General features: G+C 41.9%; 4 protein-coding genes and 1 pseudogene across 9 annotated transcripts; 3 read left to right on the top strand and 2 right to left on the bottom strand.

Annotated features, from left to right (window-relative positions):
• Nucleotides 1–30,785: 30,785 nt before the first annotated feature.
• LOC112254441 (synaptoporin) lies at nucleotides 30,786–65,662 on the top strand. Its single transcript, XM_024427028.2, has 6 exons — nucleotides 30,786–31,160; nucleotides 31,353–31,418; nucleotides 61,806–61,933; nucleotides 63,123–63,321; nucleotides 63,532–63,723; nucleotides 64,039–65,662. Exons 1-6 carry the CDS (start codon nucleotides 31,143–31,145, stop codon nucleotides 64,294–64,296), a joined length of 861 nt encoding a protein of 286 aa, XP_024282796.1. The 5' UTR covers nucleotides 30,786–31,142; the 3' UTR covers nucleotides 64,297–65,662.
• An 8,847-nt stretch (nucleotides 65,663–74,509) lies between these two features.
• thoc7 (THO complex 7) lies at nucleotides 74,510–81,239 on the bottom strand. Of its 2 annotated transcripts, XM_024427026.2 has the most exons (9): nucleotides 80,839–80,932; nucleotides 80,396–80,691; nucleotides 79,857–79,977; nucleotides 77,929–78,056; nucleotides 77,706–77,792; nucleotides 77,473–77,530; nucleotides 77,281–77,347; nucleotides 76,885–76,954; nucleotides 74,510–74,715 (listed from the first exon to the last, which is right to left on the bottom strand). In XM_024427026.2, the coding sequence occupies exons 2-9, from the start codon at nucleotides 80,412–80,414 to the stop codon at nucleotides 74,657–74,659; spliced, it is 609 nt and encodes a 202-aa protein (XP_024282794.1). In that variant the 5' UTR covers nucleotides 80,415–80,691; nucleotides 80,839–80,932; the 3' UTR covers nucleotides 74,510–74,656. The 2 variants fall into 2 exon arrangements, with proteins under 2 accessions (XP_024282794.1, XP_024282795.1); XM_024427027.2 differs by lacking the exon at nucleotides 80,396–80,691 and having other exon boundaries at nucleotides 80,839–81,239.
• On the top strand, nucleotides 81,017–135,179 carry LOC112254437 (ataxin-7). Of its 5 annotated transcripts, XM_042324353.1 has the most exons (15): nucleotides 87,726–87,843; nucleotides 88,025–88,118; nucleotides 88,307–88,842; nucleotides 95,896–95,995; nucleotides 102,353–102,568; nucleotides 102,744–102,812; nucleotides 113,605–113,709; nucleotides 122,025–122,277; nucleotides 123,411–123,694; nucleotides 127,060–127,142; nucleotides 127,299–127,567; nucleotides 127,691–127,868; nucleotides 128,071–128,192; nucleotides 130,003–131,092; nucleotides 131,324–135,179. In XM_042324353.1, exons 5-15 carry the CDS (start codon nucleotides 102,361–102,363, stop codon nucleotides 131,339–131,341), a joined length of 2,679 nt encoding a protein of 892 aa, XP_042180287.1. In that variant the 5' UTR covers nucleotides 87,726–87,843; nucleotides 88,025–88,118; nucleotides 88,307–88,842; nucleotides 95,896–95,995; nucleotides 102,353–102,360; the 3' UTR covers nucleotides 131,342–135,179. The 5 variants fall into 5 exon arrangements, with proteins under 5 accessions (XP_024282790.1, XP_042180285.1, XP_042180287.1 ...); XM_024427022.2 differs by lacking the exons at nucleotides 87,726–87,843; nucleotides 88,025–88,118; nucleotides 88,307–88,842 and adding exons at nucleotides 81,017–81,036; nucleotides 81,120–81,966; XM_042324352.1 differs by having other exon boundaries at nucleotides 87,726–88,118.
• Nucleotides 135,180–135,203: 24 nt separating this feature from the next.
• Nucleotides 135,204–139,352, bottom strand: LOC112254438 (26S proteasome non-ATPase regulatory subunit 6). Its single transcript, XM_024427025.2, has 8 exons — nucleotides 139,066–139,352; nucleotides 138,535–138,740; nucleotides 138,142–138,287; nucleotides 137,670–137,889; nucleotides 137,324–137,432; nucleotides 137,019–137,187; nucleotides 135,567–135,644; nucleotides 135,204–135,479 (listed from the first exon to the last, which is right to left on the bottom strand). Exons 1-8 carry the CDS (start codon nucleotides 139,208–139,210, stop codon nucleotides 135,383–135,385), a joined length of 1,170 nt encoding a protein of 389 aa, XP_024282793.1. The 5' UTR covers nucleotides 139,211–139,352; the 3' UTR covers nucleotides 135,204–135,382.
• Nucleotides 139,353–141,232: 1,880 nt separating this feature from the next.
• On the top strand, nucleotides 141,233–143,390 carry LOC112255257 (annotated as a pseudogene).
• The last annotated feature ends 789 nt before the right edge of the window (nucleotides 143,391–144,179 follow it).

The raw sequence follows: 144,179 nt of genomic DNA, 5'->3' as shown, positions 1-144,179 counted from the left end.
GTCGAACTGGGATTCCTGGGAGTGCCTTCTGATGAAGATCATCAAAGGTAAGTGAATATTCATGGTGTTATTTCTAACTTCTGTTGTCTCCAAAATGGCAGATATTTCTCTGGCTGTTTTGGGCTCTGAGCGCCGTTCTCAGATTATGCTTTTTCCATTAATTTAAAAAAAATATATGACACAGCGGTTGCAGTAAGGAGAAGTCTATCTTTAATTCTGTGAATAACCCTTGTATCTTTTATCAATGTATTTCTGCAAAATCACTGAATGTTTTGGAATCAAAACATTAATGCATGTAACGCGCCAATGTAAACTGAGATTTTTGGATATAAATATGCACATTATCGAACAAAACATACATGTATTGTGTAGCATGATGTCCTATCTGTGTCATCTGATGAAGCTAATCAAAGGTTAGTGATTAATTTCATCTATATTTCTGCTTTTTGTGACTCCTATCTTTGGCTGGAAAAATGGCTGTGTGTTTTTTTGACTTGGCTATGACCTAACATAATCATATGTTGTGTTTTCGCTGTAAAGCATTTTTTAAATTGGGCATGATGGGTAGATTAACAAGATGCTTGTCTTTCATTTGCTGTATTGGACTTGTTAATGTGTGAAAGTTACATATTTCAAAAAAATATTTTAGAATTTCGCACGCTTCCTTTTCAGCGGAATGTTGTTGAGGGGTTCCGCTAGCGGAACGTCGTCTTCACAGTGTAAAACACAGACCCAGATTTCTTCTGGCTCACCAACTACAATGCTCAAAAAATAAAGGGAACACTTAAACAACACAATGTAACTCCAAGTCAATCACACTTCTGTGAAATCAAACTGTCCAATTAGGAAGCAACACTGATTGACAATAAATTTCACATGCTGTTGTGCAAATGGAATAGACAACAGGTGGAAATTATAGGCAATTAGCAAGACACCCCCAATAAAGGAGTGGTTCTGCAGGTGGGGACCACAGACCACTTCTCAGTTCCTATGCTTCCTGGCTGATGTTTTGGTCACTTTTGAATGCTGGTGGTGCTTTCACTCTAGTGGTAGCATGAGACGGAGTCTACAACCCACACAAGTGGCTCAGGTAGTGCAGCTCATCCAGGATGGCACATCAATGCGAGATGTGGCAAGAAGGTTTGCTGTGTCTGTCAGCGTAGTGTCCAGAGCATGGAGGAGCTACCAGGAGACAGGCCAGTACATCAGGAGACATGGAGGAGGCCGTAGGAGGGCAACAACCCAGCAGCAGGACCGCTACCTCCGCCTTTGTGCAAGGAGGAGCAGGAGGAGCACTGCCAGAGCCCTGCAAAATGACCTCCAGCAGGCCACAAATGTGCACGTGTCTGCTCAAACGGTCAGAAACAGACTCCATGAGGGTGGTATGAGGGCCTGACATCCACAGTTGGGGGTTGTGTCTACAGCCCAACACCGTGCAGGACGTTTGGCATTTGCCAGAGAACACCAACATTGGCAAATTCGCCACTGGCGCCCTGTGCTCTTTACAGATGAAAGCAGGTTCACACTGAGCACATGTGACAGACGTGACAGTCTGGAGACGCCGTGGAGAACGTTCTGTTGCCTGCAACATCCTCCAGCATGACCGGTTTGGCGGTGGGTCAGTCATGGTGTGAGGTGGCATTTCTTTGGGGGGCCGCACAGCCCTCCATGTGCTCGCCAGAGGTAGCCTGACTGCCATTAGGTACCGAGATGAGATCCTCAGACCCCTTGTGAGACCATATGCTGGTGCAGTTGGCCCTGGGTTCCTCCTAATGCAAGACAATGCTAGACCTCATGTGGCTGGAGTGTGTCATCAGTTCCTGCAAGAGGAAGGCATTGATGCTATGGACTGGCCCGCCCGTTCCCCAGACCTGAATCCAATTGAGCAATTGAGCACATCTGGGACATCATGTCTCGCTCTGGGATGCTTTAGTCCAGGTCTGGGAGGAGATCCCTCAGGAGACCATCCGCTACCTCATCAGGAGCATGCCCAGGCATTGTAGGGAGGTCATACAGGCACGTGGAGGCCACACACACTACTGAGCCACATTTTTGACTTGTTTTAAGAACATTACATCAAAGTTAGATCAGCCTGTAGTGTGGTTTTCCACTTTAATTATGAGTGTGACTCCAAATCCAGACGTCCATGGGTTGATAAATTTTACTTCCATTGATAATTTTTGTGTGATTTTGTTGTCAGCACATTGAACTATGTAAAGAAAAAAGTATTTAATAAGAATATTTCATTCATTCAGATCTAGGATGTGTTATTTTAGTGTTCCCTTTATTTTTTTGAGCAGTGTATATTGAGGTAATTTTCTTAATTTCCCCTTTAAGTGTCCTTCATTGTCATTTTGTTGTGCTTTCACAACAAAATATTTTATCAAGAAGTATTCAAGTACATTGATGTACCGACTGTGCTTCTCAGCTTTGATATCCATGCCCCTACCATTTCTGCTTCCCTGCCAGCAGCAGTGGCACAGACACACCCCATTGAAAAGGTCTTAGAAGTCTTCTCTGAACAAAATCAACCTCTCCAATCAAATTGTGTTTTGAAAATCTGTCTGTTTCTCCCTCACAGACCATTCTGGTCCAGATGTGGTATCCCATCACTGTGGCGACCATTTATATTCCCCCATGTCAATCCCATGTTAATGTACTGTAATGGTTGTATTAAGATTATTTGTCAGTAATCCGCTAGACTACTGCTCTTATCTATAAAACATGCTCTGTTGCCTTGCACCATAGTTTTGAGGGCATGGTATGTCTAGGTTACATTTTTCAGAATCAAACACTTTATTTTATGTTTCGTCAAGGGATTTAAGGACCTTTCTAGAAATGTAAACAGAATATGTTGTGCAATCCCGAAACTCATTTTCATAGTTTTCCCAATTGGGTAGTTGTATGCATTGAATAACTTTCTGTTTCATTTCTGTCTCTTTTGTTTTGTCTAGTAACCATCTCATAGTTTTCTTGAGTGATTGATATGTTACAAATTACCTCGACTAACCTGTACCGCCGCACATTGACTTGGTACCGGTGCCCCCTGTATATAGCCTCATTATTGTTTTTTAGTTTTTTACTTTAGCTTATTTAGTAAATATTTTCTTAACTCTATTTTCTTAACTGCATTGTTGGTCAAGGGCTTGTAAGTAAGAATTTCACGGTAAGGTCTAAACCTGTTGTACTCGGCGCATGTGACAAATGTGATTTTATTACTTTAGCACAGGGTAGCTAAGTAGATGATTAATAACAAAGCAAGTCATATATCAAAAATAGTAGTGTTCATTGCTTGCCAACTGTCACATTCTGACCTTAGTTCCTTTTTTTATGTCTTTGTGTTAGGTTGGTCAGGGTGTGAGTTGGGGTGGGTAGTCTATGTTCTTTTTTCTATGTTGTTATATTTCTATGTGTTTGGCCTAGTATGGTTCTCAATCAGAGATGTGTCGTTCATTGTCTCTGATTGAGAATCATACTTAGGTAGCCTGTTTTCCCCATTTTGGTTGTGGGTGTTTAATTTCTGTTTAGTGTCTGTTCACCTGGCAGAACTGTTTCGTTTTCTCTTTGTTGTTATTTTGTGTAGTGTTCAGGTTTTCAATTAAAATATGACCAACTCTTACCACGCTGCATTTTGGTCCTCCTCTCCTTCCACCAACGAGAATCGTTACACCAACCTTGTATTGTTTACTGTTTCAAGTTTTATTAGTCGTATGTACAGGATACACATGGTATGTACTGGCCAACAAAATACTTACTTTCAGATTCCTTCTCGACATTGTAACGACAATAATAAATAATAAAATGTAAGAATACAAACATAAATTAAGAATAATGCAAGGAAGACAGAAGCCCCTTTGACATCCTATGGGATCAGAAAGCCATTATTTGGCGAAAGGCCACCGTAATTTAATAGAAAATCCATTTAATCAAAGAAATCCATTTAATCAAAAAGAGATCAGCCATGACCTTCTGCTATGCAAGGTATTGAGCAAAGTCCGTCTATGCGATGGTTTTGAAATATCGTGATGAAGGGGAAGCATCACTTCTCCCTGTTATGCTAGCTGCAAAATCATTCCCATAGCTGCAAAATCATTCCCATAGCTGCAAAATCATTCCCATAGCTGCAAAATCATTCCCATAGCTGCAAAATCATTCCCATAGCTGCAAAATCATTCCCATAGCTGCAAAATCATTCCCATAGCTGCAAAATCATTCCCATAGCTGCAAAATAATTCCCATTTACTGGGCCATTGGTTCTTATTCCTTCCGCTGCCTCCTGCTAGCCTCACTTCCATTACATTACATTGCTTTACTGTAGCCTACATTTGAGTAATTTAGCAAACGCTGTCTTGTCCAGAGTGACTTACATTAAGTGCATTCCAATAAAGAGCCGCTAAACCTGCCACAGTAATGATCAATAACAATCACCGTGGGGGAATAACACTAAGCACTAGGCTAGAATCACAGTGGTAGAAGGATCCAGGCTTTTGGCTGGGCTGTGCAAAGGTTGAGACTGCAACCTCTGATCAGTGTCATGCTAGGGAGGGTTCAGGTGTGGAGCCTCTGTCTATCTCCCTCCTTTAGCCTAGTGTCCCTGACCAGGTTATGACAAAGGTTATGACGTGTTGTATTCACGTGCTCAAGATTTTGAAAATAGACGGATTCATGGAAACAGCGCTGTTGCTAACTAGAAAAGCTTTGTTTAGAATTCGTAATTTATGCAAAAAGTTATTTGAATCCTCTTGTCCTAACCTAGGTGTCTATAACCTAGGCCAGAAAGTGCTCTGTCCCTGAACTGAGGCAACCACAAGGCCTTGACTAGGTGCCACAGTCTCACTGATATGATCTTCATAGGGGCACACTGGGATCTAGAAGTGTGTGTGTGTTATTGCTTTACATGACAAGATTATATTATTTGATTGATTAGTACGCATAGCCCTAACACAGCCAAATAAAATATGCCTTTGTGCCCATTGGTAACCGCTCAATAAAGTGTATTTGATTGACATTTAGATTGCATCTTGTTTGCTGGAGCCATTTATGTTTGTATGTGAGGGTGACCACACTCCTGGACTAAAAGCAAGGTTGTTTGTGTGCATGTGCGCTTTGGTTTCCTATGCACAGATGGGATGTTTAAGTTATAGCTTTACTGGGGCATGGATTAATGACCCTTTTGGTAGGCAGATACATGACTGAGCAGAGCTTTAATACTCCAACTCTTCATTTAGCCTTCAATGTTTCTCTACCTCAGTTTCCCTGCCACTACTTGCCTCGGGTCCTCTGCTGCTTACATCTGACTGCCAGTGTCTCACTCAGCTGGAGACTGCAGTTAAGAAGTAGCCTAAAACTGTATATATATATATATATATACTGCTCAAAAAAATAAAGGGAACACTAAAATAACACATCCTAGATCTGAATGAATGAAATATTCTTATTAAATACTATTTTCTTTACATAGTTGAATGTGCTGACAACAAAATCACACAAAAATTATCAATGGAAATCAAATTTATCAACCCATGGAGGTCTGGATTTGGAGTCATACTCAAAATTAAAGTGGAAAACCACACTACAGGCTGATCCAACTTTGATGTAATGTCCTTTAAAACAAGTCAAAATGAGGCTCAGTAGTGTGTTTGGCCTCCACGTGCCTCCCCCACCTGTGGACGTCGGGCCCCATACCACCCTCATGGAGTCTGTTTCTGACTGTTTGAGCAGACACATGCACATTTGTGGCCTGCTGGAGGTCGTTTTGCAGGGCTCTGGCAGTGCTCCTCCTGCTCCTCCTTGCACAAAGGCGGAGGTAGCGGTCCTGCTGCTGGGTTGTTGCCCTCCTATGGCCTCCTCCACGTCTCCTGGTGTACTGGCCTGTCTCCTGGTAGCGCCTCCATGCTCTGGACACTACGCTGACAGACACAGCAAACCTTCTTGCCACATCTCGCATTGATGTGCCATCCTGGATGAGCTGCACTACCTGAGCCACTTGTGTGGGTTGTAGACTCCGTCTCATGCTACCACTAGAGTGAAAGCACCGCCAGCATTCAAAAGTGACCAAAACATCAGCCAGGAAGCATAGGAACTGAGAAGTGGTCTGTGGTCCCCACCTGCAGAACAACTCCTTTATTGGGGGTGTCTTGCTAAATGCCTATAATTTCCACCTGTTGTCTATTCCATTTTCACAACAGCATGTGACATTTATTGTCAATCAGTGTTGCTTCCTAAGTGGACATTTTGATTTCACAGAAGTGTGATTGACTTGGAGTTACATTGTGTTGTTTAAGTGTTCCCTTTATTTTTTTGAGCAGTGTATATATATATATATATATATATATATATATATATATATGTATATATATATGTGTATATATATATATATATATATATATATATATATAGAGAGAAAGAGAGAGAGAGAGAGAGAGAGAGAGAGAGAGAGAGAGAGAGAGAGAGAGAGAGAGAGAGAGAGAGATCTTGCCTGTTAGTGTCTGTACTGCAGAAATTCACCAGGTGGGTCACCCCACCTAACACCGCATGACTGAAAGGGAGAAAGACGGAGGGAAATAATTATCAGTTTAAATAGACACCCAGACATAAATCCAATTTGGAACAAACTGTCCCCTCCCAACCCCCAACCCCTTTTCAGTTACCTACCCATAATCCCTTAGAACTGCTTGTTGACCAGCAGGGTTGGGTAGGTGACTTTCTAAATGTAATCCGTTAGTTACTGTCCAAAATTGTATTCAATAAACTAACTTTTGGATTAGCCCAAACTTTGTAACGTAATCTGATTACTTTAATTGGAAAGGAAGAACCAGAGTTACCTAAACTGCAGAGGATAAATTCATTAGAGTTAACTGAACCTCAGATTGCAGCCCAAATAAATGCTTCACAGAGTTCAAGTAACAGACACATCTCAATATCAACTGTTCAGAGGAGACTGCGTGAATCAGGCCTTCGTGGTGGAATTGCTCCAAAGAAACCACTGCTAAAGGACACCAATGAGAAGAAGAGATTTACTTGGGCCAAGAAACACGAGCAATGGACATTAGACAGGTGGAAATCTGTCCTTTGGTCTGATGAGTCCAAATTTGAGATTTTTGGTTCCAACCGCCGTGTCTTTGTGAGACGCAGAGTAGGTGAACGGATGATCTCCGGGAGTGTGGTTCCCACCATGATGCATGGAGAAAAGGGGTGATGGTGTGGGGGTGCTTTGCTGGTGACATTGTCTGTGATTTATTCTGAATTTCCATCCACACTTAACGAGCACGGCTACCACAGCATTCTGCAGCGATATGCCATCCATCTGGTTTGCGCTTAGCCCCACTATCATTTGTTTTTCAACAGGACAGTGACCCAAAACACACCTCTAGGCTGTGTAAGGACTATTTGACCAAGGAGAATGATGGAGTGCCGCATCAGATGACCTGGCCTCCACAATCACCAGATCTCAACCTAATTGAGATGGTTTGGTATGAGTCGAACCGCAGAGTGAAGGAAAAGCAATCAACAAGTGTTCAGCATATGTGGGAACTCCTTCAAGACTGTTGGAAAAGCATGAAGTCTCATGAAGCTGGTTGAGAGAATGCCAAGAGTGTGTAAAGCTGTCATCAAGGCAAAGGATGGCTACTTTGAAGAATCTGAAATATAAAATATTGTACAGATGAATTCCATAAACCCTGAATTATTACATGTATTGTCTTGATTGTATCTTGGCATGTTTCTGTTTTTGACAAACTTTGAAGTTATTTGCTAATTTCATGCATGAGATTAATTGTCACACCCTGACCTTGGTTATCTTTGTTTTCTTTATTATTTTGGTTAGGTCAGGGTGTGACAAGGGTGGTTTGTTTAGTTTTTGTATTGTCTAGGTTTTTTTGTATGTCTAGGGGTATATGTCTATGGTTGCCTAGATTGGTTCTCAATCAGAGGCAGCTGTTTATCGTTGTCTCTGATTGGGGACCATATTTAGGTAGCCATATTCCTTGGGTATTTTGTGGGTTGTTATTCTATGTTTAGTTGCCTGTTTGCAGTAGTCATATAGCTTCACGGTTCGTTTTGTATAGTTTTGTTCAGTGTTCGTTCTTTCATTAAAAGAGTTTATGTACGCTCACCACACACACCTTGGTCTCCTCCAAATATTCTGTAGTTATTTTGTAGTCATTGCACCAATTTAAAGTATGTCCTCACTTCCATTTAGCCATCTCAACAATGTCCCAATGCATCATAGTACCAGGCCCTCCAGTCTAGACTGGTGATTGATTCTAGGGTGGTTACTGGTATTTAAGATAATGATGAGGAAGGTAACTGACCATTTTTGGCATTTCTTTTGCAAAAGTATTTTCCCCGGGAGCTTTTTGCAATGTCCTAAGGTCATCTAAGTGAGACTCATTTCTAAGTGTTAGTTGAAGTTCAGTAGCTCCGGCACCCAACTCAGAAGCTAGCGTCTAGCTGCTTCTCAGGGCTAGGCCCCTTTTTTCTCAATTTCCGCCTGACTGATGTGCCCAAAGTAAACTGCCTGTTGCTCAGGCCCTGAAGCCAGGATATGCATATCAGTGGTACCATTGGAAAGAAAACAGTTTGAAGTGTGTAGAAATGTTGAAATAATGTAGGAGACTAACACAATAGATATCGTAGGGGAAAATCCAAAGAAAAACCAACCAGATTTTTTTTTCTTTGGATTTTCCCCTACGATATCTATTGTGTTAGTCTCCTACATTATTTCAACATTTCTACATACTTCAAACTGTTTTCTTTCCAATGGAAAGTATAGGGGCATTCTTTCCATAAGAAATATTATAGTTTGATTACATTGTAGGATATCTGAGGAGTAAATAGAAACATATTTTAACTTGTTGAAACAAAGTTTAATGGTAGATTTTCGGATTCCTTTCTCTGAATGTTGAACGAGTGGATTACTGAAATCGATGGCGAGAACTAAACATACTTTTTGGGATATAAAGAAGGATTTTATCTAACAAAACGACACTACATGTTAAAGCTGGGACCCTTTGGATGACAAATCAGAGGAAGATTTTCAAAATAAGTGAATATTTAATCGCAATTTGTGAATTTATGAAACCTGTGCCGGTGGGAAAATATTTTGTGGGGCGCCGTCCTCAAACAATCGCATGGCATGCTTTCGCTGTAATAACTACTGTAAATTGGACAGTGCAGTTAGATGAACAAGAATTTAAGCTTTCAACCGAGGGAGAACATAACAAGCATGCAGATGCAATAAGTGAAAACACATTATCTAACTGGGGATAGCTAACATAATGTCACAAAGCATGATTCGCTAGCCCGTTATTTCAATCTGAAATAACTTCATATTTCCGAGTTAGTCAGATATTACTTTAGAAGAAATTGACATGGGCTAACTAACTAGCTAGCTAGCTACCAGCTAGCTATAGCTGGCTAGCTGCTTATTAAAGGTAGATATAAATGGTTCATTTTACAACAAAAAAATGTATTACAGAAGCTGGCTAAATAATTTTATCATGCTTTGTGACACCCCGGTTTTATGCTATTTTAGTCCACAAAACATGTCAGACTGTAACCTACAGTAGAACCTGATGAGTACTGTGGGGGAAAACAAAAAATTGGCCAGCCGCTTTTTTGTCCTACCAGGCCCTCGATGAGGTTCTAGCTAGTGTATCCCTCTGTCCTTCGACTCTTGTTGGATGTATATGTCAGGTTCATCAGGTCCCAGGTTCCCGTGACTGTTATGATTATTTATTACAAGTTAGTTACAATTTGCTTTTTTATTTAGCTCCATCTATACCTGATAGAGCAGATCTAGTCTCACATGCGAAAGTAAGCCTCATGCCAGAGAGACTCATGCCAGACTAGAGCAGACCCAGAAGTTCTGACTGTGTGTAGATTGAAAAAATATATATATTTAATCAATTTTAGAAGAAGGCTACCTGCCCCAACAGAGGTAGCCAACTGTACATTTTAGTGGAGGAGGAATAACGGTCTGGGGCTGTCTGTTTTGCATGGCTTGGGATAGGCCCCTTATTTACAGTGAAGGGAAATCTTAACGCTCTAGAATATAATGACATTCTAGACTATTCTGTTTGTTTCCAACTTTGCGGCAACAGTTTGGGAAGTCCATTTCCTGTTTCAGCATGACAATGCCCCCGTGCACAAAACAACATCCATACAGAAATTATTTCTTGAGATTGGTGAGGAAGAACTTGACTGGCCTGCACAGAGCCATGATGTCAAACCCATCAAACACCTTTGGGATGAATTGGAATGCCAACTGAGACCCAGGCCTAGTCTCTAAAAATCAGTGCCCGACCACACTAATGCTCTTTGTGGCTGAATGGAAGTTTCCACAGCGATGTTCCAACATCTAGTAGAAAGCCTTTTTAAATGTTGTATTTATTTAACCTTTATTTAACTAGGCAAGTCAGTTAAGAACAAATTCTTATTTACAATTACGGCCTACCCAGGCCAAACCCTAACAGCGCTGGATCAATTGTGTGCCGCCCTATGGGACTTCCAATCACACGCCGCCCTATGGGACTCCCAATCCCATAGGGATACAGCCTGGAATCGATCCAGGGTCTGTAGTGGCCTCTAGCACTGAGATAATGTGCCCTAGACCGATGTGAAAATCGGAAGCCAGAAGAGCGGATGCTGTTATAGCAGCAAAGGGGGTACCAACTCAATATTAATGCCCATGATTTTGTAATGAGATGTTAGAAGAGCAGGTGTCCACATAGTTTTGGTTATGTAGTGTACATATGTATATATTGAAAAAAATATATTGAACAAAAATATAAATGCAACATTCAACAATTTCAAAGATTTTTCGGAGTTCCAGTTCATATAAGGAAATCAGTAAATTTCAATAAATAAATTAGGCCATAATCTAAGGATTTCAAATGACTGGGAATACAGATATGCATCTGTTGGTCACAGATACCTTTAAAAATAAAGTAGGAGTGTGGATTAGAAAACCAGTCAGTATATGTTGTGACCACCATTTGCCTCATGCAGCCCGACACATCTCCTTCGCATAGAGTTGATCAGGCAGTTGATTGTTGCCTTTGGAATGTTGTCCCCCTCCTCTTCAATGGCTGTGCAACGTTGCTGGATATTGGCGGGAACTGGAACACGCTGACTTACACGTTGATCCAGAGCATCTCAAACTTGCTCAATGAGTGAAATGTCTGGTGAGTATGCAGGCTAAGGAAGAACTGGGACATTTTCAGCTTTCAGAAATTGTGTACAGATCCTTACGACTTGGGGGCGTGCATTATCATGCTGAAACATGAGGTGATGGCGGTGGATGAATGGCACAACAACGGGTCTCATGATCTCGACATGGTATCTCTATACATTCAAATTGCGATTGATAAAATGCTTATGCCTGCCCATACCATAACCCCACCCCCACCAGGGGGCACTTTGTTCACAATGTTGACATCAGCAAACCGCTCTCACCTATCACGTGGATGGATTATCTTGGGGAAAAAAATGCTCACTAACAGGGATGTAAACAAATTTGTGCACAGAATTTGAGAGACATAAGGTTTTTGTATGTTTGGAACATTTCTGGGATCTATTATTTCAGCTCATGAAACATGGGAACAACACTTTACATGTTGCTTATATATTTTTGTTCAGTGTATATATCGTGAGTATTATTATTTGTAGTTTTTTTTATTTTTTATGGGACCAATCAAAAGCAGGGCACCACCCCTAATGCCCTAGTGGACGAGCCGCCACTGGAGAGACCTAGATTTATTTCACCTGCTGTTACTGTTATAAAGGGAACAGAAGAAACTGTACAACCTGCAGATATCAATCCATTACACACATGACTGGGAATGTGTGAGGTAATAAATATCTGCCTTACTTTCAGTGGACACCAACATGCACTTAGTCTGTGTGTGTGTGTGTGTGTGTGTGTGTGTGTGTGTGTGTGTGTGTGTGTGTGTGTGTGTGTGTGTGTGTGTGTGTGTGTGTGTGTGTGTGTGTGTGTGTGTGTGTGTGTGTGTGTGTGTGTGTGTGTGTGTGTGTGTGTGTCTGCGCATGTGTGTGCATGTGTGTACCGTGTGAATGAGCTCGCTGGAGTAGAAAAGGTCATGAGGCGTTCCATTAGTGGTTTTGTAAGGATTAAAGCGAGTCGGAGTCCTTCAGGGAGAGGAGCCCGGAGCCCCTGAGCCCGTTTCCAGCACACTGCTATTACTGTAAATATGAGTTAAATCATACCCACACAGGGGGAGACCCACAGGGCAAGACTCATAGCTGTGGACCTGTGTGCTCTGTAGAGGGGAGAGAACCTGGTTTGTGCCACCAGCGCAGATAGGCCTAAAATAGTAATCAAATCTCCATCATTGCCAATGATAGGCCTCCAGTCAGCATTGTCAATTCCTGTTACAGTAAGATGCCAGCTCAGGACAGTGAGTCACCATTTCTATAGCATTGTGTGCTATACCAGCTTCGGGAAGCTACTCTGAAATTATAGTTTAACAAGCTACCAAGCTACTTCACACTGGAAGAAGTTAAGATACTCTAAAGCTACCCTTAATAAATATATTGTTTACTAAACTAAAGTTAATTTGAAAAAGTAGTTAATTACATCCAAACTACTTCCTGAAAAATTATCAAATCTTAATCCGATATATCAAAGACCACAAATTGCAGAACAGGTCTCTGGAGTCAGATGTTAACATAATGTGTAATTTAACCTATTAAACATTAAACAGTCCAAGGCACTGCATCGCAGTGCTAGAGGCATCACCACAGACCTGCGTTCGATCCCAGGCTGTGTCGCAGCCGGCCGCGACCGGGAGACACGGGTTAGGGAAGGGTTTGGCCGGCCGGGATGTCCTTGTCCCATCGCGCTCTAGTGACTCCTTGTGGCTAGCCGGGCGCATGCATGCTGACTTTGGTCACCAGTTGTATGGTGTTTCCTCCGACACATTGGTGTGGCTGGCTTCCGGGTTAAGCGGGTAGTGTATCAAGAAGCAGTGTGGCTTGGCAGGGTTGTGTTTTGGAGTTCGCATGTCTCTCGATTATCGACTCTCCCGAGTCTGTACGGGAATTGCAGCGATGGGACAAGACTGTAACTAGTAATTTTATATCACAAAATTGAGTAGAAATAGGGGTAAAAATTAGAGCATTTTAACAAAGAAAATAAATATGTATTTCTTACTATAAAAACTAGGTTTCAAGTAAAAATTAGACAGGTCTGATGCCAGAAAAGAAAGGAAATCTTGCCTACTGTACCCATATCTTCTGTTCACAAAAAAAGTAGTGTGTAGTTCCAGTAGTGAATTACTTTTCGGGCCATGTAGTGGTGTTGCTTACTGAAAACACTACCAAGATTTGAATTTAGTTAAACTACCACCAAGCTACCGCAGAATGTGATTAAATTACTGGTTGAACTACATGTACATTGAACAAAAATATAAATGCAACATGTTTATTTCATGAGCTGAAATAAAAAATCCCAGAAATGTTCCATATGCACGAAAAGCTTATTTCTGTCTGTCACGACTCTGACCGAAGGACACTCCCTTCCCGTTCGGGTGGCGCTCGGCGGTCGTCGTCGCCAGCCTACTAGCTGCTACTGATTATTTCCTCCCCCTCCTTATGTGTTGATTGAGTGCACCTGTTTTGAATTAGATAGTAGGCTTTATTAGTCAGCCGGCCCGCAGAGTTCCTTGTGCGGGATTAATTATTGTGACCATCTGTTTTAGTGTGCTTGTGTGCACGTCTATGGGTTTTGTGTTTTTCCCATTTTGTGGGTTTTCCCTGGACCGTTTAAGTCCCCCTGTTTGGGGGCATTTGTTTGTTCATTACGTCCTGTGTGTTCGTGAGGGTTGGCTTATGTTCGCCGTTTGTCGGTGCATTAAAATAGCACTCACCTGAACTCTCTGCTTCCTGCGCTTGACTCCTCACCCATTACACTCAGATCGTTACACTGTCAAATTGTGTGCACAAATTTGTTTATATCCCTGTTAGAGAGCATCTCTCTTTTGCCAATATCACCCATCCACAGGTGTAGCATATCAAGATGCTGATTAATCAGCATGATTATTACACATGTGCACCTTGTGCTTGGGACAATTAAAGGCCACTCTAAAATGTGCAGTTTTGTCCCACAACACAATGCCACAGATGTCTCAAGTTTTGAGGGGAGTGTACAATTGGCATTCTGACTGTAGGAATGTCCAACAGAGCTGTTACCAGATCATTTAATGTTAATTTATCTACCATAAGACGCCTCCAAAGTTGTTTTAGGGAATTTGGCAGTACACCCAACCGGCCTCACAACTGCACACGTGTATTGTGTTGTGTGTGCGAGCGGCATGCTGATGTCAACATTGTGAACAGATTGCCCCATGGCAGTGGTGTAAAATACTTTAAAGTACTACTTAAGTAGTCTTTGGGGCTATCTGTACCTTACTTTACACATACATATTTTTGTTTTTTTATTTTACCCCCTTTTTCATGGTATCCAATTGTTTAGTAGCTACTATCTTGTCTCATCGCTACAACTCCCGTACGGGCTCAGGAGAGACGAAGGTTGAAAGTCATGCATCCTCCGATACACTGCTTCTTAACACAGCGTCATCCAACCCAGAAGCCAGCCACACCAATGTGTCAGAGGAAACACTGTGCACCTGGCAGCCTTGGTTAGCACACACATTTTCCCTGACACCCAAAAGTACTCGTTACATGGAAAGTGGTCCAATTCACACTCTTATCAAGAGAACATCCCTTGGTCATGCCTACTACCCCTGATCTGGCGGACTCACTAAACACAAATGCTTTGTTTGTAAATTATGTCTAAGTGTTGGCATGTGCCACTGGCTATCCATCAATAAAACAAGAAAATCAGATTGTGCCATCTGAGTACATTAATATAAAGAATTCTAAATGGTTTATAATTTTACTTTTGATACATAAGTACATTTTAGCAATTGCATTTACTTTTGATTCTTAAATATATTTAAAAACAAATGTATGTAATATTTGTATGTAATATATCATCTAATATTTTACACGAGTGACTTTCACTTTTACTTGAGTCATTTGAAGCCTTATTTTCTGCTGTTGGGTGGTAGCCTACACTACACAGTACACTGCTCTGTAGAAGCTGGCTAGGTAATGAGAGAGAGCCCCCTACTGGTCTATTATTTCAAATCAAAATTACACTATTCCTCATGCTGATTTTCTGTCAGAAATGTACACATTTAATGATGATATATTCTTCATATTTATATGTATATATTTCATGTTAAATGTACTCAAGTAAACTTCTCCACCATTGTGAAATGAAATGCTCAGTTTAATAGGTAAATGCCAATATTGCCACAGTAAGAGAGTGTGTGACATTGTGCTACTTCTCTAGCTACCGTCTTTGTGTTTGAGGAAAGAATTGAGGATACCATAGCTCACAATACCACCCAAATCTCTCTCTGTGATTCTCCTCAGTCAGTTAATTAACAGTGCCTGTCTTCCCAGACTGAATAAGCAGTGTGGTGATGTTGGCATATTGTGCAGCTAGCCAGCAGAACAGGCTGTGTGAGGAGATAGGGAGCACAGCTGATGAGAAAAATCACCCATTAATTTGACTGGATGTGTTTGGCAGCCTGTCCCCAGGTTATCAGTGCTCTAGCGTCACAGGGAAGGCTCTATCTGGCCTCCTCGTCTCCTGATAGCTGCAGATTAGACAAAGGCGCTGGTCGTTGCATGTTTCCCATCAGTAATTTCCGATGGAGATTGGCAGCAGCAGATAACCACATTTTAAAAATTCGATTGGAGCTCGGAAGGATGGGCCTCTCTGGCATCTGCAGTTGTTCACTGGAAAACATCTAGTTGATTTATTTCTGAAGATATAGGGATATATTTTACCCCCATGATGTGGTTGAACAATGTATTGATAGATACAGAAAACTATGTGATAGTTAGCTGAGATGCAGATGTACACTGGCAGTAGGTTTCACCCAGGTGGTTTCATAACCCCTTTGATGCTGAGCCTACAAATGCATCATGTCATGTGCAAACAAATCCATTTCCTTCAGAGTGCAGACACATGGCTGGATGACAACTATGCAGTCAGTCAGTCCAGTCCAGACATACCGGTAAACCATGTGCATTTCAAAAATAAGAATATGACATCAAACTAATTCAACCACAGTGGGCACCAGAGAGTTTCCATGAAAATGTATAACTGCGGCTTCAGAAGATTCTGCTCCTCGATTTGATGTCACCCGAACAAATCTAAACAAGTGTCATTCCCACTATAGAGCTTACTTCTCTCTGACCCTGATGTACTGTAGGTCTATTAAGGTCGATTATTTTATTAGAAGTGGCCATAGTAATTTTGCCACATTAATTCCCTGTGTTATAGAATACAAATAGTGTAGGCCTCAACCGGCACTCCCACCCTCTATGGCTGGGTGCATACTTGTTTATAATGCAGAAAGTCCAAAAGCCATTTTCTGTTTATCAATAAATGAAAGCACATAATCAAATATTCTGTGACAGAAAAAAATGCACATTATCAGTTACAAAATAGTGTTCTGAAAAATGCATTTAGTGGAATGGTTAACCTCTGCAAAGAGATAAGCATCCGATAATTGGCCATCATTGACCCACTCCGTGACCACCGGATTAGTTGCCTAGCAATGAATGGGCTAAGTCTGTTGTCATGGAGTTGACTTCTCCTGGTGCCCTCTGAAGCGGTCTACTGACCAATGACAGACGTGGTAAGAGCTCCGTCTATCAGAGGCTCCTGGGTGAGTGACTCAGATGTTTGAACCTGACTGTATTTGCTGCATTTCAATCTGTGGCAAGAGCTCAAATTAGGTCTACTCAGAGCGGTATGTACAGTACTTTAAGAAAGTATTCATAGCCCTTGAGTTTTTCCACATTTTGATTAGTTACAGCCTGAATTTAAAATGGTTTCAATTGAGATGTTGTGTCACTGACCTACACACAGTACCCCATAATGTCAAAGTGGAATTTTGTTTTTTTTAGACATTTTTGCAAATTTAAAAAAAATGAAAAGCTGAAATGTCTTGAGTCAATCAATAAGTGTTCAACCCCTGTGTTATGGCAAGCCTAAATAAATTCAAGGGTAAAAATGTTCTTAACAAGTCACATAAGTTTTATAGACTCACTCTGTGTGCAGTAATAGTGTTTAATATGATTTTTGAATGACTACCTAATTTCTGTACCCAACCGGTCCCTCAGTCGAGCAGTGAATTTCAAACACAGATTCAACAACAAAGACCAGGGAGGTTTTCCAACGCCTCGCAAAGTAGAGCACCTATTGATAGATGGGTAAATATAAAGCAGGCATTGAATATCCATTTGAGCATGGTAAAGTTATGAATTACACTTTGGATGGTGTATCAATACACCCAGTCACTACAAAGATACAAGTGTCCTTCCTAACTCAGTCGCCGGAGAGGAAGGAAACCGCTCAGGGATTTCACCATGAGGCCAATGGTGACTAAAACAGTTACAGAGTTTAATGGCTGTGATAAGAGAAAACTGAGGATGGATCAACATTGTAGTTACTCCAAAATACTAACCTAAATGACAGAGTGAAAAGAAGGAAGCTTGTACAAAATAAAAAATATTCCAAAACATGCATCCTGTTTGCAATAAAGCACTAAAGTAAAACTGTCAAAGAAATTAACATTATCTCTAAGAATACAAAGTGTTTTGTTTGGGACAAATCCAGTACCACTCTTCATATTTTCAAGCATGGTGGTGGCTGCATCATGTTATGGGTATGGTTGTCATCGACAAGGACAATGGAATTTTTTAAACATAAAAAGAAACGGAATACAGCTAAGCACTAGCAAAATCTTAGAGGAAAACCATGTTCAGTCTGCTTTCCAACAAACACTGGGAGACAAATTCAGCTTTCAACAATAACCTAAAACACAAGGCCCATTATACACTGGAGTTGCTTAACAAGATGACGTTGACTGTTCCTGAGTGGCCTAGCTACACAGTTTGACTTTAAAATCTATAGCAAGACTTGAAAATCGCTTTCAACCAACGTGGCAGATCTTAAATAATTTTTTAAAGAATAATCTGCAAATATTGTACAATCCAGGTGTGCAAAGCTCTTAGAGAATTACCCAGAAAGATTCATCACTGCTAAAGGTGATTCTAACATGTATTGACTCAGGGAGTTTAATAATTATTTAATCAAGATACTGTACATTAGTGTTTTATTTTTCATATTTTTTAAGTGTTAGAATTTTTCTTTCACTTTGACATTACAGATTATTTTCTGTAGTTCGTTGACAAATACATTACAATTAAATAAATGTTCATCCTACCTTGTAATACAACTAAACGTGGAAAAAGTCAAGAGGTGTGAATACTTTCTGAAGGCACTATAAATGGCTCTGGGTCTACTGTAATGAAGTGCCTATGTTCTCTTCTTGCATGTGCTGAACCTGACGGTACACAGAGACAGGCTTATACTGATTGGACAGTTATGTGATATGGTTTAATTATGTGTTTACCAAGGCTGCACTTGAAAGCTGTGCACGCATGTGTATAAGATAAAGACAGAGATGTGTGTATGTTTGTGCCTGAATGCACATGTTAGTTTATAAGGATATACCCAGTTGCGTCCCCGATGAGTCTGTCTTGACTTGTAGCCTGTGAGAAGTACCTGATCACGTGATGGGCATTGGCTAATAAGAATTGAGATATCTGAAAGAGTTAGAGGTGCTTCGGAGCACACAGCCAGGAGAAGAAAATTACAATTATTATATCCAGCCTAAGGGCACAACAGCCACTAGCCACAATAAGGCATGGATTTTTTTAAGGGGCATTACAGCCACACAAAGGGGATGCCGCCAGGGAATTCCAGGCAATATCAAATGCTTGTCAAATTGGAAATGAGACTGATGAAGCGTGTGCAGCTTGCGCAAAAAGAAAAAAGCAGAGCTCAGGCCTTTCATGCAACTTTTTTCAAATCATCATTAGAGTCGCATCATGCAGCCTTAGAATGTATTGAAAATATAAACATGTAGCCCAATGTTTGTAGCACAACTAAAGTTGCATAAATAACTCTAAATTAAGCAATACAGAATAGACGCATGTGCATACTCCCTCAACTCGTTTGGAGAATATATCCTTTCTGTGTAATTCAGATATGTTCAATTGTATTCTTCATACTATAAAATAATATAAAATAATGCCACAGAATTCTAAGCCAATCTTGTCTGCTAAATGAACTAGTGTAGCCCAAAACAAGCAAGTATAGAGTAGGGAATCATTATACCATCTAAACCCCTGTGAAATATAGTTTACATAACCAAAAATATTGTATTTTCAGCTGTTTGAAGCTGGTGTACAAAACCGAAAGTAAAAGACGTAAAAACAAAACAGAAGATTGGGAAGCATAGAAATAACACACATAGAACAGATATACCATTTATCAGACTTGCTTTCAATGAGAATGACAGATCTATAACTCACATTTCTATGTGAAATTGGTCAGGGTGCTTAAAAAGTTACATATTGCAGCTTTAACTGTCCTCTCCATGTTTAGCTGGAATTTAGCCTGAAAGGATTTGACAAAAGTGGTTGTTTAATGATATGGCATACTGGCCTACAGAATATCAGATCTCAACTATGACTGGAGTGTTTAACATCACCAGTACCAAATCCTTATGATATATACCTTCTCATAAGTGCAACGTGGAATGTCTGACTGCCGGTCTCATGGTAATTGGACAAATCAACCTTTTATTGTAAATGAGTGGTGTTTTAATTTGCTGATAAAATGCAGGACATGATTGTTTGGTTTTTGGACAAAGGGACAAAATGCCAGACTGTCCCACACAATCTGGGACATGTGGTCTCCTTGCCCCAAAGTGCTATTCTCCCTTAGGCTCTCCCCTCGGCACCTTTTCAGGTTCCAGCCAGGGGAGTCAGTGTACGCCCACTCCCCCTCAGGTCGGTTGTGACAAACGGAGCAGGATGACTGATTGACATTTGCCGTCTATCATGGCCCTCTTCCCATGCACTTTGACTCAATATGTCTATTGTGCACAAGCGAACACCATAGAACAGACTCATAAGTGCACCCCCTTGGTTCTCCACCAGGGGTTGCCATCACTCTAGGTGAGCGGGGCAGGGAATGAAACCTAGGCACAGGCTTTTTCTGTCTCACTACAAGACTCCCTTAGCCCAGTATTTAATTATGCATACCTTTTGGTTCAAGAAAGGGGAGGGGGAAACTGCGCCCTTTTCAGGGCCAAGAGCCCTATACACCTATTTGGAACTCGCAAGTCTACAATGTTTCAGCATCTTCCTCCACCTGTGCTTGTTTCACGCAGTCCGGACACTGACCACTCTACCTCCCCAAGCGTTTGGGGAAATATTCTGCTCTTTATAACCTCCTCAGAGTTGGGGCAAGACAGACCAGACACATAGCTACTCTACTGTTTAGGATTAGGAAATCTGGGTAACCAGTATGTTTCTTTCTTCCTCTTCGCTATACTGTCCGTTAGCTGCTCTCTGGCAGACAACCCCTCACTCGCCAGACTGTATGAGTTATGATATATATATATATACACTGCTCAAAAAAATAAAGGGAATACTAAAATAACACATCCTAGATCTGAATGAATGAAATATTCTTATTAAATACTTTTTTCTTTACATAGTTGAATGTGCTGACAACAAAATTATCAATGGAAATCAAATTTATCAACCCATGGAGGTCTAGATTTGGAGTCACACTCAAAATGAAAAAGGAAAACCACACTACAGGCTGATCCAACTTTGATGTAATGTCCTTAAAACAAGTCAAAATGAGGATCAGTAGTGTGTGTGGCCTCCACATGCCTGTATGACCTCCCTACAACGCCTGGGCATGCTCCTGATGAGGTGGCGGATGGTCTCCTGAGGGATCTCCTCCCAGACCTGGACTAAAGCATCCGCAAACTCCTGGACAGTCTGTGGTGCAACGTGGCGTTGGTGGATGGAGCGAGACATGATGTCCCGGATGTGCTCAATTGGATTCAGGTCTGGGGAACGGGTGGGCCAGTCCATAGCATCAATACCTTCCTCTTGCAGGAACTGCTGACACACTCCAGCCACATGAGATCTAGCATTGTCTTGGATTAGGAGGAACCCAGGGCCAACCGCACCAGCATATGGTCTCACAAGGGGTCTGAGGATCTCATCTCGGTACCTAATGGCAGTCAGGCTACCTCTGGCGAGCACATGGAGGGCTGTGCGGCCCCCCAAAGAAATTCCACCCCACACCATGACTGACCCACCGCCAAACCGGTCATGCTGGAGGATGTTGCAGGCAGCAGAACGTTCTCCACGGCGTCTCCAGACTGTCACGTCTGTCACATGTGCTCAGTGTGAACCTGCTTTCATCTGTGAAGAGCACAGGGCGCCAGTGACGAATTTGCCAATCTTGGTGTTCTCTGGCAAATGAAAAACGTCCTGCACGGTGTTGGGCTGTAAGCAAAACCCCACCTGTGGACGTCGGGCCCTCATGGAGTCTGTTTCTGACCGTTTGAGCAGACACATGCACATTTGTGGCCTGCTGGAGGTCATTTTGCAGGGCTCTGGCAGTGCTCCTCCTGCTCCTCCTTGCACAAAGGCGGAGGTAGCGGTCCTGCTGCTGGGTTGTTGCCCTCCTACGGCCTCCTCCACGTCTCCTGATGTACGGGCCTGTCTCCTGGTAGCGCCTCCATGCTCTGGACACTACGCTGACAGACACAGCAAACCTTCTTGCCACAGCTCTCATTGATGTGCCATCCTGGATGAGCTGCACTACCTGAGCCACTTGTGTGGGTTGTAGACTCCGTCTCATGCTACCACTAGAGTGAAAGCACCGCCAGCATTCAAAAGTGACCAAAGCATCAGCCAGGAAGCATAGGAACTGAGAAGTGGTCTGTGGTCCCCACCTGCAGAACCACTCCTTTATTGAGGGTGTCTTGCTAATAGCCTATAATTTCCACCTGTTGTCTATTCCATTTGCAAACCAGCATGTGAAATTTATTGTCAATCAGTGTTGCTTCCGAAGTGGACAGTTTGATTTCACAGAAGTGTGATTGACTTGGAGTTACATTGTGTTGTTTAAATGTTCCCTTTATTTTTTTGAGCAGTGTATATTTTACATTTATTTAAAGGAAGATTGCCTTGTTCAGGGGTAGAACAACAGATTTCTACTTTGTCTGCTTGGGGATTTGATCTTGCAACCTTTCCGTTACTAGTCCAATGCTCTAACCACTAGGCTACCTGACACCACTCATTAAAGGCACAGTCCAAGAGGTTCAACCCTGTCTTTACAAGAACTCTGCACATTCGCCTTGGACACATTACAAGGTACCCCAGTTGTTGGGATGCAATCTTGCATCTTTGCATCTTATATATATATATATATATATTTGCACACATCTCAGTGAACTAATCTATTGCGGAGGCCTAGACTAAAAAACAATTTATGCTTGATCCGAAAAAGTTGTCAATGACGCCATATGGAGGGTGTGACGCAATTGCGAGCCTCCAGAGGCATGCAGAGGCCAAATTGAGATCTATACCGCATCGCCATATGGCTCCCAAATGTTGTAACAATGTTGAGGGCTCTGTATAAGTCCGCATTGACATGATTGGTTGACAGTAGGTGGGGGCGGAATATCCTGTATAAACACAAACTCACTTCCTTGACAACTTCCTTGGCAACAGCTCTGCACTACCCTGCGATGAGCAAGAAGTATGAATGCCCTGATTTCTGCAGAGGCCGTATCACCGTAAGCGCTGCATGGCCAATGTAGACATCAGAGCCCAGATGCATAATGCACTTCTCTCACTAGAATGTGCTCTCTCCCACCAATTTGTGCACATTCATTGTTTCATAACTTCATTGTGTGAATTGTTTGCTAGTAGTACATTTAAGGTTAATTCCTATCATTTCTAATCTACAGTGTTTGTTTGGTTATGGTAATTTCTGTTAATGCATTCAATATATTATTGTTCCTTGTACCCTTCTCATTGTCGGAGTGGACACATTGTTTGCAGAGCGCACAACCTATGCAACACTTGTGAGAAACAACTTTTGGTTTATTTCATCAAATTTAGTCAATTCAATTTAGTTTTTTTTTTGTTTGGAGCGCTCTCGTTAATGTTGAGTAAGGATGTGCACCTGAGTATGCTTAGAAATAGGCCTGTGGGCTATTTTTGACTGTGCACAAATGATAATATTTCGGATTTGGCTTAATGCACCACCACTAATGAGTTGTGGAGCTTCTCAAAGTAATGTTTTCTTCACCTCAAATGGCAAACAACGTCTGTTTTTACATCCATTGAGAATGATAATAGTTCCTCAATGTATTTGAAAAATCTTTCCAGCTGTCTCCCTTTCTGGTAACCACTCAGCGTGAAAGGGAAAAATGTCATTCTCTGATCCAGTTGAAACATCATAAAATAGGCCTACCTGATTACTTCTTATCAGTGCTTGACTTGGACTAAAATAGGTTTGGGTGCTGTCACTGTTTATATTTAGGTGCAGGAGCTCCACAATACTTTTGAGATAATATTATATAAGAGGAGCAGGAGCTCAGGCAGTAGAACATTTGAGGTGTCAGTGGGGAGACCAGGGATGGTTGTAACACAGGATTGTACACTCTCAATATCTCCAGGCGGGAACAAGTTAGAATCATGTGCACATGGTCAGATTAGTCCTCAACCCTCATGTGAAAAAGCAAGACCTTGCTTGCAGTCAAAACACTTAAAAGACACACCCTCGTACACTTACCCTCGCCTTATGCCCTTGGGGGAATGCCCGTTGCCATCTTGGAGGGCGGTCCAAATGATTAGCCAAGCAAGGGAAGTTTGCAACTTAAGCCCCTCAGCCCTAATTTTTAGTCGGCTTTGCGAGTGTACTTCACTTCGGGGCCTGAAACTCCCCATAATTCAATTGGCGACGATTGTACATCCACTAAGAAAAGTCAGCGAAAACTTAAAAACCACATCAATGGAGAAGTCAACATACAAGTGTAGGTAAAAACGAATGTAAATAAGTTAGACATTGTGCTACTAATGCACATGACATGCCTCGTAAAAGGTAAATATGTTTTGTTTGGTTATCATTTGGAAGTTGTAGAAATAAAACATTTTTGGTCGTCAGAAGTTCCAGCTAGGCAGGCTAACGTTAGTTAGCTAATTAATTTGCTAGCTATCATACAGTAGGCGTATATTAGTAATTATATATTTAATATAAGTAGACCTGCACTCATAATTGACTGTAGCGCATGTAAAGCTCCCACAAGCTACTGGTGGATTAAATCTTTGCGTGAGTGACGAATTTCTGGCCAAGGGTGGTCCATTTAAAAATCATTCCTTCCTCCCTTGCCCTGCAAGTGTATACTCGCCAGACGAAGTGATACGTCATCAGAAGTGTCCACTTAATTTGAGGACTGAGGGGATAGGGTGTGTTTTTTAAGTGTTTGGACCTCAGCCCTTGTTATAGACTCTGCAGATTTTATTGCCAGAAATCTGATTTTGAGGTCAGAACATTTTTTTTTTAACCAGATTTTGCGATGGCATCACCTACTTTGTCATTAGATTCATCAAACTTATATCAGGTTTATAACCAATGTGTGTAGATATATTTGATTTAAGTAGGGGCAATGCTAAAGTTCGAACATGTAGCTAAAATTGAAGATAGCTAATGGCTGCAAAGGTCAGGGTTAGTTGTAAACAAGCCTATGGAGGTCTGGGTGCTGGGAATAGAAATTATGGGCCCACTAAGCCTGTACCCCACGACTACCATACCACTGTCACAACTGTGTCTCTGATTGAACGAACATGTCCAACATTCACTCACACACACATGCAAAAAAAACATGTGTTTTTGGCAGGGGCGCAACTTTCATTTTAGAAGTGGGGGGATATAATAATAACAAAATAACAAAAATCAGCTTTATTTCTTTAATTAGGCAGATAGATTATGGCTTCCATCAATGTAATTGGCTGCATAATTTCCAATCCCCCATATATTTTTTGTAAATATATATATATTTCAAAATATATTTTCCTTTATTATTTTCCCCTAACCCTACCATCCCTCACCTAATTGGAGTAAACTAATGGACAACAACATTTAGGCTTCTACTTTCAGCTTATACATACCATATACATTTTACGGACACAGTATATTTTACAATATTTATATTTAGTTTGTTTTTCATCCCATCCTTCAGCTACCCTCAACCCCTCCCATCTATCTCTGAACACCATCCAGTTTTGATTTCTATTTTCCATATATATTTTAAATGTGCTGTGATGTATCACAAAAGTTCGGAACATTTCTATACTCATAGCTTTTCTACATATCGTTAATTAAAAATACACATTTCTGTTAAGTATTATTAAATTATTGATCGATTAACTATACATTTTTAAATCACCCAGCAGTGCTATTTGCAGAGGGGGACATACAGTAGCTTGGTAGGGGGTCTGGGGGCCCTCCCATTTTTGGGGGCCATCTAAACCACATTTCCTGCATTTATACACAATCTATTATGACCCATGGCCCTTCTAGCCATCTCTATTTAGAACAGCAAAAAGTAATCAAAAATGCCCACAGTCATCAAGTGTAAAGGCTGGTTTCTTCCTTCTGAAGAGGTGTAGCAAGGATCGGACAAAGATGCGGCGTGGTAAGTGTCCATGGTTGTTTATTTAAAAACATAAACTGAACACTATGAATACAAAAACAATAAATGTGAACAAACCGAAACAGTACCGTGTGGCGACAAACACAGACACGGAAACAAACACCCACAAACAAACAGTGAAACCCAGGCTACTTAAGTATGATTCTCAATCAGAGACAACTAACGACACCTGCCTCTGATTGAGAACCATACTAGGCCGAAACATAGAAATCCCAAAATCATAGAAAAACAAACATAGACTGCCCACCCCAACTCATGCCCTGACCATACTAAATAAATACAAAACAAAGGAAGTAAAGGTCAGAACGTGACATCAAGCTAGGTGAGAGATTATTAAACATGTTTCAGTGATTGATAAGACTGAACTAGATCCATGATAATAGCACATTTAACCAATAGCCTAACAAATGAACAACTCTTACAAATAAAGTACAAGACAACATTTTATTTTCTTTAAGTCATCCTCTATATCAAATTACAGCCAGACCACCCAGCCAAGCCGAGCCGCCTACACACACAATCCCCACCAGTCTAGTCAATAACTCAACTCTCTTCCCAACACAACATCCTTCCCATCTTTTTTTTATATCTCAAGGGAAAGGTTTGGAAAACAGAAGTTGAATGAAAACACACATACAGTGGCTTCGGAGAGTATTCAGACCCCCTTTACTTTTTCCACATTTTGTTGTGTTACAGCCTTAATCTAAAATAGATTTTTTTTAAACATATTCCTCAGCAATCTACACACAACACCCATCAATGACAAAGTGAAAGCAGGTTTTTAGAAATGTTATTATTTTATTAATACCTTATTTTCATAAGTATTCAGACCCTATGCTATGTGACTCGAAATTGAGTCTAATGTGCATCCTGTTTCCATTAAAACTTGATTGGAGTCCACCTATGGTAAATTAAAATGATTGGACATTATTTGGAAAGGCACACACCTGTATACATAAGGTCGTATAGTTTACCGTGCATGTCAGAGCAAAAACCAAGTCATGAGGTCGAATGAATTGTCCGTAGAGCCCTGAGACAGGGTTTTATTTTTTTTTTTATTTCACCTTTATTTAACCAGGTAGGCTAGTTGAGAACAAGTTCTCATTTGCAACTGCGACCTGGCCAAGATAAAGCATAGCAGTGTGAACAGACAACACAGAGTTACACATGGAGTAAACAATTAACAAGTCAATAACACAGTAGAAAAAAAAGGGGGAGTCTATATACAATGTGTGCAAAAGGCATGAGGAGGTAGGCGAATAATTACAATTTTGCAGATTAACACTGGAGTGATAAATGATCAGATGGTCATGTACAGGTAGAGATATTGGTGTGCAAAAGAGCAGAAAAGTAAATAAATAAAAACAGTATGGGGATGAGGTAGGTGAAAATGGGTGGGCTATTTACCAATAGACTATGTACAGCTGCAGCGATCCGTTAGCTGCTCAGATAGCTGATGTTTGAAGTTGGTGAGGGAGATTAAAGTCTCCAACTTCAGCGATTTTTGCAGTTCGTTCCAGTCACAGGCAGCAGAGAACTGGAACGAAAGGCGGCCAAATGAGGTGTTGGCTTTAGGGATGATCAGTGAGATACACCTGCTGGAGCGCGTGCTACGGATGGGTGTTGCCATCGTGACCAGTGAACTGAGATAAGGCGGAGCTTTACCTAGCATGGACTTGTAGATGACCTGGAGCCAGTGGGTCTGGCGAAATATGTAGCGAGGGCCAGCCGACTAGAGCATAAAGTCGCAGTGGTGGGTGGTATAAGGTGCTTTAGTGACAAAACGGATGGCACTGTGATAGACTGCATCCAGTTTGCTGAGTAGAGTGTTGGAAGCCATTTTGTAGATGACATCGCCGAAGTCGAGGATCGGTAGGATAGTCAGTTTTACTAGGGTAAGCTTGGCGGCGTGAGTGAAGGAGGCTTTGTTGCGGAATAGAAAGCCGACTGTGTCGAGGCACAGATCTGGGGAAGGGTACCAAAACATTTCTGCAGCATTGAAGGTCCCAAAGAACACAGTGGCCTCCATCATTCTTAAATGGAAGAAGTTTGGAAACACCAAGACACTTCCTAGAGCTGGCTGCCCAGCCAAACTGAGCAATCGGGGGAGAAGGGCCTTGGTCAGGGAGGTGATCAAGAACCCGATGGTCACTCTGACAGAGCTCTAGAGTTAATCTTTGGAGATGGGAGAACATTCCAGAAGGACAACCATCTCTGCAGCACTATACCAATCAGGCCTTTATGGTAGAGTGGCCAGACGGAAGCCAATCCTCAGTAAGAGCCACATGACAGCCCGCTAGGAGTTTGCCAAAAGGCACCTAAAAACTCTCAGACAATGAGAAACAAGATTCTCTGGTCTGATGAAACCAAAATGTAACTCTTTGGCCTGAATGCCAAGCATCGCCTCTGGAGGAAATCTGGCACCATACCTACGGTGAAACATCGTGGTTGCAGTATCATGCTGTGGGGATGTTTTTCAGCAGCAGGGACTGGGAGACTGGTCATGATTGAGGGAAGGATGAACAGATCAAAGTACAGAGAGAACTTTGATGAAAATCTGCTCCAAAGCGCTCAGGACATCAGACTGGGGCGAATGTTCACCTTCTAATAGGATAACGACCCTAAGCACAAAGTCAAGCTAACGTAGTAGTGGCTTCGGGACAAGTCTCTGAATGTCGTTGAGTGGCTCAGCCAAAGCCTTGACTTGAACCCGATCGAACATTCCTGGAGAGACCTAAATATAGCTGTGCAGCAACGCTCCCCATCCAACCTGACAGAGCTTGCGAGGATCTGCAGAGAAGAATGGGAGAAAGTCCCCAAATACATGTGTGCCAAACTTGTAGTGTCATACCCAAGAACACTCAAAGCTGTAATTGCTGCCAAAGGTGCTTCAAGAAAGTACTGAATAAATGGTCTGAATACTTAAGTAAATGTGATATTTTTTTAATACGTTTGCTTAAATGTAAAGAAAAACTGTTTTTGCTTTGTCATTATAGGGTACTAGATGCAGATTGGTGAGGAACATTTTTTTTAATCAATTTTAGAATAAGGCTGTAACGTAACAAAATGTGGAAAAAGTCAAGGGGTCTGAATACTTTCCGAATGCACTGTACACCTACACATTAACATACAGAAACAGTACACCCTCCATACAATTCATATCATAGGCCTAATAGTACTGTTAGGCCTATGATATGAATAATAGTACTGTAAAAATGTAATTAATTTTACCCCTTTTTCTCCCCAATGGTCTCCAATTGTTAGTAGCTACTATCTTGTCTCATCGCTACAACTCCCGTACGGTCTCGGGAGAGACGAAGGTTGAAAGTCATGCTTCCTCAGATATACAACCCAACCAAGCCGCACTGCTTCTTAACACAGCGCGCATCCAACCCGGACTTACAGTTGACAGGGACAGCTCTAGCAGGGCAGAAATTTGCCGAACTGACTTGCTGGAAAGGTGACATCCTATGACGGTGCCATGTTGAAAGTCACTGAGCTCTTCAGTAAGGCCATTCTACTGCTGGTGTTCCCCTATGGAGATTGCATGGCTGTGTGCTCGATTTTATAGACCTGTCAGCAACGGGTGTGGCTGAAATAGCCGAATCCACTAACATGAATGGGTGTCCACATACTTTTGTATATATATGTATGTTGAGATGGCACCTGTACTCCGTAAAAAAGTGATTATTTAAATCATTATCAGTCAACATCATCGCATCATGCTCAATCATTGTATTAAACATAGTTTTATTGTTCCTGGTAAGCCTGTAGAGTTTGCTGGCTCAACAAATTCATGGCAGGCAGCCCTTTCAGAAACAGTCAGCTTACGAAAAAAATCACATCCTACTAAATGGATAAACTATGCATGAGATCTTCTATTCTTCCTGCTCACTTCTTTTTGATTTACTGTGATGAGAATATTAGGCCAATCGGATCTAACAGTTTTCTAATCGCTAGGACAAAGCAAATCAGGCAGACGGAGAGAGGGGGAGAAAAGGGAAAGGAGAAGAGAGGGATGTTTGTGAGCAAGAGTAAAACGGGAGGAGGAGGGGTGGTGTGAGAAGAGATTTTGTCAAATTAGCCACACTGTCAGCCTGGTTTTGACTTATCTCTACTGGAATTGTCATCTCTATAGCAGACACAGGAAGCCTCGCTTGCTCACCATCATCTTGCCTACAGTTAGTTTACAGTCCAGCTCTCTTGTATCTGCCTCGGCTGGCTAATTTGATGAGAAATTGCTCAACCTCCAGTGGGGTGGCTAGGAATGGCTATCACACAGCAAGGGAACATCATATTAACAGAAAAATACAAGGAAAATCTGGTTCATGTTTTCATCATAATATTCACACAAAGATGTCCTTATCAACAACAACAAAAATGTCAGGCAAATGATAATTCATCAGGGCATTTGAATCTGACTGTACACTGACTACACAGGAGTACAATTCATTCTTGAAAACAGTCCCTGCTTCACATTATATAACATTATGTCTTCAGTGAGTTACATACCTATTTGCCCTTAGATTGTGTTTAGCCAGCAGCCATGTTGACTTTGTCTGGGAATCACACAAGGGATCCTTCAGAACGACATAACTCTAAGAACCATTCACATAGAATTGGAATATAGTCCATTTAGTCAATTTATATCTGCAATGTTCTCTGACTGTTTTGTTCTGAGCAATTTAGGCATATTCACTCAAATTCTATAATAATCCACATAATTTATGTAGCCTACAAGTAATGGAAGTTACATCTGAATATAGCCCATATTTCCAGAATTCAGAGAAATTACCTCTTATAAAAAGAGGTCCATTTTGATGCTTTTGGAGCCATAGGCGAGTGATTTGGGGGTTATTATTCTGCACAAAAGCACAACCATTACAGAGGGACAGATGACGGGTTCATCCTGAATGGGCTACAGATGGTGGCGTCACAAGAAAATACCCACAGGTCAAAGGCATTTCATAGGATTTCTCAGTCTATTGATAGTGCATGCGCTGCATGCACGCAGGCATGTAACCTACAAAATGATGCATGATTAATAAGATATATGTTTCTACTTATACGACCAGACTAATGCGTGGCGCCTCGAGACGACATTCAGGCACTCGGCTACAATCACATCCTCTCATCCATCTCCGACGTGGGGAGGAGAGGCAGTTCAAACAATAAACACATTTTAGCCTAAATCGATAACAAAAAAATCTAATCCAATCGTAAAATCTTGAAGCCATCGTTCATTTCCGTGAAGCCAATCCCCGTCTGTCTCTATGGTGTTTTATTTTTCAACAAGCTGACGAAAGCTCGAGTTTTTCCGTGTAGTAGCAATAAGAGCCGAGAGTCTTACACACGCGAGGCATAGACATCAAGCGGTTTGGGTAACTGTACAATTGTTTTCTCTTACTGAACAAGGAGATAGGTATTTTGAAAATGTTATCAGCTAATGAGGTATGTTTGTTGATTGTACATTTGTTTTGTCAGGTCTCAAAATAATATGCAGCCATTATTCTTTTTTGTTTTTTTAACAATGTAGGCTAACTTACATGTCAAATAGGCTATACAAACATGACATATTTTGTGTATTTTTTTAATGAAAAATATCGTTATTTTTGTTCTATGTTATTGTTGTCATTCCATTAGCTCGTGTCTGTTGGGACATTTCAAGTGCTTAAATTACCTCTTGGATTTATCCGCGTTTTGGAATGGGTAAGTTTGAGTGTTTGCAGAAACACATATTTGTTTTGCATGAAATAACTAAATGATAGAAAACACGTTTACAGTGTCCAGTCAATTTATTCATCATATGTATTAACGTTAGTGTCTGCGAAGTATAGCATAGCAGTCACATTTAGGCTACATTTGCGCACTGAAATATATATATTTCATGTTTACCCAAGGGGTCTCGTGTTTTTGCGTGTAAATCAGCGTTATAGAAGGCTTTACTGTAAGTTTTTTGTTTACATTCATTTCCATTACTCTCAGGTGAAACTTTGAATTCTCGTAATTGAGTTCTGTGTCGCTGATGATGTGTTACTATTTTTCGGACGAGTAACCGTCCCAGCGCGTGAACAAACTGCTTTACCGTGACCAACTAGTTCACGTTTATTTAAGTAATCGCTGCTCTGTTAGGTCTTCACCGGGAGGCTGGAGAACAACAACACCTAATAACTAACATTTTGCCTGAAAGAGATCGCAGTGAAGCAGGACAGAAAATGGATCATCCTACAGACAGTGAATCACTTGGCCTTGGCTTGTTATATAAATCAGGCAGACAGGAATTGAGGAAATCAGGTATTGTTTGATTGAATGTTAGAATGGGAAAAACTAGTGACTTTGAGTGTGGTATGATCGATGGTGTCGGTCGTGCCAGATCCAGAATCTCAGAAACAGCCACCCCCTGATCTTTTCATGCACAACAGTGTCTATGGTTTACCAGGTGTGGTTTGACAAACAAACATTAAGTCAGTGGCAGTCCTGTGGGCAAAAAAAAGCTTGTTGATGAGAGAGGTCGAAGGAGAATGAATCGTGCAAGCTAACAGGCGGGCCACAAACAGACAAATAGCGGTGCAGTACAACAGTGGTGTGCAGAACCACATCTCGGAATGCAACTCCTGCATCTCGGAATGCAACTCCTCAGTCGTGTCTCGGATGGGCTATTGCAGCAGACAATAGGAGGTTCCCCTCCTATTAGCTAAAAACAAGAAGAAGTGGATCAGTGGGCACACGATCACTAACACTGGACAATTGAGGAGTGCAAAAACATCACCTGGTCCAGCAAATCCCAGTTCCTGTTGTGTCATGTTGATGGCAGAGTCAGGATTTGGCGTAAGCAGCACGAGTCCATAGACCCATAATTTCCCAACCACGAGCACAGTGACACACAGACATTTCCCAAACACGAGCACAGTGACACACAGACATTTCACAACCACGAGCATAGTGACACACAGACATTTCACCACCACGAGCATAGAGACACACAGACTTTTCACAACCACGAGCATAGTGACACACAGACATTTCACAACCACGAGCATAGTGACACATAGACTTTTCACAACCACGAGCATAGTGACACACAGACATTTCCCAACCACGAGCATAGTGACACACAGACATTTCCCAACCACGAGCATAGTGACACACAGACATTTCCCAAACACGAGCAAAGTGACACACAGACATTTCCCAACCACGAGCATAGTGACACACAGAATTTCCCAACCACGAGCATAGTGACACACAGACAATCAACCCACTGCACACTGTGATTCTCAAGGGTGATTTAATTGATTCAGCTTTGTTAGTAGGAATGACCCCGGTCGGACAAAACAGAGATAACCTGGGTAACCTGGGCCATCTTCAGTATCTTTACTATTGCAGATTCTTATTAGCAGCTCTGATGGCAGTTGTCTTTGTCATTCTGCACATCATTTCATCATGAGGAATGTGTTATTTGTCTTTGGCTAACAGTGCTTACAAATACATGATAGGCTACAAATCATTACTCAAGTCATAGACCCAAATGTATTCAAGTTTTTAAAAATTGATTAAAAAAAAATGTATTTGTTGTTTTTATCAATGTCAATCAAACAAACGATAGCAGTCACATGATCTGCACAGCAACAAGACATGAACAAGAAGGGGGGTTTGGTACAGCAGCTCAAGTTACAACAGAGATAATATTACAAGAGGGGTATCTAACAAAGGTCTTTGTTTTTGTAGCTGTGCCATGCAGCTTAGCCGTTGAAGATGTTAGCTGTCCTAGACGATTTGAACCTTTTACTGCAGTGGGCTAAATCAGGGTCACGTAGTGTTTCTTGGTAGTCTTAAACAAATCTACTCTGAAACAAAAGTATACACCTAATACACATGGTTATTGTCTATATGTCAGATATAGAGTTGAAATGTATTCAACTTTAAGTTTGCATCCCAATATTACACTTTATATACATCACAGAACACTGAAATATTATAACAAACTGTTTAACATAGAAACACCGGGAATTCCGTCTGTTTAAAAATAAATGTTTATTAATTATACTTTCTGAGTGATTTAAATATTGACTGGCATTCATCAGGCTGCACACTCAAGAGAAAGCTTCAAACTGTAACTAGTGCCTGCAACCTGGTTCAGGTTGTCAATCAACCTACCAGGGTAGTTACAAACAGCACAGGAATGAAATCATCAAGATTTATTGATAATCTCTTTACTAATGCTGACAAAATGAGTTTGAAAGCTGTATCCAAATCCATTAGATGTAGTGATCACAATATAGTAGCCATATCTAGGAAATCCAAAGTTACAAAGGCTGGGCCTAATATTGTGTATAAGAAGTCATACAAGAAGTTTTGTAGTGATTCCTATGTTGATGATGTGAAGATTATTTGTTGGTCAGTGTGTAATGAGCAACCATACAGACCTGGGTTTGATCCCAGGCTGTGTCACAGTTGGCCGTGACCTGGAGACGCATGAGGCGGTGCGCAATTGGCCCAGCGTCGGGTTTGGCTGGCCGAGATTTCCTTGTCCCATCACGCTCTAGCGACTCCTTGTGATGGGCCAGGCATCTGCAAGCTGACTTCGATCACCAGCTGGATGGTGTTTCCTCCGACACATTGGTGCAGCCGGCTTTCGGGTTAAGAAGTGTGTCAAGAAGCAGTGCGGCTTGGCAGGATCGCGTTTCGGAGGATGCATGGATTAACAAAAAGTTAATCTTTAAACCAATGTATAACACTTGTATGTTTTATTAATTTTTAAAATGTGTATTTCTGTTTTTGAATTTGGCGCTCTGCAATTTCACTGGATGTTGGCCAGGTGGGATGCTACCATCGCATACCCCCTAGAGAGGTTAAGCCTACTATTTCCCTACCTAAGAATAGTAAATCCTCCTTATCTGGCTCAAATAGCCGAGCAATCAGCCTGTTACCAACCCGTAGTAAATCTTTGGAAAGCAAAATTAGGTATAATCAGGAATTCCCAAGGGCAGCTGTCTAGGCCCCTTACTTTTTTCAATCTTTACTGACGACATGCATTTGAGTGTCTATGTATGCGGATGACTCAACACTATACACGTCGGCTACCACAGCGACTGAAATGTCAGCAATACTCGACAAAGAGCTGCAGTTAGTTTCAGAATGGGTGGCAAGGAATAAGTTGGTCCTAAATATTTAAAAACCTTAAATCATTGTATTTGGGACAAATCATTCACTAAACCCCAACTAAATCTTGTAATGAATAATGTGGAAATTTAGCAAGTTGAGAAGACTAAACTGCTTGTAAACTGTCATGGTCGAAACATATTGATAGAACAATAGCTAGAATGGGGAGATGTCCGTCTATAATTTTGTACCTTTATTTAACTAGGAAAAGCCCATTGAGATCTTGAGTGGATTTTTCAGGCGAGACCTGGCCAAGAAGGCAGCAACAATCAATACATTACAGAATTAAAACATATAACAATACAACAACATGATCCAGCCTAAAAAAATATTTACAATCCTCTGTAACAGAGTCTCCCATCAACAGTTGTATTATACAGCATCCACCTTCACATCAAAAGTGTTGGCTTCTGTAGACAGTATCAGGGTCATTCAAACATAAAAACACTTACAACTGTGTTCACAAGAATCAAACGGACAGACTGAATGGCTGCCAACTTGGATAATAAAGTGCTCCTCTGCATTCTTAACAGTGCTATCAACAAGGCAGCTCCTAGTTGTGTCACACCTGGCGCTACTGATCAGTCGTGTGGTCAGGTGCCACAAAGAGGGACTTAGGAAAATTGCAATTGGCTCAGATCAGGGTAGCACGGCTGGCCCTTGGATGTACACAGAGAGCTAATATTAATAATATGCATGTCAATCTCTCCTGGCTCAAAGTGGAAGAGAGATTGACTTGTATCACTACTTGTATTTGTGTGAGGTATTGACATGTTGAATGCACCAAGCTGTCTGTTTGAACTACTGGCACACAGCTCAAACACCCATGCATACCCCACAAGACATGCCACAGAGGTCTCTTCACAGTCCCCAAGTCCAGAACAGCCTATGGGAGGCGCACAGTACTACATAGAGCCATGACTTCATGGAACTCTATTACATATAAAGTAACTCATGCCAGCAGTAAAATTTGATTAAAAAAATAGATACAAATAGACCTTATGGAACAGCTGGGACTGTGAAGCAACACAAACATAGACACATGCATACAGTCTCACGATAACACTATATACACATGTACACATAGATGTTGTGTTATAGATATCTGGTAGCAGAGTAGAGGCCTGAAGGCACACACTTAATATATTGTGAAATCTGTTATGAATGTATTGTAATGTTTTTAAAATGTATAGCTTCCTTAATTTTGATGGACCCCAGGAAGACTTACCACTTACCACGCTGCGTGTTGGTCTGATCTTGACTACTCTTCCTCAGACGAAGAGGAGAATCGTTACAAAGCATGTACAGTGTAGTAGAGGAAACTTGTTCTGACTTATTTTGAAATTGATGAAGAGTCATGGTTGTTTGTTCAGTTTGTTGATGAGCCGCTCACATTTAATCTGATGGGTTTAGGTCCGTGCTGACATTTACATTACCAATGACATTTTAAAAACACAATTGTGTTGTCCTGCACACAACGGCACCAATCTTTATGTCTGTATGATCTATTTGTGGATGATTATTCCAGAGTTATATGTGGTCCATAACCTTTCCAGTAGACATGGATGTATGGGTCATCTCCCATACATTTCCGAATCTGCAGCTGTGGCTCTCTGGCACATGTGCCCGAGTGGTGCAGTGGTCTAAGGCACTGCATCTCAGTGCAAGAGGTGTCACTGCAGTACCTGGTTTGAATCCAGGCTGCATCACATCCGGCCGTGATTGGGAGTCCCATAGGGCGGTGCACAATTGGCCCAGCGTTCTCCGGGGTAGGCCGTCATTGTAATTAAGAAACTGAGTTGCCTAGTTAAATAAAGGTTACTTTAATTTTTTTGTTGTCAGTATCTGGCACACAATTCTCCAAACAGCTGTAAATTCCTCCCTCCCAAGTCATGCAGAAGCTGGCCTTTGATATGTGCTTCAACTCCTCTGTGTGTGTGTGTGTGTGTGTGTGTGTGTGTGTGTGTGTGTGTGTGTGTGTGTGTGTGTGTGTGTGTGTGTGTGTGTGTGTGTGTGTGTGTGTGTGTGTGTGTGTGTGTGTGTGTGTGTGTGTGTGTGTGTGTGTGTGTGTGTGTGTGTGTGTGTGTGTGTGTGTTGTGTGTGCATGTGTGGGCTTCCTAATACTGAACTAGTTGTATTAGTGTACAGTCACTGTCTTGCCTGCAGCATAGCGCTCTTGTGTCAGATGATAGGTTTCTTTCAGAATACTGACAGCTGACAAACAAATATGTATTTGTGTCAGATGTCAGTATAGTATCTGTGACTTCACTGTGACTGTGAAATATTTTATACAACTTTCTCAGGTGCCTCAACTAGACACAATTTGATTGTTTTCATAGGACAGCGTATAGGTAATGCTCAAGAAAACAGAACCTTACACAAGTTGGGATTTCTCTATTTTTATTTCACAAATGGTGCTGAATAAGAGGAATTGCCATTTCAGATAATAATTGTTATTGAATGTCCGGGAAATGTGAGAAAAAATATGCACCTTCTCAACCTTCTCAAGGGAGTATTAATCTCCTCTCTGTCTCTCTCTGTCTGTCTCTCTCTGTCTCTCCCTGTCTGTCTCTCTCTGTCTCTCTCTCTCTTTGTCTCTCTCTCTCTTTCTCTCTCTCTCTCTGTCTCTCTCTCTCTGTGTCTTTCTCTCTCTGTCTCTCTCTCTGCCTCTCTCTGTCTGTCTCTTTCTCTCTCTTGCTCTCTCATACCTCCCTGGACATTAGCAAATGTCAGATCATGTCAATTTCCAAAGCTTCAAGAAACACTATCTGGCTTCAAACCTACAAGATCAACAGAATGCAAAGCAAAATGAACTCTTCAGTTCCAATCCAATGTCATAAGGCCCATGTGGATGCAGCTTTAGTCTGGAATCTAGCCCTGCTAACCCTAACCCACCAGGTCAGAGAGGAGCTCACGTCCCTCCCTGGCCTGGGCTCGGCTCTGTCTGCGAGTCAGACAGGAGAAGGACAGCCTGTCCCATCCTGTTTGCTCAGAGGGCCCAATGTCAGAGCCAGGGGCAGAACGCTACTCACTCAGTGAGTGAAACTCTACAGGGAAAAGCTTGAAGCGCGTAATGGTCTGGTGTTGCTTTTTCTCCAGAGACGGAGTACCAACTTATTCACAAGTTCGTAGTTCTGTAACATCATACACCATTGTGTGAAGAGCAAAAATCATTATTAACAGATTCATCAAGGTGAACAGACTTTTGTGTCTCTTTTGTGTCTCGTCTCTTTCGTAAAACAGAAAGAATTTCACTTGCACAGTAATATGGATGTAAAGTGGCGTTTTGCTAAAAGAGTCAACTCTTACATATAGTATAATTAACACTCACTCATAGGTTTTTGCACAAACATTCACTGTCACGTACGCTCACAGACCCATTGATTGTCCCAATACACACAAAGAATAACTGCTGTCCCACCATCCACACACACAAACACTTGTTTGGATTGTACCACTGCTGGGTGCGGAGGCGTACTAACACACACACACACACAAACACAGTCAAATCATATTACTGTTTGGTGGCTGAGGCTGACTAACTGCACTGCTGTGTAGCCATGGAAACCCCAAGGGGAGAAGAGGAGCATGAAGAAGCACTGTTATAAAAATACATTGCGATTGTCTGCCTGCTTATGGTCAGTCAAGCTTACAGGGAGATGGGTGGGGGGATTTAGCAGGGGAGATAGGGAGAAAGGGTCATAGGTTAGACAGGGAACAAACCATTCACCATGTAGGGAGATCAACTGCCATGAGAACTTGATTCTACCATAATGTCTTGATCAGGACTGTTATCACAGTGTGTGTTGGGTTAGTTATGCCCCTTAAAAGTACAGTATTACATATCTAAGATGGTCCTCTTTCAAGACTAGATAGGTAGAAAGAGAGGATGATATACAAAATAGGATATTATTGAAATTGTAGGCTCACCATGGCCCAAGACCATTTAAAGAATACATATTTTTACCAAAATAGATCCATTTGTAGCTTCCTAACTAGTCAATGGTAACATTGTTAATTTGTGTGTGTGTGTGTGTCCCACACACACACACGCACACACACACACACATAGTGTCACTGGAGAGTGTTTATATTCTTAGAGGCACAGCTTGAGCGTGTTAGCCTGAAGTGGGCTTTAATACAGTAGCCGAGAGATGTACTGTAGCGATGATCATGTCCCTGTTTAGTTTTTCTAACCCCGTTGGTAATAATGGTATAATAGCTGGGTTCCTGGCATTCAGGTTGGTTGTATAGACTCTATATGACCCAGAGTTTTTTTGATGGTGGTTCAAAACATGTAATAGGCTGCAGACATGGTCCAGATTTCTGCAGTCGTAAAGAGAGAAGATTTCAGGCTTTTTGTTCCCAAAGTGGGCCTAACGTCTTTAATAGAACAGGTGGATAGCAGCGTCTATAGTGCCTGAGGGAAACTAAGTGTAGCTGATGAATGCTGTGCTTAGGCTCCTCAGTGATACTGACTGAGTGAATACAGTGTCCTTGTCATACGCTCCACCTGTACTACACACTTAATGATCCCTCTAGCACCCCCTCACGCGTTCTCTTCTTCTCACTATTTGAATTTCACCTCATCCTCCGTTCTCACTCTTGCTTTCGTTCTATTCTCGTTGAGTCCATGAGCCCATCCTAGCCGTCTTTCTCATAAATTTATCTCATGTATGTTTTCATGGGGGGTTAGGGATGTAGCTTCTTGTGTGTACTGTATGTGTAACTGATGGGGTAATCTGTGTGGATAGAATTTCATTTAGAAGGACAAAAGAATATAAATCATTCCCCGGCCCTCATTCTAGCCTCTTTCCCAGCGTTCTCCCAGTCTCCATTCGAGCCCACATCCAGGCTTCTCTCCCAGGTCTTATCCCTCCCCCAGGAGCCCAGCTGGGAGAGACTGATATACACACAGGCGCGGGGCTTAGCACACACTCCCCTTCACAATGACACACTCGCGTGTTCAAAGGCCTCCACTATAAACGAGAGTGGTAAATGACAAAAAAAATCATAGGGAATAGAGGCAGCTGCAGGAAAGAGAGGGGGAGAGGGATGGGGGAAGGAGGGGGGATGGGGTGGGCCCGGGTTTCTTTTACCCTAATGTGAGTTTAGAATTACTCTCTCTCTGTCTCTCTCACTCTCTCTCTTGTTGTGTTTATGTGTGTATGTGAAATGTGTCTAACTGTGTGTGTGTGTGTGTGCGCATGGTTGGGCAGGTTACTTGATAAATGTAATCCGTTACTGATTACAGTTGCATGAAAAATAAAGTCATCGTTAACGTAATCTGATTACTTTTTGATTACTTAAAACATTTAAAAACATATTTTTTTAAAAGACATTTTAAAACGTTTAAAACATTTTGTTGTATTTCCCATTTGGGGTCTAGTATGGGTGCATAGCCTAAAGATCCTTTAATTCACGTATGTGTAAGAGCATAGTCACAGGGTCCCATACTAACATTTACAGTTGGTCGCACTACAATTGCAATTGGGTCACATAATAAATGAATAGTAGCCTTATTACATTATAAAATCATTCAAAGTGTTTCATTAATACGTGTATACTAAAATTGTATTATTCAAGCACAACAGCATGATTCCATATATTTTTATGTGCAACCTAAACCAGTGATTGTCATGAATTTGGGTTTTGACAACTAGGAAATTGTTATTATTTTAGTATCAATATAGGTGTCCAGAATTTTCAGATGTTTTTGTTAAATTGAGATTAATTTGTCTACATCTATTTGGGGACTAATATCACATAGGCTAATTCATTTGGGGCTAGTTAATCAACTTAGGGAGTGGTTAGCTAGATCGCTAACTCTAAATATAGCCTAATATCACTGATAGTTAGCTGTTTAATTGATATCTAACAATAACTATCATGTATCGGCCTATGCACTGTCGTAGCGTGACGATCATTAAATATGAAGACTGTTATATTATCAAATCAATTCTCTGTGTAATTATTCCTAACGTGATTAAAGTAATCATGTAAACTTTAATTAACTAGGAAGTCAGGGCACCACGAGAAAATGTTTAAAGAGTCTCTATTTCCCAAATTAACTCTTCAGATATTTTCATATCTTATTTATTATAGTCACTTATTAATGTTATTATTACCTCATCAGTCTCATTCCTAAATGTTACAAACCCTTGGATATCTGCATGCACCCTAACATAAATTATGAATCAGCGATATACAAATTGGCTTAATTATTTATTTACTAACTAACTAATCAATCACAGAATTACATAAACACACACACACAATAGTTATACATTGGTTACCGACATAATACACTGAAATGTCCCTAGTGGGCTAAGCCGATATGACGGCTTGGTAGACAAAGGAAAGGGGTGGGGCCAGCTAAAGAGTGGGAAACTCAGAGGACCCATGTCCCTACAGTCAATAACTACACTCATGGAAATGCTAATACTTTGAACATGAATAACCAGCCATTCGAAAATAAATTGTGATTTACATATTTACGAGTATATGCCTTTGTTGTCCCTCTCTGCGATCGCCGGTTCGTCTGCTGGATAGTCAGTCGACAGAAAGTCTCTGGTGTTTCCACCAGAGATCAAAGTCTTTTGTAGTCTTACAGTGGTTCCTCCTTTAAAAGTTGTGAGCTTACACCATGGGACTTAGAGGTACCCAGCGTCATGGCTTCATTGCTCCAGACCACCACAAGGGGGAGTTAGAGCACTAATTATGCATTTGGGTCCCAAGGTTTTTATATGACCAATCATATCGAGTGGTTCCAATGACGCAAGCCACCCGTCCCTGGGTGAAGATGGCTGACAAAACATTTCGGTGGAACCAAATGTAAGTAGTTATAATGTCATAATGAGTCAAGAAAAAATTTACAATTGAGAGGAATATGTTAGTTTATGTAGAGACAAACGTTTGTCCATATTTTTTTGTCATAAAGTAAATTTACAAAATCGCTATTTAGGAAGTTATCTGACAAGCTAACATTAGCCAGCTAGCTAGCTAGTGTTATTACATGAGAATTCATTTGTAATTTGTGTTGTTTAATGTTTTAGGGACTCCTGAGAAAACCAGCAAACCAGGCTGCCATCTTGTGAAACAGTGAATGTGAAGAATCTAGCTAGCTAAAACTTTTACTGCAAATTGAATGTACAATTGTATAAGCTTGCCTTGCAATGCAGCTGAAGTAACATAACTAGCTAACTATTTACTTGCTTAGTGTAGTGGATGATGAAAATAACTGTATGCCTATGGATGGGTGGCTAGCTACAGTATGTAGCCGATCTGTGTATGGACCCCAAAACATTAGGTTCTGAACTAATATTCATATAAATCTATGAATCTCCGCTATCATACTTGTTGTATCAACTTCAAGTCTGAATGGCATTAGTGAAGCCTATGGATAGAGTAGAATATAAGAACTTTATTGTGCCAAGGATGCAAGTCCTATATACACATGTACTGTAGTAATTACCACGCATGAGATTCCCACATTGTAGCCTGTACATTGAATATATTCACTGATCATGTACTCTTCCTTGGCAAATAAATGTGCGGTTCAGGTATGAATCTCTGAGACATTATTTTTCAGTCATATCAAACTCCATTCTTTGAATGATGCGGTGTCTGCATGTATGTATTACAATTATACACTTCAACAGTGTTTACCACTCCTGCTCCTGGGACATCAATGATTACACATTGTAACTATGCAATGGACTAGAAACATGATTTAAGTAAAGGTTGATTTGTAATTCATATATACAGAAAAAAACCTGCATATCTAACGCCCTTCATCTGCATTAATCCGAGACCGAGGCTGCTGGCAGACCTCTGACTCATTCCCCTCTCATTCACCCCCCTTCACAGTAGAAGCCTGAAACAACGTTCTAAAGACTGTTGACATCTAGTGGAAGCCGTAGGAAGTGCAAGATGACCCATATCCCACTGTATATTCAATAGGGGCTGAGTTGAAAACCTACAAACCTCAGATTTCCCACTTCCTGGTTGGATTTTGTCTCAGGTTTTTGCCTGCTATATGAGTTATGTTATACTCACAGACATCATTCAAACAGTTTTAGAAACTTCAGAGTGTTTTCTATCCAATACTACCAATATGATGCATATATTTGCATCTGGGACTGAGTAGGAGGCAGTTTACTCTGGGCACACGTTTCATCCAAACGTGAAAATGCTGCCCCCTAGCCATAAGAAGTTAAGGTGGTGATGACGGGACTGGCTTCCTCTCTCACATCAAAACATACCTGCTGTCGAGAGACATATGGATAGAGAGAGAGAGAGCATGATTAGGCCTTGTTTTTTATTCTAACACGGTCAGTCATCATAATCATCAGGAGGTGAATGGAATACTGACCTTGGATCATTAACTCTGGGACTACTACATCTCTATCTGTATTTCAATGTAAAGCATATTTTTAATAATACTTCCTGTTGACCCGACCAAGTGACCTCTCCCCTATGATCATGCTGTACCCTCTGTGTCAGCCAGTTCAGATGCGGGAGGGGTTCTCCAACACACACAGCTGATATAACCTAGAGGATTTAGGGAGAAGGGGGAGAGGGATGAAGTGAAGGAGAGAGACGGTTATTGTGTGTGTGTGGTCTCACCTGATGTCCACAATAAGTGGCTACAGAGTACTTTATGCTGAAAAACAGACACATGAGGATAAACAATAGAAGATAATGTCAATAGAAGATACTGTATGTGATGCAGACACCTATCGGAGTGTACCTGAAACATTTAAATATAGAGGGCTGTGTCTCACCACTTGGTTATTGCAAGGCTAACCCCCAGGGAAATTATGACTTGGCAGCAACAGATAGCAACAGATAGTCCAGTGAAAAGGGATGTGTTCATATGGTGTAAATCTGAAAATTAGCAGCTGACATTTTAAGGGTTTTTAAATTAATCCATGTGAGACTGGTTCTATGTACAACAAGACAGGCAGAGAGGAAGAGAGAAAAACACAGAATAGTTTAATTACCTCTGGTTATGGACACTTTTGCCAGCAATAAAGCTTCCACGGCCTGTTCCTCGAACAGTGAGCATCTGGCAATAGCTACATTTTCGACCCCTTGATCAGCTCGCTCTCCGAAAGTAACGAAAATAGTGTATTTTTTTGTAGATATGAAAACAATAACTGAGATATAACCGTTCAATCTAAAGGAGCAGATGCCATTTTCAGGATACGTCAATACAGCACAGAAAGCTTAACACCAGACTGGTATAGTGGTTGTTCATTAGTTGATGGGAAATATGCAACGATACCTGCACCATCTACACACTGCAAAGACTCTCTAACTCTTCTCCATTGTACACGATGGCCCATTGCTCTGAGACTTCTTTGACCATTCTAAAGCCCACATGGGGCATCCTTGCATTAATGGCCCTGACTTTCTGGTCTAACTCTTCATCTGACATATCAGAATAGCATTCCCTGACAGACATATTGTGTTCTTTCATCCTTCTGTAAAAAAAGCTAACAATTACTGTCATGAAATATGATTATATATCGACTATGAAACAAATATGACATGGCCTGCTTATGAGTTGCCATGAAAGAAAGTTAGATTAATTCAACTGAAAATGGCGAGAACAGGCGTTCGTAGCTAAATGCTTTTAGTTAGCTTGAGAATAATAATTGCATGATTTATCATTCTATGGTATGTACAGTGGCTTGTGAAAGTATTCACCCCCCTTGGCATTTTTCTATTTTGTTTCCCTTCAACCTGGAATTAAGATTTTTTTTTTGGGGGGGGGGTATATCATTTGATTTACACAACATGCCTACCACTTTGAAGATGCAAAATATTTTCTATTGTGAAACAAACAAGAAATAAGACAAAAAACAGAACTTGAGCGTGCATAACTATTCACCCCCCCAAAGTCAATACTTTGTAGAGCCACCTTTTGCAGCCATTACAGCTGCAAGTCTCTTGGGGTATGTCTCTATAAGCTTGGCACATCTAGCCACTGGTATTTTTGCCCATTCTTCAAGGCAAAACTGTTGGATGGGTTCCACTGGTGTACAGCAATCTGTAAGTCATACCACAGATTCTCAATTGGATTGAGGTCTGGACTTTGACTAGGCCATTCCAAGACATTTAAACGTTTCCCCTTCAACCACTTGAGTGTTGCTTTAGCAGTATGCTTAGTGTCATTGTCCTGCTGGAAGGTGAAACTCCGTCCCTGTCTCAAATCTCTGGAAGACTGAAACAGGTTTCCCTCAAGAATTTCCCTGTATTTAGTGCCATCCATCATTCCTTCAATTCTGACCAATTTCTCAGTCTTTGCAGATGAAAAACATCCCCACAGCATGATGCTGCCACCACTATGCTTCACTGTGGGGATGCTGTTCTCTGGATGATGAGAGTTGTTGGGGTTGAGCCAGACATACCTTTTCCTTGATGGCCGAAAAGCTACATTTTAGTCTCATCTGACCAGAGTACCTTCTTCCATATGTTTGGGGAGTCTCCCGCATGCCTTTTGGTGAACACCAAACGTGTTTGCATATTTTTTTCTTTAAGCAATGCCTTTTTTTCTGGCCACTCTTCCATAAAGCCCAGCTCTGTGGAGTGTACGGCTTAAAGTGGTCCTATGGACAGATACTCCAATCTCCGCTGTGGAGCTTTGCAGCTCCTTCAGGGTTATCTTTGGGCTCTTTGTTGCCTCTCTGATTAATGCCCTCCTTGCCTGGTCCATGAGTTTTGGTGGGCGGCCCTCTCTTGGCAAGTTTTTTATGGTGCCATATTCTTTCAATTTTTTTATAATGGATTTAATGGTGCGCCGTGGGATGTTCACAGTTTCGGATATTTTTTAAATAATCCAACCCTGATCTGTACTTCTCCACAACTTTGTCCCTGACCTCTTTGGAGAGCTCATTGGTCTTCATGGTGCTGCTTGCTTGGTGGTACCCCTTGCTTAGTGGTGTTGCAGACTCTGGGGCCTTTCAGAACAGGTGTATATATAATGAGATCATGTGACAGGTCATGTGACACTTAAATAAAGTCCATCTGTGTGCAATCTAACTAAATATGTGACTTCTGAAGGTAATTGTTTGTTATTTTTTTGCATTTTTTGAAACAAGTAATTTTTCTTCATTTCACTTCACCAATTTGGACAATTTTGTGTATGTCCATTACATGAAATCCAAATAAAAATCCAATTCAATTACAGGTTGTAATGCAACAAAATAGGAAAAATGCCAAGGGGGATGAATACTTTTGCAAGGCACTGTATGTAAGTAATATAGTAGAATGTTATGAACCAACACTGAATCGTAGGAGCTAACTACTAGCAATGTAAAAGTTGGACGGAAGAACGCCCAGTGCTGCTTACCTGAGATGTCATCATCACACAGTCCTTCTTCGTAGGTGTCCGCTATGACTTCCTTTGTGTCGGAAAAAGGTTGCTTTCAGAACAATTATTTTTCTATAAAATAAAATAAATTGCTCTCGACAAAAAGACACAAATATACCTCCATAGCATATAACAATTTGTCTGTGAATAGCCACACCTTCATACAAACTTGCTACTGTATGCAGAATTCTTGACGCACAACCGAAGATGCTGCCATATCCTGCCAGCACGCCCACAAGCGAGCCACTCAGGCGCAGAATGATGACACCTGGAAGAGGGAAAGGAACGAGATGGGAACAACAACAGTTTGTTGCAAATTAGGGAGAGGGGCTAATAGCTGAACAATAGACCCTGAGGGTTTCGTTTTTCGTTTATCTCTGAATAGAAACATCATAATATTAATCAAATTAATTCAGCCAAATTTCATAAAAATCAATCCCATATACTATGTTATAAGGTTTTAAATTCTCTGGTAATGTCAATACATGTCACACCCTGACCTTAGTTATCTTTGTTTTCTTTATTATTTTGGTTAGGTTAGGGTGTGACGAGGGTAGTTTGTTTAGTTTTTGTATTGTCTATGGGTTTTTGTATTGTCTATGGGTTTTTATATGTCTAGGGGTTTTTGTAAGTCTAGATGTTTATATGTCTATGGTTGCCTAGATTGGTTCTCAATCAGAGACAGCTGTTTATCGTTGTCTCTGATTGGGGACCATATTTAGGTAGCCATATTCCTTGGGTATTTTTTGGGTTGTTATTCTATGTTTAGTTGCCTGTCTGCACTAGCAATATTAGCTTCACGGTTTTGTTGTTTTGTTCAGTATTTCTTTGATTAAAGAAGTATGTACGCTTACCACGCTGCACCTTGGTCTCCTCTATACGACGACCGTGACAATACGGAATATTATCAAGTGCTTCTCAAAGATTCCCTCTGGTTGTCAAACTAGCAATAACTTGCAATAACAGAAAAAATGGCTGACAGTTAAATGACAAGCCACAGAATGCTGCGGCAGCACGCAAGGTGTGCCGCAGTATGACGCAACTTTTAAAGGAGGAACCACTAGCTTTTTATAATAGATACGTCAGAGTACCATTTGGAAATGTTCTTGAGAATGGATCTTTCAGAGTACCATTGTTCTTAGATTGGATGCGTTTACCAGTCTAATTGGTCTTTAGTTTGTAGATTTCTTTAACCATTTCAACATGTAGCTACTGCTACATGCTCTCTGGTCTTGTCCTTTGGTAATGCAGTTGTTTAAAGCATTTTGCAACATCCGGCTCATGCCTTAGTCTGCTTGGTCTATAGAGTGGTAGCCATTTCAACGTGGGGACCGCATCCCTGCGTTATCTTGACTAAATGTACATTTTGTCACAAGTCCTTTTATTAACTCTGTGGAAAGGGGCATTCAATGACGTTTGGCTATAATATCTGTGCTCATGATGGCGTGGCCACTGACTGGATAATCTTTACATAAAAAACAAACATTTTCTAATTTAGAATCCTAAAGTCACATTTAATCTTCTCACAAATAATTTCATATTTAATCTTATGTTATTTTATTTTACTAGGCAAGTCAGTTAAGAAGAAATTCATATTTACAATGACAGCCTACCAAGGAACAGTGGGTTAACTGCCTTGTTCAGGAGCAGAACAACAGATTGTTACCTTGTCAGCTCGGGGATTCAATCCAGCAACCTTTCGGGTTACTGGCCCAACACTCTAACCACTAGGCTACCTGCCACCCCACAACAGCTAGATGTAAATCTGATAAATACATTGTGAAAGCTCTTAAAGTTAGTGTTTCCATTATAACGTCTAATGATATCACCACACAGTAAATGTTGGACATGATTATTGTTTAAATACACACGGATCATTAAAACTGGTTGGAATACAGAAATAGATAACCTTTTGAGGTTACTGTACTGAAAAGTATTTCTCTCTGGTAACAAAGGGATTCCAACTTTCATTTTGGCAGAGTGGGGAAAGGAGTTTCTGTATTTACGACTGTCATGAAACAGCCGACTTCCTGCTCTCCCACTCTACGAGAGAGAGCGCTCTGTAGAGCCAACCCACTGTAACCTGATCCTTCAGATCTTCACAGGAGAGGCATGACACCACCCACCTTTAATTGCTGTGAGTGCCCTTTTTTCAATATGAAATACAATTCAGACCAGAAAGCTGGGACCCTTTTCTCTTCAACAGTAACAATAGTTGTTGCTTTCAATACAGTGTTTTTCCCGCAATTACATTTTGAAATATTGTACAATCAGAAAGCATTTCACAAAGGCGTGAGAGAGAGAGTGAAACTGCACTGCTTCAAAGCTGCAAGTGGGAACTCTGTAGTCCACACTGCTGTCTGATTGACCATTGGGCAAGGTGTAAATGTTTTGGAAGCCTCTATTCATTCAACCAGTTTGAATCCAAAAGCCATCCACCCTTCAAGGGCAATCAGCAGAACAATATCATTTCTGAGAGCATGTGAGAAATCTTAATGATGCGCTAAATGACAACAATGATAATAAAGTTTTATCAAATTGTCCCAAATGTAATTGGCTGTTTTTAAGAATGTAATCCGATTCATAAAAATAAAAAAAGTAATCTGGGTGTAACGGTTCTCTTGTGGTGGAGAGTCGGACCAAAATGCAGCGTGTAGATTGCGATCCATGTTTAATCAAACAAACGTAACACGAATACACACAAAACACTACAAAACAATAAACGTAACGAAAACCGAAACAGCCTATACTTGTGTCAACTAACACAGCGACAGGAACAAAGACACTAAGGACAATCACCCACACCAAACTCAAAGAATATGGCTGCCTAAATATGGTTCCCAATCAGAGACAACGATAAACACCTGCCTCTGATTGAGAACCACTTCAGACAGCCATAGACTTATCTAGAACACCCCACTAGCTACAATCCCCATATATACACACCACATACAAAACCGCATGCCACACCCTGGCCTGACCAAATAAATAAAGATAAACACAAAATACTTCGACCAGGGCGTGACAGAACCCCCCCCCCCCTAAGGTGCGGACTCCCGAACGCACCTCAAAACAAATAGGGAGGGTCCGGGTGGGCGTCTGTCCATGGTGGCGGCTCCGGCGTGGGACGTGGACCCCACTCAATTAATGTCTTAGTCCCCTCTCCTCGCGTCCCTGGATAGTCCACCCTCGCCGCCGACCATGGCCTAGTAGTCCTCACCCAGAAACCCACTGGACTGAGGAGCAGATCGGGACTGAGGGGCAGCTCGGGACTGAGGCAGCTCGGGACTCTGGGGAAGCTCAGGAGTGAGAGGAAGCTCAGGAGTGAGAGGAAGCTCAGGCATGTAGATAAATCTACCAGATCCTGGCTGGCTGGTGGTTTCGGCAGATCCTGGCTGACTGGCAGATCCCGGCTGACTGGCAGATCCTGGCTGACTGGCGGATCTGGCAGATCCTGGCTGACTGGCGGATCCTGGCCGACTGGCGGATACTGGCCGACTGGCAGATCCTGGCCGACTGGCAGATCCTAGCCAACTGGCAGTTCTAGCAGATCCCGGCTGACTGGCGGATCTGGAAGAGTCTGGTTGACTAGCAGATCTGGAAGAGTCTGGTTGACTGGCAGATCTGGAAGAGTCTGGCTGACTGGCGGATCTGGAAGAGTCTGGCTGACTGGCAGATCTGGAAGAGTCTGGTTGAGTGGCAGATCTGGAAGAGTCTGGTTGACTGGCAGATCTGGAAGAGTCTGGTTGACTAGCAGATCTGGAAGGGTCTGGCTGACTGGCGGATCTGGAAGAGTCTGGCTGACTGGCGGATCCTGGCAGACTGAAAGATCTGGCTGCTCCATGCTGACTGGCGGCTCTGGCTGCTCCACGCTGACTGGCGGCTCTGGCTGCTCCATGTAGGCTGACAGCTCTGGCGGCTTCTTACAGACTGGCAGCTCTGGCGGCTCCGTGCAGACTGGCAGCTCTGGACTGGCAGCTCCGTGCAGACTGGCAGCTCCGTGCAGACTGGCAGCTCCGTGCAGACTGGCAGCTCCTTGCAGACTGGCAGATCTGCAGACTGGCAGCTCCTTGCAGACTGGCAGCTCCTTGCATACTGACAGCTCCTTGCAGACTGGCAGCTCCTTGCAGACTGGCAGCTCCTTGCATACTGACAGCTCCTTGCAGACTGGCAGCTCCTTGCATACTGACAGCTGCAGACTGGCAGATCCGTGCAGACTGACAGCTGCATACTGACAGCTGAGACTGGCAGCTCCGTGCAGACTGGCAGCTCCTTGCAGACTGGCAGATCCTTGCAGACTGGCAGCTCCTTGCAGACTGGCAGCTCCTTGCATACTGACAGCTCCTGCATACTGACAGCTCCTTGCAGACTGGCAGCTCGTGCAGACTGGCAGCTCCGTGCAGACTGGCAGCTCCTTGCAGACTGGCAGCTCCTTGCAGACTGGCAGCTCCTTGCATACTGACAGCTCCTTGCAGACTGGCAGCTCCTTGCAGACTGGCAGCTCCTTGCATACTGGCAGCTCCTTGCAGACTGGCAGCTCCTTGCAGACTGGCAGCTCCTTGCAGACTGGCAGCTCCTTGCAGACTGGCAGCTCCTTGCAGACTGGCAGCTCCTTGCAGACTGGCAGCTCCTTGCAGACTGGCAGCTCCTTGCATACTGACAGCTCCTTGCAGACTGACAGTTACTACCCAACACTCCCACTGTGAAAAAACTGAATTAACATTGTTTCTTCATCGTTTCGAACAAAAAATGTCATGTGACGTTGGATCGATGTGGAAAACTGATTGGATTTTTTTCACCTAATTTTTCACCTAAATCCAATGACATGGTGACACTTTTTGTTGATTTCACGTTTTAATAAAGAAATGTTAGTTGACAACTCAACCAAATGTAAATCATAACTAGACGTTGAACTGACATCTGTGCACTGTGGGTTGTTTGTGTGTGCTTGTTTGCTTTTCATAAGCCCCTGATCCCTCTCAACCAGAACAGTGTGATGTTAGAGGTAGATGCCATATCGCAGAACTTAAAGCACTGAATGTATTTGTTTCTGCCATCCTGCTGTGTTTCTCTGTGCTTGAAATTTGACAATGACAAGTGACTTACAGTATACCTTGGGAAACAGAGAGACTGATACAGTACATTGTAGATGTGCTTTAGAATGTCCTCTCTTAGCCTATCATCCTGTTCTGCTCACTGCTGGACACCGTATGTGCTCTTCTCTTGCAATGCCACCTTAGGGAGAATACAAAATGCTCCACAGCAGCTAGCACACAGATGGAGCCACTGTACTGCTTTGGAGAGGACAGAGAGCAGGACTATGGGATGGCCAGATGGAGATTTCGTTACCTTTATCGATCTTTGATTTATGCAGGATAGGCGTGTGTCATGGAGAATGAAATTAGGATTTTTTATTTTACATGATCATGATTCTGTGAATTGTGATTGGGTCTCTCTCTCTCTCTCTCTCTCTCTCTCTCTCTCTCTCTCTCACTCACTCACTCACTCACTCACTCACTCACACACACACACACACACACACACACACACACACACACACACACACACACACACACACACACACACACACACACACACACACACACACACACACTCTCTCTCATGCACTGTGGATATATGAAGCTCAGTTAATTAAAGAAGGAGATGACATAAAGCTGTCTCAGCCAGCCGCCTAACCAGGAACACATTACAGCTCTATTAATGAAACACTTCCCACACTGGACTGCACGGTCTACCTACTTACTACACTACCTACTTACAACACTACCTACTTACTACACTACCTACTTACTACACTACCTACTTACTACTCTACCTACTTACTACACTACCTACTTACTACACTACCTACTTACTACACTACCTACTTACTACACTACCTACCTACTACTCTACCTACTTACTACACTACCTACCTACTACACTACCTACTTACTACACTACCTACTTACTACTCTACCTACTTACTACACTACCTACTTACTACCCTACCTACTTACTACACTACCTACTTACTACTCTACCTACTTACTACACTACCTACTTACTACACTACCTACTTACTACACTACCTTCCCCTTATTATCCATTTACCACCTCAAGGTGGCACGGATCACCTGATAGTGGCTGTGGCAATATGTGGTGTACAGCACATGACGAATGTGATGTTCAGTTATTGTACATTAGTTCAAGCATGCACTTTCACTCTCTTTTGTAACAGTTTTAAATTCCTCATTTAGGGTTATTAAAAGTTAAATGTTTTCAATTAATTGTCCGTTAATGGAAGGGCTTCCATCTTCACTGTAGTTAGTGCTCAGTAGTACCCATTACCTCCAGTAGAGGGAAGCAAACTGAACGGTACACTCTTAATGGCCCAGTGCAGGCTAAAACATGATTTCCCTGTGATTTACATATATATATTGAGTATACCAAACATTAGGAACACCCCCCACATCAATAAGGGATCATAGCTTTCACTGCGGTTTACCTAGTCAGTCAGTCTATGTCATGGAAAGAGCAGGTGTTCTTAATGTTTTGTATACTCAGTGCATTTCCGCGCTATGAGGTTGGAATAATACTGTGAAGTTGTGAAAATTATGAGCTGTTTGAAAAGACCTCAGCCTGAGCACCAGGCAGTAAATTGGTTAATAGACCAGTTAGTCAATACTGACGCTCGTACCCAGGTGAGTGTGTGAGGTCAAACTGCATTATCTGAAAATGTCAGAAGACATTTAATCAGCCTTTCCAGGAATTGAAACCAAACTGCCATCTCTCCTCCTTTTGGCAAGCTGGCCATCCAGCTGCCTGTAATGGCGGAATGGAGCTGCATGCTAAGTAGGTGTCAGCTCTGATTATAGTGATCATGGTTTTGAGCAGCCTGTAGGCAAATAGCTTTATATGGAAAATGGGCTTGGAGAGACCAAGATAAAGAGTAGGAGATGGTGTGTCCTGCTGAGATGCATTGAGAGGGTACAGCCGCTTCTCTCTTTACCGCTTGGGGGGACTCTACCCTGTGTCTTTGATGAAGAAACTAGGCTGTTTTTCAGATCAGTGGGTATGAAGGAGAGGAGACAAGGAAATAACTAGTGAGATTCATCTTTAGAGTGCATAAATGAAGTAGTTCAACATAATTTTGTCAAACCACAGAGGCAAAAACAAAGTATAATCCAACAAGTATTAGGCCCATTGCTCTTCAGTGAACATAGGCCACTGTCCATCATACGCTAGTTCTCTCCAATTTCTTCCATCCTATGTCTGTTTTGTTGGTGCCTGATTCAATTTTTTAAAGCATTTTTTATTTCACCTTTATTTAACCAGGTAGGCTAGTTGAGAACAAGTTCTCATTTACAACTGCGACCTGGCCAAGATAAAGCATAGCAGTGTGAACAGACAACACAGAGTTACACATGGAGTAAACAATTAACAAGTCAATAACACAGTAGAAAAAAAGAGAGTCTATATACATTGTGTGCAAAAGGCATGAGGAGGTAGGCGAATAATTACAATTTTGCAGATTAACACTGGAGTGATAAATGATCAGATGGTCATGTACAGGTAGAGATATTGGTGTGCAAAAGAGCAGAAAAGTAAATAAATATAAACAGTATGGGGATGAGATAGGTAAATTAGGTGGGCTATTTACCGATAGACTATGTACAGCTGCAGCGATCGGTTAGCTGCTCAGATAGCAGATGTTTGAAGTTGGTGAGGGAGATAAAAGTCTCCAACTTCAGCAATTTTTGCAATTCGTTCCAGTCACAGGCAGCAGAGGACTGGAACGAAAGGCGGCCAAATGAGGTGTTGGCTTTAGGGATGATCAGTGAGATACACCTGCTGGAGCGCGTGCTACGGGTGGGTGTTGCCATCGTGACCAGTGAACTGAGATAAGGCGGAGCTTTACCTAGCATGGACTTGTAGATGACCTGGAGCCAGTGGGTCTGGCGACGAATATGTAGCGAGGGCCAGCCGACTAGAGCATACAGGTCGCAGTGGTGGGTGGTATAAGGTGCTTTAGTAACAAAACGGATGGCACTGTGATAAAATGCATCCAGTTTGCTGAGTAGAGTATTGGAAGCTATTTTGTAGATGACATCGCCAAAGTCGAGGATCGGTAGGATTGTCAGTTTTAAGTTTGGCGGCGTGAGTGAAGGGTAATTTTGGCGGCGTGAGTGAAGGAGGCTTTGTTGCAGAATAGAAAGCCGACTCTAGATTTGATTTTAGATTGGAGATGTTTGATATGAGTCTGGAAGGAGAGTTTACAGTCTAGAACAGACACCTAGGTCCTTATAGATGGCTTTCCTGACTGACTGCGTGTATTGGTGCCTGACTTCCCTGAACATTTGCATATCGCGGGGACTATTCGATGCTATTGCAGTCCGCCACAGGATGTTTTTGTGCTGGTTGAGGGCAGTCAGGTCTGGAGTGAACCAAGGGCTATATCTGTTCTTAGTTCTGCATTTTTTGAATGGAGCATGCTTATATAAAATGGTGAGGAAGTTACTTTTAAAGAGTGACCAGGCATCCTCAACTGACGGGATGAGGTCAATATCCTTCCAGGATACCCGGGCCAGGTCGATTAGAAAGGCCTGCTCGCAGAAGTGTTTTAGGGAGCATTTGAGAGTGATGAGGGGTGGTCGTTTGACTGCGGTGTTAAGCATATCCCAGTTTAGGTCACCTAACAGAACAAACTCTGAAGCTAGATGGGGGGCGATCAATTCACAAATGGTGTCCAGGGCACAGCTGGGAGCTGAGGGGGGTCGGTAGCAGGCGGCAACAGTGAGAGACTTATTTCTGGAGAGAGTAATTTTAAAAATTTGTAGTTCGAACTGTTTGGACCTGGAAAGTATGATATTACTTTGCAGGTTATCTCTGAAGTAGACTGCAACTCCTTTGGCAGTTCTATCTTGACGGAAAATGTTATAGTTGGGTATGGAAATCTCAGAATTTTTGGTGGCCTTCCTAAGCCAGGATTCAGACACGGCAAGGACATCAGGGTTAGCAGAGTGTGCTAAAGCAGTGAGTAAAACAAATTTAGGGAGGAGGCTTCTGATGTTGACATGCATGAAACCAAGGCTTTTTCGATCACAGAAGTCAACGAATGAGGGGGCCTGGGGACATGCAGTGCCTGGGTTTACCTCCACATCACCCGCGGAACAGAGGAGGAGTAGTATGAGGGTGTGGCTAAAGGCTATCAAAACTGGTCGCCTAGAGCGTTGGGGACAAAGAATAAAAGGAGCAGATTTCTGGGCATGGTAGAATATACAGTGGGGCAAAAAAGTATTTAGTCAGACACCAATTGTGCAAGTTCTCCCACTTAAAAAGATGAGAGAGGCCTGTAATTTTCATCATAGGTACACTTCAACTATGACAAACACCTATGATGAAAATTACAGGCCTCTCTCATCTTTTTAAGTGGGAGAACTTGCACAATTGGTGTCTGACTAAATTATTTTTTGCCCCACTGTATTCAGGGCATAATGCACAGACAGGGGTATGGTGGGGTGCGGGTACATCAGAGGTAAGCCCAGGCACTGAGTGATGATAAGAGAGGTTGTATCTCTGGACATGCTGGTTGTAATGGGTGAGGTCACTGCATGTGTGGGAGGTGGGACAAAGGAGGTATCAGAGGTATGAAGAGTGGAGCTAGGGGCTCCATTGTAAACTAAAACAATGATAACTAACCAGAACAACAGTATACAAGGCATATTGACATTTGAGAGAGACATACAGCGAGGCATACAGTAATCGCAGGTGTTGATTGGGAGAGCTAGCTAAAACAGCAGGTGAGACAACAACAGCTAATCAGCTAGCACAACAACAGCAGGTAAAAATGGCATTGACTAGGCAGAGAGGGTCAGATTAACTACACACAGAGCCTGAGTGCGGCTGGGGCCAACAGATAAAAACATAAACAAAGAGAATGGAGTATCGTGATTAATGGACAGTCCAGCAGGCATCAGCTATGTAGCCAAGTGATCACAGTGTCCAGCAGGCATCAACTATGTAGCCAAGTTTACAGCAAGGATCCGGTGGAGTATTGGGCTCTAGCCGTGTATGAGTGTGGTTCGGGTGGACAGCTGAGTAGGCCGGGAAGTGGGCCTCAGGGATAGCTTCGGATACTGTGTGCAAGCTAGCTGTGAAGATCAGAAGTAGTGGTCCAGGGATTACGGCAGGAATCCGGCATGGTTGTGGAGAGACAGTTATCCAGGCTAAAAAAAACTGGCTGGCTGTGCAGAAGGTAAAAGCTGCTAGCAGTGGCTAACAATGACTAAATAGCTTGTAGCTAGTTAGCTGGTTAGCTTCTGGAGGTTCTTGAATGTGTTCTAAAAATAATAGCGATTCCGTATCACATTGGGTGAGGCAGGTTACCGGAAGGTATAATCTAATTAAAAATCGAAAAGAGATTGAAAATAAATATGGTTCCTGTGAGTGGTTGGGCTAGCTGGGGACACGGCGATTCAGACAGTTAGCAGGCCTGTGCTAACAAGCTAACAGTTAGTAGGCCGGGGCAAAACAAGCTAGCAGTTAGCAGACCGGGGCTAAACATGTGTTCCGTGGGTGCCCTCTTTTTCAACAAACCATTTCTGCATGGACCTCATGCTGAAACAGGAAAGGGCCTTCCCCAAACTGTTGATACAAAGTTGGAAGCACAGAATCGTCTAGAATGTCATTATATGCTGTAGTGTTAAGATTTCCCTTCACTGGATCTAAGGGGCCTAGCCAAAACCATTATTCCTCCTCCACCAAACTTTAGAGTTCGCACTATGCATTCGGGCAGGGAGCTTTCTCCTAGCATCTGCCAAACCCAGCTTCATCACTCCAGAGAACGTTTCCACTTGTCCAGTCCAATGGCTTCCAGCTTTACACCTCTCCAGCCAACACATGGCATTGCGCATGGTGATCTTAGGCTTGTGTGAGGCTGCTCGGCCATGGAAACCCATTTCATGAAGCTCCAGACGAACAGTTCTTGTGCTGACGTTGCTTCCAGGTGGAGTGTTGTGTTGCTTCCGGTAGTAAGTGTTGCAACTGAGGACAGACGATTTTTACGCGCTGTGCTCTTCAGTTCTCGGTCCCGTTTTGTGAGCTGTGTGGGCTAGCACTTTGCGGCTGTTGTTGATCCTAGACATTTCCACTTCACAATAACAGCACTTACAGTTGACTGGGGCAGCTCTAGCAGGTCCGAAATTTGACAAGTTGGAATCCTATGACGATGCCTCACTGAGCTCTACAATAAGCCCAGTCTACTGCCAATGTTTGTCTATGGAGATTTCATGGCGGTGTGCTCGATTTTATACACCTGTCAGCAACAGGTGTGGCTGAAATAGCCAAATCCACTAATTTGAAGGGGTGTCCACATACACTCAGATACACTATCTGGGTACATATACCTGGTTTGAGACAGAGTTTGGAGCCGAGGTTCAATGCTCAGTGGTGTAGACTACTGTGATTAATATAACTACCTCCAAGCTGCCATGCCAGGCTTATAACACTAATCTGTGTCTTGAGGTAGAACTTCTATATGCGTTTTCATAGGTATTAGAAACATCTCACTGGAGAACTATAGACAGGGAGGTGTTACCTCAAAGGGATGTTGTATCTTTTGCTTTCTTTCATTTCGTTGTAATTACGTCATGAAATTTACCAGATACAATGAATACATGGAATCACAGTTTTTTTCCCTAGAGCCGTAGGATTTTCTTCTATCATTGCCACAGAGAGTTATTTGTTTGTATTTTTACAATAGAAATGATAACCTATGCAATATTAAACTACACATCTGCATTTGTCACAGCCTGTGATTCCTCCCGATAGTCCCAGATAGAATTGGTAACACCCTATTAGTCCTGGCATCAGAGGAAGAACAATCCCCCAGGCTCTAGGATTAGGGAGCACACTCAAAACCACTGCATTGCTTTAAGGACAGGACGTGTATTAAATCATATTAAATGTTATTGTTCCTCATTCTTCCAACACCTCCCTTAAGTTACTCCAGTACTGACCCTCATATCTCCCTCAATGATCCAATCATAGACATTACAAGTGTATTGGAGTATTATAGCCCATCTGTATGTCAGCACAGTACAGCCAACTGGTCTGGACCTTAATGGCGTAGGTAGTGTTCTTGCCCTGTTACTGCAGGGTTGCTGGGTTCAGCCCTGCTCTAGTTGGTTAGAGCGTTGGACCAGAAAGGTTCTGCCATTCTGCACCTGAGCAGGTGTAACTGAATCAGATTTGTAGGCCTCCTTGCTCGCACACGCCTTTTCAGTTCTGCCCACAAATTTTCTGTCGGATTGAGGTCAGGGCTTTGTGATGGCCACTCCAATACCTTGACTTTGTTGTCCTTAAGCCATTTTGGAAATATGCTTGGGGTCATTGTCCATTTGGAAGACCCATTTGCGACCAACTGATGTCTTGAGATGTTGCTTCAATATATCCACATAATTGTCCATCCTCATGAAGCCATCTATTTTGGGAAGGGCACCAGTACCTCCTGCAGCAAAGCACTCCCACAACATGATGTTGCCACCACTATGCTTCACTGTTGTGATGGTGTTCTTTGGCTTGCAAACCTCCCTCTTTTTCCTCCAAACATAACAATGGTCATTATGGCCAAACAGTTCTATTTTTGTTTCTTCAGACCAGAGGACATTTCTCCGAAAAGTACAATCTTTGTCCCAATGTGCAGTTGCAAACCGTAGTCTGGCTTTTTTATGCTGGTTTTGGAGCAGTGGCTTCTTCCTTGCTGAGTGGCCTTTCAGGTTATGTCGATATAGGACTCGTTTTACTGTGGATATAGATACTTTTGTACCTGTTTCCTCCAGCATCTTCACAAGATCCTTTGCTGTTGTTCTGGATTTGATTTGCACTTTTTGCACCAAAGTACGAACATCTCTAGGAGACAGAATGTGTCTCCTCCTTGAGCGGTATGACGGCTGCGTGGTCCCATGGTGTTTATACTTGCGTACTATTGTTTGTACAGATGAACGTGCTACCTTCAGGTGTTTGTAAATTGCTCCCAAGGATGAACCAGACTTGTGGAGGTCTACAATTTATTTTCTGAGGTCTTGGCTGATTTCTTTTGATTTTCCCATGATGTCAAGCAAAGAGGCACTGAGTGTGAAGGTAGGCCTTGAAATACATCCACAGGTTCACCTCCAATTGACTCAAATGATGTCAATTGGCCTATCAGAAGCTTCTAAAGCCATGACATAATTTTCTGTAACTTGGTGTATGTAAACTTCTGACCCACTGGAATTGTGATACAGTGAATTATAAGTGAAATAATCTGTCTGTAAACAATTGTTGGGAAAATTATTTGTGTCATGCAAAAAGTAGATGTCGTAACCCGACTTGCCAAATCTATAGTTTGTTTACAAGAAATGTGTGGAGTGGTTGAAAAACGAGTTTTAATGACTCCAACCTACATGTATGTAAACTTCCGTCTTCAACTGTACTTTATCAGGCCTGTAATTTCCACTATAAAGATCCTTCACGTTGAAAAGAGTTTCTTCTCTGTTTCGTTCTCTGTGTGTCTCTGTCTTTCTCAACCTGTCTCACTCTTCCTTGGGTGGGTACTCCAGACATTGCTAGCCATAGCCGTATCGCTGCCTCTGTATAAGTCTGCAGGGTGAGTCCACCACAGAGAGAGTGGTTGAACGATTATTGGAATCTGTGTGGGTAGCTAGACAGACTGACAATAGTGAAGGTGAACAGGTGGTCATGGGTAAGATGACAGAGGACTGGAGGAGACTGAGGCAGGAATTCCTTTATCCACAACGTGGTATATTTATTTACTGGGTAGTCTGTCTGTGCTGCATAACAAAAGGAAACAGAATAACATGTATCCAATCAAATTCATAATCACAAAAGTCTAATCATAACAATCATTATGAACATAATTAGGTAATTCAGTTCAATAGGAATCATGATTGAGTCATTTAGGATCCTAACCATAAATCATGAGAATAATAATGCAAATAAATCGATCAGTTATCAATTATTCAGTCTTTAATCTCAATCAGTTTGATATCAGGATTTTATCAATTCACCAAATAATAATTACATTTCATATTTCATCTTTCCAGGTTTATTTTCATATGTACATGTCATTTCGTTACATTTTAACCAGATATCAATGGCATAATTGGCCTGTGATGATCTATAGGTCCGTGATCATTGTCCATTGACATAACACAATAGGTTTGAAGTTTGCGCTCCAAGCCGGGCTCCGCGGTAATAACTATAAACAATAACTGAGGACCCGCTCTCCCGATCGCTACAGATAGTTTTGATGAAAGATAACAGAATTGGTTGATTCGTGGACGCACAGAATGTCTGGATTAGACAAGAGTTGGGGCGATTTCCTCCTTTTAATGAGATGAGAACTGTCGGACATTTCCGCCTGACCTAATTAAAGCGCTCTGGCCCAGCTGCGCAAATGGCAATTAATTAAACAGCAATTCCACCAACTCTATGGACCTTTTCTATAGTGGTTCTGGATGTGAATTACCTGTGTGTGGGAGGAGGCCTAATTGAAATTGAACACTGCTTTGCCTGCCAGAAGACAAAACAATTGTTTGGAGGGATTAGTGCTGCTAGCTTGGCCTTCATGTTTATCTTTGACATGACAGCTGATTTGGCATGGGTCCCCAGATCCTCAAAAAGTTATACAGCTGCACCATCGAGAGCATAGTGACCAGTTGCATCACCGCCTGGTATGGCAACTGCTCGGCATCTGACCGTAAGGCTCTACAGAGGGTAGTGCGTACGGCCCAGTACATCACTGGGGCCAAGCTTCCTGCCATCCAGGACCGATATACTAGGCGGTGTCAGAGGAAAGCACATAAAATTGTCATGGACTCCAGTCACCCAAGTTATAGACTGTTTTCTCTGCTACCACACGGCAAGCGGTACCTTAGCGCCAAGTCTAGGACCAAAAGGCTCCGTAACAGCTTCTACCCCCAAGCCATAAGACTGCTGAACAATTAATCAAATTGTTAATCAATTAATCACACACACACACACACATTTGTTTTGTGCTCTGCTGCTACTTGCTGTTTATTATCTATGCATAGTCACTTCACCCCTACCTACATGTTCAAATGACCTCAACTAACATGTACCCCCACACACTGACTCTGTACCAGTACCCCCTGTATATAGTCTTGTTATTGTGTAACCTTTTTTATTTTTACTTTAGTTTATTTGGTGAATATTTTCTTAACACTTCATGAACTGCACTGTTGGTTAATGGCTTATAAGTAAGCAATTCACAGTAAGGTCTACCTACACTAGTTGTATTTGGCGCATGTGACAAATAAAGTTTGATTTGAATTGATGGATGCATAAATATTTTAGAGGAAATGACAGCAAGACATGTTATCCTTGAGGTTCTTCTAGTTCTCAGTTTGTTGGGTCTTTAGTAATGTCCTCTCAGACTTTAAACAGATTAGTTATTAAATGGTTAGGCAATTTACTCCTGAACAGAGTTCCAATTCAATAATGTTGTGGTTTTTGTTTGTGTTTCTCAACAGCTTTTTTCAATTTTTGCATTTGCAACATGTGGAGGCTACAGTGGACAGCTGTGGGTTAGTGTGGACTGCCAGCTTGACAAGGCCAGCAGCAACCTCAGTATTGGCATCGATTTTGCCTACCCTTTTAGGTACGAAACTTTCTCTCGTAACATTTCAGACAGATAATAGGAATTAGTGATGTGCAGTTCACGAACGATTCTTTCTTTTTAAATTACTATTTTTACTGACTCGAGGGTCATGATACATTTTTCCAAGTGACTCATTCATTTTAGTTTGACCTGCTTGCCACAATGAATCCTACAGCTGGATTATTATGTGAAAAATACATATTTACAACTAATAATTTATCGTATGGTGCAAGAATGAATGTAATTAATTGATTATTGAATGTTATCGATGGACACAGCTTTGTCAAACCAAAACACAGACTTTGCAGGCCGTGAACAAACTCAAACTCGTTCATTAATCGATTGGGGGGCTGCTGCAGTTCGCAAACGTTATGTGCTTATCTCCCTCGCGGTAGTCAAGTAATTTCAAAAAGAGTCATCCACAATCTAGTCTGGTTGCTGCCGCAATTTAACATAATTTCAAAGGTATCAATAAATAATCTTATTTATATGCCTAGCCATCACAAATGTTTGAAACACATTTTTGTAAATCCCAGTCACAAATGACAGCTCCAATAAGCCCCGCCCCCTATGATGAACGAGAGGCTTGTAGAATCATTTGTTTTTAGTTAATCGTTCGCCGGTAGGGGGTCCTGTGCGGTCTGGCATTACTGACTCAAATGAATGAAACGAGTCAATATTTGTTCTTTGGACTGAACGAGTCGATAAGATCACCAGCAGTAAAAAGAGTGCAGTGCAGCCCAGTTAACATTTTAAATAATCCAAAGAGAATAGGAGTCATCATCTCCAGAACTATTGCCCCTCATTAAAATGTCTTCTTGGTCAATGTGTTACTGTTTATTTGCGTACGAATGTGCGTGCGTGTGAAGTATACGTTTCAACACCAGCCTAGTGGGTATAATATTTGAGACAATGTCAGATGTATTTTCTAACACCATATGGAAGATTTAGTCAAGGCAATTAAGATCCATCTGTGTAGCACTGTGTAAGCTGAGGCCAAACACATTGATTAGCACCAGACAAGATGTCTAAAATGCTGTCAGTGGTAGCTTTGCTAATATTTCACTCAGAGACACACGAGATAAGAGCCTCAGTGGTCTTTTGATTACTTTTGACAGACTTATTTTCTCCATTATTTAAAGAGTGACTACAGGTGTTTTAGACTCCTCTGTTCCCCTCTCTGTGGAAGGTTGCACCAGGTGTCCTTCGAGGCTCCGCTGTGTGAGGGGAGGAGGAGGGAGAGGCTCTTTCTCATCGGGGACTACACTTCCTCGGCTGAGTTCTTTGTCACCATCGCTGTGTTCGCCTTCCTCTACTCCTTCATGGCCACCATAGTCTACATCTTCTTCCAGAACAAGTACCGCGAAAATAACCGTGGCCCTCTGATCGTGAGCTGCTCACCTTTCACGCTTTTCCATGTTCAAATCTACATTTTGAATAAGATAGTATGCTATGTGTTTGTAGTGCTTCCATGCGGCAATATATATTACAGACAATATATTTTCTATATTATACTCAGTCCCTGCACCTTTGACATCTGCTGGTTGTGCAAACAGTAACTTGAACAATATTCAGTAACATGTCCCCCTCCCCCTCAGGACTTTATAGTGACCGTGGTGTTCTCCTTCATGTGGCTGGTCAGTTCTTCAGCCTGGGCTAAAGCCCTGTCGGACATCAAGGTGGCCACAGACCCAGATGAGGTGCAGGAGCTCATGTCTGCCTGTAAGGTCATGACCAACAAGTGTGGCTCAGTGCAAGGACCCCGCTGGTCAGGCCTCAATACCTCTGTGGTGCGTCAGACTGTGAACTGCACACTACCAAAACACACATTATAAACCATAGTATGTTTGTTTTGCTGTGATACTCTGTCTCAGTCACACTTTATTTAGGTAGTCCAGCTAGTCCATCTGTAGATACTCTACAGATGGTCCTACTGTCAACAAACTATCTGTTGATGAGCAACTGCTTGCTAAGGTTACAGTTAGGTTTGGAATAATGGTTAAGGTTAGGGTTAGTAGATAGTTGAAATCTTACAGATCTTACTAGTCTTTAGAGCAGCGACAGATGGACTATCCAAATAAAGTGTTACCTCTGTCTCTCCCCAGGTGTTTGGCTTCCTAAACTTCGTCCTGTGGGCAGGAAACATCTGGTTTGTCTTCAAGGAGACTGGTTGGCATAAAGGAGGACCAGCTCGGTACGCTGGAGCACCTCCCGAAAAACAGGCTGAGACAATCAACCAGCAGCAGCCCTACAACCAGGGCAGTTTTGACCAGTCAGGAGGCTACAGCACCCAGGGAGACCAGGAGCAGGTATCAGAATACAGTCCTGTGGGCGGGCCCACCTCCTACTCCAATCAGATGTAGCTTTGCAGTTTGATTGTCACACTGAAGGTAGGGGGGGACATGCAGTTCTTAGGTAGAAATATTCTGGTGCCAGAAAAAGTAAGTTGTCGATTGGTACAGTTAAACAGAAGTATTTTGGAGTATTGTACATAAAACTAGATTTTGGTTAAGTTTTTAGATGTGTTGTCCTGAATGTTGTATTGCCTGTGTGTTGAGTCTGTTCATAGTTTCTCATTTTCTGTGCTAGGTGCTATGCCACAGAACCTTTTAACTTGATGTCTTTTTCATTGTGGAAGAAAAATGTGGTATACAATTGTATAATTCTTGAAGTTTCCTACATAGTGTTGACAAAGTGCATGCAGTTGTGCTATGTGTTACTCTGCCTGTTTGTGCACATTGTATTTACAAAACCGGCAGGATTTAATCTCAGAGTTACAGTAAGGTATCAGCAGTAGTTTTAGCTCACAAACGCAACATTTAAAGTGTTGTTCTAATTTTTCATGAGCAGAAATAAAATATCCCAATAATTTTCCATATGCACAAAAAGCTTATTTCTCTTACAATTTTCTGCACAAATTTGTTTACATCCCTGTTAGTGAGCATTTCTCCTTTGTCAAGGTAAACCTGCATGCAGGGTTTATGTTCAGTGTAGTTACCATTTCATTACACAATATGCCCTTGCTCTAAAGGGGCTTTATGTGTTGGTTTGTGGGAAGTTTTTGATGTTAGTGTTAACAATTGTAAATGGGAAAAGTGTTTCAACCCGCTCTGTTTACAAATGGTCGCTCATGATTCAAATGAAAGGACTTGTTTTTTAAGCTGCTGTCAGACTACTGTGAAATGAAGAATCATTTCATACACCTCCGAGAGCGAGCTAGCTGTGTCCATTTAAGCACAAGGCCCCAGTGAAAAAGGCCCAGAAGAACCTAGTTGCAATTAGAACAGTCAGCTCGGCCAAGTTCGTCTGTATAACCATTAGTGAACCCCTTCCATTTTATCTGTCATGTTTTCTCTGTCTTGAATTCTATCAACAAAGTCATTCAGGTTTCTATGACTTTCAAAAGTTTGTGCAATTAATAAAAATAGGCCTAATTAGAGAATGTCTGATAATATTGATGATGACGATGATGATGATGATGATGATGATAATTAATTAACCCTGTTTCTTGAGCTCCAAAGCATGTGGCTTGCATTAACCAGGTAACAAAAAAATATGAAAAAATACAATAATTAAACATCCATGTATGTACATCCCTTCTGTCGTGTAACATTATAATGTGAACAATCTGAAAACCACTTACCAGCATTATTATTCTGTTCAAGATTACTGAGTGTGGATGATATACAAGCAATTTGAATAATCCTAATAAAGATGTTACACAAAAACCAAAAACATTAGTGTTTTCTATTTCTCTCTTTGGCATTTGCACAAAGAGCTTTTGGGAACAATGGGTAGTCAGGCCAGTGTCCCTAATGGGTTAGGCGCTAACTCCAGAACAAACCTGACCAAGCTCTTAACCTGCCCCGACCAATGTACAAGGTACCACTCAGTTCCCAGATAGAATGCCGCCTCAAACACACCTCAGCCTGGTTACCAAAGTATTGGGCCATGGACTATGAGCGTCTGTCAGATGGTTGCGCAGAAACAGCATTTCCCCAGAGAGTCAGGTAGTTATGTCTGTTGACCTTTGCTCCCTCACCAAAGTGAAGGAATTCTGCTAACAAACGAACCTAAACCCAGACGATTAAAAAGTGGCTTTATGTCTCAAAAAACAAGATGATCAGTGTTGAGGAATCCATGGGTGTTGAGTCCAGCAATCATTTGTCCCCAAGCTTTGGAATGAAAGGAATTTGGCTGCAATTGGTTTAACTTGGGAATCTCACAATGAGCATCTGACCTGAGAACAGATTCCTTACTGCTATTCTCAGGGAACAGGACTTCTGTATTTAACAGAAGATCCAATCTGACTGTATCACTTTTCTCTCTCAGCAAAAATATTCAAGTATGTCCCACCAAGGCAGGAGTTCGCTCTCTCTCTCTCTCTCTCTCTCTCTCTCTCTCTCCTCTCTCTCTCTACCTCTCTCTCTCTACCTCTCTCTCTCTACCTCTCTCTCTCTACCTCTCTCTCTCTACCTCTCTCTCTCTACCTCTCTCTCTCTCTCTTGCACCTGCTGTCTGACCTGTTGCACCCTCTACAACCACTGTGATTATTATGTGACCCTGCTGGTCATCTATGAGCATTTGAACATCTTGAAGAACAATCTGGACGTCTATTATTATCATCTCCACCCGACACAGCCAGAAGAGGACTGGTCACCCCTCAGAGCCTGGTTCCTCTCTAGGTTTCTTCCTAGGTTCCTGCCTTTCTAAGGGGGTTTTCTAGCCACCATGCTTCTACATCTTCATTGCTTGCTGTTTGGGGTTTTAGGCTGGGTTTCTGTATATTACCTTGTGACATCTGCTAATGTAAAAAGGGTTTATGTGGTGAAAAGGCCTATTTGTGTGGTGCTAAAATGTTATAATGTTCCCTCTCCCCACGTGAAAATATGACTCGTTGACAAGTTGACTCCCTGCATAGCCTAACTCACACTAAAATGGCTAACATAGGCCTAACATAGGCCTAACCCGAGAAATAAATTGAAAGGTTAAAGGAATAGGCTACAATAGCATCATGGAAACAGGTGCTGCGTGAGTGAAATCCCCAGTTTGGAAGGACATCAACACGGTAGATTGATTATGGATACACAGCCTGCACAAAGTGCAAGCAGTTAGGCCTATTTGTTTTCAATAGTTCAGTTAAGTATCAATTAGGATTATTACATTAATTCAGGCTTTTGTTCATTAGACCATACATAGGCCAAATAAAGTTTAAACCTGTGCAGCTGGTAAACGTTTGAGCAGTGGTGTAAAGTACTTAACTAAAAATACTTTAATGTACTACTTAAGCAGTTTTTCGGGGTATCTGTACTGTACTTTACTTTACTATTTTATTTTTGACAACTTTTACTTTTACTTCACTACATTCCTAAAGAAAACAATGTCGTATTTACTCCATACATTTTCCATGACACACAAAAGTACTCGTTACATTTTGAATGCTTAGCAGGACAGGAAAATGGTCCAATACACGTACTTCTCAAGTGAACATCCCTGGTCTTCCCTACTGCCTCTGATCTGGCGGACTCACTAAACACACGCTTCGTTTGTAAATTATGTCTGAGTGTTGGAATGTGCCACTGGCTATCCGTACATTAAAATAACAAGAAAATGGTGCCTCTGGTTTGCTTAATATAAGGAACTTGAAATTATTTATACTTTTACTTTTGTTTACTTCTGTATATTTTAGCAATTACATTTACTTTTGATACTTAAGTATATTTAAAGCCAAATACTTTTACTCACGTAGTATTTTACTGGGTGACTTTCATTTTTACTTGAATCATTTTCTATTAAGGTATCTTTACTTTTATTCAAGTTTGAAAATGGGTAGTTTTTCCACCACTGAGTTTGAGTTGCCAACAGCTTACTTATGTAGCCTATCTTTGCAGCCTATATTCAACTCTGGGAATGGTTTATTTCAGTTTTAATTAGGTATAAACTATATGATTATCTAGACAATATTGCATGTCAATGTATTGTTTTGTTATGTCAGCTATATGCTTTCATTAGGTAAGAAGGCTAATTAGAATGCTCTTTTTCTCAAAGTAATTTCAGTGATGCATCGGATTGTGAAAATAAAAATATATCATTCTTAATTCATGGCATGGTTTCCTTTTATACAATGTTGAATAGACATGCAGAGAAATTAATTAATGTGGGGAAGGGAATTAGTAATAATAGCCTACTAATAACAATAATAGTAAAGCCTACTACTCTGGAGTCATAAAAACAATGACATAAATTGATGTTATATGATGGGTAACGGGTCGGCTCTTGGAACAATTCTATGCGGCGTGGTGAGGGTGCGGCTCCAAAAAACTGACCCGTGCAAGTACTCTATTACATTCTAGCGTGGCTATCTAGTGACTACCCTCCGAACACCTGATCATCATCAAGACATCAGAGTGCCCTCCTGTGGATGTGTAGGTGCACTGCATCTCTCTGGAAGGGTTTTGGATTAGGGCACACTGTGCTAGTAGCATGGCCTGCCTGACTGGCTGCAGTGTTGTGCTGTGTAGCGTCTGTATCTGTGCGTTTCTCTCTGCTCCAAAAAGCTGTGGTCATTAAGAGCAGGACCAATGCAAGAGGCCTTAACTCCAGACACTTTTCTCTGTCACACGTGACTGATGTCTCTCTCTGGATATCACTCTTTTATCCCATAGACACACCCTGACATCCAAGGTCATGTATAGAATATGTATATTTTCTCTGATGTCAGGGTGTCTGTGTTGGGGTAACATAATGATATCCAGTGACAATATACTGTACACTGTAATGACTGGACATGGAAAAGCATAACTAAATTGTATAAGTCATATAGGCCTAATCTCCTGAATTTATTCAAGGAACATCATGGATTTTTTCATAACCAAGGGTGTTTCAGCATTTTCAATAATGTGAACATTTTGTCATTTATTTCAGGGTCATGAGTTGAAGCCAAAGTACAAGGAGATCTTTAGCTGAACTGGAGGGAGATAATGAGAGGAGGATAGCGCTCTAATGCTTTCTGCTCCTCCTCATCAGCCCGTCTGTCACTTCAGATCTGCTAACAGAGATCCAGACAGCTAGTCTGCATGCGCTAGCAAATTCCACTCCATCTCTTTACCTCATTATCTTGGCAATGCTCCATCCTTAAAATACACAGTATCTCGCCAAATCTCCAGGCAGCAGGGTGCTACCACTGGACCCTACAGTGTGACTCAACAATGGAGCTGTCTTATAATGATATTAAGTGAAACAAAGAGCCATCCTCTCTCGCTCTCTCTTACTCATCAGAACCAAATGATTTTCAGACCTTACTCGGGGTAATAATGATGTTCAGGGTCAAGGGTGACTGATACAGAAAAAGTATTTATTTCAATGAAAGAGTGTGAATGAAACCATGAAAAGCAATGGACTTAACCGTTGATGAGAACACAAAATTACAAGTCTAAAACTAAATTGATATATATATATATATATATATCTATTGATCAAAAGTTTTATATTATTTATTTATTTTTACAATTTTCTACATCGTAGAATAACAGCTTGCAGACTCTATTTTAGAATAAGGATGTAACTTAACAAAAAAAGTCACGGGTCTAAATACTTTCCAAATGTACTGTATGTGTCTGTTTCAATTCGGTCCAGGCCACACCACCGGTCCATTGGGCAAAAACCAGACTCATCACTTATCTGGTGAGATAGGGACATCTAGTGGTGTAAAAAGAGGACAGCCCATAGAGGACATCCTACCAAACCTGTCTGTCATTGGGGATGTTGTAATCTCAGTTATCCCAGAACTGAAGCCTCACATAATAGAGCCCCACAGTGGAGGTGTCATAATAGCCATAAAACCTAGGGGTCAAACAGGGAAATGGTTCTAATAGTTTTTTTCACCATTTAATTTTCTGTTTCACGTAGGTTTACCCTGGTGTGATGTTTTGATAATCGATTTGAAAATGGGAAAAATCTATGGTAGAAAAACCATTAAAAAAACTGGATGTCCTTTTGGTGGTGGACCACTCTTGATACACATGGGAAACTGTTGAGCGTATAAAAACTGTTCTTGACACAAACCGGTGCAGCTGGCACCTACTACCATACCCAGTTCAAAGGTACTTAAATAATTTGTCTAGCCCATTCACCCTCTGAATGGCACACATACACAATCCACATACACAATCCATCAATTGTCTCAAGACTTAAAAATCCTTATTTAACCTGTCTCTTCCCCTTCAACTACATTGCTTGAAGTGGATTTAACAAGTGACATCAATAAGAGATCATAGCTTTCACCTGGATTCACCTGGTCTGTAAAAACGGCTAACTTTGAGCTCGTCTGAGTGGTCGGCTGTGAAATGCCTAACTTGTGCTGATTGCTTAGGTTCTGCTCAATACAGTGTTGTCCGGTTAGAACACGATGTTGAGGCCCATTACTCTCTTAATTGTCACAACACACACACACACACACACACACACACACACACACACACACACACACACACACACACACACACACACACACACACACACACACACACACACACACACACACAGCTGCTTTCATTGAAGGTATTTCCTTATGCGTGGTAATGCCTTGGAATCGTATTATTGTGGTTATTTCGATACACACACAACATTCACACATTTGTGTTACTGTGGTCGATTAAACGTCCTTCTCTCTTCGGATGACGAAAACACTCTGACTGGAATGGGCAGGGGCAGTGTCCAGATGTGCATTCCCAAAAGCTCTGATTGGTTGGGAATGGCAGGGCTATGATGGGTGAGGGATAACTAAGGTAGGCTGAACAGCCAAACTAACAGGACTTAAGGGAAACTGAAGGGACTGTGAGGTAAAGTTAGGTAAAGAGGAGAAGAGAAGGACGGACATTTTTACGTGGTCATCTATGTCACTGAAAGAGCAGGTGTTCATAATGTTTGTACAGTCAACGTATGTTAAAATGGCTTTCCATAGACCATTTGAAAATGATAGACACTTCTAGTGGCCATTGATGGCTTCCACCACGCTTCCGCTATTTTAAAGTAGTCATCTGGGTGGGAATTCCTATGAGTTGAAGCCTCAATGGGCTACCCATGCTGTCACAGACACTCAGGCCTGTAGGGAAGCTAAAGTCATTCCGCTACCCAAGAATAGTAAAGCCCCCTTTACTGGCTCAAATAGCCGACCAATCAGCCTGTTACCAACCCTTAGTAAACTTTCGGGCGGCAGCGTAGCCTAGTGGTTAGAGCGTTGGACTAGTAACTGGAAGGTTGCAAGTTCAAAGCCCCCAGCTGACAAGGTACAAATCTGTCGTTCTGCCCCTGAACAGGCAGTTAACCCCTAGGCCGTCATTGAAAATAAGAATTTGTTCTTAACTGACTTGCCTAGTTAAATAAAGGTAAAAATAAAAACTTCTGGGAAAAATTGTGCTTGACCAGATACAGTGCTATTTCACAGTAAACAAATTGAGAAGACTTCCAGCACGCTTATAGGGAAGGACATTCAAAAAGCACAGCACTTACAAAAATGACTGATGATTGGCTGAGAGAAATTGGCGCTAAAATGATTGTGGGGGCTATCTTGTTAGACTTCAGTGCAGCTTTTGACATTACTGATCATAGTCTGCTTCTGGAAAAACGTATGTCACCCTCTGCTATAATGTGGATAAAGAGTTACTTGTCTAACAGAGCACAGACAGTGTTCTTTATTGGAAGCCTCTCAAATATATTTTCATACAAACTTCTTCAATTTAAGAATGATGAAGGCCACTGTGTTCTTGGGGACCTTCAATGCTGCAGACATTTTTTTGGTTCCTTTCCCCAGATCTGTGCCTCAAAACAATTCTGTCTCTGAGTTCTACGGACAATTCCTTCGACCTCATGGCTTGGTTTTTTCTCTGACATGCACTGTCAACTGTGGGACCTTATATAGACAGGTGTGTGCCTTTCCAAATCATGTCCAATCAAATGAATTTCATCTCGGCTGTCAATGTAATTTAGTTAGGTACAATTCTTTTGATAATGCTTTTCCTTTGAACAATGAAGTTACACTTGAGTTGACATTTTGTTTTTATAATACCTGTATGTGCCTCGAAACAATCCGGTGGACTCCAATCAAGTTGTAGAAACATCTCAAGGATGATCAATGGAAACAGGATGCACCTGAGCTCAACTTCGAGTCTCATAGCAAAGGGTCTGAATAATTATGTAGACAAGGTATCTGTTTATTATTTTTCATATATGTGCAAACATTTCAAACAACCTCTTTTAGCTTTGTCATTATGGGGTATTGTGTGTAGATTGCTGTGGTTTTTTATTGTATTTAGTCCATTTTGGAATAAGGCTGTAAAGTAATAAAATGTGGAAGAAGTCAAGTGGTCTGAATGCTTTCCGAAGGCACTGTACATTTCCACAATCTCTTGTGACTATAAATAGGAGGCTGAGTTTCAGAGGTGGAATGGAACTCCTAAACAAATTCGTACATTTCCTGAGCTAGTTTGTGTCATGACATGTGAATGTGCTATAACGTTGTTAGAAGGCTAAAGCTTGAAAGAGACAAAAGTGATGGTAGATCACTATCCATCTCTGACATTTAATCATGGGTGGGTTTTGTCTTCATTAGATTGCTAGTCAGCGTCTGGCTGGTTCAGATTTCCCTGTCGTTCCGACTGCAGGAGTCTACTTCCCAGCTGCAGATGCTTCAGGGGGAAGACCACATTGAGCAGCTGCTGAAGGAGGACTTTGACATTGTCAGCAAGAGGGCTGCACAAGAGTAAGCTCAAATGCCTGATGAAGGCACACACCTACCTAGTGAAGTTCTAGTATGGACAGCTACTTGTTAACATTTAGGGTGGGTGGTCTTTTCTTGGTCAAGTGAACTACAGGTGTATTACACATGTATTACAGGTGAATAACAGGAATGACACCTGTCAGAAACAATGGGTTGATACTGTAATCCAAGCTCTATTAGAATAGTTTGCCATCATGTTTTTACATTTTTGAAACTTTTTTGGTTTATATGAAGATGTATCCTATGAACAAAATTATTGTATTGTTACTGTATTAATTGTTTTTGGCACCATAGAATCTCTCTCAAATCAAAGTCCTTAAGAGTTGTTTTACGTGTTACATTTTATAGGGTGTGGCAAACGTGCTCATGTTCAATATTTCGCTGTTCAAATGCTAATGCTAAATTAAAGATCATGAAAAACAAAAAATATGTGGTGAGAGCTGGTGTATACAAGGGGTTGGAACCAAAACTATTTTCCAATTGTTTCGTTCAGTGTTCCAACCAGCAAAATAAAAAAGTAGCCTCCAGGTTTATACCACTCCATTTTTAACCTGCGCAATCAGTCTATTAAATGTTTTTTATTTTTATTATTCGGCTCATTAAATTACTTCTCCAATCAGTGAATATTGAGCAGGCAAACTAGTTGTTTACATGCGTGCTGGACAGACTAGTGTAGCCTATGGCACAAGATGTGACCGCAATTTTGGGGATGGGAGAGAGGACTGAGGCATCTTATGACCAGCAAAATCTGAATTAGGTCCACAGATTTATGACTAGGAGCAGCTTCTATGGAGGAACTTTGGATGTCCTTTGAGCTAGCTAACTAACAAGCATGTGTGAAGAGAGGCACCAGAATTAACACGTTTTACCTGTTTGTAGTTAATAAATCTAGCGTGAAATGTGCCAACTAGGCATATTGGCCAATCTACAGTTGCTATATCCCATTGCTGGCTTGCTTCTGAAGCTAAGCAGGGTTGGATGGGAGACCAGATGCTGCAGGAAGTGGTGTTGGAGGCACTCTTCCCTCTGGTCTAAAATAAAAATGTCCCAGGGCAGTGATTGGGGACACTTCCCTATGTTGGGTGCTGTCTTTTGGATGGGATGTTAAACGGGTGTCCTGACTCTGTGGTCACTAAAGATCCCATGGCACTTGGCGTAAGGGCTAAATTCTTAATCATCCCCAGCTTACAAATGGCTCATTCATCCCACCCTCTCCCCTGTAACTATTCCCCTGGTCATTGCTGTGAACGAGTTCTCAATCAACTTATAATAATTTTAAAGTGTATCGATAACTAGCATCGAAAGGTTAATACATTCTCTATATAATAAAAAGCTCTCTCCCCCATCTCCCTATTTAAGCTTGTAACGTCAGCACAGTTCGCTTATGCTTCAGAGGGGCAGGTAGCCTAAACACACACAGGCAAAGATTTTCAGCTTACAGGCAGACACTAGATTAAGTTAGAGTGTCATAGGAGCTTTGTTGTGTTTTTGTTGTGAGACTAGGGGGAAAAAATGCCTGGAACGTAAAACAGTTCCCATACTTTTAAAATAGCAGTTCTGTTTCGGAACTTCTGTTCCAGGTTTCATATCTTGAAAAATGACGTGCTTATCCGGTTTTTGGTTCTGTTCCCTGAACCGGTTCCAAACCCTGGTGGATACATATACATTTGTGAGAGGATCCTCAAACCAAAGTCATGTTAGTGCCACGGTGAATATAGGAAAACAACAACCCCTGGCTACACTCCCACCCAGTGACAGCTTCCCTAACCCCACTGACATTCTAATGAAGAGAGAATGTGGAAGAGCAATTGACAACTTTATTCAGCAAAAATACATACAGGTATTATAAAAACAAAATGTCAACAAGTGAAACTTCATTGTTCAAATGCAAAGCATTATCAAAAAAAATTGTACCCAACTAAATTACATTGACAGCCGAGATGAATTCATTCTCCATTCTCCATGGAGCTTTCCTGAGCGTCATCATTCTCTGACTTCTCATCATCTGACAAAACAAAATCCATAAACATAATTACAGAAGGGTAGTGGATCTCAAGCGCTTAAGTAATAATGCCTGAAACTGGTGTTTGGAGGATATATTGGTACTGGTGTTAGGCCTGAGACGAAGTCACGGCAAAAAGTGCAGCCAGAAGAGATTATTAGCTGTATTTGCACTACGCTGTTTTCTAGGTGACATTTAATGAAACTGAAGCTAGAAAGACCGCAAACTAACTGCACTTCGTTTGACCTGTTTTCTATTGATAGTGTATACATACAAAACTACCGGTCAAAAGTTAACATCTACCCATTCAAGGGTTTTTATTTTTTACGTTGTAGAATAAGTGAAGACATCAACACTATGAAATAACACATATGGAATCTAGTAACCAAGAAAATGTAAACAAATCAAAATATATTTTATATTTGAGATTCTTCCAATAGCCACCCTTTGCCTTGACAGCTTTGCACACTCTTGGCATTCTTTAAGCCAGCTTCATGAGGTAGTCACCTGGAATGCATTTCAATTAACAGGTGTGCCTTGGTAAAAGTTAATTTGTGGAATTTCTTTCCTTCTTAATGCATTTGATCCAATCAGTTGTGTTGTGCCAAGGTAGGGGGATATACAGAAGATAGTCCTATTTGGTAAAAGACCAAGTCTACACCACTGCAAGAACAGCTCCAATAAGCAATGACAGTCCATCATTACTTTAAGACATTAAGATCAGTCAACCAGGAAAATGTCAAGAACTTTTAACGTTTCTTCAAGTGCAGTCACAAAAACCATAAAGTGCTATGATGAAACTGGCTCTCATGAGGACCACCACAGGAATGGAAGACCCAGAGTTACCTCTGCTGCAGATAAGTTCATTAGAGATACCAGCCTCAGAAATTGCAGCCCAAATAAATGCTTCAGAGTTCAAGTAACAGACGCATCTCAACATCAACTGTTCAGAGGAGAATCAGGCCTTCATGGTTAAATTGCTGCAAAGAAACCACTACTTAAGGACACAAATAAGAAGAGACTTGCTTGGGCCAAGAAACACGAGCAATGGACATTAGACCGATGGACATTAGACCGGTGGATGATCTCCGCATGTGTATTTCCCACCGTAAAGCGGAGGTATTATGGTGTGGGGGTGCTTCGCTGGTGACACCGTCTGATTTATTTTGAATTCAAGGCACACTTAACCAGAATGATTACCACAACGATAGGCCATCCCATCTGGTGTGTGATTAGTGGGACTATCATTAAAATAAAATAGCCCTAACACACCTCCAGGCTGTGTTAGGGCTATTTTTACCAAGGAGAGTGATGGAGTGCTGCATCACATGACCTGGTCTCCACAATCCCCTGACCTCAACCAAATTGAAATGGTTTGGGATGAGTCAGACCGCAGAGTGAAGGAAAAGCAGCCAACAACAGCTCAGCATATGAGAGAACTTCTTCAAGACTGTTGGAAAAGCATTCCAGGTGAAGCTGGTTGAGAGAATGCCAAGAGTGTGTGAAGTTGTCATCAAGGCATAGGGTGGCTATTTGCAGAATCTCAAAATATATTTTGATTTATTGAACACTTTTTTGATTACTACATGATTCCATATGTGTTATTTCACAGTTTGTTTTCACTATTATTCTACAATAGTAAAAATAAAGAAAAACCCTTGAATGAGTAGGAGTTCAAAAACTTTTGACCGGTAGCGAACAGCCATAAAAATGATGATGCTTCGCGATTTCGACTGGCTGACAAAAGCTGCCTGCCTGATCCCAACACATTCATTACTATGGGACATCTGGAGATCGAATTTGAATATTGAAACAATGTTGCAAATGTCAGAGACAGACAGCAAGGTTTATAGAAATCGCCGCTGTTGAAAACTAGATGTTAGTCTAAAATGTGAGAATGTCTAGATGCTTTTTAAAGTGGAGAGTTTATAAAGTGAATGGCTGGACTGTCGAGACAGTGGATTGCGCAGTCTGATGGAACAGAGTAAATAGCATTTTAACGTCATCGATTTAGCCGGTGGTAACTTTTGGAATAGAAACCGCCTGGAATGCAGTAAAAAAAAAAAAACATTCAGAATCAGACCCACCCCTTGTATAATGATCGCCACATAGTCCAGCATACCCATAGCCCATCTTGCCATAGGAGAGCACAACGGCAACAGTCATACTTACTCTCCAGTGTCTGCTGTAGTTCCTGGATGGTACTGAGGAGCACATGGAACTGTTTCTTCCTCAACTCCAGCTGAGAGACAAACAGACAATATATTCAGAAAACACCATAGAAATCTATAGTTAAAAAAAATGTTATTTGTCAAATGCGCCTAATAATAGGTGTAGACCTTACAGTGAAATGCTTACTTACAAGCCCTTAACCAACAATGCAGTTTAAAGAAAAATAAGTGTGAAGTATTTACTAAAATGAAGTAAAAAAAAAAAAGAATTCTCGAAGAGCAACAATACAATAACATTAACAAGGCTATATACAGGGTGTACCGGTACAAAATCAATGTGCGGGGGGCACAGATTAGTCGATAAAATATTCAAATAAAACACAGGAAACGGGCCTACCTTATCTTCCACATTCTCTTTGATGTGAGACAACTGCTGGAGCTCTTTGTCAAGTGCCTCCAACTGCCTGTGGTGGAAAAAATGAAAAAAGATCACATTTAAAATCTAAATTAAAATCGGCATGTGCATGAATACCTGTACATGTTGGCTGCCTCCATTAAAACATGTAGAGAAAAGAGGCCGTACACTCACTTCAGTGTTTCATGGCGATCTGGATGTTGCTGGATGACCTTTGCCAGTGCATCATACTCTGCAAAATTAAAGGACACCAGCGACATTTAAGTTTACTCCAGTACCAGATACCTGTACTAAAAGTATTGACACAAGACTAATTGTGCAAGTTATAACAATAGATAATTTCCCCAAAATGTATATAGCCATCTTGCACTTTAATACATATTTAAGTGAACCCGGGTTAACCTCACCTTGACGATTCTTTCGTATTCTCTTTGCCCTCTGGATCTCCTTTTTGCATTCTGATATTTTATCATGTGCTGATGTGATGTTTTGTTCTGAAGAGAAAGAGAATCAAATATGGCGTGATTATAAGTTCCGACAGTAGAACAGTGTAATGCAGGGTTGCCTAACTCAGTCCAGGAACAAGTACGGGAACCCTTGTGTAAAGGACTGAGATGCCATTTCTCTCACCAATGTCAGTGTATATTTTCTCATAGTTTTCCATTTCCCGGAGGTTCATGTCATACACCAGCAAGGTCTTCCCCATTGAGAATTCACATTGTGCCAATGTACCCAACATCCTCTGGTACTGTGTGAATCTGCAAAGAGGAATACATTACAATTTCACTTTGAGATTGTTTACATAACAGTTGATGTAAACATCAACGAAAGTCAAACACCATTGGTCAATCTGTTAAAATTGAATCGAATTCAATTTTAACAGTTTGACGAATGGTGTCATATATATATATATATATATATATATATATATATATACAAAAAACTGTGGACACCCCTTCAAATGAATTGATTTGGCTATTTGTGTCACATCCATTGATTACAGGTATAGAAAATTGAGCACACAATCTCCATAGGCAAACATTGGCAGTAGAACAGCCTTACTGAAGTGCTCAGTGACTTTCAGCGTGGCACTGTCATAGGATGCCACCTTCCCAACAAGTCAGTTTGTCAAATTTCTACCCTGCTACAGCTAGCCCGGTCAACTGTAAGTGATTTTACTGTGAAGTGGAAGTGTAGCTCTGGGAGCAACAACAGCGAAGTGGTAGGACACACACAAGTTCACAGTATAGGACCACCGAGTGCTGAAGTGTTGCAACACTCACTACCAAGTTCCAAACTGCCTCGAAGAAACAACAGCAAAATAACTGTTGGTTAGCAGCTTCACGAAATGAGTTTCCATGGCCGAGCAGCCACACACAAACTGGAGTGGTGTAAAGCTCGCCGCCATGGGACTCTGGAGCAGTGGAAACGCGTGCTCTGGCGTGATGAATCATCCTTCACCATCTGGCAGTGTGACGGACGAATCCGGGTTAGGCGGATACCAGGGGAAAGCTACCTGCCCCAATGCATAGTGCCACCTGTAAAAGTTAGGTGGAGGCGGAATAATGGTCGAGGGCTGTTTTCATGGTTTGGGCTAGGCCCCTTATTTGCAGAAGGGAAATCTTAATGCTACAGCATACAATGACATTCTAGATGATTCTGTGCTTCCAACCTTGTGGCCACCATTTGGGGAATACCCTTTCCTGTTTCAGCATGACAATGCCCCTGTGCACAAAGCGAGGTCCATTCCCGAAACGGGTTGTCGAGATTGGTGTGGAAGAAGTTGACTGACTTGCACAGAAACATAAAACCCTTCAAACACATATTGGATGAATTGGAAAGCTGACTGCGTGACAGGGCTAATAGCCAAACAACAGTTCCCGACATCTCTTATGCTCTTGCGGCTGAATGGAAGCATAGTGCCCTTTATTTTGTTAGTTTTAATATTCATCAATGCATCAAACAGTTGGCTGGACTTCACTAAAGACCCGTAGATCTCTACATTACTCCTTTTTGTTTACAAGGACCTTCTTCAAAAACATACACCTTATCGAACTTTGCTGTTGAAGTGTGGACAGAATTACCAAACCACTTCACAGGATTGGTTAACTCTTGAGGTTCCTAGGTTCTCCACCAAGCTAGGTAAATCTGCTTTTAGTTTTAATGCCCCATACTGCTGGAACAAAATTCTAGAAGACATTTCATCTTGATGTTCTGGTGCTGTTTAGGCAATTTAAAGTACTGATTTGGGACTTATTTGTGGAGGAATCCAACAATTTTTCTTGGTGATTTGTGCGGTTCTATTTGTGCTTTACATCTAGCCACCATCCATATGTGTATATTCGATGTGTATATTCGTGTTGTATTATACTGGGTGCATTTGAAAAAGAGACCTAGGTCTCAATATGTCTACTGTTAGAATAAATGGTTAAATAAAAAACAAATACATAAACATTGTCAGTCAAATCAACCTCTCCTTGAAAGCAATGATTGGTGGTAGCTAACGTTAGCTAGTAACAACAACGGCGTATCACACAGGGCAGAGCAGTCACATTTACCCTTCTTCAGGAGACCCAGTTGAATTGCACCATTTGGTGAAGCTCTTCAACAGAACATTGATACGTCTGTCGTCTCCAGCTCCGTCTCCATCAATGAGAAGACGTTTTCGAATAACTTCGTCTGTAATGGAGAAGTTCGCAATGAGCACATTGACCTCCAGACCTACAATCTTTGCAAGCTAACTTTAGCTTCATGGCTGCTAAACTACATTCACACTGATTGATCATGACAAACTCAAAAAGGTCCGCCATGGACACTTATGTAAAATTATGTAGTTAGCCAAACACAAGAGATATGTAGCGCCGATCACCACGTACTCATGAAATACTGAACACAATGATTCACTAGCTAGCACATTAGCTTACATACCTAACAAATACATGTAACGGTAGCTAGCCAAACAATGTAGCTGAGGCCTTCAATAAAATATTAAAATGTAAATTTCAAAGATGCAGAATTATTTAAGACAGGTATGTGCTTCATGATTAAGAAACCAATTTCAACACATTGGGTAATATCAAACGATTAACGATATTACCATCAGTTACTGCACCCATTTGCCCAGCACGAAGTTTCTTCTTTGAATAAAACGTTACTTGTTCAAGGAAATATGCTGCGCTAAAACAACTCCGACGTGGGAACTCGGAAATCTTCGACGTCAGTGCGCTCAAGACAACTGGGAACTCGTTAAAAAAAACACTCCGACTGTGAAAAATCGATGTGAACGGCCATCCAACTCGGAATTCTAGTCAGAAACTCGGGCATCTTCTTAGAACTCAGAGCTGAAGATCACTGGCGCCATGATTTGACCTCGTTTTTTCCGAGTTCCCAGTTCTTGAAAGATCCAACAAAGACAAGTTTAGAAACTCTGTGGCACCAATAAACAAGCCTACTGGAAATGCCCCACCTTTATAAAACATTTAAAAAAAGACACGGATTGGTCAGAAGGCCTCGTGCTAATTGTGAGAGCATGCGACTTACATGAAACTGCCCTCTTCATTCACCATTACGGTGCATTTATTTTGCTGAAAATTGTTACTTGGCCCCTTTGACGAGACACAAAATGGCAGCAGTTTCAGATCTTTGAAACCGCGTGCTGGCAGCGCAGCGGCGTGCGTGCTGGTGGAGTGACGTCTGCGTCCCATAATGCATTCTGGTAAACAGACATGGAAGCACCTGGTAAAGACCTCCACAGTCAGTGAGCATTGCATTCGTTCTTTTTTTCACGATCTTCTTACTTTAATATCTGCCACATTCAACAGATTTTCACCTATCTGCCATCATATTTGCACCTCCAACGTCCAGGACCCTTGTAAGTGCAAATACACAATGTTCCTATTAAGGCTGTTAATTACTTATGCTGTGCTTTTGCCAGCTTCATTGGAAGACATGGCTGGCCAGCTAGCTAGCTAGCAAGCTTACTTGGGCTAGCGCTAATGTTAGACGCTCTTCGATTGATTGCAAAATTAGCTACATTTTGGTGAGATGGGCATCTTTTACAGCTAATTTCACAGTCAGGTGATATATTTTGTGTTTGAATCTGTAGTTATGTCATGAGTTATGTCATGTTATTCACTTGGTTTTAAGTGATGCAATCTGGAATCCAACATTCCCAGAGCTAACGTTAGCTAGGCAACTGTCAATTTGCCCATGGTGTCAGTCTGAGATGCAAGTACAGTCCCTAACTAATATAATACTAGTATCTAATATACTAATACCAGAACCAGTATCTGGGCAGAGGAGACGATGAATATGACGAGTTCATCATCTCCTCTGCTCAGATATTGGTTCAACTAATACCTAGCTACCATATAGCTATGTTGTTTAGCTAACTAGTTAACTTCACATAGACATAACGTGAACGTGTTTAACTTCTGTTTCTGGCAAGCTGTTGGCTACTTGGCCAACTAGTTTTTTTGTGCCTTATTTTAGCAGCTAACTTTAATTAATTGGTGCAAATGTAGGGTAATTCGACACATTGTTGAACTTGTGAACATAATCGTTGAGGGATGTGCACTTCACAGTACAATGTCAATGCCACCATCAGCTGTCAGATGACAAGTGTCATTTTTTTCTTTTTCCCCCTCGATGAGCCACTATTAAACATGAGTAAGTATGATGTTACTTTTAAGCTTGTCTCAATGGAGTGTAAATTATGCGTAAATTATGCTATGTGCCACTGTTGTGTGGTTCATATGGACAGTCATTTGCATGATTCTAGTGTGCGTTGGTTTTTGATTAGTGTAACTGACAAACCAAACCAAAAGTAGCCTAAAGACATTGTGTAAAACTGTTGCTTGCAAATCTTTTTCATTATTTTGACACAAACATGTAATTTACTCAAATAATACATTTGACCTACTAGATAGCTAATGTTCTTGATTAGTAATTGTTTTAGTCAAGTTAACAAGTGGTTTCGCTCTATGTCACCCACCATCTCAGATTGTTCTGAAATCGTTTCTGTAGTTAGAAACAGATAAGATTAGCATTAGCATAAGATTAGACCTGCAATGTTATTTTGTTGATATATAAAAAAATATATAATCCCTTTTTGTCCCTAATTTCGCTTAACCCTGAAGCCAGCCGCACCAATGTGTCGGAAGAAACATCATACAACTAGTGACCTTGTCAGCGTGCGTGCGCCCAGCCTGCCACAGGAGTCGCTAGAGTGCAATGGGACAAAGACATCCCGGCTGGCCAAACCCTCCCATAACCCGGACTACGCTTGGCGAATTGTGCGGCGCCCCATGGGTCTTCCAGTTGCAGCTGGCTGCAACAGAGCCTGGACTCTAGGATCTCTAGTGGCACAGCTAGCACTGTGATGCAGTGCCTTAGACCACTGTGGCACTCGGGAGGCCCTTGAAGTATTATTTGATATCTGAGAATTTAAGCTAATTGATTGCACCCAAATTGGCAATTTTATAGGATGAATATAATATTGAATAAATATAGTACCTATCATCCTATTTGGGCCAAACTTTTTTCTATCAATGAGTAAGACATGAGGAATCCAAAGAAATGGTCAAAAGCCACTCATGGACTCTGCCACACCCCACCCCAACCCCACACCACACCAATCCCACACCAACCCCACTACTTGTCAGTTGGCTGACAAGTAGTGTAGAGTTGCGGCTCGGAGTATTGTTTCTTCATTCTATGTAATGTACTCTATGTGCATTTGAAGATGTTTTTTTCCCCCTGTTCAGAGAAATTAGTCATTGAAGTTGTTAGGCTTATGTCCCATCCTACCTCCTGATATTACCAGGTTCTGACCATGAGATTATGCTGTTACTGCTTTTAGGTGATTTATTTATTTATTTTAAGAATCCGCCCCCTCAATGTTAAAGGGATAGTTGACCCCAATTACAAAATTACATATTTGTTTACGTACTCTGTATGCAGTCTATGTACAAGGTATGACATCAACCCATGCTTTGGATTTGTTTACCTGGACACTGTTTCAAATGCTAACATTTTAGCATTTGTGGCCTAAATCTAATGCAAGTCAATGGTACCTATATTAGCATTTTCGGGCATCATATCCATCTATAAGTAATATAATGGAGTTCCACATACATTTTTTCGATACTGTAGGATGATTTGGATATGAATGCAGATATGATCTGCATTACTGTGCAGCCGTATTCATCGACCTGGCCAAGGCTTTCGACTCTGTCAATCACCACATTCTTATTGGCAGACTAAACAGCCTTGGTTTCTCAAATGACTGCCTCGCCTGGTTCACCATCTACTTCTCAGACAGAGTTCAGTGTGTCAAATCGGAGGACCTATTGTCCGGACCTCTGGCAGTGTCTATGGGTGTGCCACAGGGTTCAATTCTCGGCCCGACTCTTTTCTCTGTATACATCAACGGTGTCGCTCTTGCCGCTGGTGATTCTCTGATCCACCTCTACGCAGACGACACCATTCTGTATACTTCTGGCCCTTCTTTGGACACTGTGTTAACTAACCTCCAGATGAGCTTCAATGCTATACAAATCTCCTTCTGTTGCCTCCAACTGCTCTTAAATGCAAGTAAAACTAAATACATGCTCTTCAACCCATTGTTGCCCGCCCATCCAGCATCACTACTCTGGACGGTTCTGACTTAGAATATGTGGACAACTACAAATACCTAGGTGTCTGGTTAGACTGTAAACTCTCCTTCCAGACTCATATTAAGCATCTCCAATCATCCACAATTAAATCTAGAATTGGCTTCCTATTTCGCAATCAAGCATCCTTCACTCATTCTGCCAAACATACCCTCGTAAAACTGACCATCCTACTGATCCTCGGCTTCGACGATGTCATTTACAAAATAGCCTCCAACACTCTACTCAACAAATTGGATGCAGTCTATCACAGTGCCATCCGTTTTGTCACCAAAACCCCATATATGACCCACCATTGCGACCTGTATGCTCTCGTTGGCTGGCCCTTGCTTCATACTTGTTGCCAAACCCACTGGCTCCATGTCATCTACAAGTCTCTACTAGGTAAAGCCCCGCCTTATCTCAGCTCACTGGTCACCATAGCAGCACCCAACCGTAGCACGCACTCCAGTAAGTATATCTCACTAGTCATCCCCAAAGCCAATTCCTCCTTTGGCCACCTTTCCTTCCAGTTCTCTGCTGCCAATGACTGGAACGAACTGCAAAAATCACTGAAGCTGGAGACTCATCTCTCACTAGCGTGAAACACCTGCTGTCAGAGCAGCTCACAGATCACTGCACCTGTACATAGCCCATCTGTAAATAGCCCATCCAACTACCTCATCCCCATACTGTATTTATTCATCTTGCTCCTTTGCACCCCAGTATCTCTACTTGCACATTCATCTTCTGCACATCAATCACTCCAGTGTTTAATTGGTGTATTGTAATTACTTCGCCACCATGGCCTATTTATTGCCTTACCTCCCTTATCTTACCTCATTTGCACACACTGTATATAGACTTATTTTTCTACTGTATTATTGACTGTATGTTTGTTTATTCCGTGTGTAACTCTGTGTTGTTGTATGTGTCGAACTGCTTTGTTTTATTCTTGGCCAGGTCGCAGTTGTAAATGAGAACTTGTTCTAAACCAGCTTACTTGGTTAAATAAAGGTTAAGTTAAATAAAATAAAAAAAAGTGTGAAAATACTAATATAGGTACCATTGACTTGCATTGGATTTCTGCCACAAATGCTAAAAAGTTAGAATTTGACACAGTGGCCAACGAACCCAAAGCATGGGTTGCTGTCATAACTTGTCCATAGGCTGCTTACAGGGTAAAAATAGCCCTTTAAACATTTGAAGTGGGTATTTCTTAAAACCTTTTTCACCTAATAGAGGGAAGCAGCACCATCTAGTGGTTAGGACATACTAACATCAGGAGGTAGGATGGGACATAAACCTAACAACTTAAATGACTAAGGGGAAAAAAACATCACCAAATTCACTGAGAATACATAGAATGAAGAAACAGTACTCTGAGCCGCAACTACATACTTGTTGTGGGTGTGGGAGTCCCTGGGTGGCTTTTGACATTTCTTTGGATTCCTCATGTCTAACTCATTGTTTTGAAAGAGGTTTGGTCCAAATTGGATATTTATTGAATATGACATGAATCATATGAATTAAAATTGCCAATTTAGGTGCAATCTATTAGGTTAATTTCTTAGAGATCAAATTATATTTGAATCGAAATAATATCAAATGAATGCTAATCTTATGTTTCTCATAACCAAAATGATTTCAGAACAATCTGAGATGGTGTGTGTCAAATCCTCTTTCTTGTGCTTTTAGAGGTGGAACGACCCAAGTGACTCTCACTATTCATTTGCGTGTAGACTTAATGCAGCTAATGCTAGCTAACCAGTAAATAAACAAACTAACCTAGGCATTTTCTGGCTCTCTGGATTTCAAAGTGATTAGGCCTACTTGATAGTTGTACAATTTGGAAAATGTGTCTTTTGAATGAACTAGGCTTAACTCCTTTAATAATAATATATGCCATTTAGCGGATGCTTTTATCAAGAGTCTTAGTTATGCGTGCATACATTTTACATGTGGGTGGCCCGGGAATTGATCACACAACCCTGGTGGTGCAAGCGCCATGCTCTACCAACTGAGCCATACAAAACCACGAGATAAGGTCTCTCCTATCATTGCTAATTTTTTTTTTAAATAATACTTTTTTTAATAGACGTATGGACAATTCATGATGTATATCTTTAAATAAAAAATAAAAAAATATGTTTGGTTTCTCGAAATAAGCTTTGTTGCATGGTTAAAGGTCAATACACTGCATCTAAAATTATACCTATACTAAATATAAGTCTCCCACATCCATAAGATTCACTAACCTGCTTTCTTCCAATAATCACTGATCTGTCAAAGAAAATGATTTAAAAAAAAACCAAATGTAACCAGAACCATGCATAATGCACATCCACTAGTAATGACCAACTTCTTGTAGCAGGCATTATAGAACAAATTTACACAGCTCTCATAACCAATCTCTCAAGCACAAGCCCACGTGCTAGTGAGTAACCAGTTAATCTTTATATTTAATGTCTAGCCAACTTGGATCTATTTGCTTGCTGACAAGGTGGAACGGTTGAACTGTTATGAATACACCCTCCTGTCTGTCTTCAACTGTTTCAACAACAGCCTATTCACTTTGTTTATATATTGAAGTCAAGTGGCCTACCTGGTTAAGAAGATGCATATTTGTCAGAATGAGAACAAGTTTCAGCTAGCACATGACAGTCTGTGGCTAAAATGCTGCGCGGTACAGGTAGCAGCGACAGAAACTGAGCATTCATTTTACACAATCATATTAATTGATAAGCTTGTTTCTTGTAGGGTCTTCTCTGTTCTACTTTTTGGGAGTTGAGACATAAAAAGGATAACTTCTCCTCCTATTACAGTAATGTGTTTTCTGTGTCCATATGACCTATTCTGTTGGACCAAAACCTCAAATGCAAATAGCGAGTTTAAACCGCTTGCTGTCAGTGAGGAAGAAGTTCTCTTTCGTTGTTGTGATTGGCAGGGGGAGGAGCTTGGTGTGTGTGTGTGTGTGTGTGTGTGTGACTGAGAAAGTGTACAGAAGGAGCAAAGGAGACGATACCAAAAAGAGAGAATGCTCATTAAAAAAATTAAGAGAAACTATATTCTTGTGATACAGGCATTTGGAACATTGTGCTAAAATATACATTTGGTTTAATAAAATGAAATTGATATATCGCCCAGCCCTTCTACTACGCTTAGCCTAGTAGACCTAGGCTAGTTGAAGTCGTTATGTAGCCTAGGTCTGTATTGTGTTTTGTGATTTAAGGATGTGTACAGGCCTCACTAGTATGTGCAGCTGAACGAAAATGGAAGAAAACAACATTCTTCCACTCCCTCTTCTCTACCTTCTCTTCCTCTGTATCTGTTGCTAAAGCCACTTTCTATCACTTCTGCCTCTAACCCTAGGAAACTCTTTTCCAACTTCTCCTCCTTCCCGTCCCTCCTCCCTCTCTGCGGACGACTTTGTCAGCCACTTTGAAAAGAAGGTTGACGACATCCGCTTCTCATTGACTCCTATTGAGTCCACTGGTCCCACTCACAAAGAACTACCCAACGCATTGATATTTTTCTCTCCTCCCTTTTCCAGATCATCTCTGGAGACCTCCCATGGTCCTTTGTAGCTGAAAAAAAAAAAAAAAAAAAAAAAAAAAAAAAAGCATGGCGCTTGTAACACCAGGTAGTGGTTTTGATTCCCGGGACAACCCATTCGTAAAATGTATGCACGCACGACTGTAAGCCGCTTTGAATAAAAGTGTCTGCTAAATAGCATTTATTATTATAATTATTATTATAATTTAGATTATTCCTTACTTCAACAACTCATCCCTGACCACTGACTGCGTGCCCTCTGATTTGAAGATGGTCAGAGCCGCTCCCTTCCTCAAGAAACCAACACTCGACCCCTCTGACATCAAACTACAGACCGGTATCCCTTCTTTCTTTTCTTTCCAAAACACTTGAGTGTGCTGTCTATGACTACCACTCTCGATCTTCTTGACGCTAACCAGTCAGGCTTCAAGACGGCTCACTCAACGGAGACCGCTTTCCTCTGTGTCATGGAGGCACTATACTCTGACATGGCTGACTCTCTGTTCTCATCCTCCTAGATCTATCTGCTGCCTTCGACACCTTGAACCATCAGATCCTCCTCTCCGCCTTCTCAGAGCTGGGCGTCTCATATTGGCAGGGCGCACCTTCCAGGTGACGTGGAGAGGATTTATGTCTGCACCAGGTCCTCTCACACCAGGGCTCGGTTTTAGGTCCTTTCCTCTTTTCTCTATCCACCAAGTCACTCGGCTCCTTCATATCCTCACAAATGATATCTCTCCGATCACTGCTATGCAGATGACACTTGACTTATTTTCTCCTTACGCCCTTCTGACACCCAGGTGGCAACACAAATCTCTACGTGCCTGTCAGACATCTCAGTTTGGATGTCGGCCCACCACCTCAAGCTCAACCTCAACAAGACGGAGCTGCTCTTCCTCCAGGGGAAGGTCTTCCCGCTCCAAGACCTCTCCATCACAGTTAACAACTCCACCGTGTCCCCCTCCCAGAGCACCAAGAACCTTGGCGTGACCCTAGAAAACACCTGATCGTTCTCTGCAAATATCAAAGTAGTGACTTGCTCATGTAGGTTCATGTTACAACATCCATAGAGTATGAACTTTCCTCACACAGGAAGCATTGTAGGTCCTTATCCAGACACTTGTCATCTACCGTCTGGACTACTGCAACTCTTTGTTGGCTGGGCTCCCCGCTTGTGCCATCAAATCGTTGCAACTTATCCAGAATGCCACAGCACGCCTGGTATTCAACATTCCCAAGTTGTCCCATCTCACCCCACTCCTCCGCCCATTCCACTGGCTTCCAGTCAAAGCACGGATCTACTTCAAGACCTGGTGCTTGCCTACGGAGCAGCAAGGTGAACTGCCCCTGCCTACATTCAGCTCAAACCCTACACCCCAACCTGAGCACTCCGTTCGGCCACCTCAGGTCTCTTGGCCCCCCCACCCCCAGCTATAGTGGAAATGAATCCAGATTATTGTCACTGTAACAAACAGTGCTCTAAATCTCATTGTGTTTTAGGGCAATCCCCAATAACAACACAACACTTGGTTGACTGAAAGTCGTCTGTTCTTTTGACCAATCGATTGGTAGAACATTTTAAACATGTATTTTTCCATATATAGACACACCCTATGTGTTTTCATAAAATCAAGTATATGCATTGAGCTTACGGTTTGATGAAATAAGAATAATGCCTCGAGGGCATTAGAAGAGAAAAAAAATCTAGCCTGACCCAACTATTCTCCTCGCTTTTGTTCGACATCACAGTTATGGTTTTCAAATGCACATTTTCATGAAACAATTTAATTTATAATTAAGTCTTCATATTTCAAAATAATTGTCATGTGATTATTCAAAATTCTATCCAAATGAAAATGAGAAACCTTAAAAGTAACTTATATTGCAGACTATGTCAAAGTAGTCTACATAAAGCCAACAAATAAAAACAACAACAACATTGCAATCTGCATAACCTGATAAAATAAATATCCTATAAATCTCATTGGCTACACATGGGCTGTTTGCAACAAACTTTAAACATTGTATCAACTATTAACTTTGGGTCCAGCCCAAAGCTTGTCTATTTGCACAAGGGATAAGAAGCAGTGCTTGACTTGGGCAAGAGCTCACCGGAGCTGAGTACTGGCACCTCAAATGTTCTACTGCTTGAGCTCCTGTTCCTCTTATAGAATATCAGCTCCAAAATATTGTGGAGTTCCTGCACCTGATATAAACAGTATCAGCACCCAAAATAAGTACCGGAAAATATTTTAGTCCAAGTCAAGCACTGATAAGAAGTAATCGGGTAGGCCTCTCTTATGACATTTCCACTGGATCAGAGCATGATATGTTTCCCTTTCACGCTGAGTGGTTATCAAAAGGGAGAGAACTGGGAAGATTTTTCAAATCATTCTCAATGGATGTCAAAAACAGACTTTGTTTGCTTGCAGTTTGAGGTGAAGAAAACATTCCTTTGAGGAGCTCCCCAGATCATTGGTGATGGTGTGTTAAGCCAATCAAAAATACTATCAGATCCCCAAATGGGTACATTTATATGTCTACATTTACGTGCAGGCCAAGTAGCCTATAATCAAATAAATGTTGATTTGTCACATGAGCCGAATAGCCATTATCGTGACATGCTTACTTACAAGCCCTTAACCAAAAATGCAGTTAAGAAAACATTTACTAAATAAACTAAAGTATAAACAATTAGATTAAAAGTACTAAAATGACAATAACGAGACTATATACTTCTATAGGTCTACTTCTATGCATGTGAGTCTTAACTCAACATTTGACAGGAGTGCTCCAAACAAAAGATGACTAAATTGACAAACTCCCAAATGGAATAAAATAAACTAAAAATGGTTTCTCACAAGTGTAGCATAGGTTGTGCACTCTGCAAACAATGTGTCCACTCCGACAATGATAAGGGGATGACGAATAATAATATTGAAGGCATGAACATAAATGACTGTAACCAAAGTAAAACATTTTAGATTAGACATTTATAGGAATTAACAGTAAATGTACTACTGGTGAAATATGTAATGGGGAATTGATATACACTAACAAACAATTTACACAATGAAGTTATGAGACAATGAATGTGCACAAATTGGTGGGGGAGAGAGAGCATACTGAATAGAGAAGTGTATCGGCCATGCAGCATTTACGGTGATATGGCCTCAGCATAAGTCAGGGCGTTCACACTTCTTGTGCTTCGTGGAGCAGAGCTGTTGTCAAGGAAGTGAATTTGTGTTTTCTACAGGATGTACCGCCCCCACCTATAGTCAACCAATCATATCAATGCGGAGTTATACAGAGCCCTGCGCACTATTACAACATTTGGGAGGCGCATGGCAATGTGGTATAGAGTTTGATTTGGCCTCTGGCCTCTCACACTCTCCATATGGTGCCTCTAAGATATATACAGCTGAAGTCGGAAGTTTACACACACCTTAGCCAAGTACATTTAAACTCTGTTTTTCCCAATTCCTGACATGACATCCCTGTTTTAGGTCAGTTAGGATCACCACTTTATTTTAAGAATGTGAAATGTCAGAATAATAGTAGAGAGAGTGATTTATTTCAGCTTTTATTTCTTTCATCACATTCCCATTTGTTCAGAAGTTTACATACACTTAATTAGTATTTGGTAGCATTGCCTTTACATTGTTTAACTTGGGTCAAACGTTTCAGGTAGCCTTCCACAAGCTTCCCACAATAAGTTGGGTGAATTTTGGGTCAGGTTTGTAGGCCTCCTTGCTCGCACATGCTTTTTCAGTTCTACCCACAATACTTTGACTTTGTTGTCCTTAAGCCATTTTGCCACAACTTTGGAAATATGCTTGGGGTCATTGTCCATTTGGAAGACCCATTTGCGACCAAGCTTTAACTTGACTGATGTCTTGAGATGTTGCTTCAATATATCCGCATAATTTTCCATCCTTATGATGCCATTTATTTTGTGAAGTGCACCAGGCCCTCCTGCAGCAAAGCACCCCCACAACATGATGCTGTCACCCCAGTGCTTCACGGTTGGGATGGTGTTCTTCGGCTTGCAAGCCTCCCCCTTTTCCTCCAAACATAACGATGGTCATTATGGCCAAACAGTTCTATTTTTGTTTCATCAGACCAGAGGACATTTCTCCAAAAAGTATGATCTTTGTCCCCATATGCAGTTGCAAACCGGTCTGGCTTTTTTATGGCGGTTTCGGAGCAGTGGCTTCTTCCTTGCTGAGTGACCTTTCAGGTTATGTCGATATAGGACTCGTTTTTACTGTGGATATAGATACTTTTGTACCTGTTTTCTCCATCTTCATAGGGTCCTTTGCTGTTGTTCTGGATTTGCACTTTTCACACCAAAGTACTTTCATCTCTAGGAGACAGAACAAGAAATTTGTGGAGTGGTTGAAAACTCATTAAAACTTGTTTTTCAACCACTCCACAAATGTCTTGTTAACAAACTATAGTTTTGGCAAGTCGGTTAGGACATCTACTTTGTGCATGACACAAGTCATTTTTCCAACAATTGTTAATAGACAGATTATTTCACTTATAATTCACTGTATCACAATTCCAGTGGGTCAGAAGAAATCCCATAGAAAGTTTGTGGGCAGAACTGAAAAATCGTGTGTGAGCAAGGGGGCCTACAAACCTAACTCTGTTACACCAGATCTGTCAGGAGGAATGGGCCACAATTCACCCAACTTATTGTGGAAGGCTACCTGAAACGTTTGACCCAAGTTAAACAATTTAAAGGCAATGCTACCAAATACTAATTGAGTGTATGTAAACTTCTGAACAAATGGGAATGTGATGAAAGTAATAAAAGCTGAAATAAATCATTCTCTCTACTATTTTTCTGATATTTCACATTCTTAAAATAAAGTGGTGATCCTAACTGACCTAAAACATGGACTTTTTACTAGGATTGCAGGTCAGGCATTGTGAAAAACTGAGTTTAAATGTATTTGGCTAAGGTGTATGTAAACTTCCGACTTCAACTGTATATATCTTAGAGGCACCATATGGAGAGTGTGAGAGGCCAGAGGCCAAATCAAACTCCGTACCACATCGCCATGCACCTCCCAAATGTTGTAACATTGCGCAGGGCTCTGTATAACTCTGCATTGATATGATTGGTTGACTATAGGTGGGGGCGGTACATCCTGGAGAAAACACAAACTCACTTCTTTGACAACAGCTCTGCTCCACGAAGCGCAAGAAGTATGAATGCCCTGACGTCTGCTGAGGCCGTATCACCGTAAATGCTGCATGGCCAATACACTTCTCTCTTCAGAATGCACTCTCTCTCTTCAAATAAAGTGGTGATCCTAATTTGTACTAGAATTACATGTCAGGAATTGTGAAAAACTTTAAATGAGTTTAAATGTATTTAGCTATGGTGTATGTGAAATTCTGACTTCAACTGTATATTAGTACCAGTCAACAATTTGGACACCTACTCATTCAAGGGTTTTCCTTTTATTTGTACTATTTTCTATGTTGAAGAATAATAGTGGAGACATCAAAACTATGAAATAACAATAATGGAATCATGTAGTAACCAAAAAAGTGTAAACACATCAATGTATTTTATATTTGAGATTCTTCAAAGAAGCCACCTTTTGCATTGATGCCAGCGTTGCACACTCTTGGCATTCTCTCAACCAGCTTCACCTGGAATAATTTTTCAACAGTCTAGAAGGAGTTCCCACACATGCTGAGCAAGGGTGATTGTGGAGGCCAGGTCATCTGATGCAGCACTCCATCACTCTCATTCTTAGTCAAATAGCACTTACACAGCCTGGAGGTGTGTGTTGGGTCATTGTCCTGTTGAAAACAAATGATAGTCCCACTAAGCACAAACAAGCTGGGATGGCGTATCGCTGCAGAATGCTGTGGTAGCCATGCTGATTATGTGTGCCTTGAATTCTAAATAAATCAGACAGTATCACTAGCAAAGCACCCCACACCATCACACCACCACCCCTATGCTTCACTGTGGGAACCACATATGCAGAGATCATCCTTTCACCTCCTCCGAGTCTCACAAAGACACGGTTGTTGGCTCCAAAAATCTCATTTGGAATCATCAGACCAAAGGACAGATTTTCACCGGTCAAATATCTGATTGTTTCTTTTTGCTTTTTTTGAGCTGTTCTTGCCATAATATGGAATTGGTCTTTGTTTAACACTTACTTACTACATGATTCCATATGTGTGTTATTTCATAGTTCATAGTGCATAAATATATATATATATATATATATATATATATATACACCACCGTTCAAAAGTTTGGGGTCACTTAAATGTCCTTGTTTTTGAAAGAAAAGCACATTCAAATTGATCTTAAATACAGTGTAGACATTGTTAATGTTGTAAATGACTATTGTAGCTGGAAACGGCAGATTAAATCAAATACAATTGAATATCTACATAGGCGTACACTTGCACATTTATCAGCAACCATCACACCTGTGTTCCAATGGCACGTTGTGTTAGCTAGTCCAAGTTTATAATTTTAATAGGCTAATTGATCATTAGAAAACCCCTTTGCAGTTATGTTAGCACAGCTGAAAAATGTTGTCCTATTTTAAAGAAGCAATAAAACTTTAGCTTAGTTGAGTATTTGGAGCATCGGCATTTGTGGGTTCGATTACAGGCTCAAAATAGCAAGAAACAAAGAACCTTCTTAGTACCCGCAAAACACCAGTCTCAACATCAACAGTGAAGAGGTGTCTCCAGGATGCTGGACTTCTATGCATAGTTGCAAAGAAAAAGCAATATCTCAGACTGGCCAATAAAAAGAAAAGATAAAGATGGGCAAAATAATGTTCTCTACCTAGAAGGCCAGCATCCCGGAGTCACCTCTTCACTGTTGATGTTGAGACTGGTGTTTTGTGGGTACTATTTAATGAAGCTGCCAGTTGAGGACTTGTGAGATGTCTGTTTCTCAAACTAGACACTCTAATGTACTTGTCCTCTTGCTCAGTTATGTTCCAGGGCCTCCCACTCCTTTTTCTATTCTGGTTAGAGACAGTTTGCGCTGTTCTGTGAAGGGAGTAGTACACTTCGTTGTACAAGATCTTCAGTTTCTTGGCAATTTCTTGCATGGAATAGCCTTCATTTCTTAGAACAAGAATAGACTGACGAGTTTCAGAAGAAAGGTCTTTATTACTGGCCATTTTGAGCCTGTAATCGAACCTACAGATGCTGATGCTCCAGGTACTCAACTAGTCTAAAGAAGGCCAGTTTTATTGCTTCTTTTATTAGCACAACAGTTTTCAGCTGTGCTAACATTATTGCAAAAGGGTTTTCTAATGATCAATTAGCCTTTTTTAAATGATAAACTTCAATTAGCTAACACAACGTGCCATCGGAACACAGGAGTGATGGTTGCTGATAATGGGCAACTGTAGGCCTATGTAGATATTCCATTAAAAAATATGCAGTTTCCAGCTATAATAGTCATTTACAACATTAACAATGTCTACACTGTATATATATATGATCAATTTGATGTTATTTTAATGCACAAAAAATGTGCTTTTCTTTAAAAAAAAAAAACAGGACATTTCTAAGTGAACAGTAGTGTGTTTTAGTCAAGCAGTAGCAATATATACACAGTCTCGGCGACCAACAGCCTAACGACCAAACAATTGACTAGTCATCCAATTGGGGTCAGCCCTAAAGGGTTTCACATTCACCACCGACACCTATTTTATGTCTTATCTTTGTAATAGTGTTTTCATTATTCACATTGTGTTGAATTGATGAGTAGCCTACAATGGTAAACATTTTTTTTAATTGAAGTTAGTTCTGGGCATACTGATGTTTACAATGCTTTTGTGTAAAAACAACTAAAATGGTAGGCCTAATTGTTATTACTGTTCTGTATTTAATTTTTCTAATAATTTTATTGCTGTCTCATTAGGCTAATGTGTGGTACATTAATAGCCTACAGTTTGCGACAGTTGTTCTTGTGGAAAGAATTGGTTTCCTGTGTCCAGTTAAATTAAGTTCAATGGCCCCAATCCCCACCCCCTTCAAAAAATATTTTAATGGGGAAATTATTTTAGTAGTGTTTTTATCCTAATCTTTGAAAGGGATTATTGCGCTGCAAACTGCAGGGCTCTGGAGTGGTTAAAGGGATATTGCTTATTGGATTGGATTACTCTGCTGCGGCGAGGAGCTCCATAAGTAGCTCATGGGCTAGCTTGAAAGCTGCCGAGCACAGAGCCACAGCCAGATCCACCAGGAGCATTGGAGGCGGCGTTATCTTCCAGACAGAAAACACTGTAATTCCTTAAACAGTGATTACGGCATCAAGACAAGGAAAACAATGAACCTAATACTAACGTTTCCCACCCGTCTCTTTCTCTATCTCAACCAGATTCCTTCCACAACTTGTGTGGAGCGACCAGAGATCACCCAAACCGATGAGGTTTTACTGATCCAGTTAAGATTGTGTTCCCTTTTCCACATTTGACAAGGTAAGTGTTCAGTAAGCACAATACCCTGTATTTCTACTCAAATTCTACACATCAATCTTGAGACTCACTCCACAGTCCTGCAACATAGCTACAATCAGACTCTACACTCAGGTCTGCAGTTTTTCAGCAGCCATTTCATTACAAAATCTCAATAAGATATTGATACTACACTAGTAAATGTAACAAGTGGTATGACGACCAAGCTTGGACATGATTAACTTAGGCTGAGACCTGAAGACAATGCCTTAACTTATTAGACTGATGCGGTCTTCTGCTGCATCATAAACCTGGGTTCGAACCCTGTGGGTCATGTTGGTTCCATGAACCAGATGAGTCTCTGTCAGAAGGTCAAAGCGGGATGGAGTGTCACAAAGTTATCCTTGACACCTGAAGAACTGCATTGGCCCCCGTTGTGTCAATGCAATCTGATGCACGGAAGACCCGTTTGTGCCATAAGCTGTAGCTCCAAATTCATATGGTATAACAACTGCATAGACCAACATGAAAGTATAATACACTGCTCAAAAAAATAAAGGGAACACTTAAACAACACAATGTAACTCCAAGTCAATCACACTTCTGTGAAATCAAACTGTCCACTTAGGAAGCAACACTGATTGACAATAAATTTCACATGCTGTTGTGCAAATGGAATAGACAACAGATGGAAATTATAGGCAATTAGCAAGACACCCCCAATAAAAGAGTGGTTCTGCAGGTGATAACCACAGACCACTTCTCAGTTCCTATGCTTCCTGGCTGATGTTTTGGTCACTTTTGAATGCTGGCGGTGCTTTCACTCTAGTGGTAGCATGAGACGGAGTCTACAACCCACACAAGTGGCTCAGGTAGTGCAGCTCATCCAGGATGGCACATCAACGCGAGCTGTGGCAAGAAGGTTTGCTGTGTCTGTCAGGGTAGTGTCCAGAACTTGGAGGCGCTACCAGGAGACAGGCCAGTACATCAGGAGACGTGGAGGAGGCCGTAGGAGGGCAACAACCCAGCAACAGGACCGCTACCTCTGCCTTTGTGCAAGGAGGAGCAGGAGGAGCACTGCCAGAGCCTTGCAAAATGACCTCCAGCAGGCCATAAATTGTATCAGCAAATTGTATCAGCATATCGATTGCGCAATCAGGGCTGGTAAAACCTTGGATCATTGCTATTCTAACTTCCGCGATGCATATAAGGCCCTCCCCCGCACTCCCTTCGGAAAAGCTGACCACGGCTCCATTTTGTTGCTCCCTGCCTACAGACAGAAACTAAAACAAGAAGCTCCCACCCTGAGGTCTGGTCAACGCTGGTCCGACCAATCTGATTCCACGCTCCAAGACTGCTTGCATCACGTGGACTGGGATATGTTTCGTATTGGGTCAGACAACAACATTGACGAATACGCTGATTCGGTGAGCGAGTTCATTAGAACGTGCGTTGAAGATGTCGTTCCCATAGCAACGATTAAAACATTCCCAAACCAGAAACCGTGGATTGATGGCAGCATTCGCGTGAAACTGAAAGCGCGAACCACTGCTTTTAATCACGGCAAGGTGACTGGAAACATGACCGAATACAAACAGTTTAGCTATTTCATCCGCAAGGCTATCAAACAAGCTAAGCGTCAGTATAGAGACCAATAGAATCGCAATTCAACAGCTCAGACACGAGGTATGTGGCAGGGTCTACAGTCAATCACGGATTACAAAAAGAAAACCAGCCCAGTCACGGACCAGGATGCCTTGCTCCCAGGCAGACTAAATAACTTTTTTGCCCGCTTTGAGGACAATACAGTGCCACTGACACGGCCCGCAACCAAAACATGCGGACTCTCCTTCACTGCAGCCGAGGTGAGTAAAACATTTAAACACGTTAACCCTCGCAAGGCTGCAGGCCCAGATGGCATCCCCAGCCGCGCCCTCAGAGCATGCGCAGACCAGCTGGCTGGTGTGTTTACGGACATATTCAATCGATCCCTATCCCAGTCTGCTGTTCCCACATGCTTCAAGAGGGCCACCATTGTTCCTGTTCCCAAGAAAGCTAAGGTAACTGAGCTAAACGACTACCTCCGTCACTCCGTAGCACTCACCTCCGTCATCATGAAGTGCTTTGAGAGACTAGTCAAGGACCATATCACCTCCACCCTACCTGACACCCTAGACCCACTCCAATTTGCTTACCGCCCAAATAGGTCCACAGACGATGCAATCTCAACCACACTGCACACTGCCCTAACCCATCTGGACAAGAGGAATACCTATGTGAGAATGCTGTTCATCGACTACAGTTCAGCATTTAACACCATAGTGCCCTCCAAGCTCGTCATCAAGCTCGAGACCCTGGGTCTCGACCCCGCCCTGTGCAACTGGGTACTGGACTTCCTGACGGGCCGCCCCCAGGTGGTGAGGGTAGGTAACAACATCTCCACCCCGCTGATCATCAACACTGGGGCCCCACAAGGGTGCGTTCTGAGCCCTCTCCTGTACACTCTGTTCACCCACGACTGCGTGGCCACGCACGCCTCCAACTCAATCATCAAGTTTGCGGACGACACAACAGTGGTAGGCTTGATTACCAACAACGACGAGACGGCCTACAGGGAGGAGGTGAGGGCCCTCGGAGTGTGGTGTCAGGAAAATAACCTCACACTCAACGTCAACAAAACTAAGGAGATGATTGTGGACTTCAGGAAACAGCAGAGGGAACACCCCCCTATCCACATCGATGGAACAGTAGTGGAGAGGGTAGTAGTTTTTTTTTAAAGTTCCTAGGGCGTACACATCACAGACAAACTAAATTGGTCCACCCACACAGACAGCATTGTGAAGAAGGTGCAGCAGCGCCTCTTCAACCTCAGGAGGCTGAAGAAATTTAGCTTGTCACCAAAAGCACTCACAAACTTCTACAGATGCACAATCGAGAGCATCCTGTCGGGCTGTATCACCGCCTGGTACGGCAACTGCTCCACCCACAACCGTAAGGCTCTCCAGAGGGTAGTGAGGTCTGCACAACGCATCACCGGGGGCAAACTACCTGCCCTCCAGGACACCTACACCACCCGATGTCACAGGAAGGCCATAAAGATCATCAAGGACAACAACCACCCGAGCCACTGCCTGTTCACCCCGCTATCATCCAGAAGGCGAGGTCAGTACAGGTGCATCAAAGCTGGGACCGAGAGACTGAAAAACAGCTTCTATCTCAAGGCCATCAGACTGTTAAACAGCCACCACTAACATTGAGTGGCTGCTGCCAACACACTGACTCAACTCCAGCCACTTTAATAATGGGAATTGATGGGAATTGATGTAAAAGATATCACTAGCCACTTTAAACAATGCTACCTAATATAATGTTTACATACCCTACATTATTTATCTCATATGTATACGTATATACTGTACTCTATATCATCTACTGCATCTTTATGTAATACATGTATCACTAGCCACTTTAAACTATGCCACTTTGTTTACATACTCATCTCATATGTATATACATATGTATATACTGTACTCGATATCATCTACTGCATCTTGCCTATGCCGCTCTGTACCATCACTCATTCATATATCTTTATGTGCATATTCTTTATCCCTTTACACTTGTGTGTGTATACGGTAGTAGTTTTGGAATTGTTAGCTAGATTACTCGTTGGTTATTACTACATTGTCGGAAAAGGAAGCACAAGAATTTCGCTACACTCGCATTAACATCTGCTAACCATGTGTATGTGACAAATAAAATTTGATTTGATTTGAAATGGGCATGTGTTTGCTCAAACGGTCAGAAACAGACTCCATGAGGGTGGTATGAGGGCCCGACGTCCACAGGTGGGGGTTGTGCTAACAGCCCAACACCGTGCAGGACGTTTGGCATTTGCCAGAGAACACCAAGATTGGCAAATTCGCCAATGGCGCCCTGTGCTCTTTATAGATGAAAGCAGGTTCACACTGAGCACATGTGACAGAGCCTGGAGACGCCGTGGAGAACGTTCTGCTGCCTGTAACATGTAACAGCATGACCGGTTTGGCGGTGGGTCAGTCATGGTGTGGGGTGGCATTTCTTTGGGGGGCCGCACAGCCCTCCATGTGCTCGCCAGAGGTAGCCTGACTGCCATTAGGTACCGAGATGAGATCCTCAGACCCCTTGTGAGACCATATGCTGGTGCGGTTGGCCCTGGGTTCCTCCTAATGCAAGACAATGCTAGACCTCATGTGGCTGGAGTGTGTCAGCAGTTCCTGCTAGAGGAAGGCATTGATGCTATGGACTGGCCCGCCCGTTCCCCAGACCTGAATCCAATTGAGCACATCTGGGACATCATGTCTCGCTCCATCCACCAACACCACGTTGCACCACAGACTGTCCAGGAGTTGGCGGATGCTTTAGTCCAGGTCTGGGAGGAGATCCCTCAGGAGACCATCCGCCACCTCATCAGGAGCATGCCCAGGCATTGTAGGGAGGTTATACAGGCACGTGGAGGCCACTCACACTGCTGAGCCTCATTTTGACTTGTTTTAAGGACATTACATCAAAGTTGGATCAGCCTGTAGTGTGGTTTTCCACTTTAATTTTGAGTGTGACTCCAAAACCAGACCTCCATGGGTTGATAAATTTGATTTCCATTGATACTTTTTGTGTGATTTTGTTGTCAGCACATTCAACTATGTAAAGAAAAAAGTATTTAATAAGAATATTTCATTCATTCAGATCTAGGATGTGTTATTTTAGTCTTCCCTTTATTTTTTTGAGCAGTGTATAAAAAATATGAAAAATAGCCTAACTTTATTCTTAGTATGTCAGTCTGTCAGATGCAGACAATTTGCCAAGTAATATTTTATTATTGATTAGTATACATACCTATAATCAATCATGTAAAAAAAATCTAAACAAATGTAGTATTTGTAATACGCGACTGTTGAACCATATACAATCCCCCAAAACCAGTTCCATTTCAGCATCAGGCCTACACGTTTTGCTGTCTGTCATAAATTGATGCACTAATTAGTTGTCATTTGTAGGGATAGTTTCTACCCACTTGTTGTTTTTGCCTTTTAGCCTTTTGTATTGGCAGTAGTTTTTTTTTGTATAATTTTTGAGCATGCAATGAAAATGCATTCAGTCATTTCGGCTTACTACCTGTAAGTAAGCCAGTTGAAAACTGAAGATGGTTGTATAGGATTTCAACACTTATTAACATGATAGAACCTTCACTTCAAACTGGATTCCTGTATGGTAGGTGAGGTCACGTGTACATTGTCTGTTACAGATTGATTCTGCCCATCAGTAGCAGGCCTGTGCTGAGAGGTACAAACATGAGATAACATGTAGACATCCTGGTCACTCCATTTAAATCCGAATCCCATTTGGAAAGTGGAAGGTATACTTCCTAGGAATATTTCAATTCTATAAAGACCTCAGACATTCATATTTTTGTAATACCTAATCTACAGACACTTATATAACTGTAAACCTGAATGAAGTGTTTTAGAAAGGAAATAGTTAACGAGATAGCTTTCTTTCTGCTTGTTTGGTGTAAAGTGTTACCAATTCCTAGATTATGGAAGTAGGAACTCCATCCATTCGCCACATAGCGCTGATGTGACGCAAAAGGTTGTGAGAAATATGAATCTGACTACTGTAAACTGGAAAGCAGTCGCGCCTTATTAAGGAAGTAGGACATCAATGAATATATACTCCCCCATCCGGCGACAAGAAACAGGTCCCTGTCTTAATTGTTTTACTTTAATAAACTGTTTTATATAAATGAACTGTTCGGTCATCGATGTGCATTATCGAAGGTGTGTATCCTATCTGAACATTTTTGAAGTTGGAAGCAAGAGGGATATTCTGGTTGTTATGATATAATACCTCGAAGCATGTTAATTTGATCAATATTAGGGCACTGTAAAAAAAAACCTCATTTTTTAACTATAATTTGGTTCGTTTTTATTCATAAAATACGTTTTTCGAAGAAAAAACGAATTCCTATGTGAACTGTATCAATTAGGCATAGGCTATACGAAGGTGATGAATATAGTATTTATTTGATGATTGAAAACATATTGTTGTCACCGCGTGTAAGTGACCTGGATTTATCACGTTTAATGCACTCACGGAGGTGCATTTAGATGCTCCTCCTTAAAAGTTTTATCTGTGATATCTGCGATTGCCCAGACTGTATGTGCCGGGGGACGGCCTCGCACACATGCACCCGTCAAAACAAGAGCGGTGGTGTCACTCCCTCTAGCTTCTAAACACATAATCAAAGGGATTTCCGTTACCAAAACATGCGTTTGCCGGAGACAATCAATGAAGGAATCCTGAGAACCCCACAACGCTGACTGCTGTTTTGTTACATTGTAGCGGAAAGAATGTCGGAAAGGGCCGATGATGACGTCAGGGGGGAGCAGCGCAGAGTGGCCAGGCAGCTGAAGCAGCAACAGCAGCAGATCCAGCGGGGAGAAGGCTCCACAGCAATGGCGACTGGTGCGGAGCGCAGATCCATGCCTAGTCCAGAAATAATGTTGGGACAGCCTTGGAGCAGCTGGGTCGATGCTGCCAAACTCCACGGCAACGACGGTGAGTGCTCGTGCGTACTGGATGTGTGTGTAGAATCGAGACATAACGATGATCGTGAGCTTTTTTTGCTGATTGCGTGCAGTTTTTGGAATACGAAGAAACGCTACTGTTAACAACAGCAGAAGCAAGCAAGTGTAACTATTTATCTTCGTGTGTATCCGATTGCCTCTTTTAGGTGCCGAATCAGAGGAAAGTTTGAAAGAGTTCGGGAAAAATCGAGAAGCCATGCGACTGTGCAGAGATGGTGAGTGTTCTTGCTTTTGTCAAAGCCAAGGTGTGTTTTGGTTTTGTTGGGTTGCACCGGCTGAAATCTGGTTGAACAAGTCCACCACACTGAGTGGTGACAACACAAGTCTGATCAATCAGTGATATAACCCAGGAATCTATCGCCACTAGTTGACACCTTGAAGAGGGGGCCCGCCTATCTTCTGACCCTAAGTAGGTAACCACCGCAGGTAACAACTAGCGCTTATTCAGTGGGGTCCTTAAAGATACATGTCATGTGATAAAGCTGAAATTGATGTTTATCTTACACAACAGAGAATTTATTGTCTGTTTTACACTATTTCTGTCTGACTGTTCAGTATCATTGTGCCCACCTGAAAAAGCCTGTGTGTGTGAAGTTAGGGGATGGGCACAGTCAGTGTGATGATGGCACTTTCACAGTTAAAATGGGTGCAACGAGGTTGTCATTGAAGCTAGAATCTTAATTGAAACAATAAGAAAGCGTACCCCCGCCTATGTTTTGGTAAAAAGTTTAGGGAAGGGCCTGGAGAAATAACTGTTCACAAATTCATAGAGCAAGCCATATATCCAAGGACTAACCATCCATGACAATTAGTCCTATTCATGTTTTGAGACTATACAGGGTTTGTTTACATTGTTTACAAACATTGGAATAAAACAATCTTGTAAATTATATTCTACAAGAATCAATGCATATACAGTACCAGTCAAAAGTTTGGACACAACTACTCATTCATGGTTTTTCTTTATTTGTGCTATTTTCTACATTGTAGAATAATAGTGAAGACATCAAAACTGAAATTAAACATATGGAATCATGTAGTAACCAAAAAAGTGTTACACAAATCAAATTCTATTTTATTTTGAGGTTCTTCCAAGTAGCCACCCTTTGCCTTGATGTCAGCTTTGCACACTCTTGGCATTATCTCAACCAGCTTCATGAGGTAGTCACCTGGAATGCATTTCAATTAACAGTTGTGCCTTGTTAAAAGTTAAATAGTGGAATTCCTTTCCTTAATGCGTTTGAGCCAATCAGTTGTGTTGTGTCAAGGTAGGGGTGGTATACAGAAGAAATCCCTATTTGTCAAAGACCAAGTCCATATTATGGCAAGAACAGCTCATAAAGAAAAGAGAAACAACAGGCCATCACTACTTCAAGACATGAAGGCCAGTCAATCCAGAACATTTCAAGAATATTTCATTTTTTCAAGTGCAGCCGCAAAAACCATCACGCGCTATGGTGAAACTGGAAAGGAAGACATCAACTTTTCAGAGGAGACTGCGTGAGTCAGTCCTTCATGGTCTAATTTCTGCAATGAAGCCACTACTTAAGGACACCAGTAAGAAGAAGAGACTTCCATGGGCCAAGAAACATGAGCAATGGATATTAGACCGGTGGAAATCTGTCCTTTTGGTCTGATGAGTCAAAATTTGAGATTTTTGGTTCCAACCAACGTGTCTTTGTGAGACGCAGAGTAGGAGAACGGATGATCTTCGCATGTCTGGTCTCGCATGACTTTATTTAGTATTCAAGGCACACTTAACCAACATGGCTACCACCGCATTCTGCAGTGATACGCCATCCCATTTGGTTTTTGCTTAGTGGGACTATCATTTGTTTTTCAACAGAACAATGACCAAACACACCTCGAGGCTGTGTAAGGGCTATTTGACCAATAAGGAGAGTAAAATATATCTATTATTGTTTAACACTTTTTTGGTTCCTATATATGAGTTATTTCATAGTTTTGATAGCTTCAATATTAGAGAATAGTAAAAAATAAAAACCCTAGAATGAGTAGGTTTGTCAAGCTTTTGTGTGTGTGTGAATTAATGTAGCAACTAAGGATTCTAGCTTTAAAGTGCCAATATGTCATTTTTTTGGGCAACCCGTCCAAATTCACACAGAACAGATTCTTCTAAGACATTTCTATCTGTATATTTCTATTTCTTAAATATAGGTTCGGTTTTGTACACTAGCTGAAATGACAATATTTTTGGGAATATGATTAAGGAAAATATATTTCACAGCATTTTAGATGGTAAAATTATTCTCCATAGTACACTAGCTTATTTTGTCTCACAAACTGAAATTAGGCTAACTATTAATAAGAGTTTTGGAAACCAGGAAGTTGCGGAGCGATTTCTGCATAGTGCAACTTTAAGAATAACTGCTATTCTTTTTGGAAACTGTCTAAAACCTCAGATGGCTTTCCTATGTCAGTTGAATATTTATAGTGCTACTAAACTACTACACATTCACATCTTTGTTTAGCACATTTTATATTAGCACACTCAATAAAGTACTCTATATTTACAATATTAACAACAAAGGATTGCCTTACTCTGTTTTGGCAGCTATAATCTATAATAGATTTTATTACATGGATTGGTGTCAGTGATCTGATCAAGACTGCCTTGAAATGTTAATTCCCATGCTATAAAATGAGAGAAGCACACAGCTGTATGTGCAACACTGATGTAAAAAAACATCTAATGTAGTAAAAACCCATTGAATTATATTTTCCCACATAGCCGTCAGGAGCCATAGTTGTCCTTTTTGCACACAAAAAATCTGAAGAATATGACGTTTTTTTAGTAATGGTGACTTGAAACTGTGCTGTAAATAGTCACCCTACGTTGAAGTTGCCGTAAGCACAAATCTAGGATCAGCATGCCCAATCCTAACCTTTAGTATGGTAACAAGATACACTGTCCTCAGGGTAAAGTCACGCTACAACTTGATTCCCAAAAAGCAACTTGTAAAAATAAGCACTATGCATGTAAGTACATCATGTACTGCACACAGTCAGTCTATAGTCTTTACTCACTGTTTGGGAAGTAAGAACGGAGTTGAGGAAATAGTTTATGTTTATTACATATCTATAAGGTGATAAGGTACCCCACTTAGTCAAGAGAGCAGGGGAAACACCTCGATCACACCGGCAGCGTCGTTGTATTTTGATACTCCAGAAGTACATTAATTTCCAATGGAACACTGTGTTTGCCTTTCAGCATTGTGTTGCAGAGGCAGTTGCACTGCGTTCTGTGTTGCATGTGTTGGATTTATAGAACGTATGCATCAAACTGTATGTGTAGACGGCTTGACCGAAATGGTAGCAGAAGGTGAATGTTGAACTTTTGTTGCACACGTATCCAGATGACGTGATCGAGGCGACACTCACCTCCTGAAGTCCTCTGTAGCTGTTATGTGTCATAGGCCTACACTTGTGATGTCAGCAATACGTAGGCATCTCATTTCAGACTTTTCCAAAAAGCTTTTTTTTCCCTGTTGAAAAGGAAGGGGTTACACACTGTAACCTACTTGTCAGGGCACTTATCTAACGGTGCATTTGCATTGGCAAACAATGGGGCCAGTGTGCACACCGCAGTGACATTGCACAATTAAGAACAAATCACTTGTTTCCTACAGGTCTCACAGAAGCCACAACAGAAAGCCAGACTTGTCTGATTTACACACTTATTTCCGTGCGTAAAAGGAGCCAAAACTGTTCAGCAAAGCACCTGGATCCAGCCAATTTTGTCATGACCTTAATTTAGGTCTTCACTTTTTCTCAGGAAGACCAATAAGCATGTTGACAGAATGTGATCAGGAAAGTCACTATTGTGCAACTGCATTAGTCTAGCTACAGTAGCCGATTATTCCAGTGATTCAGGAAACGTTTTCGTTGTCATTTAGTGCTAGTTGAATCACTAAGACGAGTATGGACCAGAGCGCAGTTTGTGTAAAATGTGGAATTGAAATAAGGACAATGTTCGCTCCAACAGTTCAAAGACCATTCCATTTTAGTGAGAATGCAAATGAAATTGGTATTGTTTTGATAGTTTTGTCAAACCATATACAGTGGGGAGAACAAGTATTTGATACACTCCCGATTTTGCAGGTTTTCCCACTTACAAAGCATGTAGAGGTCTGTGATTTATCATAGGTACACTTCAACTGTGAGAGATGGGGGGAAAAAACAGAAACAGAACATCACATTGTATGATTTTTAAGTAATTAATTTGCATTTTAGTGCATGACATAAGTATTTGATCACCTACCAACCAATAAGAATTCCGGCTCTCACAGACCTGTTAATTTTTCATTAAGAACCCCTCCTGTTCTCCACTCATTACCTGTATTAACTGCACCTGTTTGAACTCGTTACCGGTTTAAAAGACACCTGTCCACACACTCAATCAAACAGACTCCAACCTCTCCACAATGGCCAAAACCAGACAGCTGTGTAAGGACGTCAGGGATAAAATTGTAGACCTGCACAAGGCTGGGATGGGCTACAGGACAATAGGCAAGCAGCTTGTGAGAAGGCAACAACTGTTGGTGCAATTATTAGAAAATGGAAGAAGTTCAAGATGACGGTCAATCACCCTCGGTCTGGGGCTCAATGAAGATCTCACCTCGTGGGGCATCAATGATCATGAGGAAGGTGAGGGATCCATCCAGAACTACATGGCAGGACCTGGTGAGTGACCTTAAGAGAGCTGGGACCACAGTCTCAAAGAAAACCATTAGTAACACACTACGCCGTCATGGCTTAAAATCCTGCAGCGCACGCAAGGTCCCCCTGTTCAAGTCAGCGCATGTCCAAGCCCGTCTGAAGTTTGCCAATGACCATCTGGATGATCCAGAGGAGGAATGGGAGAAGGTCATGTGCTCTGATGAGACAAAAATAGAGCTTTTTGGTCTAAACTCCACTCGCCGTGTTTGGAGGAAGAAGAAGGATGAGTACAACCCCAAGAACACCATCCCAACCATGAAGCATGGAGGTGGAAACATCATTCTTTGGGGATGCTTTTCTGCAAAGGGAATAATAATATTTAAAAAATAAAAATGTGTATTTATTGGTAATAATGACAATTACAACAATACTGAATTAACACTTATTTTAACTTAATATAATACATCAATAAAAATCAATTTAACCTCAAATAAATGATGAAACATGTTCAATTTGGTTTAAATAATGCAAAAACAAAGTGTTGGAGAAGAAAGTAAAAGTGCAATATGTGCCATGTAAAATAGGCTAACGTTTAGGTTCCTCAGAACATGAGAACATATGAAAGCTGGTGGTTCCTTTTAACATGAGACTTCAATATTCCAAGGTAAGAGGTTTTAGGTTGCAGTTAATATAGTATTTATAGGACTATTTCTCTCTATACCATTTGTATTTCATTAACCTTTGACTATTGGATGTTCTTATAGGCACTTTAGTATTGCCAGTGTAACAGTATAGCTTCCGTCCCTCTACTCGCCCCTACCTGGGCTCGAACCAGGAACACATCAATAACAGCCACCCTCGAAGCATCGTTACCCATCGCCCCACAAAATCCACGGCCCTTGCAGAGCAAGGGGAACAACTACTCCAAGTCTCCGAGCGAGTGACGTTTGAAACTCTATTAGCGTGCACCCCGCCAATTAGCTAGCCATTTCGGTTACACCAGCCTAATCTCGGGAGTTGATAGGCTTGAAGTCATAAACAGCTCAAGGCTTGAAGCACCGCGAAGAGCTGCTGGGAAAACGCACTAAAGTGCTGTTTGAATGAATGCTTACCAGCCTGCTGCTGCCTACCACCGCTCAGACTGCTCTATCAAATCATAGAGTTAATTATAATATAAAAACACACAGAAATACGAGCCTTATGGTCATTAATAGGGTCGAATTCGGAAACTATCATTTAGAAAACAAAACGTTTATTATTTCAGTGAAATACGGAACTGTTCTGTATTATCTAACAGGTGGCATCACTATGTCTAAATATTGCTATTACATTGTACAACCTTCAATTTTATGTCATAATTACGTAAAATCCTGGCAAATTAGTTCGCAACGAGCCAGGCGGCCCAAACTGTTGCATATACCCTGACTCTGCGTGCAATGAACACGAGAAGTAACACAATTTCACCTGGTTAATATTGCCTGCTAACCTGGATTTCTTTAAGCTAAATATGCAGGTTTAAAAATATATACTTCTGTGTATTGATTTTTAAGAAAGGCATTGGTGCTTATGGTTAGGTACAGTTGTGCAATGATTGTGCTTTTTTCGCAAATGCGCTTTTGTTAAATCATCCCATTTGGCGAAGTTGGCTGTCTTTGTTAGGAAGAAATAGTCTTCACACAGTTCGCAACGAGCCAGGCGGCCCAAACTGCTGCATATACCCTGACTCTGTTGCAAGAGAAGTGACACAATTTAGCTAGTTAAAATAAATTCATGTTAGCAGGCAATATTAACTAAATATGCAGGTTTAAAAATATATACTTGTGTATTGATTTTAAGAAAGGCGTTGATGTTTATGGTTAGGTACACGTTGGAGCAACGACAGTCCTTTTTCGCGAATGCGCACTGCATCGATTATATGTAATGCAGGCCACACTAGATAAACTAGTAATATCATCAACCATGTGTAGTTATAACTAGTGATTATGACTGATTGTTTTTTATAAGATAAGTTTAATGCTAGCTAGCAACTTACCTTGGCTTCTTACTGCATTCGCGTAACAGGCAATGAGAGGCACGTGGTTCGAGCGTTGGACTAGTTAACTGTAAGGTTGCAAGATTGAATCCCTGAGCTGACAAGGTAAAAATCTGTCGTTCTGCCCCTGAACAAGGCAGTTAACCCACCGTTCCTAGGCAGTCATTGAAAATAAGAATGTATTCTTAAACTAGTTAGGGATAGGCGGGACGCAAATGTCTCAACTGGCCAATTGCCAGGGAAAATGCAGAGCGCCAGATTCAAATAAAATACTATAAAATTCAAACTTTCATTAAATCACACATGTAAGATACTCAATTAAAGCTACACTCGTTGTGAATCCAGCCAACATGCACCATCTGCACCAGCAGTAAACAAAGGAGTTGGCATATTTCAAACCTACAGGCGCTACACAAAACGCTGAAATAAAATATAAAACGTGCATTACCTTTGACGAGCTTCTTTTGTTGGCACTTTGTCCTTTTGTTCGATTAATTCCATCCATATATATCCAAAATGTCCATTTATAAAGCGCGTTTGATCCAGAAAAAAACACCTTACAAAAAACGCAACGTCACTACAAAATATTTCAAAACTACTTTTGTAATACAACTTTAGGTATTTTTAAACGTTAATAATCGATCAAATTGTAGACGGGGCAATCTGTGTTCAATACAGGAAAGACAACAAACCAGCGCCACTTTTCACGTCTTGTGCAACTCACAAAATTGTCCCCAGTTCCTAGTTGGCCTACTTCTTCATTGCACAAAGGAATAACCTCAACCAAATTCCAAAGACTGGTGACATCCAGTGGAAGCGGTAGGAACTGAAAACAGGTCCCTAAGAAATATCCCTTGGCAATAACAAGTCAGGGAACAGAGAGAGGCGGGGGGAAAAAAATCTGAACAGTTAGTCCTCGGGGTTTTGCCTGCTACATAAGTTCTGTTATACTCACAGACATGATTCAAACAGTTTTAGAAAATTCAGAGTGTTTTCTATCCAGATCTATGAATAATATGCATATCTTATATTCTTGGCATGAGTAGCAGGAAGTTGTAATTGGGCACGCTATTTATCCAAAACTGAAAATTCTGTCCCCTAGCCCCAAGAGGTTTTAACTGACTTGCCTAGTTAAATTAAGGTGTTACATTTTTTTATTTTTTATTAGGGCCGATTTCAAGTTTTCATAACAATCGGAAATCAGTATTTTTGGACACCAATTTCTGATTGTTACGAAAACCTGAAATCGGCCCTAATTAATTGGCCATTTCGATTAATCGGTCGACCTCTTAGTATGGTTCCTCCCGCTGATTGTGCAGAGGTGAAATGTGGCAGTGATGTCTCACTGTAAGGTGTTGGTACTGTTACACGACACCATCTACATGCCTGAAAGCCTCAGTCCACTGTTCGTTAGGCAGAGGTTTCCGGAACTGTTAGAAATGACCTGAACAGATTAAGTGAAATATCACTCTTCTTTAGCAAATATTTCCATTCATTTTCAATGTTAGTAGAGTGAGATGTTCTGCACTTTATTTGTCCCTAATTGTTTGTGTGACCTGCAGGATTCAATGGGATGATATTAGTGCAATAAGCTGCAGTCTTTAGGAAAACAGTGGAGTGCTGATCGTGTCCTAAAAACATCCAATAGACTAGAATACGACTTTATGTCCATTGGTTACAACAGAAATTTGTCTTCTGCCTTTCCCAACAACCCGAGGTATACACACACACGTTGAGAAGCACAGGGTCAGCAGCAGTGCAGCGTCCCTGGATGTAGATCAGTTGTGGGGGGCTAAGTGTCTTGCTCAAGGGAACAACGGCAGGAGATGATACATGGGATCAGAGACCAGCAGGCTTCCAATTGCCAGTTCAGTTCCATTTTTCTGTTGCCCAGTACGGGGCTTGAACCCAGCAACCTTGCGGCTGCTGGTCCTCTCTAACCTCTAGGCTACTGCCACTAATGTCTTCCTTTCCTCAGTCTCTCTACCTCATGACCATGGATAGGTGCACGCACTGGATAGGTTTTCCACCATGATGGCCTACCTGATCACAGCCTCGCCTATTGATTACAGTTCAGTGGTCTTAAAAGAAAAGAGTTGAGCACAGGACAGCTGATTCTAGGGTGTGACCTTAGTTGGACTGCAGGCCGACTGGCTCCACACACACCTTCATTTCCAACCCCCCTCTCTGTGTTTTCCATTGGGTCCACAATCTCCTACATGCTCTGGAGTGTCCTCTTCTCTTTCTCTCCTAGCACATTGTCATTCAGACCAAGCCTTGTGGAATGGGGATATTATGGCTTACCCTGTGGATGACTACAGCTCTACCATGACCCACATATCTCCCTGATGGAAAAGCCATTCTTACGCACACACACACACACACACACACACACACACACACACACACACACACACACACACACACACACTATAGAGTCCAGACATGACACACTCACACATTGGAACGTGACTGAAGGATTCTCTCCTCTGATCTGCTTCTGAGTTCACACTCTCTCATATCTCTGACTTGCCTTCACCAATTTGCCTGATAGCAGACAGAGGGGGAGGCTGATTAATGTAGTGGCAGCAGGTCAGAGGTTGCTGCCCTGTGTCCATGTGTGCAGTCAGCCTCTGTGCTGTGTGCCTCGCTCTCCCTCTCTCACACACACCTTCACCCGCTCTCCCTCTCTCACACACACCTTCACCCGCTCTCCCTCTCTCATCTCCGTACCGGAGAATGAAAAGGCACAGGGGAGCTTCACCACTTTTAAAGTCAGGCGTGCCACTGCCATGTCCTGAATGCAGAGTGGACTGGGGATTCAGCTCATTTAAGAGACCAGTGGACACCCATGATGGCCAGTGTGAGCTTTTGCATAGGAATTTAATGCAACTCCTTATTTAATGCAACTCCTATGAAAACAATTTCCCCTGGACAATTAGGCCTACACTCCAACTTTGTTTTCCACTCATTTAGATGTGAAGGGTTTGTTTCTAAGAAGGTACGGTTGCATTACAATCATTCAGTAGTAGACCGTAGCTCTGTTTGGTAGACCTATGAACTCTTTTTTTATTTTTATATGTCAATTAAGCAAAGGTTTTCATCTGAGCCAGTAGTCGATACTTCCACCTCAGTGGTAGGAGCTGACACTTAGTGAAGTGGGCCCAGACATTAACCCTGTGTTAAGTATGGGTCGGCTTGTTAATTCCCGTTCCACAGCAGCAAATGACTTCCTTAAGAGCACAGGTAGGCTTTTGTGTGGACTTGAATAGCCATCGCCTTGGAGACGTCGGTGACGTTTCAAGTGTCCTTAGCCGTGTGTGTGTGTGTGTTGGAGGGCCTCGTCAGACGGGCTCTCTGGGTGATTTCTTAATTAGCCCCTTCATTAGCTCTGCGATTCTCCTTGTCAAGGTCTCTTCTCCCAATGTGCCCCTCTGTTTTCCATGATCATGAGGCTTTCACCAAAAAAGGAGGGAGTCATTTGTGGGTGGGGGTGTTGAATCCACCAAACAGCCAATCGGATCTGTTTAGCCAGCATTTAACTAACGCAACGACTGACAAAGGATAAACATTTTGTAATTGTTAACCGGTTAACTGTTGAATGTCGTTTTCTTGTCACATAAGGTAACATGCATTTCTGTGAATGATGGTGTCCTTTTTTTTGCCTGGATGAATTTGTCTATTTGAGTATTTGCAGGTACGGTACATTAAAGCCCAAGTGGTAGCCGCTCTCCCCAGCCGCTGCCGCTCTCCCCAGCCGCTCTCCCCAGCCGCTCTCCCCAGCCGCTCTCCCCCAGCCGCTCTCCCCCAGCCGCTCTCCCCAGCCGCTCTCCCTCAGCCGCTCTCCCTTCTCTCTTGTTATTTGAAGACAGATCAATCAGACTCTGCCACTGGCTGTATTTCTCTTGCCTGCTTCACCTCTTTGTTCTGTAGCGAGTCTGTCTGTTTCTGCAGCAGGTAACCTTTGGAGTGATGGCTCGGTCCTCTCCTTATCGCTGGGTAGTTTCCTCTACTGTGAAATGGGGCTAGTACCGAGGAGTACTCTCTGCGTGTGTAATCTCTGCACCTGTACAATCGGTTTTTCTCTGGAATGATTGTTACCACACTCACCTTTTTTTTCTCAACATTAACCATCTTAGAGCCTAGCGTTCAATACTCTATCTCCCTCCATAACACAGCATCATTTGAAATGTTTCATTCAGCAACTGCCTGTGTCTACCTCCTACAGTTGAGGCTGGTTACCTTCATCCTGTTCTGTGTTTTTCTGTGTTTTTCCCTCCCCCATTGAACCACAGACATGCCCATATTTGGCCAGTGTCCAGCACAGGACGACTTCTACCTGGTGATGTGCAGCCACTGCAGTCAGGTGGTGAAGCCCCAGGCCTTCCAAGCACACTACGGTAAGTCTCTCTCTCTCTCACACACACACACACACAGACCACCATCACTCATGCAAACATTGTCCCCAAGAGCTGATCCAGTATTGTGTTTTGATATTTTTTTGTTATATAGCTCTCCTGGCGGGAAAGGTTTGGGCAGGGAGAGGGCTAGAGTTGGGAATTGCCAGGGACCTCACAATACGATATTATCACAATACTTAGGTGCCGGTTTAAGATATGCATTGAGATTCTCACATTTTCTTTATGTATAATGATTTATTGTGAAATACATGTCTGCTGCAGAGGGACAAGACAGTCATGAGAAAACGACATGTTGTCGTCAGTCCAATTGGCTACCTATTTAAAAAGATTATAGTATATAAGTATAAGATATGAAGGAAGTATAAGATATGAAGGGAAAATAGTTTTGGTGCAGGTACAGCCAACTAGCGCACAGAAAATATTGCTATATTGTCAAAACGATACGATAAATCGTCAGAAATATCCCAATATGTAACTGTATTGATTTCTTTCCCCCACCACTAAAGAGCACATTCTAGACTTGTGCATTGGGGAAATCTGCTTGGCACTAATCTCTGTCAGAATGGCACAACTACTCTGTGTGTGCGCATGTTCAAACACTATCAACGTCAGGAGGATTAAAAGCACACCTCCCATTCTCCACCTCTAACATGAGAAAGGAGCACTCTGGCCTTTTATTTCCACCGCCTGAGACTTGTTTACAATTCTCCTGTTAATATTTGATGTGCTCCTCCGAGTCTGTTCCTCTGTGTGAGTGCAGCCTAATTGATTGTTTTAGCATGTTAAACTGTCCCTAAGACGTCTGTAGATGTCTAAAACCTACTAGTTTCCTTCTCCACGGTGTGTGTTCTTTAACTGGCTCTTTGGCCGGAATGCTGGAAAGAATTTAATTTATTATGGATTTCAGAATCAAGGGATCGTTTTGCTGCCTTTCTCGTTAAAACTAGCCTGTTGAACCCTCTATGCACGCACTTGCGGAACGCACACAGACACACAAACACACACACACCCCTGTGCTTCAGTGCAGTTAAGAGAACTGCTCTCTCCACAGACACCAGTGAGTGCCAGTGAGGTGGTGTAAAATGTAATCTCGCTCTCTCGCTCGCTCTCTCTCGCTCTCTCTCTCTCTGGTTAGTTCCTCTCCACGATGGGCTTTTAAGCATCAATTGGCATGTATAATTCATTTATTCCAGCTGTTCTTTAGGTCAAAGATTGGAGACCTCTTTTAAAATGATTTCAGTGCGTACCGTTATTAGGCCTTCCTCCACTTACCGTTATCGTTGATACCTCTAGTAAAGAAGAGCAAGGAACTATCTGTTGTTCCTTGAGCCATTTCAATTAAGGATTTTTGTCAATGAAATAGCTTAGTCTAAACTGTCAGATAACCTTATGTTATTGGTAATTCTTGAATATTTGATAAAACTATCATGTTTTCTAACACATGGTGTGTATTGGACAGGTCAGTGTTCCGACTCCTCACAACACTGACAGAGGGAGGGTGTTCTAATGTTTTCGGCTTTGAGGCTTTAGTATGGATCTTTCCATCCTTATAAACAAATTAGTTTATAAAATGGCATGCAAGCAGTTTCCTTTTTAAACTGAATTGTAATATTAATTTTCTAGTGTAAACCTGGTGAGTCTGTATTATTTTCCTGTGGTTGTCAAAACCAAAGCCTCAATGGCACATCCTTCCGTTTCTACTCTGGGCTGGTTACTTAAGTCCATCCGCGTCCCAATATGCATACATTACTACACTGCACTTTATGGTGGTGTGGACATTGGGATCTATACCATTTACAATTGTCGAGCCAAGGCCACAGGGCTTCAAAGGAATCTCTACTCTCCTTTTACTATGGGGTGTTTGTTTCTTTCTCAGCAGAAAGATTGAATGAAAAGCTAGGCCTATAATATTTCATCACTGGTTGTTGCTGGTTATACAGGTATCAGGATTGGCCACAAGAGGGAGACACAATAGCACTCAAGTGTCATTGGGAACACTCATTGGTCCTGTGTCAAGAGTCGAGACAGATCAATCATGGACTAATGGCACATGTGAATAGAGTAGCAATTACAGAAGTTCATACTTTCCACAAATTGAGGTTAGCCTAGTGCTGGTGTGGTCGCACCTGACTACTATAGCGAGTAGTCCACGAACACAACTTCCACCTTAGGTGTTGTGCAATAACATTCAATCAGATAGGATGAATCTGGCTTGTATCATTGTCTTCAGTCAGCGCGACTATTCCACCTGCACTGATCTGTCTCGTATCTCGTAAAGGGATAGATTGAAAGTAGTTTGGCTACAATGTGCTATCTAACGTGATAAAATATCACCTAGGTGACATCGTGCTGCTGAAAAACAGTCTGAATTAACCTAAGCTAAAACCATAAATATGTCAATATTTTACATCTTTTTTATATCTAACTAAAGATATTTGTGCCTCACCGAGCAGTATTTCTGAAGTTTGGCAGTGGGTTGAAAGCTAGCATAAATTTGACCAACATAGCTTGCTAGCTGAGCCAGTCACTGAAATGATGCCGCCATTGAAATGATAACCAACCATTGCCTATTTCATGGAGAGAAATGCGATACCAAAAAAAAGAGGAACTATGTTTGAATGATGGATGGTTGGCAATCCCAACATTTTAGGATGAGTTCCACATCCAACAAGACATCGGTTGAGGGACTCGATGGTCTTGGATAGCTCACATCCACTGGTACCACAATCAATCACATTTATTTATAAAGCCCTTCTTACATCAGCTAATGTCACAAAGTGCTGTACAGAAACCCAGCCTAAAACCCCAAACAGTAAGCAATGCAGGTGTAGAAGCACAGTAGCTAGGAAAAACTCCCTAGAAAGGCCTGAACCTAGGAAGAAACCTAGAGAGGAACCAGGCTATGTGGGGTGGCCAGTCCTCTTTTGGCTGTGCCGGGTGGAGATTATAACAGAACATGGCCAAGATGTTCAAATGTTCATAGATGACCAGCAGGGTCAAATAATAATAATCACAGTGGTTGTCGAGGTGCAACAGGTCAGCACCTCAGGAGTAAATGTCAGTTGGCTTTTCATAGCCGATCATTCAGAGTATCTCTACCGCTCCTGCTGTCTCTAGAGAGTTGAAAACGGCATGTCTGGGACAGGTAGCACGTCCGGTGAACAGGTCAGAGGCCTGTTCATTCATTAGTCTTCCAGTGTACAGCATGTGAACGCAGGACTCGGCAGTGCCTCTCTGAAGACTACTGGACTTGTCTGACCAGTGAAACATTAGTGGACTTGTCTTCTATAGAGTAATGAGCTCATCTCTGCAAGGCACCAAATATGAACCATCATTTTCTGGCCTGTTTGTAGTCTGTGTGGTTTAAATGGCTTTCATTCCATGAAGCCACTGTGTTGCTTTGTTGTGCTGCTGCTGGTAGGAAAGGCTGAGAGAGTCTGCTAAAGGTCAGTGCACTGTGATTCTATATGCTGTGATTCTTCTCTCTGAGGGCAGGTCCACTGAGCTTAACAACAACTGTTTCACCTCATTCTCCTCTATTGCTTGACGCCCATCCATATGTTGTATGGCAGGGGTAGGCAACTAGATTCAGCCGCAGGTCGATTTTTGTCAAAGGTGATGGTCAGTGGGCCGGAACATAATTATTACTAATTTGTAAAAAAAAATAAAATAATCGACCACAACTAAGCCCAAAAAGAGATTGTATTTGAAAATAACTATAATTTCGTACCTTGATTACATTGTCACACGATCACATGCATGCATACATACAGGTAACTGGCAAAATAAAGAAAAACACAAACATAGTGTCTTAATAGGGCGTTTTTAACCAAAAACGGGTGCCCAAAAAAATCCCTCGCGGGACGGTTTTGGCCGCCTGTTGCGGTCCCCTAGTGGATGTGGCGTTTTGACAGTGGCACTGCATGCAGAGCTATACACTCTGAGGAGAACAGGCCTGCACTGTTGACAGGACTATGCAAAAACACCATCCACACCCTATGAGGATGCAATCCACCAACTGGTTGCTCTAAAGCAGATCTGATTTTCATTAAGTGTCTTCTACGATAGTGTTGTCAGGTCATAAGAGGATATTTTAAGGCCTATTCCTTTTGATTGGGCCTTGTTTTATGTGTAGTCTACCCTGAGTGTACAGTGTGTAGGCCTATGCTGTGCAACGGGCCCACTATCCAAAATGTTTCCCGGCCAGCCAGCCTGTCTCCTCAGTAGCCAGGGATTCCACTGCCCTCTAGAGAGAAGATAGTGTGAGAATAGACCACAACGCTGCACCTCTTCACTGTTTTCCTGTTCTACTGGTCTGCCAGGACCTCTGTAGCTGGCTGGCTCTTTCAGCTTTTGGCAGGCATTGTGGGAACGTCACGCTGGGGAAGCCTGCTCGCGCTTGCGTGTGGGTTATTCAGCGAATTCTGAGCTAGATTGAGCAGCAGTGAAAAGTTGAGGGGGTGGAGAGGCCGGGTGCTAACCTGTTACCAGGAAGGCAGTGTGTCATGGGCGGGAGGGTAGAAGAGGGTTGAAACAGCTCGACTCCGGGAGGGGCTTTGTCACAGCAGATAGGCTGCGCTGGTTTAGTGTGTGTGTGAGGAGGGAGAGGAAAGCCCTGGGGTTGTTGCTCTTTTAGCTGCTGTAGTGTAAAATTGTGGGTGTGGGGCTGGGAGTGGCAGCTGTGCATTCTGCCACGCTCTGTTGCTACTCACCCACTGAGACAGCCTTGGCATGCAGCCCAGACCTGCATGGAGTTAGCATAAGGTTAGTTAGTTTCGTATACATGTCTGTCTACATCTATCTCTCTCTCTCGTGCTTTCTCTCCATTCTCTTATTTCTCTACTCTCTCACAGTTTCCTCTTATTCACTGATTGTATGTATATTCCTCTCTCACACACACACTCTCACACACACACACATGCTTTTCTTCATGACTAGAAGATGAAACTGGTTTTGTTGTGCTGGTTGGGAGGAGGTAGCGTCGTCAGTGTTTCTGTAGTTATCTGGCTGTAAAATAGTCATATTAACCCTCTCAGGACTGACCAAAATTCAACACCAGATGTGAGTTTTCAGTTAGTCTTCAGCTCACTTTCATTGCAGTGCTCTGCTCTTATCTAAAGAGCTCTCTAAAGTCTCTCTCACATGCGTTCTTTCTTCCTCTCTTACTGTAGAACTTTCGTTTTCTCTCCTTCTGTTTTACTTTCACGTTCTCTTTGTTTGTGTGTGTGTGTGTGTGTGTGTGTGTGTGTGTGTGAGCTGCGTAACATTAAAATACTGCAATACAGAGCCCTTTGTCCTGTTCAGCAGCTGCTGTTTTTTTGTCTTAGTTTAATTATTTTCTGGTGTCAGTATTGTCTTTTAGCAGTTATTGTAATCTCAACTGTTCCCTTCTGGCTGACAGGAAATCAAGCCCTTGACCCGTGTTTCTAGTTCAGGATGAATTGGCCTGGATTAGCAAGGCTTTCTAGTCTTTGCTTTTGAAGCTGCCTGCTTTTGACTTTGTTTAGGAAATGTTTACCCATGATTCCCTGCACATTTATCGCAAAACTATTACTGTCAAAAGGCCCGTTGTTTCTGGAAAAAAGAACACTACTACCAATTTGAGTTGTGTCGACGTCTCAGATTGCTTGTACAGTGCCTTCCGAAAGTATTCATACCCTTTGACTTCAAAATTGATTAAATATGTGTTTGTCTCATTTATCTACACACAATACCCCATAATGACAAAGTGAAAACATGTTTTTAGAAATGTTTGCAAATTTATTGAAAATGAAATACAGAAATATCTCTTAAGTATTCACACCCCTGAGTCAATACATGTTGGAATCATGTATTGGCAGAGAATTACAGCTGTGAGTGTTTCTGTGTAAGTCTCTGAGCTTTGCACACCTAGATTGAACAATATTTGTATTATTTAAAAATTCTTCAAGCTCTGTCAAGTTGGTTGTTGACCATTGCTAGACAGCCATTTTCACGTCATGCCATAGATAAATCCCAAAGCGGTTTCCTTCCTGTCTGGCAACTGAGTTAGGAAGGACGCCTGTATTTTTGTAGTGACTGGGTGTATTCATCACCATCCCCAAGTGTAATAAATAACTTTACCATGCTCAAAAGGGTATTCAATGTTGCATTTCACATTTTTATCCATCTCGTAATAGGTGCCCTTCTTTGTGAGGCATTGGAAAACCTCCCTGGTCTTTGTGGTTGAGTCTGTTTGAAATCCACTGCTTAACTGAGGGTCCTTACTAGAGGTCGACCGATTATGATTTTTCAACGCCGATACCAATTTATTGGAGGACCCCAAAAAAAGCCGATTAATCGGCCAATTTTTTAACATTTTTTATTTGTAATAATGATAATTACAACAATACTGAATGAACATACTGAATTAACTTAATATAATACATCAATAAAATCAATTTAGCCTCAAATAAATAATGAAACATGTTCAATTTGGTTTAAATAATGCAAAAACAAAAAGTAAAAGTAAAAGTGCAATATGTGCCATGTAAGAAAGCTAATGTTTAAGTTCCTTGCTCAGAACATGAAAATATGAAAGCTGGTGGTTCCTTTTAACATGAGACTTCAATATCCCAAGGTAAGAGGTTTTAGGTTGTAGTTAATATAGTATTTATAGGACTATTTCTCTCTATACCATTTGTATTTCATTAACCTTTGACTATTGGATGTTCTTATAGGCACTTTAGTATTGCCAGTGTAACCGTATTGCTTCCGTCCCCCTCCTCGCCCCTACCTGGGCTCGAACCAGGAACACATCGACAACAGCCACCCTCGACGCATCGTTACCCATCGCTCCACAAAATCCTCTGCAAGGGGAACAACTACTCCAAGTCTCAGAGCGAGTGATGTTTGAAACTCTATTAGCGCGCACCCCGCTAACTAGCTAGCCATTTCACATCGGTTATACCAGCCTAATCTCGGGAGTTGATAGGCTTGAAGTCATAAACAGCTGCTGGCAAACACACGAAAGTGCTGTTCGAATGAATGCTTACGAGCCTGCTGATGCCTACCATTGCTCAGTCAGACTGCTCTATCAAATCATAGACTTAGTTATAACATAATAACACGCAGAAATATGAACCTTTGGTCATTAATATGGTCGAATCTGGAAACTATCATCTCGAAAACAAAACGTTTATTCTTTCAGTGAAATACGGAACCGTACGGGTGGCATCCATAAGTCTAAATATTCCTGTTACATTGCACAACCTTCAATGTTATGTCATAATTACGTAAAATTCTGGCAAATTAGGCGGCCCAAACTGTTGCATATACACTGACTCTGCGTGCAATGAACACAAGAGAAGTGACACAATTTCACCTGGTTAATATTGCCTGCTAACCTGGATTTCTTTTAGCTAAATATGCAGGTTTAAAAATATATACTTCTGTGTATTGATTTTACGAAACGCATTGATGTTTCTGGTTAGGTACACATTGGAGCAACGATACGCACCGCAACGATTATATGCAACGCAGGACACGCTAGATAAACTAGTAATATCATCAACCATGTGAGGTTATAACTAGTGATTATGATTGATTGATTTTTGATTGATAAGTTTGATAACTAGTGATTATGATTGATTGATAAGTTTAATGCTAGCTAGCAACTTACCTTGGCTTACTGCATTCGCGTAACAGGCAGGCTCCTCGTGGAGTGCAATGAGAGGCAGGTGGTTAGAGCCTTGGACTAGTTAACTGTAAGGTTGCAAGATTGAATCCCTGAGCTGACAAGGTAAAAATCTGTCGTTCTACCCCTGAACAAGGCAGTTAACCCACCGTTCCTAGGTCGTCATTGAAAATAAGATTTTGTTCTTAACTGACTTGCCTAGTTAAATAAAGATGAAATAAAGGTGTAAAAATGAAAACTTATGAAAACTTGAAATCGGCCGACCTCTAGGCCTTACAGATAATTGTATGTGTGGGGTACAGAGTTACACTATGCAACTTATGTGACTTGTTACTCCTGAATTTATTTAGGCTTGCCATAACAAAGGGGTTGAATACTTACTGACTTGAGACATTTCAGCTTTGTAAACATTTCTAAACTCATAATTTTACGTTGACATTATGGGGTATTATGGGTGTGTGTGTGTGTAGGCCAGTGAAAAATCTAAATCTCAATTTAATCCATTTTAAATTCAGGCTGTAACAACAATGTGGAAAAAGTCAAGGGGTGTGACTACTTTCTGAAGGCACTGTAGGTCATGTGTCTGTGTGGACTGTACATTAGGTTACCCTACCCTGCTTTTCCCCTGACCCCTATCTAGAGAGAAGACACAGCTCGTCCAGTAAGCCCACCTCCACCTTACTCCCCTCCTCAGCCTTCTCCCTGACCGCTCTGTCTCGGAGCAGGAGCAGTGGGCCGGTTGGTGGGGGTGTCAGTGGGGGGGCCATGGGCCGCTCTTCCAGTGGGACCAGCACCTCGTCCAACTCCAAAATCCTCAAACCAGCCAAAGAGAAGCTACCAGGCATCCAGCAGAGACCTCACTTCCCTCCCTTCAGGGTGCTCAACGACAAGGTGTAAGTAATGTCTAGCCTAGCCATGCTGGTGAACCATGCTGAACTTCAGTAAAACATATTGTCATGTTGAACTTCAGCCTAGGGCTGGGCGATATGGCCATCAAAAAAATCACTAGATTTTTTTCAAACGTGTGGGCAATTCACGATACAGTAGTGTTTTCTCGAAATAAGCTTTGTTGCACAATTAAAGGTCACTGCATTTCAAACAGTCAGCAATAATCTAATGAAAGGGGCAGAGTTGGACAGTTTTCGTGCCCAAAGTCGACCTTTTAAAATGTTTATTTAATCCTGACCTTAACCTTTAAAGGTAAACTCAGCGATATGACGTAGATGCGGAGAGTAAACAGCAGAGCGTGAACCCGTTCACATGTGCAGATACTGTGTGTGACTTTGAGAGCCAAGTCTTGGATCTCACTCATCTCAATGTCTGCAGTGCTGCTCGTGGCAACGTCATTTCACTGAGTCTACCTTTAACCTTAACCACACTGCTAACCTTTAAATTAAGACCAAAAAGCACATTTTTGTTTTCATAGTTTTTCACAATATAGTCAATTTTGACTTTGTTTCTATAGTAACTAGTGGAAACTCAGTTGTGAGTGGCAGGGGAGGGGCTTGGTGTGTTTATGAGTGAGAAGGTGCACTCAAGACAGAAAGAGACGAGACCAAAAAGACAACATGAGAACAAGCGGACATAAACGGTCATAAGAACAAAAAACCTTGATTCTTGCGATAAAGCCATTTTGGAATTTAATTGAATTCGATATGTCGGCCAGCCCTAGTTCAGTCCCCTGCCTCTTTAAAGCCCTGCTTCACGTTTGATTTGATCCTCTGAGTTATATCTTATCTCTTCATCTTAGGTCCTCTCCCTGCTCTTCTGAAGTCTAGCTCTGTCTGAAGTCTCCCTGTGCTACCCTCCTTCTAAATAAGCCCCTTAAAGAGTTAGTTTTAAAAAGAGATCCTTTATCGAACTCCATTTACAACCACTCAAAACATGTTGGCTTTCTGCCTGGGGATTTGAACACATTTCAAACTCTGTTCTGTTAAAATTAAACTATTTTTCTGAAGTATTTAATGCTGCTATAGATAAATTAACTCCCTCGCTTTCTCCTCCTCTGTCCATCTCTCTCTTCCAGCCTGACCCCTGCAGTCAAAGTGGAGAAGATGCGTCTGAAGGTGGATTCGTCAGCCAAGCTGGTGCAGGTTCCCTCGGCCCACTTATCGTCCTCTTCCTCCAGCAGCACTGTGAGCTCCTCGTCACCCCTGAAGCCAGGCCTTAACTGTCCCTCCATACCAAAGGCTCCCCTGCTTGCCCCCGGCCAGATCCCCAACGGCAAGGGCCACCTCTCCCTCTCTGCCCTGGAAAAGAAGCAGGACAACAGCAACAGTAGCAGACAACACCTCTACAAGAGACTGTCAGGTGAGAGGAGGTGATAGGGGTTTATGTCTGGAGGACGTTTTGTTTTAAAGGTCCATTGCAGCTGTTTTTTATCTCTATCAAATTATTTCTGTGTAACAATCAAGTACCTTACTGTGGTTGTCTTCAATTAAAGAGCAATTTCTCAAGCAAAAATGTAGCTAGGACTGTCTGGGAGTGGTCTGAGTGGGGAGGGGAAAACTGAAAACTAGCTGTTATTGGCAGAAATGCCACTAACTGAATATACTATGTTTCTCTCTTCCTTTCTACCTCTCCTGTTTTCTCTCTCTTCCTTTCTACCTCTCCTGTTTTCTCTCTCTTCCTTTCTACCTCTCCTGTTTTTTCTCTCTCTTCCTTTCTACCTCTCCTGTTCTCTCTCTCTCTTCCTTTCTACCTCTCCTGTTTTCTCTCTCTCTTCCTTTCTACCTCTCCTGTTTTCTCTCTCTCTTCCTTTCTACCTCTCCTGTTTTTCTCTCTCTTCCTTTCTACCTCTGTTTTCTCTCTCTCTTCCTTTCTACCTCTCCTGTTTTCTCTCTCTTCTTTCTTCTCTTTCTACCTCTTTTCCTGTTTTCTCTCTCTCCTCTTCCTTTCTACCTCTCCTGTTTTCTCTCTCTCTTCCTTTCTGTTTTCTCCTCTCTGTTTTCTCTCTCTCTCCTTTCTACCTCTCCTGTTTTCTCTCTTTCCTTTCTACCTCTCCTGTTTTTCTCTCTCTCTTCCTTTCTACCTCTCCTGTTTTCTCTCTCTCTTCCTTTCTACCTCTCCTGTTTTCTCTCTCTTCCTTTCTACCTCTCCTGTTTTTCTCTCTCTTCCTTTCTACCTCTCCTGTTTTCTCTCTCTTCCTTTCTACTTCCTCTCTCTCTCTCCTTTCTACCTCTCCTGTTTTTCTCTCTCTTTCCTTCCTTTCTACCTCTCCTGTTTTCTCTCTCTCTTTCCTTTCTACCTCTCCTGTTTTCTCTCTCTTTCTTCCTTTTTCTCTCTCTCTCTACCTCTCCTGTTTTCTCTCTCTTCCTTTCTACCTCTCCTGTTTTCTCTCTCTTCTTTCTACCTTTGTTTTCTCTCTCTCTCCTTTCTACCTCTCCTGTTTTCTCTCTCTCTTCCTTTCTACCTCTCCTGTTTTCTCTCTCTTCCTTTCTACCTCTCCTGTTTTTCTCTCTCTTTCCTTTCTTTCTACCTCTCCTGTTTTCTCTCTCTTCCTTTCTACCTCTCCTGTTTTCTCTCTCTCTTCCTTTCTACCTCTCCTGTTTTCTCTCTCTCTCCTTTCTACCTCTCCTGTTTTCTCTCTCTTCCTTTCTACTTTGTTTTCTACCTCTCCTTTCTACCTCTCCTGTTTTCTCTCTCTTCCTTTCTACCTCTCCTGTTTTCTCTCTCTCTCTTCCTTTCTACCTCTCCTGTTTTCTCTCTCTCTTCCTTTCTACCTCTCCTGTTTTCTCTCTCTTCCTTTCTACCTCTCCTGTTTTCTCTCTCTTCTTCCTTTCTACCTCTCCTGTTTTCTCTCTCTTCCTTTCTACCTCTCCTGTTTTCTCTCTCTTCCTTTCCTTTCTACCTCTCCTGTTTTCTCTCTCTCTTCCTTTCTACCTCTCCTGTTTTCTCTCTCTCTTCCTTTCTACCTCTCCTGTTTTCTCTCTCTCTTCCTTTCTACCTTCCTGTTTTCTCTCTTCTTCCTTTCTACTCTCTCTGTTTTCTCTCTCTTCCTTTCTACCTCTCCTGTTTTCTCTCTCTCTTCCTTTCTACCTCTCCTGTTTTCTCTCTCTCTTCCTTTCTACCTCTCCTGTTTTCTCTCTCTCTTCCTTTCTACCTCTCCTGTTTTCTCTCTCTCTTCCTTTCTACCTCTCCTGTTTTCTCTCTCTCTTCCTTTCTACCTCTCCTGTTTTCTCTCTCTCTCCTTTCTACCTCTCCTGTTTTCTCTCTCTTCCTTTCTACCTCTCCTGTTTTTTCTCTCTCTTCCTTTCTACCTCTCCTGTTTTCTCTCTCTCTTCCTTTCTACCTCTCCTGTTTTCTCTCTCTCTTCCTTTCTACCTCTCCTGTTTTCTCTCTCTCTTCCTTTCTACCTCTCCTGTTTTCTCTCTCTCTTCCTTTCTACCTCTCCTGTTTTCTCTCTCTCTTCCTTTCTACCTCTCCTCCTGTTTTTTTCTCTCTCTCTTCCTTTCTACCTCTCCTGTTTTCTCTCTCTCTTCCTTTCTACCTCTCCTGTTTTCTCTCTCTCTTTCTACCTCTCCTGTTTTCTCTCCTCTCCCTGTTTTTTTCTCTCTCTTCCTTTCTACCTCTCCTGTTTTCTCTCTCTCTTCCTTTCTACCTCTCCTGTTTTCTCTCTCTTCCTTTTCTACCTCTCCTGTTTTCTCTCTCTTCCTTTCTACCTCTCCTGTTTTCCTGTTTTTCTCTCTCTCTTCCTTTCTACCTCTCCTGTTTTCTCTCTTTTTTCTACTCTCCTGTTTTCTCTCTCTTCTTTCTACCTCTCCTGTTTTTCTCTCTTTCCTTTCTACCTCTCCTGTTTTCTCTCTCTTCCTTTCTACCTCTCCTGTTTTCTCTCTCTCTTCCTTTCTACCTCTCCTGTTTTCTCTCTCTCTTCCTTTCTACCTCTCCTGTTTTTCTCTCTCTTCCTTTCTACCTCTCCTGTTTTCTCTCTCTCCTTTCTACCTCCTGTTCTACCTCTCTTCCTTTTTTCCTGTTTTCTCTCTCTTCCTTTCTACCTCTCCTGTTTTCTCTCTCTTCCTTTCTACCTCTCCTGTTTTTCTCTCTCTTTCTACCTTCCTTCTCCTACCTCTCCTGTTTTCTCTCTCTTCCTTTCTACCTCTCCTGTTTTCTCTCTCTCTCCTTTCTACCTCTCCTGTTTTTCTCTCTCTTCCTTTCTACTTCCTCTACCTCTCTTCCTGTTTTCCTGTTTTTTCTCTCTCTCTTCCTTTCTACCTCTCCTGTTTTCTCTCTCTTCCTTTTTCTACCTCTGTTTTCTCTCTCTTCCTTTCTACCTCTCCTGTTTTCTCTCTCTTCCTTTCTACCTCTCCTGTTTTCTCTCTCTTCCTTTCTACCTCTCCTGTTTTCTCTCTCTTCCTTTCTACCTCTCCTGTTTCTCTCTCTCTCTTCCTTTCTACCTCTCCTGTTTTCTCTCTCTCTTCCTTTCTACCTCTCCTGTTTTCTCTCTCTCTTCCTTTCTACCTCTCCTGTTTTCTCTCTCTTCCTTTCTACCTCTCCTGTTTTTTCTCTCTCTTCCTTTCTACCTCTCCTGTTTTTTCTCTCTCTTCCTTTCTACCTCTCCTGTTTTCTCTCTCTCTTCCTTTCTACCTCTCCTGTTTTCTCTCTCTTCCTTTCTACCTCTCCTGTTTTCTCTCTCTCTTCCTTTCTACCTCTCCTGTTTTCTCTCTCTCTTCCATCAGAACGTGAGTTTAATCCAGATATCCACTGTGGGGTCCTGGATATGACAGCTCGGAAGCCATGCACACGATCCCTAACATGCAAGGTACCAAACCCTCTCTTCTGCCCCCTCTCTTTCTCTGTTTTGTGTGGTTAGGAAATATTCCCTGTCACATTTCCTAGGTATTTAGGCAGCCTTCAGATTCTCAAGAGTGCAGCGCACCCTGACCTAACATACCTCTTGGCCTTCTCCTTCCCTCAGACACATTCCCTAAGCCAGCGGAGGGCAGTGCTGGGCCGGAGGAAACGCTTCGACACACTGTTGGCAGAGCACAAAAGCAAAGCCCGGGAACGGGAACTGCAGCACCCCCACCCCCTGCAGACCACCCCTCTCAGGGAACCCCATCCCTCCCCCTCACGGCTCGCCCCCCACCACGACGCCCACCAGGTCGCTCATGGCAACGGAGCCACCGACGCCACCAAGCCTTTGGCGTTTGGCAAGCCCAAACCTCACAATCTTGGTCTTCCACGGTGAGTCACTTCATGTGCTCTTCCTGGGTTCTCACCATCCAACCACTACTTTTTGCAGTGTGGTACAGCAAGTACCTGCATCCCTGATGTGTGTTCCTAAATCACTGTTTCCTCTGCTCTTAGGCTGAACAGCATTATCTCTGATGGAGGTGGGGTTACCCCGGGAGACCCCCACCACGCTACGTCTGCTCCTGACGGGGGCTCCCGCCTGTCCAGTGACGAGGGGGAGAACGATGAGCGGGAGGAGGGCACAGACAAACTGGACTGTCACTATTCAGGTTACCACCCACGGCCGGCAGCTGTAAGTCCACCACAAATTTAATTTTATATTACAGGGATATGCTCACAACACAGCAACAATGAAACGACTACATAGCCAGATGTATGTGAAATCAGTCCTCCCATTGAGTGGCAGCTTGCACCGTGCATGGGAAGCAGCAGTGTGTGTGTGATTGGTTTGTTAGTGCGTATTTGTGTTAACTATTTCCCTCCCTGCTGCTCAGTTTTGTACCTTTGGAAGTCAACTGTTTGGGAGAAGCTGCTACTCGTTTGACCGGCGCTGGGATCGAATGCGATGTGCTCTTACCGCCATGATGGACAAGCACGTCAACACTCAGATGTGGAAGTAAGTCTGTGTACATTCATTAGACCAGAATTCCTTCCATAATACCTACCTAATTCACAAACCTATTGCAAAATCACAGAGGCAGAGATAGGGCTGTTGCGGTGACCGTATTACCGCCACCCTTGCGGTCAGGAGTCACAAAGGCAGTCAAATTCCACATGACCGTTTAGTCATGGTAATTAGGCTCCTCCAAGCTCTGATGCTGCTGATGGTCATTAGTAGCCTACCAAGCTTGCTAACTGCCTGGTACTCAGCACTATATTGTCCCTCTAATCACTCTGACATCAATGCAAATGTATTTGAAAATCGAATCAAACGTGAGAGCCCATGAGCTCATGTTACGAGACATTTCTATAGGCTATGTGATTGCGTAAGAAAACAGAGTGATGGCCTCTATTAAAAAGAGGAGGATCCCCTCAGCTTTCTATAGGCTAGGCATGCTATATTTCTCAACATTCCTAATATTAAGTACATTGCTTCTCTTTACTAAAGGAGTATAGCCTACCTGGCTGAAATGAAAAATGAACCACAGGAAATGCATCCTCCATTCGCTATTTAAGTACAGAGATTACATGTATTTTTCTCCCACTGCCCCTGTTTCGAGACAGGTGCATGATAATGGTCCATTCTAAATCGAAACAAATTTCACACGTATATTATTTAGTATATGTAAAGACCAGATTAAATTAAGAATAGTCTGATGGGTGACAATATTAGCCTATCTCTTGTGAATTGTATATAGTGGGGCAAAAAGTATTTAGTCAGCCACCAATTGTGCAAGTTCTCCCACTTAAAAAGATGAGAGAGGCCTGTAATGTTCATCATAGGTACACTTAACTATGACAGACAAAATGAGAAAAATAATCCAGAAAATTACATTGTAGGATTTTTAATTAATTTATTTGCAAATTATGGTTGGAAATAAGTATTTGGTCAATAACAAAAGTTTATCTCAATATAAAGTACAGCTCATGCCTTTACAAGCTACTTTTTTCAAAACAGCCTTACAATGTATTAAAAATCCAAACATATAGCCCAATGTTTTTCCACAACTAAAGTTACATTAATAACTATAAATTAGGCTTATAGGAGTACCTATTTCTTTGTTAACCGCTCAACATAGAATAGTGTACGCACTCCCTCAAAAGGTTTTTAGAAAATATTTATATTTTGTTCAATTTATTCTTCATAAAATAATGCCATGGAATTATAATCTCATCTTGTCTGCTAAATAAACGAGTGTACCACAGCCATTTGGCATAGCCACATCAGGATCTAACATAAGGACAACTCGGAGTAGGCTATTATTTTCTTCTGACGACATTTTCTTCATATCATGCTTCTTTAGACCTGTTTTAAAATGAAAATAGACCTGTTTTAAAATGAAAATAGACCTGTTTTAAAATGAAAATAGACCTGTTTTAAAATGAAAATAGACTTGTTTTAAAATAAATAATGGATTTATTATGAAGGTGCAGGCTATATTACATTAATTTATTATACTTTTTAAATTGTCTTGCAGGCTATGTGTGGAAGCCAGGAGATGCTAAATGTCTATGTTAATTAACGGTCAATTAACGTGAGACCGACCAGTTATCTGCTTGACAATCACCGGCGGGTGAAATTTCGTGACCGCCACAGCCCTAGACAGGGAGCCAAAGTGTTGCAGGGTGGTGAAGGGAGATCTAGGTGCTGTATGGGACACTATAAGCTAGCGGTTCCAGTGTCTCTCCAGGACTGTGCTGTGCTGACCCCTCTGTGTGTAAATGTTACTGATGGGGATGATCACAGTGGTCTGTTTGTGTTATAGAAAAATCCCTTTCGCCTTGGAGAACTCCTCCTCTTCTTCTTCCTCTGCGCCGGCCCACAGGACAACCACAAACTCCTTGTCCTCATCACACGGTAGCGCCCCTGCTTCGGGCTTCCTCAGCCTCTCCTCTGCGCCCCTTCCACCCCCCTACACTCAGTCCTACGACAGCAAGTCTGTGCTCTCGTACGGGACCACCTTAAACGCCCGTGCCTCCCCCCAGGGCGTGGCCGACCACCCTGCCTACAGCGCAGCACAGGCCAGACAAGTGTCTTCGTCGCCCCAGATGCCTTCAGCCCACTCCTCGGTCCCCTCCCTGTCCTCAGGACGACCGCTCAAGTCCAGATCCAGTGGCAAGTCCTTCAGACCCCGGGAGTCCTCCTCCACACCTGCCATAACCAACTCCACCAGCGGGGGCAGCAGTGGAGGAAGCAGCAGCAGCAGCCTCAGCTCGGGGAAGAAGAGGAAGAACAGCTCCCTCCCTACATCGTCTCACGCTACCACCTACTCCTCAGAGTCCTCTTCCTCCTCCAACACCACCTCTTCCTCCTTCAAGAAGAACTGCACAGTTCACAGTGGCAGCTCAGGGAGCACGTACCACCATGCCTCGCTAGTCTCCTCCTCCTCCTCGTCTCACAGTGGCGTCCACAGTGTGGGACTCAACTGTGGCCCCAACGCCCGGACCAACTCCCTCAGTCTGAAGGCAGAGCCGTCGGGGCCAGCGGGGTTGTCGGGGCCCGGGGTCAGAGGCCCCCCCTCGGGCAGCCCGGCCGAGTCCATCAAGAGGATGAGTGTAGTGATGAACAGCAGTGACTCCACCCTCTCCCTGGGGCCCTTTGTCCACCAGGCCCCAGAGCACCACAGCAGCTTCAGCCATGCCCACAACGACGGCCGCCTAGAGGGGAAGAAACGCAAGGGCTCCCCCGCTGTCAGCTCCATCAACAGTGGAGGAGGTGGTGGTTTAGGGGGCGGTGGCGGGGGGCCGGGCAGGCCCAAAGTGGCTAAGTCTCCAGCCATCAACAACATCCACAGCAAACATGGACGCACAATCCCAGGAGCCACGGGGCTCACCAACAACTCCCTCATCCATCAGGTGGGTTGGACACCTCACACACAGGCTGCTAATGCCTATCATCAACCAGTCAATCTCTTTATCTGTTGGGAAATTCACTGTGCAGTCAGGACTTGTATATCTTCAACATATGTACATGTGACCACATATAGACTTTAGACAAAACATTAAACAAAAAAATCACCAATGGAATGTTGTAATTTATTATCTAACTTCCCTGCCTTTCTCTCTCTGTCTCTATCTCTCTCTCAGCCAAAGGCCCGCCCCTGACAGCGATGGCTGGGTTCTCTGTATGGAACCGAGGGGCGGATGAAGAGGAGGCAATCTGTGCGCTGCTCTGGACTGCACAAGGCCTTCTAATACGTTACTCTCAGCTTCCCAAGATCCTCAGGGTGGAGATGATCTGGACAGCCCAGTGACGTCACTGTTATCGTCTATAGTGTAACTATTCCTCCCAAAGCCATGTAGGAGCACCGTGTGGAGGTGGCAGGCGTTAACACCCGGAGTGGGTCACACTTGGCCCCCTGTTAGTCAGGGTACCGAGGTAGATCTTCCTATGGGGAAGACAGGAGAGAAAAGGAGGGAGTAGGAGCCTGTCTGCCCTTTGACCTATTGTTGAAATTCCAGAGGTACGGAGGAAGGGAAAAGTGCTGGCACAACAGCCATGGCACTGCCCACCAACCATCATAACGCAGAGCCACTGGGATTGACTGGAGAGATCTCAAGCCGCAATCTGCTGGTGTGTGTGTGTGTGTGTGTGTGTGTGTGTGTGTGTGTGTGTGTGTGACTAGATTCTACTGGAAATTCAAATGTACACCTCCACGCCTGAACTCAGAAGCCTTGGAAGGAGAGGGCAGGATAAGGAAACTGTCAGTTGCAACACTTCGAACACAATCACATTGTTGTTTTTTTAATGCTTCCACTACATTTTGTCGGTTGGTTTTAATCAGTGTGACGTGTACATAACGTCAGGTTATGTATAGTAGCCAGAGATGAACCACATGAGGAGCAGATTCAGTCAATTCTATGAGTTCCATACATGACCCAAACAATTATGCAAGTGTTACTTTTTTATGTTTCTTATGTTTTTCACTGAATTTAACTACAAATATCTGTGTGGAGAAGAAAGTAAATTGTGCATGCATATGTGAAAAAAGGATGCCTGATACAATTTGATTGAACGGTTGTGAAAGAGGGACTACTTGTCTTGAGGACAAGTGTTAATTCCTACAATATTTTTATCTTACAAATGAACAGCTACAGTAGACCTAGCCCTAACTGTGAACAGCACTAAACAAACACAGACCCACTACTTGCTTTAGGACATTTTAAGTCGGGCTTATTTTCCCCAAAAGCTAGCCTAAGGCAGCCATCCGTTTCTCCCACACTAGTCTGTAACCACTATGCCAGCTTTGGCTATTGGCTATTAGGATTTCCATTCCGGTACCTTCAGTTATGTCACAATACAGTTGTCCATCACACTTGTCCTTCGTCAAAGCACGGAATCTTAAACTGGCAATACTTCCCCCTCTGTCTCTCTGAGATGAGATGATGCTCCATTGCCCCATCTGTCTCTGAGTTGATGCTCCTTGGGATCGTGTTTTTTGGGGATGTGAGATTCATGGAGATGGCTTCAGAGTAGGTTACTACTTTTTGTAACTCCTGTAAATTTCGTAAACTCCACTGATGTCAGGCAGCGAGCTTAGCTGAGGAGCCGACTATTTTCTATCTTACTTTCGCTTTTTCTTGTATGAATTGAACAAATATCGAAGTATCCCTATTTCAGAATACATATTTTATTAACGGATTGTACATATTGAAATATGTATTTTTGCACAGGCATTTTCTTATACAATTTTTTGGGGTACAATTGAGATCATTATTATTTATTAAATGAAAGAACAAGTTTAAGAACTTAACTTATTTGAAGTGGTTCACTGCCAAGTCTATAATGCAATAGGCCTATAACTAGAGGTTGAAGCATCTCATGAATCATGTACTGGGATCCTTTAAAACAGGGGTGTCAAACTCAATATTGCCCCAAGGGCCGCACCCAACGAGGTGAATGTAGGTGTATTGATTTGGTTTTAGTCCTTAAAACAGTGTTCCCCAAATTCGGCCCGGGGGTGGTTTTATTTAGCCACTCAAGCTTTTTACATTTTATTCTCATTGTTGGACATAAAAGATAGTAAAACCACCAGGAAATCAGCTCCAAGGGATTTTAATTTTGGAAATCTGCTCCGAAGTATTCCCATACTGATCCTATACAAATATAAGCATGGTTTGAAAGTATTATGTTTTAGTCAAACATGATATGTTTGGAATTTTTGAGGTCAATTAGCAGCATATAAATTATTATTTTTATGTAATTATGTTCCGGTCCCCTGACCATCCGCTCAAGAAAAAATCGGCCCATGGCTGAATCTAGTCAATGATCCTTTGTTTTAAAGTATATTGAGTTTGTTTTGTTTTACTCAAATCACCCACAGGGTGGATTGGACCCCCCCTCAATGTTTGACACCCCTGCTTTAAAAGGTCGTGTTGCCACGAGCATGTGTTTGTGTGACAGACAATACTTTGTTTTTAACTCTCCAAGGTCTCACCTGTGCTTTTTACTATTTTCAAGTTGCCTCTGAATCAACAAAGAAATGATCAGTTTATTTGACCCAAATAGCCTGTGATTCTGAAATGTCCCGCAGGCTGAAAGCTGTGCCGGTTGTCTAAGCGATTTCCATAGATTCAATAATTTACCTTTTTAGACGAAGACCTTGTAACATTTCATAATTTGAAACACTTTCCCTTAAAGCTGAAAGGACTTAAGCAATCATTAAAGCAAGGAAGATGAACCCTTCAAACAGTGAAACTGCTTGCATCATTGTTGCCAAACATAATTTGAAGCACAGCGTTTTAAGGAAGTTCTTAGTTTGCAGCTTTCAGAAATGCTGAAATAAGAAAGTGCCTGCATTTGTTTCACACTGACTGTTTAAGGACAGAACTTTTTTTTATTTTTATTTTTACCTTACTTGAATGTTCAAAGTGTTTTAGGAGCTTGCTTTTAAAATATGCCTATGAACCCTAAATGTGGTAAAAACCTGATTTAGCTTGTCAGCTAGCTGGTATGAAGTACTTCGGGCTCTATTCAATCCGTATCGCAGAAGTTCAGTTATATCGTGATTGAAATTTAAAAGCAATGTTCCCGCATTAGCGGTAAACTCTGCATGTTTGCCTGGCTACCCAAACTCCTTGCTCCAGGTAACTGCTATGCCATACCCACAGATGTTTGTTTCTTCTCCGCAATGATCTGGATCTGAGTACCTCCCTGACGATTTCTAGAACGTAAACAAAAAACTAAACGTGCACCCCTTTGTTCTGAGGATGGGAAACGCTGTTCTAACCGTTCTGGTCCAGAGCCAGAACACGTGGGTAATGCAATGTTTGGAAATTCGACATTGGCTTTGATACTCTAATTGGGTAGAGATGATCCAATCGCTGAGGACTTTTTGTACAACACCAAATGACCTCAATGATGGTAGTCTCATACTGAAGTATGTAGCGAATGAAATAATTCTGTTTGAGCCGTCAGTCAATGCATGTCGGCTCAATCGGAGATGACCTAACAGTAACGCTTCAACGATCCACATTGAATAGAGCCCGTAGTGTTAACTTTTTTAATCAACGTTTTCCAGTTGAGACGTCTGAGATCTTGGTGCAGACCAGGGGGTATTGAAGCTCCCTGGTCGGTTATGAATTGTTTAACAGGTTCAGTAAAGTGTTTTTGTTTACCCTCAACCCCACTCACAACGCTGACCTTGTTTCCATATGATGGAAACTTTGCAAAGCTGTTTTTATCAAGTACCACAGCCTTGGAATGTGAAAGTGAGACAGAACACAGCTTGCGGGAGGAACATATTTTCAGTAGATAACTCCTATGTAAGAGCGTGTATAGTATTTTGTTTTAGAACATCAGAATCATTTGATCAGCTGGACTTGTGTATTGGCTGCTATGTAATTCATGAACAAACATGGTAGGTTAGATTTACTTAATATTTAAGATTGTATAGTCTTTGTTTTGTAACATGTTTCTGTAAATAAATAATTTATACAGCTATTTATACAGAAAAAAAGGTATTTGTTTCATTACTGAAGTGGTTTTATTTCAGTAATCACTTTCATCCATGTATGTATCAAAGGAAAAGAAGAAGTCATTATATACACAATAAGGGTCGCTTCTTCAGACAAACTACTGGTGTGGATACTGATACAACAGGGAAACGCCAGATCTCCCTCCCAAAAGTAACGCTGCACCCCATGTTACATGTTAATAACTCGGGACAGCTTCTGGACACGGTTGAGCAGTAGGTCCCCTTTCTTGATTGTCTCCTGGTACTGCCAATTCTTGCTATCAGGTCTGAAGGAAAGAAAATACAACGCTGAGCTCTGCCACTTTTAATATAGAAACCAATGTTTTACATGCATGTGAAAATGTTATTCTTACCTGTTGGTTTCCACAATCTCGTTTACTTTGTCGATTTTGCAATGGAGGCGACCAGCAGCTATGAATCGGGAGAGTTCCCTGAGAGCGAAGGGAAAACAAATTAAGACCAATAATCATTGTCTTCTGATAGGCAGCATCATTCCTATGCGACTCGGAAGTCCTCAACCAATGGCGTAGTCGCTGATTTAAGACAACCTCCAGGATAGACATTAATAAACTCAGCAAAAAAATAAATATTTTTCAGGACCCTGTCTTTCAAAGAATTAATAAAAATCAAAAACCCTTCATTGTAAAGGGTTTAAACTCTTGTTTCCCATGCTTGTTCGATGCACTTGCGGAACGGTCATTAAGACACTAACAGCTTACAGACGGTAGGCAATTAAGGTCACAATTATGAAAACTTAGAAAGGCCTCTTTACGGTCCTGACTGAAAAACACCAAAAGAAAGATGCCCAGGGTCCCTGCTCACCTGCGTGAATGTGCCATAGGCATGAGGACTGCAGATGTGGCCAGGGCAATAAATTGCTATGTCCGAAACTGTGAGACACCTAAGACATCGCTACAGGATGGACAGCTGATCGACCACGTGTAACAACACCTGCTCAGGATCGGAACATCACACCTGCGGGACAGGTACAGGACGGCAACAACGACTGCCTGAGTTAGATCCGAAATGCACAATCCCTCCAGTGCCAGACTGTCAGCAAGAGGCTGGGCTTGTAGGCCTGTTGTAAGGCAGGTCCTCACCAGACATCACCGGCAACAACATCACCTATGTGCACAAATCCACCGTCACTGGCAAAAAGTGCTCTTCACTGACGAGTCGCGGTTTTGTCTCACCAGGGGTGATGGTCAGATTCAGTTTATCATCAAAGGAATGAGCGGGATCGATTTGGAGGTGGAGGGTCACAGCGTCATCGGACTGAGCTTGTTACAGGGAAGACATCTTCCTCTCATGTGGTACCCTTCCTGCAGGCTCATCCTGACACGACCCTCCAGCATGACAATGCCACCAGCCATACTGCTTGTTCGTGTGTGAATTTCCTGCACGACAGGAATGTCAGTGTTCTGCCATGGCCAGCGAAGAGCCTGGATCTCAATCCCATTGAGCACGCCTGGGACCTGTTGGATCGGAGGGTGAGGGCTAGGGCCATTCCTCACAGAAATGTCCGGGAACTTGCAGGTGCCTTGGTGGAAGAGTGGGGTAACATCTCACAGCAAGAACTGGCAACTCTGGTGCAGACCATGAGGAGGACATGCACTGCAGGGACACATTATTCAATGTCTGTGGAACTTGTTCAGTTTATGTCTCAGTTGTTGAATCTTATGTTCATACAAATATTTACACATGTTAAGTTTGCTGAAAATAAACGCAGTTGACAGTGAGTGGACGATTCTTTTGCTGAGGTTAGGTATTGTGGGTATGGGACAAGAGGTAGACGTGAGACTCACTGGTCAATGAACTCAGTACTGACTCCAAAGGCCTCAGCCATGTAGCCCAGGGTGAGTGAGCGGTAGGACTCCAGGAGCTGGCTGTAAGCATGGATACGCATCTCCCTCACGTAGTAACGGTAGTGAGGGGCAAACAACCAGTCCTTCTTCATATCCTGCTCCACCGTGGCTGCAGAGGGGACAGAGACAAACAAGTTTACAACTAAGGAATGAGGCGAAGTGAAACACGCATGTCCACTCACTGACTGCAGACATCAGCGCGCTTCGGCTTTGCTTTTTGTAAGCCTAAACGAGGGGTGTCTCACCCAGTGACTGGAAGAAGACAGAGTAGCGACACTCGTAGAGGGAGAAGAGGTACTGCCGGACAGCAGGGAGACTGTGCAGCACCTCCAGGATCTCTGCTCCCTTTATCACCTGGGGGAGAGGGAGAACAACACATTAGTCCACAGGAGATGCTATATTTATGCCAGAACTGGAAATCTACCAGTTATATAAAGAAGTGTCTTCACTTATTAAAAACAAGTTTGAATGTTCACGTTCTGGCATGTGGAAAGTATTGTTTTCTGCAAGTACACTGTCTTAAAACGACCAACTCTTGAATGACGTAGGCACATGGATGACAACACCACCATCGTGGCTCCTGCTACCAACCTTTTCTCTGAGGTCGGGCCTCTTCAGGGCAATCATGCAGACGTAGACAGTGTACGTGACGAAGGTCTTGTAATCCATGAGCTCATAGGAGGTGAAGGTAGACACTGTGTCCAGGAAGAGCTCAGCAGCCTGTTTAAAGTCACGGATGGCCACACAGTACAGGCCCTGGTACACCTTGAGACGGTTCCTCCTGTCCCAGTCACCCCCCTCCTCAATAAGGCTGTGCAGACACAAACAAGGTCACTGAAATGACAATGCTTTCAAAATACGAGGATATAGAAAACAATGGCTTACAACACATGAGAGTCAACACAATGGAATGGCAGGCAAAATGCTATGAAAAACACCCAAACAGGCCTAAACAGTTACTGCAAATATAATTCTTAGAATAGATAGTGAGTGAGGACCCCTAATGGCATCTCATCATAAAGTAGTGAATGCAGAGAGAAGTAGCCCCTTTTAGGCAAACTACCTTTTAGCTTTCTCAGTGTTGCGTGTGATGAGGTCACTGTCCATATAGAACAGTCCAATCCTTAGCAGGTAGAACACAATGTCTAGTCGATGTCCCAGGGCCACAGTCTTATCAAAGGTCTTCCTGAAGGCAGTCAAAGCGTCCTCCTGTGGAATTAAAGTTAGTAGCTTGTTTAATTGAGCTAATGATGTACATGCATGGCTAGGTTGGACTGAAGAGTCCAGGGGATTACAGAGGCAGATTATTGCTTTATAAGTATAACATGTGTAGCTCTACAATGAGCTATGGGCTGACACTTGTTTTGTATGAGGTCAAATGGTACTAACAAATAACATGGTTTCGTACTCCATGGCCTCTGCTCTGAATGTAGTAGCTGATTAATGCAAAACTCACTTTATTCCCGATTCGGATTAGATATTCAGCTCTAGCCATCATTGCATCTCGGATTTCACTCTCCCCGAGGTTCTTCTCTGCATCTTCCAGGACATCATCCAGGCGTTTCAGCTCGTCCTCGTTGGCCTTCTTCATCTTATTCAGCAGGTCTGTGTCAAGTTGCCACTTCAGGTCTTTACACAGGCTTTCATAGTAAGGTGCCATATCTGTAACAAGAGACAATTCATCATCAGCTATTGTGGCTAGCTAGCTACAACTTGACGGTTGTAAATTTATTTGGCAACATGCTAACGTTAGACATTTTTATTTAACCAGTATATTACCGTTATCGGGTTGATTAGCTAGTTAAAATACCTTGTATTGAATAGCTAACTGACGGCAGCTAGGTTAGCAGTTTGATATATGCCCGACAGTGACGCAAGCTAGAGACGTTGGTTACCCATGCTAGTTTGTCGACCAGAACTACCTTGTTATCTAGCTAGCTAACGTTATTTTTGTTGGTTTATTTACGAGGTAGAAGCCAAAACTCACTGTTCTCTTTGATCGAGTCCATGAGCTCAGTTTTAACTTTATCATCTTGTCGGTGACCGTCCATCGTGAGCAAAAATTTCAGCTGTGCTATCCTGAGATCAGGGTTTTTAGGCAGACCCTCTTCTTCCAGGTTTTCCAACGGCATTTTGTCTAGTATAAAAGCAAAGTAATGAGCGCAGATATTTTCTGTTTGTGACAACAATGTCAGGTATCTTCTGCTAGTTTGCTAACAATGACTTGTGAAAACACTGGTCTGCCACTTCCGCTGTACGCCGCTGAGTTGAGAACGTCAGACGTTACGCGGTGAGAACGTGCTGCCCTCGTCTGGCTCATAAAGGAATGACCGCCGAGCACACAAAGACTGCCAAATGATCTCATTATAAAGCAGGTCTGTAACAATTTATCACTCAAAATATATATATATTTCGCCAGATAGTTTTCTTACTTTCTAAAACATATACAGCGATGAGTACTGTGTCAGAGATAGCGACTCAGGGGTTGAAAGGTAAGTCCCCACTGAGATGTAAAACATTAATCTTATTCCTAAAAATATCTAACAAAGCAATTGTCTGGTGGACATGCAGACATAAATAAGTGTGTTACATGGAACTCTCAAGATACACAGAATGGAGACTTTGCTGAGACCTGATAGGAACAATTTTGATGATTTAAAAAGGACATGCTTTTTCATATCTGTATTACTATATATAATTATTAGTTATTATGAGAAACAATTAAACTGTTGAAACCATGATTTAAACATATTTATAAACTGGGTGGTTCGAGCCCTGAATGCTGATTGGCTGACAGCCGTGGTATATCAGACCGTATACCATGGGTATGACAAAACAGTTATTTTTACTACTCTAATTACGTTGGTTGCCTGTTTATAATCGCAATAAGGCATCTCGTGGGTTTGTGGTATATGGCCAATATGGGTGGCTATTTTGAAGAATCTAAAATATATTTAGATTTTATTAACACTTTTTTGGTTACTAGATGATTCCATATGTGTTATTTCATAGTTTTGATGTCTTCACTATTATTCTACAATGTAGAAAATGTCCAAATAAAGAATAACCCTTGAATGAGTAGATGTGTCCAAACTTTTGACTGGTACGGTATATATTAAAACTTGTTTGGGATAGGGGGCAGCATTTTCACTTTTGGATGAATAGCGTGCCCAGAGTAAACTGCCTCCTACTCAGTCCAAGATGCTAATATACTAATATTATTATTAGTATTGGATAGAAAACACTCTGAAGTTCCTAAAACTGTTTGAATGATGTCTGTGAGTATAACAGAACTCATATTGTAGGCAAAAACCTGAGAAAAAATCCAAACAAGAAGTGGGAAATCTGAGGTTTGTAGTTTTTGAACTCACGCCTATCGAATACACAGTGGGATATGGGTTATTTTGCTTCCACTAGATGTCAACCATCTTTAGAACGTTGTTTCAGGCTGCTCATGTGAGCTGTTTGACTAAGGGGTCTGCCTACAGCCTCGTTCTCAGTCATTTTCACTTGAGAAGTAGCTCTCGTTCCATTGCTTTTCTACAGACAATGGAATTATCTGGTTGGAACATTATTGAACTTTTATAATAAAAACATCCTAAAGATTGATTCTATACTTAGTTTGACAAGTTTCTTCGACCTGTAATATCACTTTTTGAACGCTTCATCCGAATGGACCAGATCGCGCTTTTGGATTTGTTTACCAAACACCCTAACAAAAGAAGCTATTGGACATAAATAGACATAAATGATGAACATTATCGAACAAAACAAGTGAATATGCTAAATGATTAAGGAGACTAGAGCATTACCACGGGTGTGGATTTATTAAGCATTTATAAGCATTTATTGTGGAACTGTGATTCCTGTGAGTGCATTCTGATGAAGATCATCAAAGGTAAGTTAATATTTATAATGCTATTTATGAATAATGTTGACTACCCAACATGGCGGATAATTCTCTGGCTGGTTTGGGCTCTGAGCACCGTTCTCAGATTATGCTTTTTCCTTAAAGTTAAAAAAAAATCTGACACAGCGGTTGCATTAAGGAGAAGTGTCTCTAAAGTTCCATGTATAATAGTTGTATTTTCATCAACATTTATTATGAGTATTTCTGTGAATTCATGTAGCTCTCTGCAGTATCACTGCGTGTTATGGAACTACTGAACGTAACATGCCAATGTAAAATAAGATTTTTTGATATAAATATGAACTTTACCGAACAAAACATACATGTATTGTGTAACATGAAGTCCTATGAGTGTCGTCGGATGAAGACCATCAAAGGTTAGTGATTCATTTTATCTCTATTTGTGCTTTTTGTGACTCCTCTCTTTGGCTGGAAAAATGGCTGTTTTTTTCTGTGAGTTGGTGGTGACCTAACATAATCGTTTGTGGAGCTTTCGCTGTAAAGCATTTTTGAAATCAGACACTGTGGCTGGATTAACGAGAATTGTATCTTTAAATTGGTGCCTAATACTTGTATTCTTGAGAAATTTGATTTATGAGATTTCTGTTGATTTGTATTTGGCGCCCTGTTATTTCATTGGCTGTTGGCTAGCGGAACCCCAGTCTTAGACAGGTTAAGACATTTACAAAACACATTTATAGCTATAACTTAATTAATTGCTGTATAAAAGGGTCATGACAATGCAATAGAGAGGTACAAATTAGACAAAAAACGGAATACCATGACTCAAATAAACAGGTTGTGTAGGCCTATAACTGCAATTGTAAAATGTTTAGTCTGTTTATGTTCTCTATTCCACACCCGTGGTAATGCTCTAGTCTCCTTAATCATTTAGCATATTCACTTGTTCTCAAATTAACACATAACCTACTTCACCAGGCGTGTAGACATACTACTGGTGAAATATGTGTTTCCTTAACCATGTCTGTCTGCTTGCAGTACATCCAGAGTGCCTTGCTCAAGGGCACATCGGCAGATTTTTCACCAACTCGGCTCTGGGATTTGAACAAGCAACATTTTGGTTACTGTCCCAACACTCTTAACCGCTTGGCTATCTGCCGTAGCCGTACCTGATAGATCAGTTTCTGTATGGATTCACTGCAGGTAGGCCTATGTGATATTGCACCTTCAATTTCATGCAGATCAGTTTAATTGAAGGATCATTATGACATGGCAAAATAGAATCCCATATATTGTTATTTTACAGCGATAATAACAATATATGTTTTAGTCTTGTTTGTGAACCTCAGGTTTAGGAGGAAATATCCATGCAATATACTTGGGTGAGAGTTCACCCTAAAAGATAACGGCATGGTAACACTAACGTCAGCTACCTTTGACTCCATTGGTAAACTGTCAGGACAATTTGTTGGACTAAGGTAAGGTTCTATTTTTGAATTTCAACATTTCACTGAAAAAAATAAGCATCAAGCATCACACTAAACATGTAGTTATCAATTTGTGCCAAATCGGATATCCTGAATATGCTCTGACTTGAGGCTTTGTCTCAACTTTCTCAGAGAGATTCTTGGCTGTGAAAATAGCTGGAACATCCTACTGTGTGTTCCAACATGTTTCTCTGTGGTACAGCTGCTGACAAAAGCCCTTCTTTCCAGAAGCCCCAAGATACTCATTGATAGAAAAGGGCAATGCAGAGGCATGCAAAAAAAGTTAGGTGTTTTCTTCATAGTCACTGAGGCTGTCCAAAGGGCTTCATACTCAGAATATTGAGTACTGTCTGTGCAAATGTACAAATTGTAATTACAGTATTTACAGTCATTCTTGTTCAACTTGCTTTTGGGTGTATTATATGTAGATGTAAATGTATGAAGGAAAATAAGTATAATTCATGTAATAGTCATTGTCAGCACTGTATCTATATACATACATTGGTATTATTAAACATAGCTTACAGATGACACAATGCATGTATAGCTGAATGAAAAGTAAGTACAGCTAAGGAGACATTCCTCACCTATTGTATCTTACTCAAAAACCATATGTTCCTGTGTTGTGTGTGTGGTTTCCCAGCTCTGCGGAGTCTGTGGGGTAGGGGTGAGGACAAGCTGGAGATGGAGGAGATGGTGTTGGAGTATGCTGCCATAAAGGGCGAGGCCTCTAAGAGTCTACTGGAGCTGCTGAGAGACAGAAGCTTCCAATGGCAGCTCATCACCATGGTGGTGGTGTACAGCCGCATCCAGTTCTCTGGCATCACTGCAGTAAGCACAGCACACACCACCCTCTGTCTTTTATCCCATATCTCAGGCATGGGCACATATTTTTGCGGGCCAGAAAAATGTCTGTTATTTCTGCGTACTTTCTATCTAGTTTTAGACATTTAAGTCCAGGAGTGTTTTTTTAACCCAAAATAATAATTTCCCCAAAAAACATAAATATTATTACTAATTTTTACAAATCCCTCACGGACTGCATTTAATCAGCTGTCGGGCCAGACGCTGCCCACGGGCCGTAGTTTTCCCAACCCACCCCTGCCATACCTACAGTACATCCTCTTCTTCTTTCCACCCTCTACCCTCAGATCAGTGTGGAGGCATGCATCCCCCTGAATAAGATCCGCTGTGTGATTTTGGGTGTTTTGTCTGAGGTCCCCACCTCCATCATCTGGGTGTGTCGCTGGGGAACGTGGCCTACACTACAGGGGGTATACTATGATACCCCTCTGCAGTGTTGTAGTAATCAGTCCAGTCTCGAGACCACATATTGAGAGGTGCCCTCTGTTACTTCTACAAAGCATGTGCCCAGGCTAAAAATGTTCAAAGTAGAGTACTTCTTAATTAACTTGAAAATGTCACTGGTTAAGTGGTCATTAGACAACCATGATAAGGACTAATAAGTAATCAGTAAACAGTACAGGAGAGTGACCATAGGGAAGGAAACACTGTCCCAGTGCAGGAATCCACCCCCAGTGCATACCGTAAAGGAGCTCCGTTAGGTAGAACATGTTTGTCACTAAGATGTGAATGCCACTCCTGAAGTCCTAAACAATAAATCATGTGTGAGCTCCTCTGGCTTTGCCATCCCCTAGGTGGAGGGAGGGAGTGCTGGATGGGGAAGGTTCCGGACAAGTTCTGTTGTGTGCAATCATCTCCAGGGCCTGCTGATAATGCATG

Source organism: Oncorhynchus tshawytscha, linkage group LG07, assembly GCF_018296145.1.
Source record: "Oncorhynchus tshawytscha isolate Ot180627B linkage group LG07, Otsh_v2.0, whole genome shotgun sequence".
Taxonomy (NCBI): domain Eukaryota; kingdom Metazoa; phylum Chordata; class Actinopteri; order Salmoniformes; family Salmonidae; genus Oncorhynchus; species Oncorhynchus tshawytscha.
Note: the sequence above shows the minus strand (reverse complement) of the source record. Positions and strands in the feature narration are given on the sequence as shown.

What these genes read in the sequence shown, in the direction of transcription:
- LOC112254441 (XM_024427028.2), top strand. An exon ending in GATTTTGCCTACCCTTTTAG is followed by an intron (nt 61,934 to 63,122) that starts GTACGAAACTTT and finishes TCTCTGTGGAAG; the next exon opens with GTTGCACCAGGTGTCCTTCG. An exon ending in CAGGCCTCAATACCTCTGTG is followed by an intron (nt 63,724 to 64,038) that starts GTGCGTCAGACT and finishes GTCTCTCCCCAG; the next exon opens with GTGTTTGGCTTCCTAAACTT.
- thoc7 (XM_024427027.2), bottom strand. An exon ending in GAAAATATACACTGACATTG is followed by an intron (nt 77,793 to 77,928) that starts GTGAGAGAAATG and finishes CTTTCTCTTCAG; the next exon opens with AACAAAACATCACATCAGCA. An exon ending in AATACGAAAGAATCGTCAAG is followed by an intron (nt 77,531 to 77,705) that starts GTGAGGTTAACC and finishes TTAATTTTGCAG; the next exon opens with AGTATGATGCACTGGCAAAG.
- LOC112254437 (XM_024427022.2), top strand. Translation starts at nt 102,361, where the DNA reads ATGTCGGAAAGGGCCGATGATGACGTCAGGGGGGAGCAGCGCAGAGTG. An exon ending in CATGCGACTGTGCAGAGATG is followed by an intron (nt 102,813 to 113,604) that starts GTGAGTGTTCTT and finishes ATTGAACCACAG; the next exon opens with ACATGCCCATATTTGGCCAG. An exon ending in GGCCTTCCAAGCACACTACG is followed by an intron (nt 113,710 to 122,024) that starts GTAAGTCTCTCT and finishes ACCCCTATCTAG; the next exon opens with AGAGAAGACACAGCTCGTCC.
- LOC112254438 (XM_024427025.2), bottom strand. Translation starts at nt 139,210, where the DNA reads ATGCCGTTGGAAAACCTGGAAGAAGAGGGTCTGCCTAAAAACCCTGAT. An exon ending in TGTCTTCTTCCAGTCACTGG is followed by an intron (nt 137,188 to 137,323) that starts GTGAGACACCCC and finishes TCCCCTCTGCAG; the next exon opens with CCACGGTGGAGCAGGATATG. An exon ending in AGTACTGAGTTCATTGACCA is followed by an intron (nt 135,645 to 137,018) that starts GTGAGTCTCACG and finishes CTTCGCTCTCAG; the next exon opens with GGAACTCTCCCGATTCATAG.